The 144,179-nt window shown below is 42.2% G+C and overlaps 1 protein-coding gene across 3 annotated transcripts; it reads right to left on the reverse strand.

The window, feature by feature from the left end:
• Window positions 1-14,567: 14,567 nt before the first annotated feature.
• Window positions 14,568-109,192, reverse strand: TCAIM (T cell activation inhibitor, mitochondrial). Of its 3 annotated transcripts, XM_088462775.1 has the most exons (12): window positions 109,108-109,192; window positions 106,669-106,754; window positions 76,171-76,225; window positions 66,976-67,111; window positions 65,100-65,253; window positions 64,398-64,644; window positions 62,993-63,115; window positions 48,948-49,045; window positions 44,775-44,866; window positions 21,558-21,790; window positions 19,939-20,070; window positions 14,568-17,047 (listed from the first exon to the last, which is right to left on the reverse strand). In XM_088462775.1, the coding sequence occupies exons 3-12, from the start codon at window positions 76,197-76,199 to the stop codon at window positions 16,822-16,824; spliced, it is 1,470 nt and encodes a 489-aa protein (XP_088318901.1). In that variant the 5' UTR covers window positions 76,200-76,225; window positions 106,669-106,754; window positions 109,108-109,192; the 3' UTR covers window positions 14,568-16,821. The 3 variants fall into 3 exon arrangements, with proteins under 3 accessions (XP_088318901.1, XP_088318900.1, XP_088318902.1); XM_088462774.1 differs by lacking the exon at window positions 106,669-106,754; XM_088462776.1 differs by lacking the exons at window positions 106,669-106,754; window positions 109,108-109,192 and adding an exon at window positions 108,900-108,959.
• Window positions 109,193-144,179: the final 34,987 nt, after the last annotated feature.

A 144,179-nucleotide genomic window follows, 5' to 3' on the forward strand; every position in this document is an offset into this window, starting at 1 on the left:
ATAAATCAGTTAGTGAAGAGAGATAGAGGCAGATACGACTGGGCCAGTTACAGCATATGCCCTGCAGCAAATTCATAGCAGCCCCATTCTCTGCATCTACTGTCTGAGATCTGCTGTAAGATTGGGCAGGTGTGTAGGCATATACCGGGTATTGAATCTGTGTCCAGGTCTCCAGTAGGTTGTGTTAACAGTCTGGTCTGGAGTTTGATCCTCAGAGGATTAGACAAGTGTGTATTCATCGTAAATCATGCAGTGTCATATCAAATGAATAATTTGCTTTATCCATTGTTTCTAAATTAAAAACTGCAGATAAAATTGAGGGAAGTGTCTGAAGGGGTAAGGGTGACAGGCCAACATTTGTTATAAAATCCTTACCTGAAGATGTTATTCAGATTCTTTTTCTAAAGATGTGGTGCTATACAGGACCTTATTGGAAGGCATAATCCAAAGTTCATATCAGTAGTGGCTAACCAGAGTTGCCTAAATAAAGCAGGAACTACTCAGAGAGTAACAATGTAGGACAAAATGTAACCACAAAATGGCTGCCAGTAGCTGGACATCCTTTATATAGGGCTGTGATCTGCTTTGTGACATCACAATGCATGCAGACAGCAGCTAGAAATCGCTGTAGCTTGGATCAGCTCTGGGCCCAGATGCCCTGCAGCAGTACTCTGGTGAGAATAGAAAAGCCGGGGCTCAGGAGATGGCAATGTAACTCAGTGCAGAGAGAGGGTTGGACCCTAGAGGCAGCCTGGGGTCTGTAAAAGCCACACTCTCCGCACCTACTATCGCTACGCCCTTGACTGGAATGCTGTTTGTACTGTATGGCAGGCGCAAGATGCTGTCTCTATTGTATGGTTGTCAAATTGGCTGTTTGTTAGCACCACTTATGTTTGTGTTGGGGCGCCTACAGTTTAAATTTGAATGAGGCCACTCTCAGAATTTTTTACAGGCTCACTTTAAGTTCCCAATCCGTCATTGGTTCGATGTAAATGTTATGTATACTAGGATTTTTTAAGGATTGTATGTTTTGACTATTTGAGCCATGTTAATTGTGTGCACTCGCTGGTGCAAGTCATAATTGGGTGGCAATTAAAGAAATCACTGGACATCAGAGATAGGAGGCCACACCCCTGATGAAGTTGGATGTGACTGAAGTTTTTTGATACGTTTTAATTGATTCTGGAGCACGGTTCTTTGGAATCATGATTTCACTGTTTTTTTAATTATCTTGATTATTGTAAGCAGCCATTTTTAAATTTGTGATTAAAAAATTTTTTTAGCAAAAGTTATTCTATAGGAACCCTTGGTGGTATATGACTTGCTTTCCAGCGCTACTGGCAGATTGAGAAGACCTCTATGGGACTGATGAGTATTTAGGATATGCCCAATATCTTTTAATTGATGTACATATAAATGCTGCGAGATAGGGATTATAATATTGATGATTTTATACTGCCAAATGTAATAGGTAGCGTATTTTTGAAAGTATCGAAATTTAGGGGAGTTAAAAGTCTGCTTTAAAACAACAATTTAACCTACTTTTTTGACTTAGTTCTCAGGGAACCGGACCCACCTGAACTTCCATATCCAAGACGAGAACCGAGCTCGGCTGGGGTTTTCCCGCCTGACTCGGATCTCAAAACGAAGCAAAACGTCATCCTCCCGCTGTTAGACTCTCGCAGGTTTTGGATACTATAAAGGTACCCGTTCATCGGCGCCATGTCACTCCGGCTGTGGAGAGTGTAGTGAACAGATGTGCTATGTCCATCCAAGAGCTGCTGTATCTGTCCAGGGCAGGGGCTGCTGTGTCCATCCTGGGGTTGCTGTGTCAATCCAGGGCAGGGACTGCTGTGTCCATCCAGGGGTTGCTGTGTCCATCCAGGGGCAGTGGCTGCTGTGTTCATCCAGGGGTTGCTGTGTCCATCTAGGGTAGTGGCTGCTGTGTCCATCCAGGCGCTGCTGTTTCCATCCAGGGGTTTCTGTGTCCATCCAGGGGCAGGGGCTGCTGTGCCCAACCAGGGGTGCTCTGTACATCCAAGGGTGCCCAGTGTATAAAAAAAATAAAAGCTAATAATATAATTAATAAAAAATAATATATAAAAAAATTTTGTGCTGCACCCTAGTGTACTATATTATTATTTTTTTTTTTTACTGTGACGCTGCTGGTCAGACCGCAGTGTAATATTCATACACATATTGTTTGTGACACTATAAGTGGTAGCGCAGTATATAATAAAAATTGTGACACTGTAAGAGGAAAGCGCAGTGTATTCATTAAAAATATTGCGACACTAAGTGGAAAACGCAGTGTATTTGTAAAAAATATTGTGACACTGTTAGTGAAAACGCAGTGTATTTGTTAAAAATATTGTGACACTGTAAGTGGAAACACTGTGTATTCATAAAAAATATTGTGACACTAAGTGGAAACGCAGTGTATTAATAAAAAATATTGTGACACTGTGAGTGGTATTAGTGTGTTATTCTTTTCTTATTCATAAAATATCTTATGACACTAAGTGGTAGCGCAGTGTGTTATTCTTTTATTATTCACAAAAAATCTTGACACTAAGTGGTAGCGCAGTGCGTTATTCTTTTCTTATTCATAAAAAAATATTGTGACACTAAATGCTAGCGCAGTGTTATTCTTTTCTTATTCATAAAATATATTGTGACACAAAGTGGAACTGCAGTGTAATATTCACAATTTTACAATTTAAGAACATGAAATTAGCAATAAAAAAATTCAACTTTTCACTTCTTTCCTCAATCGTGAATAAATGATTAGTCTACACGCCGACTAAAAGACCACAACAAAGTGCTAAATGACATGCGTTATATATAAAACATAATGACATCACTAAGTTGCAGCGCAGTGTGTTATTCTTTTCTTATTCATAAAAAAAATCTTGTGACACTGTAAGTGGTAGCGCAGTGTGTTATTCTTATTCATAAATAATCTTGTGACACTGTAGGTAGTAGAGCAGTGTGTTATTCTTATTCATAAATAATCTTGTGACACTAAGTGGTAGCACAGTGTGTTATTCTTATTCATAATCTTGTGACACTAAGTGGCAGCACAGTGTGTTATTTTTTGCTTATTCATAAAAAATCTTGTGACACTGTAGGTCATTTTTTTTTTTACTGTGACGCTGCTGGTCAGACCGCAGTGTAATATTCATACACATATTGTTTGTGACACTATAAGTGGTAGTGCAGTATATAATAAAAATTGTGACACTGTAAGAGGAAACATCGTTTGTTTTCTCTGTGTGAATATATATTTTACAGTGTGTGTGTGTGTGTGTGTGTGTATAAAGGGCAACCAGAGAGTATTCACAACGCTTCACTTTTTCCACATTTTGTTATGTTACAGCCTTATTCCACAATTGAATAAATTCATTTTTGTCCTCAAAATTCTACACACAATACCCCATAATGACAACATGTAAAAAGTTTTTTGAGATTTTTTTAATTTAATTGAAACAAAAAAAAAGAAGAAATCACATGTATATAAGTACTCACAACCTTTGCTCAATACTTTGTTGATGCACCTTTGGCAGCAATTACAGCCTCAAGTCTTTTTGAATATGATGCCACAAGCTTGGCACACCTATCTTTGGGGAGTTTTGCCAATTCCTCTTTGCAGCACCTCTCAAGCTCCATCAGGTTGGATGGGAAGCATCGGTGCACAGCCATTTTCAGATCTCTCCAGAGATGTTCAATCGGATTCAAGTCTGGGCTCTGGCTGGGCCACTCAAGGACATTCACAGAGTTGTCCTGAAGCCACTCCTTTGATATCTTGGCTGTGTGCTTAGGGTCGTTGTCCTGCTGAAAGATGAACCGTCCCCCCCACTCTGAGGTCAAGAGCGCTCTGGAGCAGGTTTTCATCCAGCATGTCTCTATACATTGCTGCATTCATCTTTCCCTCTATCCTGACCAGTCTCCCAGTTCCTGCCACTAAAAAACATCCCCACAGCATGATGCTGCCACCACCATGCTTCACTCTAGGGATGGTATTGGCCTGGTGATGAGCGGTGCCTGGTTTCCTTCAAACATAACACCTGGCATTGACACCAAAGAGTTCAATCTTTGTCTCTCATGGTCTGAGATTCCTTCAGGTGCATTTTGGCAAACTCCAGGTGGGCTGCCATGTGCTTTTTACTAAGGAGTGGCTTTCGTCTGGCCACTCTACCATACAGGCCTGATTGGTGGATTGCTGCAGAGATGGTCGTCCTTCTTTCTGGAAGGTTCTCCTCTCTCCACAGAGGAATGCTGTAGCTCTGACAGAGTGATCATCGGGTTCTTGGTTACCTCCCTGACTACAGCCCTTCTCCCCCAATCACTCAGTTTAGACGGCCGGCCAACTCTAGGAAGAGTCCTGGTGGTTCCGAACCTCTTCCATTTACGGATGATGGAGGCCACTGTGCTCATTGGGACCTTCAAAGCAGCAGATATTTTTCTGTACCCTTCCCAAGATTTGTGCCTCGAGACAATCCTGTCTCGGAGGTCTACAGACAATTCCTTGGACTTCATGCTTGGTTTGTGCTCTGACATGCACTGGCTCAGTGTGGGACCTTATATAGACAGGTGTATGCCTTTCAAAATCATGTCCAATGAACTGAATTTACCACAGGTGGACTCCAATTAAGATGTAGAATGATCAGTGGAAACAGGATGCACCTGAGCTCAATTTTGATCTTCATGGCAAAGGCCGTGAAAACTTATGTACAGGTGATTTCTTAGTGTTTTTTTTTTTTAATGACATTTGCAAAAATCTCAAAAAAACTTTTTACACGTTGTCCTTGTGAGGTATTGTGTGTAGAATTTTCAGGACAAAAATGTATTTATTCCATTTTGGAATAAGGCTGTAACATAACAAAATGTGGAAAAAGTGAAGCATTGTGAATACTTTCCAGATGCACTGTATTATATATATATATATATATATATACACACATACATACATACATACATACAGGGGTGTTTTAAGAGAGGAGGGGGCCCGAGTGCAGACACCGTACGGCCCCCTCCTCTCTCTAGCGGGTACAGTAGTTTCTGGCTTATTGCCAAAATCTACTGTGCATATGCGAGTCACCGGGTAAATGGCCGCCGCCATCTATTAGAAATGTGCATAGCTATCTTATTATTAGTATGGACATGACTGACACATCTACAACTTTCAGGTTCAAAGTAGAGAAGCGCAGTCACAAATATTTGACCAAATTGCTAAACAACTAGATACATGGCAAATTGGCCACACACCAAATGGACTAACATGTCTGGCCATTCAATGGTTTGTCCTGATATTCGGTTCAGTGGGTTTTGGTCAGTGCAGTTAGCCACTTACCATACACTTGTGCCAATCAGATATCCAACAGATTGTGATTGTATTTATCCCATACCCTGTGCTATGGTTGACCAGTGAGATCACAAAATCCGTATATGCCTGTGCAGGATTACTATACAGCTACAGATCACTATCTATTAAACTGCAGAAACAGCTTGGATGATATGAAAGGCATTTGTAGCCACACATACTGTGTAATTAGTATAGCTACATAGACACAGCAGTCCCTGCCGACCCTCCTACACGACCGGTGAACAAGGTTGGGAGTTAGGACAGCGGTGATTACCCTCCCGCGAGTTGCGGCCTGTTCACCTCCCTGAGGCCGGGACCTCAGGTACTATGCAGGTTTCCGGCGGAGGCATCTTCCGGTGACGTGATCGATGATCATCCGCCTGCTGCACTGCTGATCCCTCTTCTACCACCTCCCGCATCACCCACAGACCGCTGCTGAACTATCCCCGAGGAGGGAGAGGGATAGACTGCGCTGATTGACGGTGCTGCGGGGACCCGCCGACCGGGAACACAGACGCTGGGGGTAAGAGAGCTCTGCTCCCCATCGAGGTGCCTGCGGGGATTTCCCCTTCACTTGCCTTCATCTAATCTCCCTTCTCCTGCTGCAGGGGGTGCGCAGTTGCCGGGGCTCTGCTCACTCCTGACACCATCCAGCGGCTGGCCTCCAGAGGCGTCCGCCATTTTGGCTCTGAATATTCCCTCAAGCCTGGGTGTTGAGGAGAGCAGACGTGCTCCTTATCAGCTTTGTGGCTGAGTGTGGCTGTTCTACATATAAACTAGAGGACTCCCTTTATCTAGGCTACTATTTCATCCAGGCTTCTTCTACTCCTCACAACTATCTCTATGTAAATGTAGTCTCTCTGATTATAGGAATCCTGCTCTGGATCTGAATGTACAGTTACTCTATATAAAGATGGCATATTATTGAACCTGGATATTTTACACTGCTTCATGACCTAATCCTAACCCTGCAGTCTTTTCGTTATGCCTAAACCTCGCAAGTCGGCTCCCCCTGCTGATCTTACTACTTTCATAAATAAAATGCATACTCCATCTCAAAAATCTACGGCTCCTTCTGTTTCTGCTCATATCTCAGAACAGGAAGACGAGTCGGACCATCCAGCTGGCTCTATGAGAGATAGCATTGCCTCCATTCTCTCTGAGATGAAATCACTTAAAAATGCGTTCCATTCTGAGATTCAAAAAGCGGTCTCTGGTCTCAAAGCCGAGGTTTCAGAGCTTGGAACCCGCACTGACGAGATAGAACATAAAATGGATGAAGTGATCCAATTTCAACAAGGAGTGGAGCATTCTCTGTCCGCTATGCAAGATGATATTCATTTGCTTCAAGACCAGCAGGAGGATATTGAGAACAGAGCCCGACGGAATAATTTGTGGATCAAGAACATTCCCGAATCCATTGAGCCAACCCAGTTGGAAGATTTTCTTATTCGTTTTTTTCAACACTTGTTACCTGCCACTCCTGTGTAGCAGTTTCTTCTGGATAGGGCGCACCGCACATTGCGGGCAAAGCCGGCTCCGTCTGCTCCCCCACGAGATGTGGTGCTTCGCTGCCACTACTTCAAGACGAAGGAGAGGTTGTTGGCCGAAGCCCGGGAACGAGATAATTGTGTCTTTGACTCACATCATCTAATGGTCTTCCAAGATCTCTCTCCTATGACCCTTAAAAGACGCTTTGACTTCCGTGACTATACCCAGGTTCTTCGTGATAATCATATTAAGTATAGATGGGGTTTTCCTTTCTCTCTGATTGTTTCATTGAACGGGAGACAACTGTCAGCTAAATCCAAAGAAGATGTTCTCCGTTTACTGACGAAGCTTAATCTATCTCCCCCTGGCGCTGTGTCTGCTATGACATCTCAAATTAATCAGGCTAACAGGCAGTGCTCTGGTTCTCCCACGTCTCCAAAGGCCCAAAGCGCGTTTGGTCAACGGTGCCTTCTACAACTTCATCTTCTCGCAATCCACCTTAAACTGGACTCTCCTCCATTCTCGGTTGGAGCTATGCCAATTTTTGCTGTCCCTTTTTGAGATAGTATTACCAAATTGGGCTGGTTTATTTTTCAATGTTTTCATTGGTTAATCTCTATGTGAAGTATCTGCACTTTTGTAGGTTTGAGGTTTTTTACTTCTCTAGATATTTTCAAAAAATTTACGATAAATAGCAAAACAAACAAAAAAAAAAGTTTAGATATATTTTATGTATTATTTTTTGGTCATGTTAGCGGTGTGATCTCAGTTTTTGATTTCTATGATACGTTTCTATTTTTCTGAAACTCTTTATATGCGATTTGAAATGAGTAGGGTTCCTTTTTCAGTGGTATTGGTGTGAGGCCAGTACCTTACCCCTACAGGTCAATATGACCTTTTCTGAGCTTTGGTGGGTTTTTTTCTCCTACCTTCCCTTTTTTAGGTGCTCAGTATGTTGGATTTCAGGGTTTACGAGTCTTAAATTCTTTTCTTATGTATTATTTTAATTTGTTTTCTTATTTCTTTTATTTTTATTTTTCTAATTTTTATTTCGAGGGGGGGGGGGCGATTATTGTTATACTTGAGAGATTATTACCTTTATTATAGATGTCAATCCGTATAGTAACTTACAATGTTAATGGTTTAAATAGTCCACAACAGAGGTCCAAGCTATTTTTTGATTTAAAGCAAATGTCCGGTGATTTGATTTTTCTCCAGGAAACGCATTTCCGAGGTTCTTCCCACCCAGAACTCTGTTCCTCCATGTATCCTGTTATATTTCATGCCTGTGATCATTCACAACAAAAAAGGGGAGTGGCGATTCTAGTTGCGAGTCATTTACAATTGGAACCGAAGATGGTGTTCAGAGATAGGAGGGGTAGATTCATTATTATAGTGGGTATGTTAAATAACACATTGCTTACATTGGTGAATGTTTATGCCCCGAATATAAATCAATATTTTTTTGCTGCTCTAGATTCAAAAATCTCTCATTATCGTAAGTGGGAGGTTATACTAGCAGGAGATTTTAATACAGTTCTTCATCAAAAATATGACAGATCCCATCCTCTGCCGCCTTCATTGACCTATGTTGGAGAGCGTAATTCTAAAGCCTTATTATCCCTCCTTAAAAACCACTTATTGTTTGACACCTGGCAGGTGCAGGACCCTTTTGCCAAAGACTATACATTTTTCTCCCAAGTGCATAAGATATATACCAGAATAGATATGATATTTATTGGTCAGGCCATGACTCCTCATATTGATGAGGTTAATATACACTCCATTACATGGTCATGCCCCGGTTTCCTTCACTTTGTCTTATCTTTCTCCTATTTCTCTGCCTCCTTCCTGGTGCCTAAATGACTCTCTTTTACAAAATAATGACGTTATAACACAGATATCCCTCTTACTCAAAGATTATTTTTCCATAAATCAGACCCCTGATATCAAAGATATGACTTTGTGGGAAGCCCACAAAGCAGTTCTGCGTGGCCATTTTATTCAAATGGCTTCTAGAATTAAACGAAAACATACCCAAGACATTTTGGATTTAACTACAAAGCTACACCAACTAGAATTAAAACATAAATCTTCTCTTATTCAATCTGACTTAGATCAGCTTATTAAAGTTAGAGGAGAACTTAATGTGTTACTATCCCATAAGACAGAACTCTGTCTCCTTCGTTCAAATCAGAGGTATTATGAAAAGGGGGATAAAGCCGATAAGCTACTAGCTCGAAAATTACGAGCTAAAGTTTCATCTAAAAATATTTTGTCGATTAGAACTAGAATGGGTGATCTAACACATGACCCTGGGAGGATAGTGAAGGAATTTGAATCCTTTTATCAAAATTTGTATAACTCTAACCACAATTCTGTTCCTTCTCCCTCTTTAGACAGAGATATCGATTCTTTTCTGGCAAAGTGTCATGTCCCTAGATTAAGTAATTCTACGGCCGCTCGATTAAGCTCAGATATTTCATTAGAAGAGTTGGAATAGACGTTAAAATCTCAAAAATCTGGTAAAGCCCCTGGCCCAGACGGCTTCTCCCTACTGTACTATAAGAAATGTAAACCTATTCTATTACCCCATTTGTGCAGACTTTTTAATGGGCTTCTTAAGGGTGAGACTCTGTCTCCTCGTACTTTGGAAGCTAGAATAGTTGTTATACACAAACCAGGGAAGGATCCTAATGTATGCTCAAGTTATAGGCCTATATCCCTTCTTAATAATGATATTAAGCTGTTCTCCAAAATTTTGGCAACTAGGCTTAGCGGGGTACTTCCACAGCTTGTCCACCCTGATCAGGTGGGTTTCATCCCGGGTCGACAGGCCCGGGACAACACAAGGAGAACAGTTGATCTTATCCATATCATAAATAAAAGAAAGATGCCTTCTATGCTTCTTTCATTAGATGCTGAGAAGGCATTTAATAAAATCTTATGGCCTTTTATGTTTGCTACTCTTCGGAGTTTTGGTCTGGGAGGGAATCTTCTGAGAGGTATAGGGATTTTGTATTCCAACCCGATGGCGAGAGTTCGAGTGAATGGAAGAGACTCTGATCTCTTTGGAATTAGTAATGGCACCAGGCAGGGCTGTCCCCTTTCTCCTCTAATCTTTGCTTTTACTATAGAACCTCTTGCTTCTCTAATACGGTCTTCCCCTGATATTAAAGGGATTCAAGTTGGTGAAAGGGAATATAAATTGTCACTCTTTGCGGACGATGTATTACTTACACTTTCTTCCCCTCATACCTCTGTCCCTATCCTTTTTCAAACTCTATCCTCTTATTCTACTATTGCTGGATATCGAATTAACTATTCTAAATCAGAGGCCCTTCCGTTACATATATCCCCAGACACCCGTAAACTACTAGAACATAATTTTCAATTCGCTCTGCGTTCCAAAAAGATAAAATACCTTGGGATCCATATCACTAGTTCCTATAGTTCTCTATATAAGGAAAATTTCCCATCTCTTTTTGCTAAGGTGGAATCAGATTTTAAAACTTGGAGGGGCCAGATAATCTCTTGGTTTGGCAGGATGTCTGCAGTTAAAATGAATGTGCTGCCCAGAATTCTTTATCTTATGCAGACTATACCAGTAAGAATTCCTAGTGAGGTTCTGAGTCGGGTGCAAGGAGCAATAATTACATTTATCTGGCTAGGTAAGCCGCCTAGAGTTAAACTCTCTACTCTTATTAGGAGCTCCTTAGATGGTGGACGTGGACTTCCTGATGTGCGAAAGTATTATTACGCTACCCATTTAGGCCAAGCTCTCACCTGGTTTACACCTATAATCAATCTACAATGGGTACAAATTGAAACTGCTGAATCCTCATTGTATTCTCTGTCCTCCATCCTCACTCCCTCTGTCCCTAAGGGGAGTGCTTCGGGGCTTGGTCCGACTACTAAACTGTCTCGTTCTATATGGCTTTTATACACTAGGCGATTTAATCTTCATCCTATCCTTCCCCCTTGACTCCTATTTGGGACAACCCGGATTTTCTTCCTGGATTAAATACCAATCGGTCACATTCGTGGTTTAAATTACCATCACTTCCTAGGTTTTTGTATGATTTTATACAGGGTACTACTTGGTATTCATTGGAGGATTTGGTACAGAAATATCAAATTTCTCGCCCAGTTCTCTATGAATATTTTCAAATTAGGTCATTTCTTAACTCTCTCCCTAAAGATTCTATTTGTAGACCATTTACACCTTTTGAGAGGCTTTGTTATTATACACCCATGAGACAGGTATTATTTCCATTTTATATCGCTTACTCTGCTCCACAGTTTCTGCAAATACACTTTCCCATGAAGTGGCGTGGGAGACTGATCTGGGCTCTCCTACTAGTGAGGAATCATGGGAAATCATCAGAAGTAATGTAGCAAAATCTTCCATTTCCACTCTGATAAAAGAAAACTCTTATAAAATCTATAAGAGATGGTACTTGGTTCCCACTAGATTGTGTAGGGTTTTTCCATCCTCTTCCCTACTGTGCTGGCGGAATTGTGGTCAGCGGGGTGATTTTATACATATCTGGTGGACATGTCCCAAAATTACTAATTACTGGAATGAGATAAAATCCTTATTGAACAATGTACTTCACATTTCGATTTCTCTAAGCCCATGGACTGCCCTATTGGGGCTACCTATACCTGGGCTGAATTCCCCCTCAAATAAATTAGTTCTTCAAATATTGCATGCCGCAAGGTGTACTTTGGCCAAGTCTTGGAAACAACCATCCGCCCCTGCATTACACTTAGTGCATTCCAAGATTTGGTTTATTGCTAATATGGAGAAAATCACATTTGCTCTTAGGGATCAGTCAGATAAATTTAATAAGATATGGGACCTATGGTTTAATTATTCAACTACTACTATCTCTGGGATTTGATGCCTTGTCTGTCCAAATACGATATTTTAGAAATGTTACGGTGGTACTATTTTCATAGGTTGAGATTTAATATGATATTATTATATGTTACTTCCCCCCCTCCTTTTGTTTTTTGTGTATTTTTGTTTTGTTCTGGTTTATTTTATTCATTTAAAAATTTACATGAAAATGTAAGGTGAAGGTTTATGTTGTCTTATGCGATATGGATATGACTTCAACTGTATTGATGTTCTTATATATTTCACAATGTGTTGTGAATGTCATTGTATTCTTCATTTCCTTGAATAAAAATTATGGTTAAAAAAAAAGAATAGCTACATAAAACTGTACCTGCCACATAAAGCTATACCTCAGCAAGAAGACTTGGATGCAAAGAAGGACAGATTTTAATAAATTCAAAAGAAGGAGATATATTATTATCAATTCTATTAAACACTTTTACATTTCTTTTATATCCCATAACTTGTCAATAATGTTTCAAAACAGAATGATTGCTGATGGCTTTACCAGAAACAAGAATGCTAGTTGTAATTACATCCTATGAAGACATTTTTGTATTATATTGACAAAAAAAAATGCAATTTATAACCAGAAGTGTAAGCATGTAAATACATGTAATTGCACTGTGATTCATAGTGAGAGCGCACCTTGTGAAGAGGTCAGGTGGAGATAATATCCATAGCAACCAATCAATCAGCTTCTAGTAATCGCTTTATAGAATGTACTTAATAAAGATAAAAGCTGATTAATTGCTATGGCCACTTGTCATCTTTACTAGATTTGATATAGCTCCCCCTTAGAGTACTTTAATCACCTATGATTGGCTTAAAAGGGTACCAATGTTAAGATACAGGATACTGCATACCAGAGCTACTACATACCAGCAAGAATCTGCACAACTGCCCTGTCTGATTGTCATAAAATATGTCACTTTGTTCTACAATATTCCAAATCTGGTTTCTGGTTCTGTTGTCCTAGTAATAGCAACGACGTCTATGCCCAATTTGGGTGCCTGGCATCTGATCTTTTGTCCAAGTGCAGTCCCACACCATAACTGGGGAAAGCTAGCTTCCAACCCACAAAAGCAGAGCCAGGGGCTGATCCTCAGCTAGTATGAGAGGTCTTAGACCTGTGTGAGTATAGACGAGGAGGGGAGTGAAGCTGTGTTGGTAGAGGATAAGTCAAGATTACCTAGTCTCACATATCCAATTGCAAAGGTGCCTGACTGCAATAATATTACTTTGTACACAGTCTGATGTAATAACACTGGCAAAATTGCAGTAAATATGTGTATTAACCCAAAATATGGAGCAGTATGAGCATACAGCACTCTATTTCGCAAAGGATCAATAGTCAGGCTGAAGGTTGATGTAACACCACAGTAACAGATTTGTAAATTATCCCTTATAGATTACATTAAAAGTTATGTTTTAGGCTACAAGATCAAGAAATCTATGCTAACACGTCTCTACAATCAGTTTTTACCCACAATGGCTCTATAGTACTTTCTTCACATCCACGATTAGGAGGTACCACCAGCGGTTCGTGACATCCCCTACGAATGACTAGACGCCTTTGGCATATTTTACGTCATAAATGCTGCCTTAATGCTTACAAATCGAATTACCTCCTGTTTTTGTGCAACCTAGACTTTTAGGAGGGGGAAGTGGCTAATCCTTTTACACTATGGAGGGTCTGTGGCGGGGGGGTTACAGTTTAATTCACTTACTTGATTTTACTGCCCAGCGACCCCTGGCATTCCTAGAGGCAACCGAGAAATAGGAGACCCTTCGAGCTTACTTTCAGGCACATTATTACATGGCCTTGGTGGTGCGGGTGTTCTCAGCTGCTGATTGGCATAATCCATTATACCAGGTACACACAAGATGATGTCTAGTGTGTACCATCCTCATTAGCGTCGGGACCCGGCATCGGCAAGTGCATACACACTGTTATAACCTGCAAAACGCTGACATTCAACTACAGCTATCCTCCATTAAGTGTCCCATTCCAAATAGCATTTTTTTTCATTGTCCCACTCCAAATGACTTTTTTTTTTTTTTGCTTGTGATAGGAAGCTGGACTTTGATGGGATGTTTGTGCACAGTGCACTTCTTCAGCTTTACTGCAAACCTGGGCACACTCCTGCTTTGTGGAGGTGTCTCCTGAGAGACAATTGTAGGTGTGCTCATTGGAGAGCAGTGTATGTGTGTGTGTGTGTCATCAATGAAGGGCACATTAATTGTGCTTATTAATAATGCCAGAATATCTGCATTCTGCAGTGAAACACCAGAGACAGCTGTTTATTTGCTCAGGATGTGAGAGTCCAAAAGGACACCCCATTGCTTTCTGAAGGTCACTGATCGTGATTAGCAGCATGCTCTGAGAGTACAGCAATGATATCAGATCTATGGCTGCAGCCCTTTAGAAAGGGAGGGGTTCATATAAAGAAAAAGTTACATACAACGCTGATGGCATTACAGTTACTCTGTCCATACTCTACACACAGAAGCTACAAAATACGCCATACATCTGCTGCAATCTATAAAGGAGAATTCAGCCTTGAACTGTGTGTTAAGCAGAGTACAGTAGAACTAGAGTACTATTGAGAATATCTTGCTGACAAATAATAGAAGATAAGTCAACTGGTTTTCAACAAAACAATGCCTGGAAAAAAGCTACTTTCACACAAAAATAATGAACCGTTAATGTTTTGTAAAAGTCAATTTCATGTAAACAATTTGCAAAATTATTGATAGTAGAATAATTACATAAGACCAAGTAATAACTAGGAAACAACAAAATAACATTATTCAATTTTATTTAAATACTCTCACATAAAAAAAATGTGCATTTACATAAGTAACCTCTGGGTTGGCATATATGTATTGTCACTGTAACTGCGACTTCCCATGAAGCAACCCTTTTAAAAAATAGAACACTATTTCAGGGGTAACATATCAAGGTGGGGCAGAAAAACAGAGATATATGGTTAAAGTGTGTTTTTACAACTATGAACACAATTCAGAAGTATTAGGAATACTGTAGTAATAATTGTCCAAATACATCATAAACCCACAACTAAAAGTAGATTCCAGCCACCTCTTCTTATTTTTCCCAATGGAAATATTCCAGTGTCTCAGTATAGACAAGATGTACAGTAAAAGAAAAATTGAAAGTCACGTTAGATGTAAGTTCATCATCTATTCTTAGTCCCCAGGTTTTATAAGTTAATATTTAATGAGGAGCATTTAAAATGCAAAGAACTACAGTACATTATGATCAAATGTAGACTCTGATGTCCACCAGGACTGTATCACACATGTAATGTTTAGATGCACTCTCAGCAGAAAGGGTCCCTGGAAGCTCTATTAAATGGTTTCCAACTATATATGTTATACAAATCCATTATGCTGTCATTTCTGCCCAGGTGAGGGCAGAGTCCAATTCAACCCCTACAAGAACAATTCAGGATTTTATCAATCTTGGGATGGGTACAACATATTACAGTACAAATTCTGATTTTCTTTTTAGTGCACAAGTAATCGTTCACAGTGTCTGTATTGCAATTAAAATCTCATCATTTATACTTCTCATTAATAGGGTTTGGATTTAGTCTTGTGACTATATATGGCAGGGGTCGGAAATCTTTTGCAAATTGTGTGCTGGTTGAAACGTCGTAAAAATCAATGTGCCAATTCTACATTTATATTATATATATGTAGGATGATTAATAATAATAATGGGACCAACAAATGAACTGTGCATATTTTTAAATATAGAAAAACACACTAAATGTAAAAACACACAACTATAAAGTGGGGGAAGCAGTGAGAACAGTTTCAATCAAAGAGTTAGTGCAGCTGGCAAAACCAATACACCGACAGAGCCCACTGGTAAATCGGTCAGATTAGGCTTATCGGTATTATTAGCGATCTGTAACTGAATAAATAAATTACTCTTTTAACAAAAACAAAAAAACAACTTGAGGCCTAAATTTAAGTCTGCAACTTGTAACTTACATATTGGTTCTAGTAGCTCAATCTTCTGAACCTTTAGCTTGCCATTAAAAAAATGTTCCACATGTGGTCTGTGTGCCGGTGGGTTGCTGAATTCAGTGCCGACAGTAATAGCAATTGTATAAACAAGAAGTGTTGTGTGTTTTAGAAAACAGTTTCTCCCGTGATCTGTTTTATTACAAATATTTTCAGTGTGGACTTGTGCCTGCAGTACACACAGCAATAAACAAATATTTAGCATTCCAGAACCATAAAAAAAAAAGAAACCTCCAAAACCATTATAATGTTGAATGCTGCACTAAAGATGTAATTTAACCTTTTTTCAAAACATTATGTAAGTTATCAAAGAAAATCAGAAATAATGAGAGAAAACAAAACTTTGCGAGAGGGCTATTTTGTTTGGACAGCTATCGGTGTGGCTGTATGGCTAAACAATTCCATTTGCCTCTACCAATTTTCATGGCTCACTGACAAGCGTGATTGGATTCATCAGTCCCTGAAAATAGAGGTTACTGACAACACGTTTGGAATCATCTAATTTGTGAACATTCATATATTTTAACTGTGGAACCTAAATTCTCTATAAGCTACATTTACCACAAATGTGAGGCAGTGTCCAATAACGAGCTATGTCACAAACAGTTTCCTTGAAGTAATATTTAGAGCAACATAACTGCTCATTGGCCACTGGGTCATGCCCTACTTGTGTACTTTATTAAATGACAATAATACATATTTAGAACATTCTGGGGTCTGGACCTGGAAGCCTTGTACTTGTTCTGCATAGGAAGAACATGACATTATCACTTGTGCTTTGCAATGGGTTCCCGAGTCATATCATGCACAGGTTATAAGGACACTGCGAATGGTCATTCCTTTCTCAGAGCCACCGAGATTTTGTGGTATTGTTTATGTTAAGTGCTCTGACTGACTTTCTAGAAATGTGCAGAAAATTATAATCTTGAGGTTTGGATAATACAGATCTGTACAGTTTGGCTGATTGTCGCTCGCTGTAGCTAGGGATATAATACACTGTGTATCAGCTCTTCCAATTCCAGGGAATACACAAGTCTCCATCTTGCAGCACAGAGTAGTAATGAGAGACACACATATGCATGCCTTCCATGTAGGGCAATGGCTCTTCAATCAGTCGTCGGCAGCAGTCAATCATCTGTATGCTTGATACACTGGGCTCCTTATATAACCGGCTAAGGGACGCTCTGTCCTTGCATGCTCTGGTCAGCTCTTGTTCTACTACTTTTAACCTGTTAAACAGTGGGGATAAAATATTTCAGTTTTGGATTCAAATATTCAGCTCATGTCCAATATTAGTTACCATAATAAGGGCTTTATGTATGCCTGCGGGCATTACCAATTCTCACAACTTCATCATGTGCCAGTGTCAGGGCACAAATTATTAGTCTATATCAGTGTATTTGATATTTTGCTATGGGGAGGGAGGGGGGCTAGTAATATAAATGTAATTTGTTAGAAACGTTTTACTGTTTTATATGAAAGAAAATTGATTTCTTTGCTTGTACAACTAGTGTGTGACATATAACCTACATTTTTCTTGTTGGCCGCAGTTATCTAACAGCACCCTGCTCGGGCCCTCATTATTATCCAGCAAGATAAGAGTTTTTTTTTTTTTTAAATTGAGGAATTTACATAATACCAACACCCAGTAGTAACAATAACAATAGCATAATACAATGCAGATAAACTGTCATGACAAGTATATAGACACAAAATAATGTGGTACACATTTAGACAATACATACATACCTCTAAATTAACATTGTACTACTAAATAGCTTCCCATTTGTATAGAGATATCACACATCATAAAGCATAATTATTTTGGTACAGCTCAGTCCTAAGCAGATATACTGTATGCTAGCAATATAACTCAATTAGGACATCTATTCCACAATAATACTATACATACCACATGATGATCAAATCCACCTTATATTATTAAATAACCATGCAATATATATAACAAAAAAGAAAAAGAAAGAAAATTAAAATGAAAGAGAGAAGAGAAGCTTCTCCCGTGCCTGCACCTATACCATACAGCAATAAGATAAGCTTTAATGGGTCTTACTCATGTGGCATTGTGGCACTTTATGATTAGCAGTATGTGAGCTGGCATATTCCAGCCAGTGTATGAGCAGCGATCATAGAGCTGATCAGGGCTAGGAACCGAATGTTTATAGTGCCTGCTGGGTTTGATGTAGGGTTGGACATATGTGTTTTATTATTTTGCATTAAATTCGCATCTCTGTATACACAAAACAAGACTTGTGCTTCTGTCCAAATGCAGATTGGCAAGTCTGATGCCTTAAGGCGGGTATCAACTTGGCGAATAAAATGAGTGATAGAACGATAATGTTATCGTTCAATCGCTCGTTAATCGTGCACAAATCGGGCATGAAAATGTTGGAAACGACCAGCAACACGCGCTCCTGCTGATCGTTTCCGACATCAATCATCGCCTGAACATGCTGGTCACACTGCCGATAACGACAAATTGACAATGTTCAGGGATGAAGGAGGTTGCCTGCACTGAACGACATACCGTTCAGTGTAGGCACTGCAGTGTATAGGGAACGACTGTACGATTACGATGTTTTAATTGTACTGTCATTCCACTATCTGTTAGTGTATATGTACCTTTAGGCTTAGAGAGGTGGAAGGAGAAGAGAAGAGAAGCATGCATGGATAAGCAGAGTGCCGTAATGGCGTGTTCATGAGGTAGACCTGGCTCAGACAGATATGCCCCTGTCTGGAGAAGAATCTCTTCTGGATGCTCCAACCCTGGTGCAATATAAGCACTTATTATAAGGATGAGTGGCCACCTGATTAGCTGATTGCATCTGGACCCCGTCCACTTATACTATATAATCATTAGTGTGGCCGCTATATTATATGAAGGTGCAATCACCTTCCTTGATATTTCCATTTGGACAGCAGTAGTTACATATATTCCTATTTCATTTTTGAAAAGGGGAAAACCATGTATATTTGAATAAAATTTAATTTGTACTTTTATTCTGAATTTGTGTCTCTATTTAATTGTATTTTACCTGTGTAAATCAGACTTTCACATTTATTAATAGCACTGTCCAGATACCTCATTACAGTATTGTACTGTGGGCCTGATTCAGACCCGGACGCTAAGCCGCAATCGCTCGCTGCCAATAGGGGCTGGGTATGCAAATTCCGCGATCGCACTGTGTGGCATAAGGACGCCCTCTATGTCTTCGAGAGCGACGGCAGTAAGCAAACGCAGGTGTATAAAGACGCCCACTTTCCTTTCTTAACACACATCATCTCCAGGAAGTGTATGATTGACATCGAGAGCCATCGGAACTGCACGCAGCGCTTGAGGTAGCCCCTACCCCGCCGCAAGCACTGCGATCACTACTGACTGAAATACAACCAGGTGACGTGTTCAATGACGCCTCCACGCTAATTATGCATGCCCTTTAAACGCCGTTTTGACGCCCAGACACGCCTGGGTTCGCACCACCACTCCCCCGTTCACAAGCATCTTCCCCTGCTACCACCCACAAACGGCACTATATGTCACTCAAGGTAGCGCTCAGTCTTTGCTACGAGCGCACGACTCCCGATCGCAGTGACTGGCTCGCGCACGCGCACTGCGATGCATACACACAATGCGAACCATCGGCAGCTACGAGGAACACTTCTTAGCGTCCGGGTCTGAATCAGGCCCTGTGTACAAATTGGGGAACGTGACTTCAGCATTTATTACTGACACTGTTCAACATCTCTATGCTTTTGTTACTTCTAGAGTCACCAAAGCACTTATGCTACCGTTTTCTCCTAGCATAAGCCTGGGGCACAGATTACTGTTGCAGATCTGGCTCTGCATATACACACAATTGTCTATTCTTCAGATGCATTTTACACCTGAGCCTTTGACATAAAATACATCCCAGTCTACATCAGTCACACTGTGTCCAAGTAACAGCAATAGATAGTACTGGGTTCCTGTAGTGACATACATAGGAGCAGGAAGCTTGGACACAGGTACTGAACCTCTATAAAATAAGTGAGTTATTTATTAGCTCAGGCAAAAACCTACATTCCAACATTGTTTTTCGAGTGACAGAGGAACACCACTTACTCAGCTTTTCTTTTTAACTTCTCTCTTGCTTTCTGTGCGTGAGTCAGAAGAAACCATTGCAGGGATGCTGGATCACACACAGCCGAAATGCTGAAATGTCCCATTTCATGTAATCGTGGCACAAAATGATCACTATATTCAAAAGCAATAGGGAAACATGGGTTTTGTAATAACACCAGACATTAAAGGAACATTACTCTCAAACATTTTCTTCTGTTAGTTATGTTTAGCCCAGGCAAGAAAAGATTTGGTTATCCTTGGAATAATTAATTAGGGGTCTATTCATGAAGTAGTGAAGTTTCCTGTTTATCTTCATGTTATTCGTAGTGCAAGGTACCATAGGAGAAGCTTATTACTTCTCCAGCGGGGCACCTGCTCCTGTATGTATCACATCACCATACATATGTATGGTGAGTGCAATTCATAAAAGAACGGAAAGCTTTCTGTTCCTCTGCTAGTACGTCATTCAACATCTCAGGATGGCATAAGTAGTGCTGTTAGGGGAGAAGAGCGAGCAGCTGTCTTCCTGTTCTCTCCGCCCCCTTCTCTGCCAGCAGCCAATCAGAGGTGCCCAGGGTATATGCATATCCTGGGCCACCTACTGCAGTGCTGACTGCTGGCTACTCCCGCTGACCCAGTGCCCTCCCTCCCCCCCGTTCCTAACCCAGCCGCCGCTATTGTAAGGTAACCAGGCATACTGCTGTTCATGTGCCCCCCCCCCCCCTACACTTGCCACCTTTCTGCTGCTATTGTAAAGTATGCCGCCACTGCTGGAGTCGCATCTATGCTGCAATGTCTGATCCTGATCCCAAGTACGCTACGGGGCATGAGTGGCATCTCCGCACATCTTCTCTTCTATGTGCCGTCCTTTTTTCTGTGCCAAAGCCAGGATATGTGTCTTCCGAACGGGCTGTGGAGCTGCCGAGGGCAATCTGAGAAACCTCAGGGTCACGCAGAAAATCTGATAATTAGTCTTAGGACACATCACTAGGTTCTGTGATGCGGTCAGGAGCAGTGGCTTTGCTACGTGGGTGCGAGCTGCACCAGATGTCACCCTCGGAGGGGGTGACACCAAAATGCCGGCTCCTCCTCAGTGACAGGTGCCGGGTGTCGCAGAGTAGGAGACAGTGACACTGTCACAGAGGAGGAGCCAGCAGTGCAGGCACTAACTTCCAGGGGGGGGGGGGATTTCCCGTGAGGCCACACCCCCTTTAAAATAGACCATTCCCCATTTTCTGGTGCAGGCGGCTCCACCGTGCAAGGGGAATATGAAGTGCGCACCGGGTGTCACCAGGTATGGGGACACCTCTGATCAGGAGGCATCCATTTACACCAGACGCCTCCTTCTGTATTAGCATATTAGTTGTACGGTATTGCACAGCCACTTCCCTGCAGCTCTGCAATACTGTACAACTTTGAAACAGGCCCTAAGTTTACTGTATATCCTGCAGAGGTTGATTTAACTTTTTTTTTTACTTAGAAATGCATTGTTTTATACAGGAATTTTTGACACATTATTATGTTACTAGTCTTCTTATGTATTCTTCCTGCTGTTATAAATATGTGATGTATGCAATAGCTAAAAATCATGTACATAAAATCCATTGTCCATCACTCACCTTTCGAGAATCATCTGCAGGCCGCGCAGGCTGCGTGGGTGGATGGGCACTCTCCTGTTTAGCAGCTTGTTACAAAAGGTCTCTAGCAGAGAGTAATGCTCCTCCATAGACAACATTGGCTGAAACTCCTCGATATGCACTATTTCTAGGCCACCAAGAAGATGGCTGATCCGATCCTGAAGCTGCAATAACTTTCTTTGAAGGATGTAGTAATTGGGTAATCTTTCAAAAAGCTTGTTAAAAAAAAAGAAGCCAAAAAAGAAATGTTAGAATATGCTACATGTGTGATGTATACAGTATATATACAAAGTATTCAGAGGCAGAAAGAGGTGTCAACTATTAAATGCAGTACAACAAAAAGAAGTCACATATGGTGTGTGTGGGTTTTTATGCCACCTCGTCAGAGGGTTTGCCTTCCCAACCGAGGATTAATATCCAGCAATGTGCACTGATTTCCAAACCCCTAAATTCTATGCTCTCATCTGCAAATCCCTACACTGGGTCTGATTCCGAGAAGGACACAGTGTGGATCGATGCTGCGACTTCAGACGCAGAGGATCTGTGTATATATGCTAATGCAGCAGGTGGGGTCTTCAGTAAAAAGACGCCCCTATCTTGTCTTCCTCAGATCCGCTGGCTGCATCCAAAGACGCCATCCTGAAGATACTCAAGATGTTTGGCAAAACCACGCGGCCAGGGCCAGTGAAACTGCTTCCGAGGATGCAGCCACTGGCTTTGATGCGCCAAGAAAATGGGGCTGACATGCCCCTGTTTTCTGGAACGCTCCCCGTCGCCATCCCCAAATGCTAGCAGCATGTCAATCATGCTGCAGCATTCGATCCACTGTGACCTATATCGCAGGACCAGATCTACACTTGCGTAGGGCGTCTCCTGTGCATGCGCAGATCAAATATAAATCGGAAATCTACAGAACCATCGAAGCAGCATCCATCTCTAAATTAGCGCCACTGTGACCCCATGTCATCCGGAATTCAATTCATTACTTACCTACAAAGCCCTCAACACCAACCCTTTTCTCAGCTCAAAATATTCTCCTTCTTGCGCTCTTAAATGTATCTCTGACTGGTGCCTCATCTCATCCCTGGTAACTACCCACTTATGGACTATCCCATACACACCCAGAGCCTTCAAATTTAAACACGTTCTGAAAAATGGTCTTTATATTAGAGCTTACGCTACTCTAGTCTATACTACTCACACATGTCCCAATCTCCGCCCTGCTCCACTCGTTCCTCTTGTTTCAGCTGGGCCCTCTTCCAATTACAAGGTTAGATCTCTCATGAGCAGGGCCCTCACTACCTTTTGTTTCATGTCTGGATTCAATTTTGTCTACCTTATTTTATGTATGCCCTGATTCCCCACAGTCAATCCCTGCAGATCACCGTGGTGGCTTAGAAATCCGCAATAATAATAATGATAACATTTATACTTCAATTAATAACTGTGCGGTCATTTCTTTAGGAGTGAATAGGCAATGAGCCAAAACAGCGGACAGCGTAGTAAGATTTATACCAAAAACAAAGGGTATATAGAATAACAGGCTTATCTACATAATGACAGGTACCCACTTATGCAAGTCTGTGTATAGATTGGACCATATTACTTCTATACTGTGGATATAGGGCCTGATACAGATACAATATTAGCATAGCTGCTGTGTATTTGGACGCAACAACAATGCTAAAATATGCTAATGCTGCAGGAGGGGTCTGAGGACAAAAGACGCCACATGACAGCATCACAGATCCGAGTGCTGCATACGGGACGCGGAATCGGTTTACCATCGCAACCACCTGAGTGCATCTGAGGTCAATCAGAATGAGCTCTTAATTTCATAGCCAAGGCAAGTAAATCTATGTCAGAAGACGCAGACACTGGCCTTCCCACTCCCAGAAAATGGGGGCATTAGGCCACCCATTTCCCACCCCCAAACTGCTCCAGCATGCCAATCACGCTTAGCCGCTTAATCGCAGGAAGAGACCTGCACATGCGGAATGCAGATTTCCAACAATCGGATTTGTATGTAAACCATCAGGTCTGCGTACAACTCTGAATCAGGCCCGTAATGTAGTATACTAAAAGTAACTAGAAATTCTTAACAATAAAAAACATTAAAGGCTTATGTGAAAGAAGTTTGCTATGCTTCAGGAGAAACACTGCACCGCTTGTGCCACCTGAAACCCCAACCAAACATGAAGCAATGCCAGATCTTGTGTAGCACTTCCACCCAAGAGACAGGTTAGCCCTTCCAGAGGAGAGTTCTATGCATTTCATTACCACAGCTGGCAAAGGCTTTTATGTGGACATTACACCGAACCTCAGTGCTGCTTCCATTAGAGCAGAATTGCATTTTTAGTAAATACTAGCTGAAGTAGCCAGCGTTGCCTGGGTTTAAATCTTCAAGTTATTAAGTTTTATTATGTGATGTTGTCCCAGTGGCATAACTAGGGCAGGGCGAGCGGGGTGTGTTCCCTGGGCGCCGTTGGACCGGGGGCGCGGGGGGGGGGGCGCCGCCGGCCACGGTACCGTCCCACCCGTCCCAGTTAGCCAGTGTAGCACCGACCGCAATGAGTGCGGTCAGCGCTACACATTTACACAGGAACGGCGCTAGGCTTCCAGCGCTGGTCCTGTGCTTCACAGCTGAGCCCATTCCCTCCCCCTGAGCGCTTGCCCAATAGCACTAGGAGGCGGGCTCAGACTGTGCATAACACATGCATCGCCGCCAGCACTGGCGGCGATGCATGTGTTAAACAGCAGCCAATGAGAGTCAGATAGACTCTCATTGACTGCTGCAGTACCCACTGCAAGAGCCGGGCTTCCGTCATGACATCTGTCCCATAATGCTGAGCGTGCCAGCCCGGGAGGACTGGCGGGCAGCGGCGGCGCGGACCGGAGCAGCAGCAGTGTGGATTCAGGTAAGTATATTTTTATATATATATATATATATATATATATATATATATATATATATATATATATATATATATATATATATATATATATATATATATATATATATATATATATATATATATATATATATATATATATATATATTAGGGATGTGCAGGCTCGGATAGGTTCGAGTTTGCACGTGGAGTTCGGATTTTTCCCTCCAAAAAAACGGAACTCAGAAAGAGGCAAAACGTCATCTTGCATGGATGAACATCATCATTCCAGGACTTTTGTCCAGGAATGATGATGTTCGTCCATGCAAGATGACGTTTTGCCTCTTTCTGAGTTCCGTTTTTTTGGAGGGAAAAATCCGAACTCCACGTGCAAACTCGAACCTATCCGAGCCTGCACATCCCTAATATATATATATATATATATATATATATATATATATTTTTTTTAACCTATCTGCACTACTGGGGGCACAACAGGGGAGGGGGGTGGCTACTACTGGGGGGACCTCTACTGGGCGTGGAGGCACAACGGGGGAGGGGTGGCTACTACTGGGGGCACCATTATTGGGAGGACCTCTACTGGGGGGGGGCTACTACTGGGGGCACTTAATTGGGAGGGGGAACCTCTACTGGGGACTACTACTTGGGGGGGGGGAACTACCACTGGGGGCATTATAAAAGGGGCCTACTACTAGAGGCACTGCACTCGGGGGACCACTACTGGGGGCAATAATAGGAATAATAGGAAGGGCCACTACAGGGGGCACTGGATAGGGGAGATCACTACTGGGTGCCTGCATAAGGGGACCACTATCGGGATAACTGCATGGGGGGGGGGGGAAGACTACTGCTGGGCGCACTATATAAAGGGCACTGCATAGGGGGGGGTACTACTACAGGGGGCACCATAAGGGGATACCGTACTGGGCGCACTGCATTGTGGGGACTGCTACTGGGGGCACTGCATAAGGGGGAACACTACATGGGGCACTGCATTTGGGGGGCCACTAGTGGGTACTGAGTAAGGGGAACTAATTGGGGGCTGTATAAGGGGGACCACTACTGGGGATACTGTATAAGGGGCACTACTATGGGCCAGCATAAGAGGGACCACAACTGCATACTGGGGGTACTGTATAAGGGGTACTACTGGGGTTAAGGTGCATATGGATAGGAATGTTCAGCGTGAAAATAAAGGGGTGTGTCATGTTGACACGCCCCATTTTTAAGTGACCACGCCCTTTTTCTTGACACGTGTGCCTTAGGCGCGCACATCGGGGGGATGGCTCCCTTTTCAAATTTGCCCTGGGCTCCAAATACCCTAGTTACGCCACTGTGTTGTCCAAATCCATCCAGTGGAAGGCCCAGAGCAGGCTCCCCAGTCCAAAGTTCTGCCCACCGTACACCAACGGGAGGTCCGACCAGGACCCTGCCCCCCTAAACCTGGCCAGGATCCAAATGAATCACCTCGCATTAGTTTCATCCCAATCAGTGCAGAGTGTCCAAATACATAACTGGACAGACAAACAAACAGACCATAGAATTTTATATATAAGATTTGTGGCTCTGTCGCTCCTTGAATATTCAAGAAGGGAGGAGCAATTCTTATGCTGGGTTCACACTGGCAGATATATTAACCGATCTATTGATTGTGTATGAACAACAATCATCTGCAGATCACTCGATGTGCCGATATACCTGTCAGGTGTGTACCCAGCTTGACATATACAGATGTGTCCACATACAACTATCCTCCATGCACTACAAGTCGTGCCACACAAAAAGCTCTGTGTGCCTCGGTAGTGCCAAGCGTCTTTTGTGCGACTTTTTACCTTCAAATGTGTCTTATTTACACAGTGATGTGAATAGCTAGCACAAGCAACTTCTGCTGATTAAAATGATATGCATGCCTATGTTCTCTGGGCCTGATTCAGAGCCGCTCGTAAGCGGCCGCTCGTTCGCTCCGAGCGATGTTCGCACATCTGCGCATGCGTATGGGTCGTAATGCGCATGCGCCAACCAGTCATTGCGGTCAGAAATCGAGCGCTCGCAAAATAGCGAGTGCCTGCTAATTTGAGTGACAGGATGAGGCGTTTGTGGGTGGTAACAGGGGAAGGGGCTTGAAAACGGGGAGTGGTGATCCGAACGCAGGCGTGCATAATTAACAAAGCAGCATCATCGGCCACGTCACTTGGTTGTTTCTTAGCCTGAACTGTTCGCATGATTGCGGTAGGAAAATCCTACCACAAGCACTGCGAGCAGTTCAGACGCCTTTCGATGTACTCGATTAATCTAATAAATAGCGGAGATGACGTATGATGCGAGCGGCCAGGCGGCGTCTTTACAAAATAGCGAGCGCATGTTTCGTTTGCTTGCTCATACATATAGGCGTCAACAGACTGCAAAGAGCGAGCGCTCAATTTAAATAGCCGGCCCCTTTTTCTGAACGAGCGAGCGCAAATAGCGTCCAGCTCTGAATCAGGCCCTCTGTGCATCTGCATGCGAAATACTACGGTACAGTGTCAGCAACTGTAACGTAGCATTTCGCATGCAGATACACCCACAGAGACACAGAGAACATGCTGCATATCATTTGAAGGTAAAAAGTCACACAAAGAGACGCTCAGACGCTACAGAGTCACGCCGTGGCATGGTGCAATTAGAAGGGCTGTTTAACGCGCAAGGAGGTTAGATGTATGAGGACACATCTGTACATTTCGGGCCTGATTCTGAGTTGCATGCACTGCTGATGTGTATTTAGTTGAGCAATTATTTGCAACTGTGCATACATTTCTGAAAACCCCTACGATCCATGCGTTACACATAGTGGGCCTGATTCAGAGCCGGACGTTATTTGCGCTCGTTCAGAAAAAGGGTCCGGATATTTAAATAGAGCGCTATCTTTTTGCGGTCTGTTGACGCCTCTATGTCTGAACGAGCGAACGAAACATGCGCTCGCTATTTTTTAAAAAACGCCCCCTGGCCGCTCGCATCCTACGTCATCTCCGCTATTTATTAGATTAATCGAGTACATCGAAAGGCGTATGAACTGCTCGCAGTGCTTGTGGTAGCATTTTCCTACTGCAATCATGCGAGCAGTTCAGGCTAAAAGACAACCAAGTGACGTGGCCAATGCTTTGTTAATTATGCACACCCTTAAAACGCCTGTTTTGACCATTGGCACGCCTGCGTTCGGATCACCACTCCCCGTTTTCAAGCACCTTCCCCTGTTACCACCCACAAACGCCTCACTCGGTCACTCAAATTAGCAGGCATTCGCTATTTTGCGAGCACACAATTTCCGACCGCAATGACTGGTTCGTGCATGTGTATTACAACTCATACGCATGCGCAGTTGTGCAAACATCGCTCGGAGCGAACGAGCCGCCGCTTACGAGCGGCTCTGAATCAGGCCCCGTGTACGTACAAAGGTGGTTTTGCGTTCAGGACAGATGGTATCAGAAATCTGGCGGAATAGTGAGGAGCATTCCTGGGCAGTGCCTGGGAGGTTGTTGTTAGTGCGCGTAAAAAATGGTCCATTCAGTGGGCTGGTTATGGGAGTGTTAGATGGAGAAATTGCACCTTCCAAAGGGCTGGCGCAAGTTTTGATGGTGTGACTGATGGTGGCGTATAAGGATGCCCCAATCGATATTACATCATGCTCGGGCACTAAAAGTGGGTGCCTCTGACCTCACACATTCGGCCGCACAGATTTACACAAGGGAAGGAGTTTGTAGCTACATTTGCATAAACTCACAGACGGGCGATCGCCAATAGACGATGCTAGGTGCCCTTTTGAGGTCGACTCAGGGTTAGGCTCATTGTGGGTTTGGAATTTTGATGCAGGAGCACTCAATAAGGACCCAAAATTGGGACATAACTGTAAATATAGAGATATTTTATGTTCTCAAGCTAATATTATGTTCAACAGTAGAGTAGAAGATCATAAACCCATTTCACAGAAATGTTCTAGGTCTAGTATTTAGTGCATAATACACCCATCAGCCATAACAGTAAAACCACATGCCTAATTTTTCATAGGTTCCCCTCATGTCACCAAACCAGCTCTGACCCATCAAGGCATAGACTACACAAGACCTCTGAAGGGGTACTGTGGTATCTGGTGCCAAGACGTTAACTGCAGATCCTTTAAGTCCTGTAAGGTGCGAGGTGGGGCCTCCATGGCTCGGACTTGTTTTCTTCAGCATATCCCACAGATGTTCAATTGGATTGATATATGGGAAATTTGGAGGATTAAGTCAACAATCTTTAACTCTTTCTCATGTTCCTCAAAACATACCTAATGAATTTTTGCAGTGTGCCTTTAGAGAATACAGTTTGTCTGCAACAATGTTTAGGTAGGTGGTAAATGTGAAAATAACATTCCAAGGTTTCCCAGCAGAACACTGTCCAGAGCATCACATTGACTTCTTTCTATAGTGCATCCTGGTGCTATCTCTTCTCCAGGTAAATGACGCACATGCACCTGGCTGTCCACATAATGTAAAAGAGAACGTGATTCATCAGACCAGGCCACCTGGTTTCCAATGCTCATGTGCCCATTGTAGGTGCTTTCGGCAGAGGACAGGGGACATGGGTACTCTGACTGGTTGGTGGCTACACAGCAAATTGCGATGCACTGTGGACCCGATTCATCAAGGATCGCAATTGCAACAGCATACGCAGATCGACCAATGGTGTGTGCTGCGCATTCACTGCAGTGTGCAGGTTAGCATTGTGATCGCACTGCGATCCTGTACGCAGATACAAAGCCATCGCAGAGTGAGTGATAGGACGTCAGCATTTGGGGATGGTGACGAGGGAGTGGTTGGAGAAACTCAGGCGTGCCTGGCCGTTTCCTGGGAGTGCATAAATTAGCCACTGCAATTTCTGAGACAGGTCATGCCTGCTGTAATTCTGACTGAGAGTCCGATGTTACGATGTATACGCAGGATTGTGAGGTCTTACGGGTGTGAGAGAGCAGCTATGCTCTATGCTGGCTGAGCAGTTGCAGTCATTAGTATATTTTCGCAGCAGAACTGCGTGTGTAATCGCAGCTGCGATCGCAATAGCGATCCGTAATGAATCATGCCCTGTGTGTTCTGACACCTTTCTATCAGAGCCAGCATTAACTTTTTCTGTGATTTGTGCTACAGTAGCTCCTGTGGGACTAGACAGGCAAGCCTTTGCCTCCCACGTGCATCAATAAGCCTTGTGCGCCCATGACCCTGTTCCCTTCTCACCGGTTTTGTCCTTCCTTGGACCACTTTTGTAAGCACTAACCCTGGTCCCTTACATACCGTATACTGTACACTCCACAAGACCTGCGGTTTTGGTGATGTTCTGACCCAGTCGTCTAACCATCACAATATGGTCCTTGTCAAAGTCGCTCAGATTCTTACACTTGCACATTTTTCCTGATTCCAACACATCAACTTCAAGAAAAGACTGTTCAGATGCTGCTGGATTATCTTGTTACAATGGCACCTAACAAGGACTTGGATATATTAATGTTATTCGCTTCACCTGTCAGTAGTTTTAAAGTTATGGCTGACAGGTGTCTATCAACTACATGGAACCCAATGTCTGCACATACTAAACAGTGTATGCTTGAGTTCCTAGTATAGGAGTACTGATAGGCTATACAATCAAAGCTTGCATTTTGTAAGTTGTATCTCCACTTGCATAACAGAAATTTTGGGGCTAATGCAAAGGTGACGTATTCCTGTTGTGGAATTTAGCACATGGGGCCTGTTTCATTAAGGATCGCAACAGTGCACGCAGTCGGCCAATTGTTGTGTACTGCGTATGCATCACAGGGTGCATGTGCGAAGTCTACACTGTGATCGCACTGCGATTACACAAAGCACGGTAAGCCATCGCAGAGTGATTGACAGGCAGTCAGAGTTTGGGGGTATTGACGAGGGAGTGGTTGGAGAAACACAGGCGTGCCTGTCCGTTTGAACACAGTTATAGGGGCGTGCCTAAATTAGCCACTGCGAAGGCATACGCAGCTTGAGTGCTTACTTCGTGCAACGAGGTTAGCAATTTCTAAGTAAGGTCAGGGCTGCTGTAATTCTGAGTGAGGAGCCGATGGTACTCGATGATACTGATGTATACGTATCCCATTTTCTGTTTACAAAACCATTCTTCAACACACACACACCATTTCCACCATCATAATATTTCTAGAATCAGGTCCTTACCTAAATTCGTGCACTCATCATTTCTCACCTTCATTACTGTAATCTGCTCCTCTCTGACCTTTCTAACTTCACGTCACATCTCGAGTTTAATCTTCAACTCTGCTAACTGCCTCATTTTCTTCTCTCATTTCTATACCTAATGGTGCATACACACGGTCAGATTTCCCTGGTCGATTTGAACGACAACGATCATATTGTTATCGTTCAAATCGACCAGTTTCTGCTCCCTTCAGACAATGGTCATCGCATCACGGGCACAGATGGTTGATGTCGATATCGACCATCGCCCGTGCATGCAGGCCAACCTGGTTGATATTGACCAGGTTGGCCTGGTTACTATAGGGACCCGCAATCGTTAATCGTGCTTCGTTATAGTCTATGGGGGGGTTGGTGCATGTGCTGGATGTTTGATATTGAACGATCGTTATCTGATCAACCAGAAGTCTGACCGTGTGTATGCAACATTAGTCCCTCTCTTCCTTTCTCTCTATACCACTCAGATTAAAATTCAAACACCTATTTCTCACCTTCAAAGCTCTCAACCTCACTGCTCCTCACTACATCTCCAGCTAATGATTTTCTCACAAACTTCTTCCAGCAGTCTTCACTCTGCTAATGATTACGGCCTCACCTCCTCCCTTATCACCACTTCCCACTTTTGCATTCAGGATTTCTCCCAGGCTGCTCCTATCCTCTGGAATGCCCTCCCTTGCAACATTAGACTTTAATCCTTCAAGCATGCCCTTAAAACTAGAGATGTGCGATTCGGATTACCTTAAATCTGAACCACTACTGTTGCTAAGCTTAGTTAGCCAGCTAGCTCGATGCAACCTTTTGGCCTAAACTGGATGAAAACTATATTGTGAGCTGTGATGTGGTCAAGATTGACTGGAAATTAATGTTATTGAGGTTAATAATACTCTAGGAACAAAAAGGCTCAAATTATGTGAGTTGAGCTTTTTTTTGTCATTTTTTTAAAATAAAAAATACAAAACCAAAACCAGGGCCAATTCTAGACATTGTGGAGCTCAGGGCGAAAGTTCCCATTGGCACCTCCCTCCCAAAAAATAAAATGTTTGTATAGATGGCGTTCCTCTGCTTTTGAAAAGGAGGAGTGCCCGCTTGAGGGGGGCGTGTCCTTGTGGAATACCCCAATTCATCACACTTTGAGCAATTATGGAGGTGCTGGGCTTCCCCCAAGCTCTCCCCCATGTTAAATAGATGCCCTGCGTGTCTTATTCACCCAGTGGTGATCGGTCACCGCAACTTTTCCCACCACAGGACACTGCAATCCGCGGGTGGGGAAGACTCAGGGCAGGGTTTTAGCGGGGCGTCACTAATAGGGCAGGGTGCATTTTGCCCTTTTAAATTGGCCTAAATTGGCCAGGGAGCAGTGCCCCGCTAAAACAGTCTAGCGGGAACACTAGTAATGCCCCTTACACAGTATCCCACACACAGTAATGGTCCTTACACAGTATGCTGCACACAGTAATGCCCTTTATAACACAATATGACACACACAGTAATACCCTTTATAATACATTATGCCACACGCAGTAATGCCATTTATAATACAATATGCCACACAGTAATGACCTTTATAATACAATATGCCACACAGTAATGCCCTTTATAATAAATTATGCCACACACAGTAATGCCCCTTATACATTATGTCACACACAGTAATGCCCCTTATACATTATGTCACACACAGTAATGCCTTAGACATTATGTTACACTGTATTGCCCTTTACACTATTATGACACACTGTAATGACCCCCTCCCTTCAACAACTCACCGCCTGTTAATCCCCCCGTTCCCCTAGCAATACACCTCTTCCTGTGTGTCCCAACAGGCTAAGGCTGCTCCTCTGTGTCCCGGTCTTAAATTCTCTCCCCAGCATCCCAGAATGTTTACGTGGTGTGCTGCAAAGCATTCTGGGAGACAGTGGGAGGGAGGTGGTGGTCATCATGGCGTCGCCGGATTGATGGCTCGGGCCGTGCTGCAGTAGGCAAGAGTGGGCGGGCGCCATCTAATTAGATAGAGCCGGTGAGGAGACCGCGGTGGCGCCCCCAGGCCACAGCTCCCCGGGCAATAGCCCTGCTTGCCCACCCCTAGAACAGTCACTGACCGAAACCAGTCACGGCAGTTTGGCAAATCAAAAACCGGACGATGCATTAGAACCAAAACAGGCAAAACATCTTGTGCACATCTCTACTTGAAACTCATTTTTTTTATTCTGTTTTACCAATCCTACTAAACTTTGCAGTCTCGGCCCTCTTCTCCCATTGTGTCCACCCATAGCTCCTATAGATTGTAAGCTTGTATGAGCATGGCCCTCCCCACTTTGTCTCTAAATAATTATGTTAAATTAAAACTTTAATTATGTATTCTAATTTACATAAAGACTGCACTTGCCAGTTATATCCCCTTGTACACCCTCTGAAGCACACTGTCTTCTATGTGCAAGCAAGTACATCGTATAAGCATGAGGATCTCATGTCAAAGTACCCAAGTGGAACATCTACTTACACAATAAATGGCAATTCACACACAGGACAAGACAATTTTATTTAAAAAGGTTTATACATGACAATATTGATAAATGCACTCATCGTTTAATTAATGTTTTGCACTGTATCAGTATAATTTGTCTCCCCTTTAATTTTTACTATTAATATTACTAACCTCATACGTTAGGTCAAAGGTTAGATAGTAACTATGGATCTCATTCAGACCCAGTCGCAAGCGCTGAGCGCTCACAACCAGGTCGATGTTTAGGCCCTGCGAACACGCAGCGTGCGCAAGCCCCGGAGCGAGAGAGAAATTCTCTAGCTCTGGAGCTCACTACAAAGGGGGCGGCTGTCGATATTGATCGACAGCTCGACCAGTTTTGTAGGCGTGGTGGAGGGGTGGTTTCACAAACGGGGGCGTTCCTTAAGGAACGCCTGCCGTTTTGTGGGCGGCCGCACTGACATCAGCAGTGATGTCAGTGGGGAGCTTCTGGCTTAATCAGCAGGAAGCTCCATGGGGCTTGCGGTTGCCGAGACCCAACCTTAGGGTCTCGTCGCAAGCCCCGATGGTCTTGACCATCGCAACCATCACCCTGGTCGGTCGCTAAAGCTGTGGGTGGTAACCCACAGCTTAGCTAGAGACCAGGAGGCCGCACTTGAAAAGTCAAGCGGCTGCCCTCATTCAGAGCGAGCGCTCGCTTCTTGAGACCGCCTCTGAATGAGGGCCTATATTCTAAGTGATAAGATCCCATACAATGGGAACCAATGACCAAGAAAAGGTCCTCAGTTTGATTCAGTAATGTGGTTGATAGTCTTTGCTCTATTTGCAAATAGTGACTTGTATTTAAACAATATACATATTTCTCTAAAAAACAACAGAAGGAATCAATTCATTTTAGTTTACTCACAGATATTCTCATGGACAAATAGATTATTTTTCCAGAGCATCCGGTGAAATTAAAGCATAATAAAAGGTACTTTGAAGAGAAACACGTCACTATTAAATATCCCAACACAGACGGAACATTATTGCTAAAGTCTCCTGTACGCAATAAAACTAAGCTCTTTCCCACAATATGCTTGTAAATCAAACACTAAAACATTTCAGCAGCACATCACAAGCATCCGTTTTCTACTCTGTTGTTAGCTTTCTTTGCTCAAGAGCTATTTGAAGCAGTTTTCCTTTCATCCTGCACAGGAAGGCAGAGTCATTAAACTGATTATTCAGTGACTATCAGAACACACAGAAGGTATGCTGCACTGAATCAGGGGTGGTAAAGGTAAGGCTGGGCAGGCAAGCAGTAAATAGCATTGTTTGAGGCAGCTTTTAGAGTGTGTTGGTGCTTACCATGAACAAAGCAAAACACACACAGGTCCTCCAGAAATTGAAGCTCTGGGTAATGGGCCATTCTTACAGCTTGGCTGATCATGAGACAAGGACTTGGCAATAATTTATCTTTAACGTCACTGAGGTAGGATTATAGTGATTTGTATGGCTTTTGTTTGGGTTGGCCTGTAAAGCTACTAAAATTTAATATTCCCCATCAATGTATTTATTTATTTTTTAATCAAGTTGATTGATTATACATGAAATAAAGAAGCTAAGAGTCCCTGTAATAACAGAATTCTACATCTACAGTTAACAGTTATAAAATAAAAGTTACAAGACTCAATATAAACTCATTATATCATAACTTAGAGGTATTGCATTAATCCCCACATGTATAATGTATACATATATAGGGCAGCAAAGTTTTTGTAAAGATTAGCATTACTGACTTACAGTACTGAGGTCATAGGTTTGAGTCACACCACGGTCCTAACTATGTAGAGTTTGCATGTTCTTCCTGTGCTTGTGTGGGTTTCCTCTGGGTACTCTGGTTTCCTCCAACAATCCAAAAATAAAATAGGTAGGTGAATTGGCTCCTGATAAAAAAAAATAACCCCTAAATTGTATGTGTGTGTAAATGTGTTAGGGAATATAGATTGTTAGCTCCACTGGGGCAGGGACTGAAGTGAATGTCCAACATTCTCTGCAAAGCGCTGTAGAATATGTACGGTATGTGCTTTATGAACTGGTAATAATAAATAATACACATATTCATACATTGTTAGAACATGATGGCTTGTGATGGTTCAGAAGACCGTCCAAATCTCCATTTGAATACAAAAAAAATATTGTGGATGTTTCATTTTTGGGTTATATAATCCCAGTCAAAGAATTTTCCATGGACCAAGGAAAGGGGTAAGCCATTCAAAACTAGGTGTCTCCTTCTAAATATATTCGGTATTACTAATTATTACAGATTACGTATTTGCACATTTTCAAGTGTTGTGGCTGCACTCAATGCCAGGGCCATAACTAGTGGTCAGCGACCGGTGCCGCCGCATAGAGCACAGGGCTCTGTGGGCGGCCATACAAAAAGTCTAAAAATAGAGGCGCTCCCACAGGGAATTTCAGGAAAAATACATAAATAAAATTATATATATATATATATATATATATATATATATATATACATATATATACACACGTGGCAGGAAGGTCAGCGGCACTCAGGAGACTTCTTATGAATGGAAAAAAGGTGTCTTTATTTCAACGTTTCGGGGCAACGTGACCCCGTCTTCAGGAACACACACAATGATAATACACTACAACCATAAGCTTAAATACCTTAAGTGATGAACGCAGGTGACTCCCCCCGTCCTCAGCCGGCCTCAGACCACTCACTTCCGGTCACAGCACCTGAAACCGGAAGTGAATGGTCTGAGGCTGGCTGAGGACGGGGTGAGTCACCTGCGTTCATCACTTAAGGTATTTAAGCTTATGGTTGTAGTGTATTATCATTGTGTGTGTTCCTGAAGACGGGGTCACGTTGCCCCGAAACGTCGAAATAAAGATACCTTTTTTTCATTCATAAGAAGACTCCTGAGTGCCGCTGACTTTCCTGCCACGTTTGTATAGAGGGGAGTGATCTCCACTTTCAGAGTGCACCTGGAGCAAGGTATATATACCCATATTTGGGTCAGCAGAGTGCCGGCCAACTTGTACTATATATATATATATATATATATATATATATATTATATATTATATATTATATATATATATATATATATATATATATCAAACTCACAAGCCAAATAAGTATCCACACCAGTTGCTGCCTAACAATCAAGGTGGTCGCCTTGAAATACAGTACTACATGAAAAAAGAAAAAACATATATAGGTGCAAGATGTTTAGTAGTTGACTGCTATAATATTATTATTATTATAATTATACGTTATTCAAGGTATTATTTGATAATAGTAAATATATGAAACCGTGTGGGTCTTTCTTTTAAGAAGATATATAATTATTTATTAATTAATCTGTATAATCCCACGGTCCTTGCTTCTGGCTAGCAGAGTGCCTGGAGTGGCACCTGCAGCCAGTATCGCTGCGGCAGTGCCGCCCATAGTGTCCTTTGGACACTACAGGCAGAAGCTCTGCCATGTGTGTACAGCTGCCCGGAGTGTCTTGAAGATGCTCCAGGCACCACTGCACTTCCGGGTGCTGGCAGCCCCGCCCCCTATTCGCGCCATCATGACGTCATGCTCAAAGAGGCCGGGGCCAGCACAGGGCACTGTTAGGCCTGGTTATGGTCCTGGTCAATGCTACAAGAAAAAAAAAGATTATGATCCCACCAAATGATCTGTACAAGCTAATAGAGCCTTTTTGAAATTAAAGGAAGACTTTAGTTATGGACATGTCCTGTGTGGGAATTGCCATTTATTGTGTAAGTAGATGTGTCTGATGTTGGTGCTGGAGCCATCAGGCCAGGGTGAAAGATTATGAAGGGTGATTCCTTGTCCAGTCGTTTTCTGTAACCACATTCCATTATTCCAGACAAAATATTAGACAAAATATTATTGGGTCTTATTAGTGATTTGTCTATGCCGGTGAAGTCCGCTCAGAGACAGGCTCCTTCTCATGCACTGAAATTAGCACAGTGTCAGGATATTTCAAAATTGTTGGAAAAGGGTTCCGTGAGCTCTTTCCAACACTGGACTGAAAATAATATTTGACAGCAATAAAAAAATATGCTCATTTAAAAGTCGGAGACAGGGTTTGTCTTTGAACCCGAAAAATTAGGCTGAAACAGCTAAATTTCTCAACCACATGCAGCTTATACTTTTTGAGCTGGCCCAATACTAGAGTCATATATTATGTTGTAATCCTGATTCAGAGATGGATGCTAATTCATGCAGGGCTGCGATTTCATTCGATTCTTAGCTGTGATAATCTGCAAATGCTAGTTTCAGCCCTCCCCTTCTGTAACTGCGAGCGCTGGAGATTGCAAACCTTGAGACACTCACTCTCAGGGGTATATTCACTAAAGTGCGGGTTTTTAGAAGTGGAGATGTTGCCCATAGCAGCCAATCAGATTCTAGCTATTATCTTCTAGAAGGTGCTAGATAAATGATAACCAGAATCTGATTGGTTGCTATGGGCAACAACTCCACTTGTAAAATCCCGCTCTGTAGTAAATATACCCCTGTCGATCTCCACTCTCGGGTCCCCTTCTTACCAGTATTAAAACCCAACTACCCTCCTTCCTCACACCCTCACTGGTATCTTTATTTCTAAAGCAGGTGTCTAAAAAAACAACATTAGGTAAATAAAACTGGACAGGTTCTATAAAACCTATACAAATTATATTGATTTGAATTCGGTAAGCAGACTGTAATATTCCGCTTGCATAAATAATTATGCACATGCCTTCCCATCCCATCCCTCATCCCATTACGTAGTTGAAAAACCAATAAAAGTTATCAAAAAAGAAAAACATTTCTGGAAGTAGACTTATTTGATTCCATCACAAATCTTGATAGTACACAATGGGTCCCTATCTGCTGTCTAATGTCTTAATGTTCTAATGTCATTCAGAAGTAAACCAGCTCTATCCTATATGTGAGACAGTCGGATTCTTCTGAAAATTTGTCTTAACTGAGCCACTCAACAGCATTTTTGTCATTGTAAAAATGGTAATACCCTCGTATGCTGTAGCAAGAGTGATATAGATACCAACACTAACAATTAATTGAGGCTGACAGATGGGATCATTTTGAATGATCTACAGAATTTTAGACAATTTTAATAAGATTGTTCCTTTACAGTTAGTATCCAGTGAGATACCTCCCAAGCTAGCCATTTTGTAAGGGAAAAGTTGCAATTAGAGCATGGTTTTTGGATGTGGGGAAAAACTAATATACCATACCCTATCTAATAATACACGGCACATATAATTTTACACTGTTTATAAAAATGCAGACCAAACACGACACAATCAGCTGTGCTACATTATACCAACACCTCTATTATTATTACTACATAACAATATGTCATCCCAGTGTTAGTGTATTTGTGTTTTTCGAAGATATTATACATTTCTGCTATTAATATCTGAATAAGAAAGTTCCTTGCATGTACACAGCACTTTTGCGGTGCTTGTTTATGTGGCTCTTCCTGTGCCATCTCATTATAATTTATTTATAAAGTGCAGACATGAACAGAGTGTGGGGGGCAAGCTAATGTGATCTAATAACCTAGCAGAGCTGTGTGTTGTCATTCCCTTATGGTGCACAAATCATTGATCTGAAGCAGGATCGTGAAGCAGAGCTCAGTAAATCAATGTAATTGTGAATGTGTAAATGACCCCACATGCATTCCTCCATTGTGATGAGCTCCTGTATCCAGAAACAAGCATTTTAGGGCACAATCTTTGTGGGGGAACGACGATGACAAACAAGTCATAGCAAAAGCTTCAATAAATAAAAATGACCAGTTACAGGCATTTCTGTTCATTTTTTTGTGGGCTGTTTTCGATACTGCAGTCCAGTTAGGGGTAAGAGCCACACAAGCAGGAGGCCAGCAGTGACATGACACGTGACTTCACAAAATGACAGCTATGTATTGAATTACCATGCTCAGCTGCTACAGGAATAGAGCAAGGTTTGCTTGTTGCCATTTTGATTTGTCATTGTGACTTGTATATCCAGCTCTGCTCTAGTAAGCATTATCGCCTTTATAGGGAAACATTTCAAGCAGGAGTTTATAAAGATTATCATCATTTATCATGCGCCTCCATATTACGCAGCATTTTACAGAAAATATTTAATCACTTACATCAGTCCCCGCCCCATTGGAGCTTAAAGCCTAAATTCTTTATCACACAGTCACACACTAGTGTCCATTTGCCAGCAGCCAATTTACCTACCAGTATAATTTTTTAATCTGTTAGTAAAATGGGAGCACCTGGATGAAACCTATGAAAACGATGTGTGTGATGGTTCCCAACTATAGGAAGGATTGTCTAAATATATATAGTCAATAAGATCCGTCCAATAAGTGGACAAGTATTAGATCATCTCTGAATAAGGGCACTGATTCAGAGCCGCTCGATAGATGCGGTCGCTTGCTCCCAGCATATGCAAATCCAGCGCACTCCCAGCAAGACAAGTGATTGCACAGCAAGGCATTAGCACGCCCACTGTGTTGTCGAGCGACGCCCACTTGCGCACGTCATCTCCTGGAAGTGCATGAAAACATTGGTACATCGAGCACCATCGGATGTGCTCACAGTGCTTGAGGTTGACTATACCTGGCCGCAAGCACTGCGATCACTTTACTGTGAAATACAACCAGGTGACGTGTACAATGATGCTGCCTGTTAATTATGCACGCCTATGAAACGGCGTTGAAACACACAGGCACGCCTACGTTCGCACCTCCACTACCCCGTTTCTAGTGGCCTGCCCTTGTTACCACCCACAAACGGCCTCTTCTGTCATTCATTCAAATGGGCTGCCTATGCTGGGCGAGCGCTTCCTGATCTTTCGCAGTGGTTCGCACATGTGCATTGCGATACATGCACATGCGCAGAATGCAAATACGAGAATCCACGTACGTACGTACAATCCAGCTACGAGCGATCGCATCCTAGTGAGTGGGTCTGAATCAGCTCCAAGGTCTCCTTCTAAAATAGGTCAGTGGTTCCCATCTTTTTATTTGTTTTTACTTGGGGAGGCTGCATGTCACTGTGACATAGTTTGGCTTTCTTAAAAGAGACAGTTTCCAATAGATTGTGGATACTAAATAACCACTTGATGCCCTGATCAATAATTGCACATTCTGCTAATGAGCCTGGAAAACAAATATTAGTCAAGTCCAAACTATGTTTATCATAATCATTATCCCTAGTTGCCCAGTGGAACTCAATTATGGATCTAAACTGAAAACAAATCTCTATTTAATTTGAATTACAAAATTATATATATTTTTTTGTTGTTGTTGTATTTGGCTTATTGATTGATAAATTTCAAGTATTGGAATTCTCATAAGTTATAAAAATTTTTACACGTACAAATACTAGGCAAACAAAGGGCACGATTCAATTCTACGCGATGTAAATAGCGCCAGGAGATAGCTTCCGGAGCTATTCAATTCATCGCAATGTTAGGTCGGGGAAGGCTCGTTCTCGTGCCTTAAACAGGGTTTTTAGGCGCGATAACGGGCATTCCCCGACCTAACTTCCCGGCGCGAGGCTGTTTTCCGGGCGCGAAGGGCAGAAAACAGCCTCGCGCCGGGACTTTTGTCGGATTTCTTCTCTCATCCCCGGAGGGATGAGAGAAGAAATCATTAGTCGGACTTGGCAACGCGGTGTATTGAATAGCTCCGGGAGCTCACTCCCGGCGCTATTTACATCGCGCTGAATAGAATCGTGCCCAAAATGTCAAACATTCTGCTTTAAAAGGGCCATTTTATCTCAAGGGCTCTCATTTTGGGTCTAAGCTAACGGAAATAATAAATGTATAAAGATATAAATTGCCATATCTCTCCCAGGGTTGTTCTGACAAGCTTGAGAAGGTGCGGGTCCATGAATAGAAGCAATACCCACAGTTACTGCAAGAGACTGATTCCTTAGTGCCATAATATATAATATTCTTATAAGGAAGTGGTCAAATAGAATGTAGCAATAATCTCAAAGACAAGTAAATGTAAAACTGTAACCTCATTGCAAGTTTAATCTTAAACCCCTCCTCCACTTACTATCCCCATCACTCCAAGCTGGACTGTGTTATCTTTGTTTGGGATTTATATCAGCAAGGGGCATAAAGGAAAGTAACTTTGAGGCTACACATTTCTCTTATGTACCCTGCAGCATACACCATGAAGTCAAGTGAAATTGGTATTTACATCTGAGTGTTCACAATCTAAATATTAAACAATTTAACGATTACTATGCCTGAGATATTAGTACAAAAGAAAGTTTCTCTGCGCAGTTTTTTTATTCATGTAAATTAATTCCTTTGTAGCATGGACCTCCTCTGTTTTCTAAAGTTTTAGCGGGGAATTCAATTAGCTGCGATAAGCCTCTTTTCCGTGGAAAATGGATTATCATGCAAATTTGTACTTATCACGCAATTCTATTAGCCAGAGTTTTCGCGGGTGCGAATTCTCCATAGTATAAAGTAGCTAAAAGTTTTCACCACATCCTGAGCAGGTAAAATCCCTATTTCAAGGTAAAAATGTCGGGACTTGGTTCAGAACCACTAGGACACCCTCCTTAATGACTAATTAGGCAAAAAGGAGCGTTATGGTAAAACTTACCTTCACTAACTCTCTTTTTTCGAGTCCACAGGGAAACATGGGATGTAGGTGGGACCTGGAGGACCTGACACCAAAAGCTAAGCTTTTCAATCCTAGGATGTTCCATTCCTTCCCACTATACCCTGCCCACAGCCTGATGGCACTTTAGTTTTGTTATCAAACCCAGGGCAGGAGCAGGATAGAAGGAAGACTGGTACACTGACAAATAATACTCTCACACAGAGAAGGAAACAAGTCACCAGGAGAAGAAACCCATAGAAGCTAGGAGCGTCAGGGTGGGTGGACTTCAAAGAAAGTTAACAAAAGGTAAGTTTTACCATAACTCTCCTTTTCTTCTTCAGGGTCCATAGGGCTCCATAGGGAGACATTGGGGATGTCCCAAAGCAGTTGTTCAATGGCGGAAACACTTCTAAGCTGATTGAACCCTTAGCCTGAAGGTAGCATCCTGAAAGGCAAATGTATCAAAGGCATAAAACCTAAGAAAGGTGCGGACAGAAGACCAGGTGGCCGCCTTGCATAGCTGTTCAGCCACGCCAGGCTGCCCACGAGGGACCCACAGAGCGAGTAGAATCAGCAGATACTGAAGCCTGTACAGGAAGGCCAGTCTGCGTGTAAGCCTGTGATTTAGTCATGCAAATCCAGTCTGTTTGTTAGCTGGCCATACCTTCTTGTGGAATCCATATAGGGCGAAGAGGGAGTCAGATTTCCTGATGCAAGTAGTGCGGTCCACGTAGATCTTCAGAGCACAAACCACATCAAACGAGGCCCCACCTGCCAAGAGGTGTGGTGAATTAAATGCCAGAACCACAATTTCCTCATTCAGGTGGAAGCGAGTAACCACCTTGGGAAGGAAACCTGGGCATATATGAAGAACAGCCCTGTCCCCATGAAATATTAAAAAGGGGGAGCAACATGAAAGCACCCGTAAATCCGATACCCTACAGGCAAATGCTATAGCCAGAAGAAAGAGTCTTCGCAGTGAGCCACTTGACATCCACTGATTCCAGGGGTTCGAATGGAGGTTCCTGAAGTGCTTGGAGCACCACTGACAAATCCCATGTAGCCACAGGTGGAACAAAGGGAGGTTGTATATGTAGAACACCTTGCATGAAGGTGTGAACATCCGGTATAGTAGCAATTCTGCGCTGAAACCAGATAAACAAAGCAGAGACCTGCACTTTCAGAGATGCTAGGCGGAGGCCTAGATCCAGTCCAGCCTGAAGAAAGACAAGAATTCGAGAAACCTTAAAGACTTGCGGGTCATAGTTTTTTGGAGCACACCATTGGAAATATGTATGCCATATTATGTGGTAAATCCTGGCTGAGGCTGGTTTATGTGCTCTGAGCATGGTCTGGACCACAGAGCTGGAGAAACCCTTTGCATGCCATTAAAGACAGACGGGCTAGGTCCGGATGTAGACATGGACCCTGAGACAACAGGTCTACTCGTAGAGGAAGTTGAAGAGGAACAGAGAGAGCCTTTGAAGTTCGGAGTACCAATGACGTCTGGGCCAAGCTGGAGCTATGAACAGGGGGGGGCTATGTGCCCCCCTCCTGTCTGAACTTTTGAAGCACTCGAGGAAGTAGAGATATTTATAGGGGAGAGATATGCCAAATGGAAGTTCCATTTCACCGACAATGCGTCTAAGAAGGCCGTGTCGGGGTCCTGTGTTCTGTCTCCATAAGGCCTAATTAAGCAACTGAAAGATTACAATTAGCTTAATCAGTCCTTAATTACTTACCTTCCGCATGGCTGTCTTCTTCCTCCAGCATCGGGACCCGGACCCCTGCAGCAACAGTGAGTATGTAGTGTATGGTGTGTGTGTATGTGTATGTGTATGTGTATGTGTGTGTGTGTGTGTGTGTGTGTGTGTGTGTGTGTGTCGGTGTGTGTGACCCCATCAGGAACAGGCACTGGGAGAACTACATCTCCTAGCAGCTCTTGCTCCTCTCACCAGCGCCCAGAGCCTCCCAACAGCACCCTCCCCAGTGACAAGATGGAGGAGAGGCCACCAGGAGCCACGGAGACCCCCAGGCAGGTAGGTGTATTTTTTAGTTTTTTAAGCAGTGCATAAACCCAGCAACCACTTTTTTTTACTTGAATACCGTGGTTATCAGGAGCGCATAACTGCGATATTCCATAACCGAGCACAAGGTTTTTTACTTCACTAAGACCTTGAACCTACTTAGATATACACTTTAGTTATTAAGGTCTCACGAGCAGGCCCCTGCACCCACTTGTTCTCTCCCTGCACGAACTATCCCTACGATCCTTTCTGTCCGCCCACCCCATTGTGGGGTACAGTTTACATGTCACTCACTTTGTCGTCTTATAATTCCACTGTTTAATATATATTCCCTTGTACGGCCTGTTTGTACTTTTATATATTAAAATGGATATGCTTTAATGTAACTTTTTCCCTCTATGGCACTACAGACACTTGGTGCATCATATAAATAAAACAATAATAAACACGTTTCAGAGGAAATGTCACATATGCAATGTCACATGTGGAATAAATATTTTGTAAGAAATGCCACTGCTATCATTCACTATCTACACTCTATATTTTCTGAAACTGTATTAATATAATCCCAAAGTAACTCTGTAAACGACATCATATATATCAGTCTCATAGAAGTATACCATATTCCAGATTCAAAGAAGACATTTAATGCTTTAACTTTATCATACTGACAAATTCTTGACATTCTGTACTGTAGGTCAGTCACCACCTGATAGCCAATCCCTTTCACTCCAACATTTGATTTAAAACAAAGGTTTACAATGGTAAAACCTGTTGCCATAACATTCCATAGCAACCAGTATTTTACTATATTAATCCTGCACTATTTCATGATTGGAGGGAATGGGGGTGGGGCTTGTATTCAAGATCATTACGGGTCACCTTGGTCCAATGGTGATGAACATCCATGGTCCCAAGCATCACGTGTCCAGCTGCGCTCATCCCTGTTCGTTCTGTAAATATCACTGTGTGACCTAGGCAGCAAATAAATTTAAATAAAATGAATGCAATTAAAGTCAATTAGTCAAGTTCTAAAAATTAAAGTTACATGAATTATAATATATATTGTGTGTATAAACCAAAAAATATACAAAAAACAAAAATACTTATGGTGGGCATTCACGGCAAGATAAAATGTCTGTCAGACCGACAGACATTTTATCTGGCCGGCTTCCAGCCGCAGATGTCCGACGGCATACACTGTGAGAGAAATCTCACAGTGTATAGCCCGACATCTGCGCTCCGCCCTCCGTAGGAAGGAACACAGGAAAGGTCTGTCTGTCGTCCGCGCTGGGCATACACTGCCCGATGCGGCCGACAGTTACCGGGTGAATATCGCATCGGACGGGCATGCTGGACAATCCAGCATGCCCGACCGAGCAATATTTAACCCTCGGTCGCCCCCCCCACCCTACAATTATCGCGGCGATCCGCCGATATCGGGCAGATCGCCCCGATAATTGCAGCGTGTATGGCCAGCATTAGCAATCTTTTCCTTCCAGTGTTAGAAAATGCATTCTGGAAATTACAGCTCCATAACATATGGAGTACTCTAGCATTTGCTTACAGTAGCTTTCCTCTAAAATATAGGACAACCTTATGAGATAATGTGACAATACCACTAGAATATTATATGTTGATTATACATAAGGAAACTTGATAGATATTCAATGTACATATAAGATAAATACCGAGAGGGGATAAGTATAACTAAATCATATGATTTATTCAAAATTGCTCTCACTCTAATGTCAGGTGCATAGTTGCCATATGACAATAAAAAAATATTAACCCAGGGACAAATTATATCCAATTCCGCCTTAATGAGATTTGGGCATTCCCTAATATATACTTCTAATAAAAGTTATAATGGTTGTGTATATAGAATTTTTTTGGAGAAATGTACAACTTGGGTCTGTGTATGAACTATGGAGACAATTTTTTTTTTTTTTCCAGAATTTTTGTCTGTCTGTTTGTTCCAGCATCAAAACTACGGGATGAATTTGTATTGCATTTTCAATATTGTATAGGTATGTATTGTCTCAATGTGACATTAGGGATAGGAGCAATAAAGGGAAAAACAGATGCTTGACACTCTGCACGTGCAGACTCCTCAAGCCAAAAATGACTAGATGTGTATAAATATAATTTTTTGGGGACAAATATACTTCAAATGACTGCAAAACAAGTTTTTATCCGAATCTGCAGTCACCTCTAGTCCAAAATGACTATGTATATATATATATATATATATATACACACATATATATATATACATACACACACATATATATATATATATATATATATATATACACACACACACACACACACACATATATATAGCAACACAACGGGCGGCATTCATTGCAATAATTTAAACAGGAGACCAGTTACGCCAACATTTCAATGTTATTAGCCAAACATTTCCCTCAGGGAATGTTTGGATAAAAACATTGAAACGTTGGCGTAACTGGTCTCCTGTTTAAATTATTGCAATGAGTGCCGCGTGTTGTGTTGCTGTATATCGTAATCCACCTATTTGGAGGCTTATGTGGTGAAGGTACCTGCACTTTTGATAATACTGGTCGAAGAGGAATGCTGCTAGAGTGTTCTGTTTATATATATATATATATATATATATATATTTATTTTGCAGGAAAATCCAAACTGTATATTAAGCACTAGGCAGGCAGCTTATCTTGACTCATGAAGTTGCAGTATACATGTCAATCAAGTAGATGGCGCACCAAGACAAAAACTACATATTATCACAGAGTCGCTGCTCATGTTACTTGCAACCTTTCAATGTTACTGTAGGTTGAGTGGCTAGCTCATGAGTTAGTAGCCCCAAGCTTAATCCCTGAAGGAAAAACTTCAAATATTGTTTACAACATCTTGTGATCAATGTCTACAATATAAAATATACATCACAATATTAGATGCCACTACTGTCTTTGTAAAATTAGTTCTGTTGAGCAATAACAGACATCCACGCGAGTGAAGCTATGGGCAAACGCTAGTAATAAAATATATCACTTTTTCCACACATATTATACATTGTCATTTTATCTGCCAGAACTCTCCGCTGGATACAAGTCGCCATCCCAATTTGTGTAATGTGAAACATACAAGTTGTAATAGCCTTTGACTTGTAATCCTGCCAGAAAATCACCAAAAAAACTTGCAGAATAAAAGAGGTGCCTCTGGGTGGTGAGATTGCCCAAACTGCATTAATTTATTATATCTGTCTGGGCACAAAATAGCAAACAGCCACCTTAAAAATATGTATTGCTTTGCCATTACTCAATAGTCAATTAAGAGACCCCTTAATAAATAAATCTCTTAATGGGACATCATTATTTAATTAATTTATTATTTGATCAATAAAGTTAAACTTTGATTATGAAGACGATAATATTTTTGTGTTATTTGAGGCCTTCTTAACTAATTAGTGACATAAGTACAACCTTGCTAGCACTTGAAGTGCCACAAGTCTTTAATCTAGTTAATATGGCCCCAATTAACATTAAAATACTTTTGTACGCATATTTTGAAATGTTACACAATACTGCCCCATTTGATAAAATCTTTAAATAATAATAATTATTATTTTGGGGCCCTTTAACTGAGTATTAATTAGTGAAAAGTAATACATATGTTTAATGTGGCTCTTTATTATTTTCTGCCTGGTCATAAAGCTCAGAATGCATGTATTTTGAGCAATGTCTCTGGCCATAGACAATTTCTGGCGAGTATGTCCTTAATACCTGCCAAAAATCACAGTCAATTTTCATACCAAGTCACAAAATCCCTTCCATTACATCAGGTGACTTTGAGGCCATAGTCGGCAGAATCTCATCACGATATAGCTAGATAGCTAGATACAATCTTATATTAAGACTAACTATAAGATTAAACATATTACCAAAAGAGATATGGGGATTTTTTACATCTATAAATTTATTATTCACTACTGTATTATCATAACTATATTATTAATGGTCTAGTAATCTATCTAGAATACATTCATGTTTAATAACAATTATTTTCTAAGACTAATAGCATCTCTCAATAGTTTATTCACATTAGAAAGCACACACTTTATACAAGTTCATTAGTAATTAATTTTACACGTAATAAGCTAATAATTCTTTTATCCAATAATTTTTTTCAGCCATAATATTATTTTTATATCTTTTTAGATTTTTGTCTAACTGTTTATATATTATTGATTATAATGGGAACATGTACAACACTATCACCAATAGATGGTGGCAAGATATAACATCACTACTTTATTCACATTAGAATAGACTGCAACAGATTTCAATATTTTCACTTATCCAAGATGGCCACATAATTTTCTTTTTTATATTTACACTGTAGATCTTAGTGTGACACACATAGGTGGTATCATCCCATTCACTGTATGCCCAAATTCCTTTAGTACTTTCTAAAATAATACGCACACAAAATTAGAAACAATTTAGTTCCAAAATAATTAATAAACACAGAGGACTCATTTCGGTTTTTAATTGCACTTTATTGTTATTTATTCTTTTTTTATTTAGTCACTAGTATATGTCATTATGATTTTTGTTTTGTCTACTATTTTGCTAGTCATTCTCCTTGAGGCACATTTTTACGAATATACAAATAAAAGTGAAGTTTTATAATTTATTGATTTTCTGTGCGTCACTACAAGACAACACTTTTCTCTTTCCTACTTTGATATTAAAACAAGTTGTTGTTAAGCAGCACTCCAGATAAAATTCTATTAATATTCTTACTAAATGCGTAGCAATATCACGTACTAAATTGTTATACATAGTTACGTGTGTAGAAGTTTGTGTCCCCTATTTTATGATAGTTTATTAATATACAGAAGTAACCAGTAATAAAATAATCTGCTTTCCATTCCTTTCGTGCACATCTGCACTAAAACAACCTGTATGACTACAGTAGGGGAATATGTATACATGTGGAAAAACAAGTGGCAGAACATAAAATGGTTACAGTACTATGAAGAGACAGTCTAGTTGGGATAGTTACCTTTCGCCATCTTCATTGAGTCACAACTTTGTTGTGTTAGTCGGCTTAAGCTGTGCAGTTGCCCACACCGATGAGCAATACCCCAACTTCTCTGCCACCTGGGGAAAGAGAATAATACATTTTCTCACTATAATGTAAAGTCACTGTCCCATTTTATTTATCTTGTAATGTTAATACATTGAAGTGGAAATAGAGCTACAATTGCAGTACAGAGTAAGCTTCACTGTGAAGATCAGTTCATAGCAGGAGGGAATATTGTGAAATCATCAATAGCACTCTGATTATTCTCATTGAAGAGAAATATCAGTGTGTATATACAGCACTGTGCAAACTTTTTAGGCAGGTGTGTAAAAAATGCTGCAAAGTAAAAATACTTTCAAAAATAGAATTGTTAATAGTTTATTTTTATCAATTAACAAAATTAAAGAGAAATCTTAATCAAATCAATATTTGGTGTGACCACCCTTTGCCTTCAAAGCAGCATCAATTCTTCTAGGTACACTTGCACACAGTTTTTAAAGGAAGGCAGAGAGGTTGTTCCAAACATCTTGGAGAACGAATTGCACATCTTCTGCGGATGTAGGCTTGCTCAAATCCTTCTGTCTCTTTGTGTAATCCCAGACAGACTTGATGTTGAGATCAGGGCTCTGTGGGGGCCATATCATCACTTCCGGGACTCCTTGTTCTTCTTTACGCTGAAAGTAGTTCTTAATGACATTGGCTGTATGTTTGGGGTCGTTGTCCTGCTGCAGAATACTGTATCTGTGAAAAGGCCTGTGTTATTATGTGGCATCTTCCTTTGGAACACTAACACACGGAATGAAGTGAAGAAATGCAGGGTGATAGTCTTCCCAACTGAGTAGAAGATGTTTCTTTTTCTTTTCTTTTTTTTAAACAATTTTTATTGATAGGTTTGCAAATAACATAAATAGTACACATCTGGGTTGTATACAATCATACAATATAGAATGTTCAACAGTTATAAAACACTTGAACATCACAAATATATCCAATCGTAACATCATCAGATTCAATATATTTGACAATATCTTAGAAGATTCCAAAATGAACATACAATCCAACCCTCAAAACAATCTGAAATTCAAAAGGGAGGAGTGCTATTACTAAGAACCTCCAGGTTATACCAAGAAGTGAACTGAAAACATTTCCTCAAATTTTCTTTCATTACTGGGGATAAATTGTGTATGTATGGGAGCCATGTGTCAAAGAACCGTTTGAGCTGCTTTTCTTTATGCAATGATGCCTCAGACCAGTCCATAAAATATAAAAAAGAAATTCTAGGGTGTAATAGTGTTGTAGATATAGGATCTGATGAGATCCATTGAGATAAAATTGTCTTTTTAGTGGCTGCTGCCAATTTTGCAAGTAACACACGATTACCTTTGGAGGGGCCATGAACAGTATCCTGGGGGTGAATATCCCAAAAAGCCCAAGTTTTTGTGACTACAAACTTAATCTTAAGTGTATTATTGATATAATTTTGAAGATTCATCCACAATGCTTGCACCTGAGGGCAGGCCCATAGACAGTGTATAATATTAGCCTCTGGGGTTGTAAAAATGGAAATAAAGGGATTGTAATAGATGGGTGTAAGTCTTGTAATTGAGAACGCATTAGTGGATTCATAGTATCTGCATTTAAAAATTGATAAACATATTTAAGGCCCTTATCATGCCATATCTTAAATATCAGCGATGTTCTATGAGGACAAAAGGCTGGATTGCCCCAGAGAGGTAAAAATAAAGATGCATATCTAGATATCTTCAATTTAGAACGGACCAATCTCCATGCCATACAAGTAGTATAAAGTAATAAATTATCTTTAACTTCTGTTGGTAGAGATTGTGGAGGTGTATGTAAAAGAGAGATTAGATTCCAGTCTGGAATAAAAGCTTGTTCCATAGATCTTATGGTATAATTGTTAGCCCCCCCTATCCAATCAATGGCGATTCTATAATTAGCCGCTAGGGCATAGGATTGGAGACATGGCAAATTGACACCACCTAAATCAGTCGTCTGTTGTAATTTGAATAATGATATTCTGGGACGTTTATCTGCCCAGATGAATTTTGTTAGGGCTTTGTTTAGCAGTTTCAGGTCGTTCTTTGATGGTATAAGAGGAAGCATTTGGAGAACATAGAGTAGCCTCGGGAAACTAATCAGTTTATATAGGTGACACCTACCAATATAGGACAAAGGGAGATATCTCCATTTCGTAAAATCTGAAAAAATCTTTTGTAATAATGGTGTGTAATTTGCAACATATAGGTGGGAGGGGTGTGTAGTAATCTTGATTCCAAGATAAGTAATGCAATTAGCAGCCCATCTGAAAGGGAAAGAATCCCCCCAACCCAATTTTGCGTCAGGAAAAAATGCCAGTGCTTCAGTTTTAGTGTAGTTGATTTTAAACCCAGCTACTGATTCAAAGGTATGAAATAAAGAGACCAGAAAAGGCATAGCCACTTTTGGGTTTGCAAAGTACAGCAGAAGATCGTCAGCAAATGCTGAAAATTTTATTTCTATCTGACCAAATTTAATACCCTGCCATCTGGTCTCTTTAATGAAATGTCGAAGGAGGGGATCAAAGGCCAAATTAAATAAAAGCGTGGATAATGGGCAGCCTTGTCTTGTACCACGAGATAAATAGATAGAACGTGTGTTTAATGAGTTAATAGTCAAAAAGGCAGTTGAATTTTGGTATAGACTGTTAAAGACATGTAAGAAAGCAGGGCCAAAGTTTTGGTAATTAAATATTCTAATAAGATGAGACCAAGACACTCTATCAAATGCTTTGTCCGCATCACAGCTAATCACTATATTCCCCCTTTCTTTCAGCTGATGTGTTTTGATCATGGTAGCCAACAATGTGCGGATGTTATGAACAGAGTGACGGGTTTTTATAAAACCTGTTTGTGCCGGGTGAAGTATTTTGGACAAAATAGGTTGGAGACGTATAGCTAATATTTTTGTGAAAATTTTGAAATCTTGATTTAATAGAGAGATGGGTCTATAGGATGACACCTGAGTAGGATCTTTGTTTGGTTTTGGCAGCATGATAATTCGAGCTGTGTTAAAACCTGAAGGGGCCAAATTACCTGCAAGAATGGAATTATATAGTGTTGAAAGGTGTGGTACAATGTGTGAGGAGAGAATTTTATAGTAGGCTGCTGAGAATCCATCTGGACCTGGTGTTTTGCCTGTTGGCAATGATTTAATTACTGATTCTATTTCTAAGTCTGTTATAGGAGATAAGATAGCCTCTCTATCGTCATTATTGAGTTTATGAAGACCCGCTTGTCTCAAAAATTAAATTCCCTGTGCAGATTCATCAGGGGGTGCTTGGTATAAAGAATCAAAAAAGGTAAGAAAGGTGTCATTAATCATTTCTGGATTAGTGCTAAGTGACCCAGTAGAAGTTTTTATAGAGGAAATATGTTTGCGGTTAGTAGAGGACCTTATTAGATTTGCCAACAATTTACCTGGTCGATTACCCCATCGGAAGTATCTATTTTTCTGATAAGTCAGATTCTTTTGGGCTTGCTCCGTACAAAGAGTATCATATAAGGCCTTAGCTTCCCTGTAGGATTGTCTATTTGCCTCAGAGGGATCATTCAATAAATCAGAGTAGGTAGACGTTACAGTAGCACTAGCTTGTTGGAATCTTTGTTGTAATTTTTTCTTTTTAAAAGATACGTAAGCTAATAAATGTCCTCTTAAAACTGGTTTGGACGCCTGTCAGAGAAGATTAATATTCTGATTATGAGCAACATTATCTGTTAAATAATTTTGAAAATGATGAACTAGTTGTTGAAAGTCTTCCGAAGAGGCCAAATAATCTGGGAACCGCCAATTAAAAGAGGAAAAACGTGGAACCTCCAACTTAATAGTAAACCATATGGGTGCATGGTCTGAAATTAATATGTCAGCTAAGGCAGCATTTTCAACCCTATGACATAAGATCCCTGGTATCAACCAATAATCAAGCCGAGAGAAGGAGTTATGTGGGTGCGAGAAAAAGGAATATTCTCTAGAATCTGGATTTAAATGTCTCCATGGATCAATTAGTTGGAAAGACTCTATAAGCAATGATAAAGTAGACGGCATTCCACGTCTACCTCCGGTCTGTCTAGGCCCCCCTGAAACATCCAATGAGGAATCAAATGCTACATTAAAGTCACCTCCTAAAATCAAGGAACCTTCTAGCCAGCCTTGTAAAGCTGCATAGATGTCTGAGAAAAAGGAAGCATTAGGGCCTGGAGGGGCGTATATACATGCAAAGGTGAAAATCTCGATTTCATTATTCACCTTCAAAAAGAGAAACCTCCCCTCTGGGTCTATCCACTCCTCTAATATATTATAGTTAATAGACTTACCAAACAAAATAAGCACACCCCATGTTTTCGTAGTGAAGGACGCACTTTTGTATTCTTGTATCCAATTATCCCTCAAAGTATTAGGGTCATCTAATTTCCAGTGCGTTTCTTGTAAAAAAAACCACGTCTGGACGAAATTTCTTAAGATGACGTAGTATCTTTTTCCTTTTAACAGGTGAGTTTAACCCCTCTACATTCCAAGATAAGAGTTTAATGGATCTTTTGGTTAGGACATTAGGATTGTCAGTTAGTGGCATAGTAGACATCAACCAACCCCCATTTTGGGAAACATGAAAAAGGAAACTTCTCTATCCGGTTCCCTTACCCTGTCCCAGCGAGCAGAGAAGGGGGCAATCACGGGGAATCCCTGATAATGACCGATAACCGGAACAATTAAAGCAAACCCAGTGTGGACATAGATAACACAAATACACGTAAAAAACAACCTATCAAAATTTTTACATATTTGAAAAACCCAGTTTGGTAGCCCCTGAGGGCATCCCAACTTAAACCAGTAATCAAAAAGATTAGAAGAGCACAACCCTAAGGGTCGGAATACATATAAATGAAAAACATACATATTCAGCAAAAATACGTAACAAAAATACACCACAGCTAAATGTAGCAGTAATAATGACATAATATATAAAGATAACATATAGAAAAGGCAATAGGGATATGTCAAACAGACATTAATGTAATACTTATCAACTCTCCCAATGTTCAGTCATTATCGTCCAGGGTAGAATGAGGAGAGACAGATCCCAGGGACTGAAGAAAATTCTGTGCTGACTTTGGGGCGTCGAAGTAATGTGGCTTTCCAGCGTGAAAGATTCTCAACTTAGCTGGATACAAGAGCGCAAAACGGACGCCTTTAGTAAACAGTTCCTTGCAAACTGTGGAAAATTCTCTTCTCTTTGTGGAAACCTGAAAAGAAAAATCTTGAAACAATAGCAATTTGAAGTCGTCGTAGTAAACGCCTGTAGATTTGCGGTAAGCCTCCAATATTTTAACTTTGTCAAGATAGTTCAGAAGCTTGAAAATGACAGGTCTCGGACGTTGTTGAGTATTCTGACGATCCGGACCAATGCGATGCGCCCGTTCCACCAAGATGGATGAGGAGGTAGATGATATACCCAGTGTTTCAGGAAGCCATGTAGATACTAGGTGGAGAAGATCTTTTGGTTTCACTGATTCAGGGAGACCTATAAGACGTAAATTGTTTCTTCTGTTACGGTTTTCCATATCTTCAAGTTTGTCATGAAGAGCCGCCACAGTGGAATCATGTGATTGGAGAAGAGACTTTGCCTCATGTAATTCATCTTCCAATGTAGAGATGCGATCCTCCGCCTCTGTCAGCCGTTGGGAATGTTGTGTGAGTTGCGCAGTTGCAGCCGTAATTGCCTCTGTTAGTGGTGCTAATTTTATATCAAGTAAGGGCGAAATGATGTCTGATATTTCTTTAGCTTTTTGTACAGATTGGGAACTGTATTTATCGGTGTCGAATAGAGCATCAATTGAGTCATCCCTTTTAGAAGACATTGGAGAAGAAGAAGCATCAGATGCTGAGGCTTTGTCCTTATTGCGCCCAGTTTGCGAGCCTCTAGGACCTCTGGGGGTTTTTGCCACATATTTTTCCATTGTAGACACCAAGTGTGGAGAGATTTTTGAGAGTAGAGAAGGGCAAGGGATACTGGCGTGTCTGTTGATTAAAGTGGCGCTCCTTGTTAGGATATATGTAGAATAATACAAGGCGTTGTCTGTAGAAGAGGAACTATGAGCAGGAAGTCAAAATAGGCGCCGTCTATTTCCACTGGCCGCATTGAGCACTCTGTCAATATATGAGAAACAGCCGCCAGAAATTACAATAAAATGGCCGCAGCGCAATATGCCACAAGGCCGTGATCCGGGGGTATAGAGAGCAGGGAGCCGGCGTTGATGTGAGCGCCTTGCCTGAGCTTATCCCTGGTTGCTGTCCAGTAGGATTTATTTATTTCTTGGGTCAACAGTGAACAGGGAGCTTCTCTTAAAAAAGGGGGCCGCTACGTTTGGCCCGCCCACCGGAAATCTTTGATGATATATTCTGAGGCACTGTTTCTTTAAATCTTGATCTTACATCATGCTGACACAAGAGGGAGCTAGACCCTCATGTATGGAGTGAACAAAGTTATAGGGTGCAATATGATGTAATAACACTACAGGTGCAATGCAAGAGTAATACAGACCCCTCCTGCAGATTCACCTTCCTTCGGCAGAGAAATAAAAGAGTCACCCAGAGGTCCTCATGTAATACAGCAGCGGCAGCAGGTTAATGGAATAGCACCAAACACAGAGCAGCCAGCGACCACTTCACCACAGAAGCCCAGCTAGTAGGTAGGAGAGAGGCCACAGAAGCATGTATATGCTAAAGAGAGTGGGCAGCCTCCAGCACTCAGCGCTTGCAGGGTAGAGGATAGGGTTTAAAATGGCGTCCTCCTGAGGTTTGCGACTCCGATCACGGGCCTTTCCAGGGGTCTCCTGTTGATACAGGCTGCCTATCCCACCTCTCCAGCCAGACAGCGAGGGTCCCGTTAGGGTATGGTAGTTGTGGCAGCGTCCGGCGGTGATCGGCGGTTATCGCGGCAAACTCGGGCCCGGCGCCAAGATCGAGGCCACGGCTTCTGGAGGCGGAGTAGGCCGCAAAGGCCCCAGAGGTGTAACTCTGTCCTGGGTGTCAGCCAGGAGGACAGTGGGGCCCCGTGTGGGTAAGGTTGTGGAGAGGACCCTCTATAACCACAGGAGTCGGCGGGAACAGGTGGTTTTGCAGGGTAATTTAGGGAGCTGCAGCAAAGCACGTCTTCCCTGTTTGCCAGTCAGGCCACGCCCCCCGAGTAGAAGATGTTTCTTTGTTGAGTCCTGTTCCTGAGGGGCTCTTTGTTTACCTTTAGAAGACACTGGCTGACTCCTAGCACAACAGTGGGCTAGTCAGTCTGAGAAAAAGGGGATGGGGTCTGCCTTTTTCTTCTATACCCACTTGGGCTAACATGAGATGTTCAACTTCATAAAAAAACCAATGTACTGATCTGTTTTTAAATTAGCCACTTTACTATTAGAGGAGTGAGGCCTGCATCATGTACCAAACAATGGTAGTTATCATTTACAGAAACCATATGAAGATGCATTTATCATATTAAATGTATTGAGAGGGGTGAGCGATATCTACAAAAGGTAAACTGATGGCTGATCCATTAAGATTATTATATATTCTCACGAGACTCATTTGCAGAGCTATGCAATATCTAAGAATTATGTTGTAAAGTAACTTTGGAGTTGGAGCTATTAGACCTTGTCATACATTCAGCTATCCAATCACAAGAGTGCTGTGAATGACTCACCAGGGGTGTTAAGGAGGTCTTAAAAGATCTTGACCTTTGACCGAGTGTCAGACTCCGGTGATCAAGCAAATATAGAGACTGTACCTTATTACCTATTGTCTCCCCAATTATCAGACTATACAAATTAAGTGGTCTATGCTCTGTAAGTTTCTCCATTTTTTATTTCAAATTGTATTTTGCAACATACTGTTTGTCATATTGAAAAAATGTTTTGTATCTAAGCACTTTACTATATTTTGTATATGTGTCCGTATGCTCCAAACAACGTAATTCGCCTTTTGAAGATAAATGATAGGCCTGGTTAACTGTTGACTGCTACGAAGTATTTAACCTTTCAGTGCTAGTCAGATAACTATTTACCCTTTACTACCAAGAAGCAGAGTGTACTGAGTGGGCGCATTAATGACCTGAATAATAGTGAGTGGTCGCAGTCTGAATAGTGAGAGGTGGATGAGAGGATACTATTTTGGGATATTTTAACATATCTAGTGATAGGTGACAGAGGGAATGAGCACTGAAGTATTGAGGGAACCTTATAGTAGTATCCATAGTCTGGCACTCAGCGAGAGCTTGAGTTCCTGAGCAGTAGAGTCCAGCTGGGTCTAGTCTCTGACATGCACGTTTTTACATTTTCATATAACTCTGCTTATTTTGAAAATCATTTAAAAAGTTGCTGACTGAAACCGGTCAAATTTGTGATTGTCAAACGTTACAGAATTGTGCAAGTAGGTAAATAGTCCCTATAGTTGTAATTTATGCCACAGCAAATTATTCTTACATCTACATCTCATATTCCGATAAAAAAAAAAAAAAATTCTGTCCATTGCCCGATACAACGCAGGCCTATTGAGTCCTGCTAGGGCCAATGCTACGTAGGATAAAAACAAAACTCCTTTTTTGCAGTTAAAAACAAAATATTATTCACAAAGACAAAGAGAGCAGATTGGATATGTCATCATTTTAATTCTGATAACTTATGAAGATATTGTATATTTTTGCTACTTTCAAGTTAATTGGCTAAAGGTAAAGATAACATGACTTTGGCAATTGGACACTCTAAAATAAATCAGTAAAACTTATTTAAGTCATTAAATTTACTTTGCCTTGATACAGATTTACTTTCTGAAAGAGAAAGCAACATAGCAGCTCTCACCACAAAATATGTATACTTTTGAACCAAAGAAAATCATAATACATCACACATGTATCAATTTTAAAGACATGGCTAAGTTCACTTTCTATTAATGGTTATATAATAAGCAGCAAAACTTCCCTGCAAATGGTTTTATCAGGGCCGCAACTAGGGGGGGGGGGGGGGCTAGAGGTGCATGTGCACCGGGTGCCGGAATGCAGGGGGTGAAAAAGGTCTGACTCAGCCCCTGCATACCCCACGCAATGCGCAGTGACTTGGGGGCTGCAGATTTCTGCTGAAAACGGCTATCCAAAAATTTCAGCTGCCAAGGAGAAGACAGATGCTAGAAGTCATACTGGACCTCTAGTGTCTGTTAGGCTAGCGAAATGCACATAGTGTTCCCGGAAGTGCCGGGATCGCTGGCGCTGCCGGGAGAAGATGCAGAAAGCTGCATGTTCTCCCGTGAAACCCCCTGGCAACGAGCATAAACCCCATGCCGAGTAAGAAACCACCTGATAACGAGCATGAAACCCCCTGGCAACGAGCATGAAACCCCCTGGCAACGAGCATGAAACCCCCTGGCAACGAGCATGAAACCCCCGACAATGAGCATGGAACCCCCGACAATGAGCATGGAACCCCCGACAATGAGCATGGAATCCCTGGTAATTAGCATAAAACCCCTGACAACGAGCAGGTAATTTTAAAATAATTAGAAGCCTTACTGTGGGGCATAAAATGGTGTTGGGCACATATGTACGTGTCACTTTGGTATTAGGCACTACAGTGTTTGGCATAATGTGTAATGGGCATTATGGTGTGTGGAATAATGTGTCACTATACCAGGGATGTCTGACTAGTGCACTGCCTTATGGAGGAGCAAGGACAAAATCCAGGTACGGGAAGGGAGGGGTGCAAAACTACTGCCTTGCACCGGGTGACACATATCCTAGTTTCGGCCTTGGTTTTATGACATTATGCACCTATTTCCATATGCATTGGATCTGAGCATCAAGATGGTGACAACTAAAGTTTGCCTCTTCAGATGGGAGAGCTGGGTACTTGGGGAAATTCCTCATGAGTCCATGTGAAACATAAGATTTAAATGCTCTTTGAAGGGTATATAGTGGACATAGGGACATTTCAAGGTTAATGGCTGGTTGCAAGCCCCTCTTATCCTAGCTTCCTTATAAGGGTGCTTTTGAGGTGAACTTGTCTGAAACTTTCAGTGCAACTTCTAGGTTTGTTTGGTAAGTGGCAGTTCAGCACTCAGGTCTCATCTCTTCTGCCTTTACAGGGGTATGTGCATGGGGTCACCACAAAAAAAATTACAAATTGCACTAATTATGGGGCAACTTTACTAAAATTATACCTGTTGCTCAGCTGTCTCTCTAAATTATTATTTTATCTCCAATCTCCGTTGCAGCAATCAACAAATTGTGTTGTATATTTGCTGAAAAGTAACAATGTGGAATTAAGTAATGCGGTATAAGTGTGATAACTAAGCTTGAAATGTGCAATAAGTAATAAAAGCTGCAAACATTTTTTGCTTTTTAGTGTTTTTAAACACATAAAAATAAGATGAACCAGTTTAATTTAAAAACAAACAACAACTCTGTAAACGTGTATATGAAAATATGTTTCTGGAAAAGGTCAATTGACAGAAAACAATTAGACTTCGATAAGATGCCCATACAAAGATGAAGGATTACCACTTTGTTTTAGTACAAGTTTAATAAATAATACAGTTCCATATAACGTGGTATAACAAGATATTTGGAGACATGCATGAAAATTGAAAACCAGTGTAAAGGAAAAGCAACTAACATTTTTCTAGTACATTTTAGAAAAGCAATATGATCTATATATATTTTTTTTGGAGTTACCCGTCCACCAAATTTCATACAGCTACCAAATGTGGGCACATATATGTCTCAAGATTAGCCACCTACTGAGACAATATATTTATATGTTTACATTGTGAGTTCACCTTAATGCAAAACTGGTTAAAGCTCATTTAGTCCGACTTTAAAAGGTAAGCATAAGGTTGACGGACAACCTATAGGGACAATGTTATAGAATGTCCACTTCTAGTATACAGAGAAAATTTCTTGGCTATTCCATAAAGTGTATGATTTAATTTACATAAGAGACACTACTACAAGAATAAACAGGCAAAGTCTACTAACAGAATACCTCAATGAGGGAATCGGTATGACATACCGATGGCTGAATAGCCGCTGGTTCTTGTACCAATGGTGGAAGCCCGATAGGAGGACATCCCGACAGGGGCCGTAAGTACGCTAACCCTCCCCTCTAACCCTCCCTTAGAAGTGCCTAACCCCCTAACCTCCCTGGGGGGTGCCTAACTCTAACCCTCCCTCCGGTGGTGCCTAACCCTGACCCCCACTCCCCGAACCCTGAACCTAACCTCCCCCCTGAGGTGCCTAACCTTAACCCCCACCCTAACCCTAACCCTCCTCGGGGGGTGCTTAACCCTAAGTCCTCCCCCCCATGGGGTGCCTTATACCTAACCCTAACCTATACCTAACCCTCCCCTCCCACCGGCCTGTCTCATTTGGGTTGCCGGGCGTCGGGATTTCGACGTGGGGTTAAATATAGAGGTCAGCATTTCGACAACTATCTTTAGTCTGGGGTCGGCCTTCTGCCGTCGGGATTCCGACGGCCGGCGGTAAACGAACCGCATCCCCTCAAAGAGGAATAAGTTAGACACTAGTACACTAGATACTTTCCTTTGCTCTCACCTTACCACATTCTCTCTCCTCCTTGCCCACAAATCAGCACAGCGACACATGTATGTTTTTGACACAATCCACTTCTCATCTTCATTAAAGCTACTAGGTGTATATTTACTAAAGTTCAGGTTTTTAGAAGTGGAGATGTCGCCCATAGCAACCAATCAAATTCTACTTAACATTTATCTAGCACCTTCTAGAATAGGGGCGAGCAATAAGCAGTCCCCAGCTGTTGTAGAACTACACATCCCAGCATGCCCTGCCACAAGTTTGCTATTTGGCCATGCTAAAGCTGTTGCAAGGCATACTGGAATTTGTAGTTCAACAAAAACAGCTGGAGGGCCGCTTATTGCCCACACCAATTCTAGAAGATAATAGCTAGAATCTGATTGGTTGCTGTTGGTTGGCAACATCTTCATTTCTAAAAACCCACACTTTAGTAAATATACCCCCTAGTCTCTCCTATAACTATCGTGGCCATTAACTGGCTGCCTCTGTCTACAATAGCAAATTTTTTTATTTTTAAGCGGCAATCATTTTAAACGCAAACCAGCTTGGTTTTGCCTTTAAAATGATTGCCACTTTAAGAAAAAAAACAGAAGATCCGCAGGAGTTCCCAAAGTGGCTGCAGATCGCATCCTATTACATAAGCCCCATAGTCTGTGATCCAAACTCAACCATAGCACACCAGACTCGCTACCTGCCAAAGTGCTCTGCACTGCAGGATATCGCACTCCAACACAAGTTTTCATCATCATAAATTCATTTCTTTATAATGAACTGTTACATGACAAGCAAAACTACTTCCCTAATATCCAACCGCTGACACCTCTTTGCCACCTTCAGTCCTCTTCTACGGCCACCTGTACAACCTCCCACTTCCCTACTTCTTCCAAGACAAAACTAACTCCACTGGACAGAATACATACTCATGCTAGACCACTCACATGCTACAACTTAAGCTGGCCATACACCTGCACGATTTCGGGCCGATTGCCCGATTTTCGATGAGTCATAAGATGCATCTTGTGAAAATCGTGTATTATTTTAGTAAGATACGATCCGATGCGCGCTCCCGCAGCTCCTATAATCGGATCTTATGATCAGATGTGCAGCACATCTTGTCCATCGTATCGTGTGCAGATCGTGCCGTTTATTTTGTTCATACGATCCATCATGCAGCAATTCAAGTCATTTCAATGACTGTTTCCCTTATGAACCTGTGAGACACAGGATCCATCTTACGACAGATCCTGTGCTAAGAAAAACACCAAACATGCTGCCGGGACTGCCAGGGAGTTCTGGGGAGTCGTAGAGAAATCGTATGATGAATCTGATCTTATGCTGGTCGTGTAGGTGTATGGGCAGCATTACTCTCCCTGAACTTCTCCTTTCCCACTGAATACCTATCTTCATACTCATCCTCCTTCACCCATCTGCCATCTCGTACACTGTGGATCACTATCTTTTGCATAAGCTCCACTTCAGTGAATTTCCTGACACTTTTCTTTCTTGGCCCACTAACTGCCTATCCAGCTGCCTCGGTGTCTCTACCTCTGGTACATCAACCCCTCATCTTTCACTAGTTGTTGGAGGAGGTCTATCCTCAGCCCTCTCATTTTCTCACTGTACACCTCTATTCTTGCTAAAGCAAGCTGCTTATTCAGCCTCCAGTAACACTTCTACACTGATGACTTCAAAATCTACCTCTCCCTGACTCTCAGGGGTCTATTTACTAAGCAGTGTTAGGAAACAGTGAAAAGTGATAAGGTGACAGCCAATCAGCTCCCAACTGTCATCTCACAAGCTGTGTTTGAAAAATGACAGTTGGGAGCTGATTGGCTGGCACCTTATCACTTTTCACTGTCTCCTAACACTGCTTAGTAAATAGACCAGGCTTGCCTACCCTCCCGATTTGGTCGGGAGCCTCCCGAATATCGGGTGCCGCTCCCGACCCCCCGGAAAGGCAGGCAAGCCTCCCGGCTGCCGCCTACCCCCCCAGACTACTAGTAAAAACCCCCGCTGCCGGGGGTCCCGATGACGCGATTCGTGCTGAATCGCGTCACCGTGATTCCGCCCCCTGCTTCACAATGCCTTTTTTCACAATGCCCCCAAAACGGCATCATAGCCCGGCCACGCCCCCCGCAGAATGCAGGCATTCAGCTCCCTCCCGGAAGGAGGGAGCTGAATGTCGGCAAGTATGAAATAGACCCCTGTTACCAAATGTCTCTCTGCTGTCGCCACATGGATGTAACACTACCTAAGTTTTATTTTGCAAAAGCTGATCTTTTACAAGCACAGAACTCCCCGATTATACATAACACGAGAATTCACCATTTGTACAGATATTTACAGGATAGCATCACTTGAGTATTATGCCACATCTTACCTGACATCAGACAGCTGAAGCTGGTTGGACAATTCAGTCTTCAAGCGTTCCAGTTCTTTCCTCAGTGGAATACTATTGTGTAGCTTCTTCAGAGCAACCTCTTGATTACTCTCTATCCATGAACTACAGGACAAACAAATACATAAAACCACAATGAAGTACAGTAAGCCATTTTAACTACTTAACTGTCATATTTTTTAGATCAAAAACATAATCAGACATTGTTTTTTATTTGTCATTTAATTAGGTCAATAACATGTATTTTAAAACCTAGTCAACTATTTTCAGGAATAAAAATACACCTATAGGGCATCACTCTGTTGACATGTCTAGCAGACAAATGTAGCATTACCCCTCCCTGCATTCATAGATGTCCATTGTATTATCACCACCCCCTTCCCCCAGTGTCCATATGTCCTAATTCTAATATTCCGAAATTAGAATGGTTGAGGAATTTAATTATGTAGGGGACAGGGACGTATTAAGAGAGGAGTGGGCCTGTGTGCACTCCCTGCCCGGGGCCCCCTCCTCTCTCCCCGGCGAACGGCAGCAGAATGACGCGGCTGACCGGCGACCACAGCATCAATAGACTCTGGGCAATAGTCTGTGGCCAGAGTCTACTGTGCATGCGCGGTTGCGCCATTTCCCCGGCGATTTCCTCACTGCGCATGCGCAATACGCGTTTTGTGCACCGCTGAGACACCCAATGCAGGACCTCAGAGAGGTAGATATTAGATAATATGGGTACAGGATGTGCGGTGCGGGCCCCCACTGGACCCAGGGGCCCATGTGCACCATACACCATGCACCCATTATAGATACACCCCTGGACAGGGAGCCATTAGAGAAAGGCTGTCTGTCTGTAAGCAGGTTACAGTGGCTGAGGTAAGAGATAATAAGGGCATGGATGAGAGGTTAGTGGCTTCCATGGTGAGAAAGGGTCTGATCATGTCTCACAAAACTGAAGTTCTGACATAAACTAAAAACATTTACATATATTATTAGAAATTTAATATACATTACATGAATATATAATTTAGCTATTGATTCCGATAATAATGTAATTGTTATGATTGATCATCTCTTTATTTGTAAAGGTTATATACAGTGGTTTCACATTATACTTCTTACATTACATATTATAGGTTTCTTTTATCATGCAACTGAGAAGCATCATGAGAGGAAAAACAAGCACGACTTCCCAAAAAGGGATATTCACATAATAGTGCCTACTATATAGTAATACATATTCTAGACGTACTAATAATACTACTACTAGTAATATGAAGTTATTATAGTAAAGCCTTAACTTTAACATAAGCCATCATAAATATTGAGCTGTGGAAGCTACTTCTCTGTCCAGATAGGAAATGCTACCAAACAATGATTTTTGGATGCAACTTACAAAATAGTTATTTCCATTTTCTGTGCTTGTTCCAGCTCCTCTTCCGGGTCCTTGAAACCAGTGAAGGAGTAATAGGTCTTGTCCCACTTTATGGGTCTGTAAAACGTTGAGGTTGCTCTTTTTGAAGAGTCAATAACTTCAGCTAAACTTTGTACATGGTCGGTAGACAAGCTGCAGGAATTGAGAATGCCCAAGACAGTACTCAGAAGGTCCCTGGAACTTAAAGTAAAGCTGACTGATCGGAATCCTGTGAAATGCAATAAATGAGATAGATGTAGGAGATGTTGCCATATCTTCAGGAAAAAAAATGTGTTATAGGTACCTCAGAATGAAGACACAAGTTAGAGTCCCATTGGCACTTTGTATGCCCAAGTATTCATGGTATTTAAGACTATTTGACTACACATAGCATGCAGTGATCCACCCATTCTGCAACGCCATCAATGGTCCCACACTGGTGTTCTTAATACTAGCGCCGCCCACTTGTTCTTCCTTGTTTGAATCAAGTGTGCTGTAGTAGTATACAGAAAACTGTTTTTAGGATTTTAGGGACCTGGCAGATCCTGCAAAGAGGGCATCAGAGATAAGCATTACTCATGTTATAAACACAGCCCTTTTCTTAAACAGGAGGATTTCCGTGGGACAATATTAGAGATGTATGTATATGACCTGAAACATAAGTAATTGTATGTAAGCATCTACCCGATTCCTTAGTGGATTCTTGCTCATTCTCAGAGATCGGCTCAGTTTCTCGAACGTAAAATGTGAGTTTAGCAGGTTTGTGAGATCTAAGTCCGGGCTTTTGAAGATTTTCTAGGTATCCATTTAATCTTTTGAGGGAGTTTTCATTAATCTCCTGGAAAGATTGGAAAGAAAACAAAGTGTAATAGTGAACACAGGATCCTCTAGATTTTGCAAATATCCACCACCTTTTTGATGTTTTTTGTTTTTTTGATAATTCACCCATCAGAGGCCTAGAAAAACGTACCCAATTGCTCTGCTCTCACGCCTCTATCTCATCTTAGGTCTCATGGTCACCCATGATCGCTAGGGTCTTTTGAGAAAATTTGTAAAAAATTTAGTCTAATTTCTCACAGCAAAAACATAAATAAAAAAAAAAATTAAATTCAATAAATGTTTTTTTCCTATCGACACCAATGGTTTTCAAATCAGGACCTCTTCCCTCTTTTTAAGTCCAAGTGACACTAAGGCCTGGTACACACTAGAACGATGTCTTTGTGATTTGTCATATTGGAAGGACAAATCATGAAGATTGCTTATTGTGTACCACAATTGCACACTCCCGCGGGTCGCATACTAGATCTTCTAGTTCGCCGTGCTGCACAGCCAATCAGACAATATCGTATGCAGGGCTGTGCAGTTTAATGAAGGACGGAACAAAGTATTTCCCTACCACATGGAGACACACACCATACTTGCCTACTGTTCCAGAAGGTGCGGGAGACTCCCGATTTTTCGGGTAGTCTCCCGCACCCACAAAAGAGTGGCCTGATCGCCAATATCCTGCCGACTTCCTAGTGAAGTGGGCAGGATGTAGAGATAATACCAGGAATCGCCAGTCCGCAGTGGCGTTCCTACCTCATCAGACACCCGATGCGGGCAGGGCCGGATGGGCTTGCAGTGCCCGCGAGCCATGGAAAAAGAGGGTGTGGCCTTGTGGGAGAGACATGGCCTCGCAAGAAGGGCGTGGCCTTGCACCCTGAGCCCCCGTTTTTGTCACACCGGTGGTGCTGGAGGTGCGGGCTGCCCCCGGGGTCCAGCCTGTGTGAAGTGCCAACTCCCTCACTGTGTCAGGAGCTGAGTGCTGAACGTAATGCTACACTCCTGTCAGCCGAGTGCGACCCGCACCCCCCTTGTGACGCCACTGCCAGTCCGTATAGGGGGGCGGTGCTGGAATTAACTGAATCGCATCATTTTAGCTCCTAATGATGTGAGAGTCCAGCCCCGCCCCCCAAAGTGGTATGCTGCTACCAAAGAGGAGACTTTAAAAGTAGGCAAGTCTGACTCTGACACACACACACCTCATTTTTATTGTCAGAATCCAATAACCTACCAGTATGTTTTTTAATTATGTAGGAGATAAACAGATCCCTTAAAGGAAACCCATGTAAACAAAGGGAGAACATACAAACTACACACAGTTAGGGCCTTGATGGGAATTAACCCAAGACCTCAGTGCTGTGAGGGAGCAATACCAAGGGGGGGGGATTAAATTATCTGCTGTAATTTACCGTGGGCTAATTGATCCCGCGGGGCTATCCTATTAGCCCTGAAGTCAGCCCACAGCACTGCACTTAATCGCATATAACTTTTCGGGTCTACTCAGACCTGAAAAGAAATATGCATTATTAGCTTGTTATCGGGGGCAAGCAGTGGGTTAACTCATGGGTCCAGGAGCTGTAGGAAGTTTAGGTCTGGTGATAGTTGTTTAATTTGTCATATTAGACTTTCTCTATACTTTTATATTGAACATGTATGTGTGTGTTTGCATGGGTATGTAGTATTGTCCTTTACATTTGTCAAAAATACGTAACACTTAGGGAAAAAAGTTACTTACTCTCTCTCTTGGGTGTTGACCAAAGAAATCTGGGTGCACAGCAAAATAGAAAGGCCTTAATGCATTCACAGCATCCGCACCGGACAGCGCCCTGGCTTGGAACAGATGCTTATAAAGCACCTCCCCCCAACACAGCCTGAAGAAGATAAAAAACATGCACTGAACATATATTATATATATATAAATATATATATATATATATATATATATATTTACTAGATTTCAATAGGAGATTATACGAAATACTTATTATAAACCTGTAAATTCTGTCCTAATATTGATTAATATGTTGAATACGATATCGGAGAAACAATATTTGAAGAAGACAAAATATTTGTAGGACTCTTCTTGGGGAACAAACATATTCCTAAAACATAATTTAGTCAAATGTTAATACAGATGACGTAATTGAACCTGCTTCCTGGATGTTTCATTACATGACTGTGATATGGCTACTTCTGTTTGAAGAAATACCTGCTAATATTCAGGAAGTAAGTTGCCCTGCACATTATCTATGTACATATGTCCAACTGAAAACAAACAGAAATTTAAGAGAAGGTAAATTTACTGTACCCTTATAATAAAGAAGAGTACATTCGCTTTTTAAATTTACAAATCCCAATTCTGTATCGATCTCGGTGATCAATTTTCCACAAGGTTGTACAATGTATACTATGTCATAAGCTAAGAATAAAATGTGCTTGTTATGCTGGGTACACTAGACGATATGTAGTCCGATCCCATATCGTCCACATCGGGCAGTGTGTACCGGCTATGTCACTGACGATACGCGCTCCCCAGCTGTCACTCAAGTGTGTACGGACTTGCCGATGCTGGCACCCCGCTGGTTCCTGTTGCTAATGAGGCCTTTAGGAAGGATTTCAAGAAAGCATGACATCCTTGCTGTATGCTCTTGGCGGTCTTCCTTGATACCTAGGTTCTGATTCCCTGGATCTGGTGTGATTTTAGTGAAATAACTGATAAATTTAAAGCAACAATTTGTTTTAAGGCAAAACCAACCTGGTTTTGCCTTAAAACAAATTACAGTTTTAAATTGAGTGGCTATATAGCAGAAATTATGCCAGTTCCAGGAAATCTGAACTTATTACGTATACCCCATAGCAGTTCAAATGGACTATAATCCATTTCCAGAATCTTGTTCCCATTAGTGGCCTCCAAGCAATGTTATGTTCCATCTATAGTATATGATCAAAATACAGAATTTTGGTATAATATATCTTTGATAATTCCTTCTCTTCGAGGTCCATAGGGTCCACAGAATCTACCTTGGATCGCATCCAATGCACCAAACAGCAAAGCTTTGGAGCTCCCTGCATGCACTGGTCCTCGTCACTATATACCCTGCCGTCAAACACAGGCATTCAGTTTGTAACCAAGCCTTACGGCAAGGGACGGAGAGTAGAGTAGGAAAAATTGCACAAGAAACACTCAACATGCGAAGAGGGAATCTGTGAAAAAAAAGGCTTAAATAGATCCCAACTGAGGCCAGGTGTGTCAGGGTGGGTGCCCTGTGGACCCTATGGACCTCAAAGAAAAGGAATTATCAAAAGGTATGTTATACCATAAGTCTGTATTTCTTCTTCAGGTTCCACAGGATCTACCTTGGGGACGTCCTAAAGCAGTTCCCTTATGGGTGGGGACGCTCCTGCGCAGAGAGGAGAATCCGCCGCCCAAAGGAAACATCCTGGGAGGCAAACGTCATTAAATGAGTAGAATTTGATAAACGTATTAACGGAAGACCAAGTGGCTGCCTTGCAAAGCTGTTCAGCTGAGGCGCCATGTCTTACAGCCCACGATTGTCCGATCGACCGAGTGGAATGTGCTGTGACCTTGTTAGGAACAGGGAGAGCAGCCTGTGTATATACTTGAGAAATTGTCATACAAAGCCAGCGAGCCAACGTCTGTCTGTTTGCTAGCCAACCTCTCTTGTGAAATCCATATGGCACAAAAAACGAATCTGATTTCCTGATGGAACTGGTCCGATCTACGTAAATACGAAGCGCTCGAACCACATCCAAGGAAGCTTCACCTGAAGATTTGAAGGCCAGGACTACAATTTCCTCATTTATGTGAAAACGGGAAATCACCTTAGGGAGGTAGCCTGCCTTGGTATGGAGGACAGCTCTATCTTGATGAAAAATCAGATATGGCGAGCGACATGACAGTGCTGCCAAGTCAGAAACTCTACGAGCTGAAGAGATGACAAGGGGAAAAAGTGTCTTCGCTGTCAGCCATCTTAAATCCACCTTATCCAAGGGTTCAAAGGGATGCGTCTGTAGAGCCCTGAGAACCAAAGACAAATCCCACGGTGCCACCGGTGGGCGAAATGGAGGTTGCAGCCGAAGAACACCCTGAAAGAATGTTCTAATATCCCGCAGAGGGGCAATCCTGCGCTGAAACCAAACTGTCAAACCCAAAACCTGGACTCTCAAGGTAGCCAGGCGAAGACCTAAATCTAATCCCACCTGCAAAAAAGTAAGTACTCTTGTTACTTTGAACACTTTAGAGTCATATTTTCTGTGGGAACACTACAGAAAAAATGAATGCCAGATTCAGTGATAAATGCGAGCAGAAGCCGACTTCCTTGCTCTCAGCATCGTCTGAATCACAGAAGCAGAAAAATCCCTGGCCTTCAAGATGGACGGCTCAAGAGCCATGCCGTCAAAGGCAGCCGAGGTAAATTCTGGTAAAAACAAGGACGCTGCATTAGCAGATCCTGGACGTAGAGGCAGTGGAAGTGGACTGTCTATAGATATATGAATTAGATTGGAGAACCAATGCCTCCTGGGCCAGACAGGAGCTATTAGTATCATCCTGAAGTTCCATCTCACCATCAGAGCCGTCCACGAAGGCGGCTGCGGGCTCTCTTGTTCTGGACCCGTACCTGGGGACCTTGTGGTTGTGACATGACGCCATTAGGTCTATGTCTGGTAATCTCTACTTGTCCACCAGGAATTAGAATACATCCGGACGAAGAGCTCGTTCTCCAGCTATATATGTCGTGGCGACTTAGGAAGTCCGCTCCCCAGTTGAGAACACTTGGGATGGAAATTGCAGAGATCGCTGGAAGATGTCCCTCTGCCCTCAGCAGAATCTTTGCCACTCCCTTCAGGGCTGCCGGACTTTGTGTGCCTCCTTGATGATTTATGTAGGCCACTGCTATCGCATTGTCGGATTGAACCTGGACAGGCCTGCCCTGAAGAAGGTCCTGCACCAGAATAAGTGCTTTATTGGTAGGTGACTTTCCTGGTCTGTCCACCTTCCCTGAAAGGTGTGATGCCCCGTCACTGCTCCCCATCCTTACAGACTTGCGTCCGTGGTGAGGAGTACCCATTCCGGGATCCATAAAGGACGACCCTTTTCTAAATGAGTTGTCTCCAGCCACCAAGCAGGGGAGAGCCGAACCTCTGGTGACATGCGAATCATCTGATGCTTTATCCGATGATGCTGACCACTCCACTGGGCCAAGATCCACAGCTGTAGGGGCCTGGAGTTGAACTGGGCATAAGCCACCATGTCAAATGTGGCTACCATGGAGCCCAGCATCTGCATAGCCAAGTGAACTGACACGGTTTGCTTGCAAAGTAGATTGTGCACACGAGACTGTAGTGCTACAATCTTGTCCTCTGGTAGAAGAATCCTCTGTTTCAGAGAGTCCAGAAGCGCTCCCAAGTTCCCCATCTGCTGAGTTGGAGAAAGAAAAGATTTTTTCCAGTTGATCACCCAGCCGTGCTCCTGTAGGCAGACAATGGTCATCCATAGATGACCTAGTAACATCTCCTGAGATTGTGCCAATATTAGGAGGTTGTCTAGATATGGCAGTATCCTGACTCCCTGTCGCCTGAGACACACCGTCATGACTGCCACTATCTTGGTAAACACCCGAGGGGCTGTAGCCAGACCAAAGGGCAGAGCCTGGAACTGGTAGTGTTGCTGATCCACTGCAAAAATGGGAAAGGCCTGGTGGGACCCTGCAATCGGGACATGCAGATATGCATCCTGTATGTCCAGCGAGACCATGAAATCCCCAGGCTCCATTGCCAGCATAATTGACCGTAGAGTTTCCATACAGAATTTTTGCACCTTGATTAATCCATTGAGAGATTTTAGATTTAGGATAGGGCGGTGCGACCCATTGGGTTCTAGAATCAAAAATAAATTTGAGTAATAACCCTTTCCCTGTTGCATCACAGGGATGGGTACTATGACTCTTGACTCCAGGGAGGGCCCCAACAGACTCCCGGTAGGCTGAAACTCAGACCGGGTCTGCAGGAAGGTTTGTAAGAACAAACCTCTGAGGGGGATGCCTTAGGAATGTAATGGCTTAACCCAGAGAGACCAGCTCTTGCACCCAGGCCTCCGTAGTTGTCCGCTGCCAGGCCTGGGAAAACTTTAACAGTCGGCCTCCAGCCCTGACCTCCTCCAGGGTTGGCCCGCCCCATCAGACAGTGGGCTTACCGTCTGGCTTGGAGGTCTGGCGCTTGGTTGACCAAGATTTCTTGGCCTGCGGTTTCCTGTGAGACTGACCGTCTTGCAGAGTACAGTTTCTTTGTCCCACTCTGTGGACGAAAGGACAGAGATGACTGTCTTCTAGAAGTAGACGTAGATAGCAATTCAGCAGACTTCGGTGTTGCTAACGAGGTCATTATGTCATCCAACCCTGGTCCAAACAGTACCTTCCCTGTGAAAGGCAAAGATTCCAGAGCCTTTTTAGACCCTGGATCTGCTTTCCAGGTCTTTAGCCAAAGGATTCTTCGGTCTGCCACCGAGTTAGTCGAAACCCTAGAAGCCAGGATGCCTGTGTCAATCGCCGCTTCCTCCAAATACACAGCTGCTTCCTGCATCTGGCCGAGAAGAGGCTGCTGCTCTTTTGTTGGATCCACTATAGTCTCCTCCAGAGACCTCATCCAATCCTCCATAGCCTTGGCCACCCAGGCTACAGCCGTAGCTGGTCTGGTAATAGCCCCAGATAATGAAAACATTGATTTCAAATGATTATCAAGCTTTCTATCCGTAACCTCTTTTAAAAAGGATGCTGCAGGACTAGGTAAAAGCGTTCCTAATTAATCTTGTAATGTGAGCATCTGTCATTGGGGGAACCTCCCATTTATTACACGCTCCTGGTGCAAATGGATACCAAGAGGTTACATTCCTTGTAGCATGAAAATGCTTACTAGGAGTATCCCATGCTTCAGACATGAGATTTATCAACTGCCCTGACTGAGGGAAGTAATCAGTCACCGCCTGACATCTAAAGATTACCCCCTTAGATGTCAGTGCAACCTCCTCTTCCTCTATACTGACAGATCTCACCATTCTTACTAGAAAGGGAACATCCACAAGGGATTGATGGTCTTCTTTCACTGAGACTGACCCAGAGCTCTGAGAATCATTATCTGTTGAGGAGGACGAGTCAGACTCCTGAGGCAACACATGACGAGAACCTCTTTTGTGCCCCGGCTTCTTTACTACCACTGGTTTATCCACCTGCAGAGAGGCTGAAGACAGTAGTATACTCTGACTAGAGTGAGCGACAGAATTAACCAAACAGGGATTCATGGGGGGCAAACACATGGGATGATGTACATGCTGTGAATACTTCATAGCATGAGGCACTACAGCAGCTGGAGCCCGTACCTCCGTGGCTTTGCCTATTAGATAGGACAAAACCTCAGGTGTGATGGCCATCCAAGATGACTCTGGTGCTGGTGCAGGTGTACCAGATATATTCGATAGCTGTTTGCAACAGTTATTACAGAACCCATTCTGGTTAACATCCTGGTTATACAGGCATGCAGAACAGAACTTACAGGATATAAGCACTGGAGGGCTCCCATCCTCACCTTTACCTTCAGACATGACAAAATGTATAAATGATATAAGGTATACAGTATCAATGCAATGTGACTTTTGTACCAATGAAACACCCTACACACATTCAGAGGGATGAGGAGAAACAGAGTGATAGTTGTAGAGAAAAACGGAACAATACTGTGCTATGCACTGATGTATAAAATGGTATTGTTCATATGTCTATAATAGGTTTGCTGTTTGTTAATAAACAGGAGGCCTTATGAATAAGATAAATGTTTTTAATCAACACAATGTAGTTCACATATATATCAAAGTTACAATCATGTGCACATGAAAAATAGATCCTACATAAAAACAAATAAATGAATCAATAATGGGCTGGAATAAATTGCTAAATGCAAAAAAATATCATTAAACTGGGGTATCACAGCATAGAGAAGCCACTGTCGTAACAATGTGGCTAGAAAGTAGCATTTGTATCTTGATAGAAATTGTCAGAACAGCTTGGATTCGCTACTGTGTAGCAATCACTACTGGCGTCCCAGAGTGAATTGCAGTGGAATGGTAAAAATAAACAGTGAAAAGGTGGAGAAGGTATTACCTCTACCTCTAGGTAGCCGTGTTCACACTGATGGTTATCCCGGTTTAACTCTTTGGTGTAAGGCCGCGGGTGAATGATAGCAGCTGTCGTGCAATGGGAGACAAAATCTCTGTGAAGCGGTGAACGTGATCCAGCGAACAGTGACCAGGAGCAGGTAATGTACCGGAGGTGACTGGATCCACACTGTCCTCCGCCCTGACTGGTTCGCTTCACTGTGGAGTCGCGGCCGAATAAGACCAACTTGCCATGCAGCGGGAGATGGAATGGATCTGTAGAGTGAGTGCCGTATGCGGCTGGCAGCGCTCCCGGAATAAATGGATGGTTCCGTATATATCATCCAAAGTAACAGACGGTAAGTGGTAGTGATGCTGTGAGCAAACCTCAGATGCCTGGGTGATGACGTCAACGCGTTTCGTCCCGCAAAAAAACGGAACTTTTTCAAGACTTAATGCCATAGCCAATGGCACTTCCTTAAATCCCTCCAGGCATGATCAATAATTATTTAATTAATTGGGAACACCAGATCAACATATGACTTCTGATTTACTTTTGCTTTCTCTATCAGATTTACAGCCCAATGGTACACACTTAAAAGCATCACCTTTGGTGATATATTCACAATGAAAATAAAACAAATAATAATAAAAATACATTCATTAAAATCACATAATTCGAAAGACATTCATTAGAAAGCCTCCTGTTTAATTAATTTAATAACATCACCAAAACATTTTTTTTATTTTTTATATAGCATCAATTAGATATTAATAATAGTTCTAAATTATCGATGTTTATCAAAAACCACATCATCAGATTTTAAGTTTAACAATCCATAATCTGAACCTTAGAGATAATAGTTGATATCTATATTCTTGTAACAGGATTCTATATTATATATAGCCCATTGTTGTTTTATTTTATTTAAATCATACAATTAATTTATCTTAACCATATATTTACATATGCATTCAATTGAAGAGAAATTGGAATTGAAATCAAAAAACATGTATTTCTTCTCAGGGACCTATAAACATATATATGCACATATAATAGTGATAGAGTGATAGTTGTAACTGACAGTTTTGAAAAAATAGGCAGTGTACACACATCAGCTAGCATACAGTCAAATTCAATGCATAAATATGCACAATTGCTACAGCAATATGGACTCTGGAACAACTGATCAGCCCCGGAGGGGTGATGGTAGGATATAGAGTGCGCTATATGCCAAACCCAAGGGAGAGGTATATAGAGAGACAGACCAAACCTCTGAGACCAACCGCTTCAGCAGTGCACGGACAAATGATAAACTGCGTGCATCTCATACATGAGGTGGTCAATTATAGCAAGCCAGACGCGGGAATCCGTTCCCGGAAGTTTGCGTCTGGGGGGAACACCTATCTTTCCATGGCTGCGATACTGACGGCCGGGTACGGTGACTTCACAGTAGTAAGATGTTGACTAGTGCGCTCTAGTGCATCTTACCACCCGTCCCCAGCGACAGACGATATAGCCCTGGTCGCCTTAGTGAAGACACGTTAGACGGGGCCTTCACCCACAGCCGCCTCCAATGCGTCTCAACACCGGAGGCGGGGGACTGCTACGTGCACGATTCCCCAAGAGGAATAGCTTACCTGACATCTGTGACCCAACCGCAGTCCCAGATCTCAGCGTTAAACCGCCAACTAAGCCACGCTGAGGCCTGCCGAGAACCTCAGTGCATATAGCGGTGCTGGTGTTTCGGCATCAGTGGAGGTAGAAGGAGTCGCGGTGCAAGCTCCTTTCACAGCGCCTGGTACCGCTAAACTCTGAAGTTCTGAAAACTCGTAAAACATAAATGAAAAAGCCTAGGACTGCCTAGCAGTCCCACTGTTATAACAGGTGCGTCTTGCCGCGCACCAAACGAAAAAACTGAATGCCTGTGGCCGGGGTATATAGTGAGGAGGACCAGTGCATGCTGGGAGCTCCAAAGCTTTGCTGTTTGGCGCACTGGATGCGATCCAACTACATACCCCAAGGTAGATCCTGTGGACCCTACGGAACCCGAAGAAGAAATGTGTAATTAGGGAAAGCTTCTTGTAAGATAGAGTATGGACGTATGCAAGTGATTTGAGTGGGAATATTAGTTATGAGGTGTGTATTAGGGTCTTTTTATTTTTTCTACTGTGCAAAGTTGCCATAATTGTTGGATATAGTATACATAGCTCTGATACCTCATGGGGCCATTTCCACTTGCCAGGATTCTTATTGTGACCCACCGCTTAGACTTGCTATAACACAACAATTATATGGTTCTAGTGAGATGAACTGCTGGTAATACATGACAAAATGTCGTAGTTGTGACCCCCTGAATGTTTAGCAAAGGGACTTTCTGAATGTGTTTGAAAAAACCCAGGCATAATACAGACAGCCGTCTGCAGTATAACATACTTGAAAGAACTTGCATTTTAATTATTTCAAGTGCCAACTTTCAAGATCTGAACATATTTAAGCTAATTTAGTCTAACAGCTATTTCTAACAGGTGCACCTGGGCTCAGCTAGAATAGTATAGCTCTAAATAAGATCCAAAATTCTGTGCTAAATCTGTTAAACAAACATAAAAGGTTAAAATGAACCACTGATATTTACAGATATCTGCCCAAATATTTATTTATTTATTCCTAGAGTCACCGTTAGATCAGCAATATGTCACTTAATGTGATTTTTAAGACAAGGCTGTATGAAACATGAATGAATGAGGTCAGCTTCAAGATCTTACCTTTTTCTGACTCTGCAGCAGGCAAACATGTCCGCATCCAGAGATCAGAGGAAATCTTTACACAAAACAAACAAAATATTATAAGTCAAATACAGTCAGGACATAAAAATTTTACCAATACTTATACTATTATATTCCGGTGCAGATGATTAATCTTGGGTTTCTTTATCAGACTTAGGTGCATATTTACTAATTATTGGGTTTCAGAATTTCTTATTGCTGTTGTTCGCGCCAAAAAGAAATACACATTTGCCCAAATTTATTGTGGCCATTTCTAGGAAGGGTTTTGGAGGATACCTCTCCTGGTAATTTTAGTGAAATAGTAGCCCTTTGGCTACTATAAAGCTAACACCATCTGGAGATGACATTATTCTATCAGGGCATTCCGAAGCCTAGTAGATCTGACAGCTTTGCAGCCCCCATAGAAACCTATGGGGGCTGCTGTTTGAAATGGAGGGACCTCAGCAGATATCTGCTGTGGTCCCTCTATAGAACATTTGTGGGTTCCTTAATATTTGTAGGTATCCCCGAATATCCAGCAAATATTATTTGAAAAGTAGGCCCCTTCATATACCTTGTGCTACTCATATTATTATTATCGTTTACTTATATGGCCCCACAAGGGATTTGCAGCTCCTTACAATGTACATGAACACATACGCACGCACGCACGCACGCACACAATGCAGAACAAGGTTTATAAACATTTCTGCATCAGCTGTCATCAGGGCCTTCTTCATGGGGGGGACAGCCGGGCCTCGAGTACCAGGCCAAGAGGAAACAGAGAGAGAGAGAGGGGGGCTTGGGTGGCAATGGTACTCAATCAGCAGCCAGGGAGGGATAATAGATATGCTGCCGGCGTTCTATCAAATATGGCGCCGGCCGCGACCCAACCAGAGCTTGTGGACCGACAGCCAATCAGGAGCGGACGCTCTTGATTGGCCGCCGGTCCACTAGTTGTGATTGGCTTGCTGACCGCGCCATATTTGAAAGACATTCGGCGCTGGGTTGATGCTGGATAGAAGTGACTGGGAAGGCTGGAGGAGAGGCAAGGCCAGTGAGTCAGCCATCGGTGCTGTTTTCACCTGGCTACACCAGCTGAAGTAAAAAAAAGACTAAACCAGGTACTGCACAGTCCCTGAATTTGCCATGTACCCTCCCAGTCCAGCCAGCTTGCCCTGTCCCCCCTAGTCTAACCAGCCTTCCCTGCCCTGTGCCTCTACCCCTAGTCCAGCCTTCCCTGCCATGTCTCCCCTCCTAGTTCAGCCTGCCCTGCCACCCCTAGTCTAGCCAGCTTTCTCTGTCCTGTGCTTCCCCCCCTAATCCAGCCATCTTTCCCTGCCCCCCCCCCAGTCCAGTCAGCTGTCCCAGCCCTGTGTACCCTAGCCAAGACAGCCTTCCCTGTCCTGTGTGCCACCCCCTCTAACCAGACTAGCCAGCCTTCCCTGCCCTGTGCCTCCACCCTCCTAGTCCAGCCAGCCTGCCCTCTCCCCCCTAGTCTAGACAGCTTTCTCTGTCCTGAGCCTCCCCCCTAATCCAGTCAACTTTCCCTGTCCTCCCCCACCCCAGTCCTGACAGCCTTCCCTGTCCTGTGAGCCACCCCCCCTAACCATGTCTAGCCATCCCTGTGGCCCCAATAGGTGCAGTTTTCTCTTTCCTTCCGGCTTTTTATGTGGGACTGTTTTTTTCAATGTATTTTATGTGGATCCAGCTAAAAAAAATTTAAATTGAAATAAATTACTGTTAATTTTACTTAATTAAAAACCACAATTTTTGCATAGCATTCGCCCTCTACAGGTCAGGTCCGGAATTAGAAAAGGATTTAGCTTATGTACTATATTTTCTTTTCTATCCTCTCTACTATATAAAAGCGAAAATTTGTCCTTCTGTCTTTCTATACAAATCCACAGTTTACAAGCAAAGATCGTGAAATTTTACATACAAGCGTATTAAAACACAGCGGAGGCAACTAAAAAAATATGAAATCGAAATTAATTGCTGTTAATTTTTAATTAATTAAAACCCACAATTTTTGCTGGACTCTCATTGTGGGCACAAAAACAAACAAATCTCAGGTGCACAACTCCAAATTATTAATAATATATAAATGCAGTAAAATTTTGTATTCAATAGAGGTTTTTAGCATAATCTTGGCCAAGGTTATGGGCCTACCCACCATATCCAGGTAACCTCTGTAGGGTAGGTCCCTAACATACGATTCAAATCCAGAGCGCAGGACACCCCCAAACTAGCCCAGCTAAGCTGCCCCAGGGCACCGCCATAGTAAGAAAAGTGCAGTGTGAAAGAGATAGTTAGGAGCAGCTACTGCTGCATATAAGGAATGAAAATAAAAAAAGTGAGCTACATATATAATAACACAAACAGTGAAGGGTTAAAATGTGTTATAAAAGAAAAATGTGTTATAATGCGGTGCCCTGAAACAGATCAACAAAGGCAATCCAGGGGGACCCACACCCCAAAAATGAACCAAAGTTGCACTGCAGTATATAAAACTTGCAGGACTTACCTAGAATTGTGCCTAATACCAGTGTGCATATTCATTACAAGAATCCATGCTTTTAAACCAATAAGGTAAAGGTTTCCTCACCAACACAACAAAATACTAAAGTGCCAAAAGTCATAAGATAGCAGTATGCAAAGGTAATGGTAGTTGGCATCACTGTACTGTGACATCTTGGAAATGCCCAGACCTGCATCAGCTGTAATCTGACATCTTGGGAGTCAGTTTGAACACCAGCTAGGCTGCTCATGGCAAGTCAAAGTGAATAAATTGGAGTTAGAATGTGTCATCATTTGGGCACCCACTATCATGCCCCATTCGAATTCTGAAGTTGTGTCAACATTCAACATTTCTCAATCTGCAATGTCACTTGTGTACCGAAAATACCTCAAGGAAGGCATTACAACCCACCGTGGACAGTGCAATGGCCGACCACAGGTGCTTAATGATTGTTGCCAGTGGTGTCTGGCCACAATTGTCCATGGTAACAGACAAGCGACACTGGCTCAAATCACATCCACATTCAATGCAGGAGGTACCAGACGCATATCAAGCAGGTCAGTGCAGCTTTCTTTAGCTTCCATGGGATATGGGAGCAGAAGACCCACCAGAGCTAATGGTAGGATTCAGGTGTGGCACAGACCCCATAAGGCTATGAACCCCAGTTGTCAACAAGGCACTCTATGCAGGCTGGTGGTGGTTCCATAATGGTTTGGTGTGTGTTAACGTTGCATAAGTTGGGTCCACTGGTCTACCTGAACACGTAATTGACCGATAACCACTAAGTTGCATTGCTAAATGACCATTTGCAGCTCTTCATGGACTTTATGTACACCCACAAAGATGGAATATTCCAGCAGTGTAATGCACTGTGTTATTGGTCCCAAGTTGTCAAGAACTGGTTCGAGAAGCATTCTGGAGAGTTCCGACGAATGATGTTCGCCCAACAAGAACTCAATTAAAAATATATGGGATGTGGTGGAGAGGTCCATTCGCACCCAAGATCCTGCACCTACAAATATCAGGGAGCGATTGGAAGCTATCCAGACGACATTGGTCAACATCTCTTCAGAGGTCTTCCGTCCACTTGTGGAATCGATGCCACGTTGAGTTGCTGCATTTCACCAGGTTAGAGGTGGTCCTACACAATACCAGGCATTTATCCCATTCCTTTTGGCACTTCAGAATATTTCAATTCACAAAGAAACCTAGAAAATATAGTGTTTAAAATAGCCCTAGTGGTTAACTACATGGATGGACTGTTGTTGTCGGACTGTCACCACCCATGTAATAGCAAGGAGGAGTTACCACCAGGCAACATCTGGTCCCATCACACATCTTGGGCCCTGGGTGTGATGCCCTTAAATAGTCTACAGCAGTGGTGTCAAACTCAGGCCCTCCAGCTGCTGTGGAACTACATATCCCAGCATGCCCTGCCACAGTTTTGGCATGCCCTAATAGCAAAACTCTGGCAGTGCATGCTGGGACATGTAGTTCCACTGCAGCTGAAGGGCTCGAGTTTGACACCACTGGTCTACAGTATAGTATACATATTTTCAATTTAGAAAGGATATGGAGGCTTAAAGTATTCAAAAAAATCTCAATAGATTTGTCAGTATTACAAATGATACACATATTTTTCCAGACCGTATTTTTTTGAGAACCAGTAGATTCTAAAAGTACATTTTCAAGCTCATAATTCATTAATAAAAAAGGAAAACTGCTGTTTAAATACAAGAGCTATTGTCCTAACAATTGGCTTTCAGTTAGACCCTACCTTTTAATCGTTAAAAAAAAAAAAGAGAAATTTTTATGGGTAAAATATCCCCTAAATCAAATAACATTGTTCATACTATGAATCTGAAAGAAAATTAAGACCAAAGAGCATTGTAAGAAAATGAAAGATAAAAGTTAATAGACATGCACAATGTAGGAAAAGCTACAGAATAATATCCAAGTGTTTGGATTTCCATGTGAGCACTGTTGGATCAACTGTGAGGAAATGGGAACTGTACAATACCACAAAGGCACCGCCTAGATAAGATAGAGAAGGAGACTTGTGAGGGAAGACACAGATGTTAACTATCTCTTTGAAGAAGCTATAGAGTTCAGTAGCTGAAACTGGAGTGAAGATGACCCAGTTGATCATATCAAGAGCTCTACATACAACTGGCCTTTATAGGAGGGTGGCTAGAAAGAAAGCATTACTGAGGAAAAAAACCATCAAAGCACATCTTGAGCTTGAAAGAAAACATCTGAGTGACACAGCTAAAATGTGGAATATGGATTTGTGGTCAGATGGGACAAAAAGCATTTTGGCCTCAATTCAAAAATGATATGTGTGGTGCAAACCTAACTCTGCCAAGTCTATAGCAAACACCACCCCAAAAATGATATGTAATGGGGGCAGCATCATGTTATAGGGATGGTTTTACTCAGCAGGGTCTGGGCATCTTGTTAAAATTGAAGGACAGACAAATGCAGCAAAATTCAGGACATACTGCAAGACAACCTGCTTCATTCAGTCTGCTAGAAAACGAAAGCTTTGAGAAACTTCACCTTTAAGTGGGGCACTGATCCAAGTACAATGCCAAAGCAACACTGGCGTGGTTGAACAAAAAAAGTGAATGTTCTACAATGGTACGATAATCTGTGACACTATTTGAAAAGTGCAGTTCACAAGCGTCAAAATGGGCAAAAATCACTCCCAAACAGTGTGCAAATCTGGTAGAAACTCTATTCAACAAACTTAAAGCTGGTTATTCCAGTAAAAGGTGATTCCACTAAGTACTAGTCTGCAGGTGTTGAATACTTAAGCAAGCAGCATTTTTTCATTTATTAACAAAAAAAATAAAAAAAAATCAGCAGACAAATTATGAGTTTAAAAATGTCCTTCAAGTGCCTACTGGTTTACAATAAGAATACTGTCTGGAACAACCTGTGCCATTTTCTGTTGCCTGTTTATGAGGTTGAGAACTTTTGCAAGCCACTGTGTATCTAAAGCAGATAGGACGCCAGCTCACCTTGGATCACAGACTACTATTCTCGTGGCAAAACTGTAAGACTACAGTATTAGAAAGAAAAGAAAACCAGTAGGTACTATAGAAATCCATCAGAAAGTGCTATTGGTATAGAACCTGAATTTTGGACAGCTTTTTCATTTCAGGATTTTAATAATCAGGACAGCTGTATTTGTGGGACAATGCAGATGGATGACATTTGGTGAGAATAGATTTATCCGTGAATGACATCCATTGATCAAACTACTGTATATTGGATGTTAAATCTATATGTCCTTCAGATACTGGAGTGCATTAGTGTACACAGTACTGCTGGTGAATAAATAAGCCAGTAAGACTGAACTGCATTTCAACCATATCAATTTGAGAAAGTGCGCAAACCACGCTGCTGTCTATTACTGCCATGATCATGGTGCCCACAACAGAAGTGAAAATATAGAAAATCTTGTGAAATACACATAAATACTTAGGACAGATGGTAGACAATTCCACATGTCTACCACATCTCATTGATTGACAGTTTGTGCTTTCAAACTGTGGATATAATGTATTAACCTTCGGATACCCAAAATGGGGTAAAAAATTACCCTAAACATAGATTTATATATGCATACTGAATAATATTTATAGATAATTATTGATCATTTTTGTATTTTACTTTTAGTCAATAAGTAATGCTATTGTGAAGTTAGATCTAAAAAATTATAAACCAATTCATTGTAAAAATGAATTTGTGTAGTTGGGTGAAATCTGACCCCATTTTTGGATGCTGTGTCATGACTTGCAGCAATACGAATATTATCTCTCTAGGTTTTTCAGTTGGCGCAGCATGTAAAAGGAGGGGTTACCTCCTTTCCTTATTTGCAGCCTGCGCCACATTATAATGGTCAGTGGTGACATGTGCCAGTGCATCACATGAACTTGTGGTGTGTCTGAAATAAACGTGTGAAATCAATGTTTTGTTAAAGTTCCGTAATGTCGAGATTTTTGACCACAAAAAAAAGAGTTGGAGGAAGAAGCAGAAAATGTGCATTTGGATTTTTTTAGATGGAGGTGATGCAGAAAGTGAATCTGAATACAATTGTTATGTTAAGAAGATGAAGATGATTCCGAAGAAGAAAGTGATGAGAATGAATCTTCTGATGCCGATAATGACAATATTGTTGCACTTGATGGAACAACTTGGTTCAGCGGCCAAAGGCTACTGCAGGCAGACGTTCTAGTACCAATATTGTAAAAGCAAATCCGGGTTTGATGAATATAAGCTCAAATATTGGGACACCATCTGATGCCTTCAAGTTACTTATCTCTCAAGATATTGTCGCCATTTTAGTCACTGAAACAAATAGAAAAGCTAAAGCATGGAATCTGGTTGATGATGTCGAAATGAATGCTTTCTTAGAGCTACTTTTTATTGCTGGATGTTGTAGAGGCAGAAGGGAGCCAATTAGAGAGTTACTATTACAGGTACATTTTGATTTAATTGTCTGTGAAATGTATGAATTGTATTTCATATTCATTACATTTTGTTACTTAGATTACTGATGTTGCATATTATTGAATATAGTAGTTATGAGACTGCCTCACCATACATTTCAGTGTTCTCCCCAGAAAATGTTTCCAGCTGGGTGGCATCAAGAAGTAGCCGTGTGGGGACCTTGCAATAATAAAATGTTTTAAAACCAATTTTTAAACAGCCCTCAGATACTGGCCCCAATTGCAGGCTACACAGAATATATTTTTATAGAGCAGCTCCACAGATACTGGACCCACTTTCAGGCTCCCAAATACTGTCCCCACTTGCAGGCTCCCAAATACTGTGCCCACAGATTTTTTTTTTCAGCTCCAACACAGAGAGAGTGGATGCAGGTCTACTCTCTTCAATATTCAAAGCACAGGCGACTGTTCCCGCCTTAACAGTGCGCCTGTGCTTTTATACAAGGGGAGGGATCTTTGCCCTCCAATCTGACACCACCCCTGCACTGTGTTGGACAACGTCCCCCCGCACCATTGCAGCATTCCCTGCCCGGCACTCTCACCCGCCCCAATGCCGCATCCCCTGCCCGGCACTTTCCCCTGTCCCAATGCAGTGTTCCCTGCCCGGCACCTCCCCCCGCCCTAATGCACTGCGTCCCGGAACCCTCCTTATTGCCAGCAGACACGGAGCCTCCGATGTGAAGAACATGTGATATTGGCGCTCTGCGTCACATCCGGTGTCTGTGGCAACAAGGACACATTAAGGGTGGCCGGGCAATGGGAGGCAGCGTATTGGGGCGGGGGGGGGGGGGGGTTGTGCCGGGCAGGGGATGTGCCACTGGGGCAGGGGGAATGTCCAGGGTGGTAGCGGCGCATTGGGGTGGTGGGAGTGCTGGGTAGGTGACGCGGCACTGAGGCAGGGGGAAGTGCCGGGCGGTAGCTGTTTCTTGCTGGGCGTTGTGCCCGCAACAAACAGTCTGGGGAGAACACTGCATTTAAATGTAGAATAACTCATTTTAACCTAGGGTCAACTTTGACCCCATTTCGGGCTAAAGTACACAAGAAAATACTTTGAGCATCCGAAGGTTAATGAAAATCAACATCACTGCTTATGGCTCCATGTGATAAAAATTCCACTACAGACCACTATCTATTTTATTCTATTTTTATTTGTATGTGATATCATAATCTGCCTGCATTTCATCACTGATATCTAGCTATCTAACATTATTTTCATCTAACATTTAGGGTAAAATTATCTTAATTATCACTGAGATGTTAAATCAACAGACAGAGCTGTTAACTGAGTTCTACATATCATCACTGATATCTAGCTACAGATATGTCCACGTAACCTACCCTTATATTGCGCCAAATAGCCCCATTTATTGCACCATGGACTTTGCTACTTAGCCCAAACAAAACACTATCTAAGTACCTATAAGTAAACTTTTGAGGAAAGATTAGCACAATGAACAAAAAAGTATACAATCCAGGTTAAACATGCAAAAGACAGGTTTATTCTTTGAAAAAAAAAAAGACAGGCCTAATGAGAGACCGTCACCATGCATCATTATGTTTAATATGTGACTTTATATCAATTCCTTTGGACAAAAAAACAAACAAATCCCAAATACCCAGCACACGATTTGCGAAATAAGACACTAAAATTAGGAACAAGTAGTACAATGAAGGAAAAAGTAGCAAAAGTTGAGGAAAAAGTATACAGCATGAGAAGCGTGACACATGGCACACAATGTCTCTACCAAGAAAATGTTTCCAGTCGGGTGGCATTAAGAAGTATTTACTGCCCACTTGCTGGCTTGACACAAATAATTTTTAAAGCCTCTGCAGGTTATTACCCACTATCCAGCTAGATACAAATATAATTGTGTCCAGCAATTCAAGCTAAGAAACAGTGCTGCATGCTGAGAGACAGTGCACAGCTGCACTCTCCGTCTATCCTCTCTACAATGTTATGTTATCACTGTCCAAAGCCCGACCTGCCTCGTAAACATTCGGATTGGGGGGACGGGACTCTGATGGGATGAAGATCTGTGACATCAAGAAAGCTATAAATCAGAGGCACAGTCGCAGATCTCCCTCCCATCAGAGATCCCTCCCCCAACTTTAAAAGTCAGACCCCCATCAAATAGCTCCCCTCAGAGAGAGCAGGCAAAATGTAACCAGCATTGCAATTATGTTACCAACACAGAACTCAGCCAATAGTGCCCCATTGCTAAGTTAGTATCGGTCACATGATCACACTTGTTATGCTCTGCTGAGATCTCACTCTAGGGGAGCAATCTGATTGGTGCTGTCAGATCCGAGGGAAAACACTGGCGCAAAAGGGATAGGTGTATGAGGCCACATCTGTAACATTATTTTGATAACATTTTGGTAAAGTAAGCTTACATTCCAAAATCATTTAAGCAGTTACAATTGTCAGTTCGATACCAAGCAGTGACTTTTATACCAAAGCTGAGTGACCTCTCAAAGGCTGTTTATGTTGTTAGCTAGTCACATGATCAGTCTACTGTGGTGATAAAACTAATCCTACATGCATTCCATCACTGATGTCAATCTACTGTATCATTATTTTCAGATAAGTTAAATAAGTTTCCCTTATTAGCAAACTACAGCTTCTAACTGACAGGGCACGATTCTATTCAACGCAAAGTGAATAGTGCCGGGAATCAGCTCTCGGAGCTATTCAATTCATAAGCGCTGCTAAGCCCGACTCAATTTGAGGCAAAAGATCAGTTGCCGGACTTTTCGCCATCATCAGAGGTTTTGCCGGTGAAAAAGTATCGTGCGCGTCCCCGCGTATCCCCATATTCAATTTGAAATCGGCGAAAACGGGACCCAGCGAAAGTTCTGTAATTTTTTGGGAAATCAGCCTGATGCCCCTCAAAAGATGCATTGACATGGGGGATCACTCTGGACACCTCCAAATAGTCCTGTTGAAGGTATTTGGGGTTTTTAAATGGTCTAAATCGGAGCTATATAGCATTTTTTAGAAGGTGGTGAAGAATAGCATTTAGGAGGGGTTTTTTTGGCAAAATAAGTAGTCCCACTAAATTTGGGGTACATGAAAATGGGTGCCTGCATATTTTAAAGTTGCTAATATGAAGTTTAAAAAACATGAAGAATCCACCTGCCGCAACTACTTGCAAACAAAAAAATACCTGGGGAATAATTGGGGACCCCCCTGGAGTCTATTTTGCTAGTTTTTAAGTTTGTTCCCCAACTTTGTTTTTTTTCGCCCCCCCAAACGAAAGTACTTTTTTGGGGTGTCCTGAAGTCTTTAAAAAAAAAAAAAAAAAAAATGTTGACGCAGTTATCCTTAGGGGGGCTGTCCCATGGGTGCTGGGTTTTGTTTTTTATTAATTTGTACCCCAAATCCCCAATTTTGCACTTTTTCTCACCACCTATTCCTAGGTTATACTTTTTTGCCAGGTCTGATGCATTGGCCAAATGGAATACGGGGAAGAGTGGAATTGGCGAAAATGACATCATCGGCGAAAGAGTTTCGCTGAGAACGGCTTTTCACTCCAAATTGAATTCGACCCTAAGGATTTGTTCTCGCATGCCTCCCAGGATGCGAGCATAAATCCGACAGAAGTCCAGGCGTGATGCTGTTTTCTGCCCTTAGCGCCGGGAAAACAGAATTGCGCCGGGATGTTTAGTCGAAGAATGCCCGTTCTTGCGCCTAAACACCCTGTTTAAGGTGCGAAAACGAGCCTTCCCCAACCTAACTTCTAGCAGAATTGAATAGCTCCAGTAGCTCATTCCCGGCGTTATTCACTTCACGTTTAATTGCCCACAGGTCTACATTGTTCCAAGTAGTGACTTTTATACTAAGGTGGAGTGACATTACAAAGCCTGTTAATGAGGTTAGCCAGTCAAATGAACAGGCTACTGTAGGTGATAAAACTATAAACTTCCCTACAGGGATAATTATTGAGATGTGTAACACCTGGTCACAACCCGGGCTTGCTACCCCTGCTGCTGGATCACTTTAGCACTCCTGTGACCAGCCGGCTCACTCCCTGAACTCGGTTCGTGTGCTTACTGTCATCTCAGTGACGCGCAGGCTTCATAGTTTCCGGCATGCTAGGCCGCAGCTCACATCCAGCTAGCACCAGAGTACTGCTGTCCCGATCACCTGATCGATCCGGCCAATGCTTAACCAGTCTGACTCAGCTGGGACCATCTGATGCTGCTTGTCCAATCCTGTCTAACCCTGGGGTATATATTCTAGCTTCTGTCTCTCAGTCATTGCCAGTACATTGTCTGGCTAAGGCCCTCATTCAGAGCCGTACGCTCTGAGCAGAGCGCACGCTCTGAATGAGGGCCGTCCTCCATAACTAGGGAGCGTCCTCCTGGACGCTCATATAGCTGTGGGTCACGCCGGACCTGGAAAGGGACACTTCTGTGCGTGCCAAAGAGGCGTGTGCCAGTAAAGGGGACGTGGTCATGAAAAAAGGGGGCATGTCTGTAAGATGCTCACCCTTTTCATAACTCTTAGGGGAGTGCCTGGTTCTGTGAATAGATGCTGGGCGCATGCGGACGGCATCTATTCACCGGCGGTGATCGTTGCACCGCTATTTTTCCAACCCACGGGCCGCAGTGTCCCGGGGATGGTACCGGGTAGGCTGTTTTAGTGGGGCACCGCCAAAAGGGCAGGGCGCATTCTGCCCTTTTTAAATCGGGAAGGGAGGTGCCCCGCTTTAACAGCCTAGCGAGAAAGCTATTATACGTCAGTGAGAAACTGTTCCTATCACAACAAGCCATGTAAACTCAACAAAATAGACTAACTATAGTCTACAAAATAAAACAAACAAATTAAAAGAAACCAGTGGGATCCAGGTACACCCATCTACTGTTCGGAAAAGTCTGGCCAGAAGTGGTCTTCATGGTAGAATTGCGGCCAAAAGCCATACATTCGACAAGGCAAAGTGACTCAACTATGCACAAAAACACAGGAACTGGGGTGCAGAAAATGGTAGCAGGTGCTCTGGACTGATGAATCAAAATTTTAAATATTTGGCTGTAAGCAGAAGGTAGTTTGTTTGCTGGAGAGCGGTACAATAATGAGTGTCTGCAGGCAACAGTGAAGCATGGTGGAGGTTCCTTGCAAGTTTAGGGCTGCATTTCAGTAAATGGAGTTAGGGATTTGGTCAGGAATAATGCTGTCTTTAGTGTTGAGAAACACAGGCAGGTACCTATCCATCATGCAATACCATCAGGGAGATGTCAGATTGGCTCCAAATTTATTCTGACAACGACCCCAAACATACAGCCAATGTCATTAAGAACTATCTTCAGTGTAAAGAAGAACAAGGGGTCCTGGAAGTGATGATATGGCCCCCGCAGATCCCTGATCTCAACATCATTGAGTCTGTCTGGGATTACATGAAGAGACAGAAGAATTTGAGCAATCCTACATCCACAGAAGATGTGCAGTTAGTTCTCCAAGATATTTGGAACAACCTCCCTGCCGAGTTCTTTTAAAAACTGTGTCCAAGTGTACCTACAAGAATTGATGCTGAAGGCAAAGGGTGGTCACACCAAATATTGATTTGATTTAGATTTATCTTATGTTCATTTACTTTGCATTTTGTAATTGATAAAAAATAAGCTATTAACACTTCTATCTTTGAAAGCATTTTTACTTTGCAGCATTTTATCCACACCTGCCTAAAACTTTTGCACAGTACTGTATTACAAATGAAACACTGATATATCACATTGTCTTTCTGTTATTACACATACTTGTTTTACTACTGTTCTATTACTCTTTTGTTCCCAACTGTAAAGCGCAAAGGAATATGCTGGTGATATATAAGTAAATGTTAATATCAGCAGAAACTGCAGATTCTATACCAAACAGTGACTTTTATACCAAAGTTGAGTGACATCACAAAAGCTATTTAGGACGTTAGCTAGTCACATGATCAACTTACTTAGGTGATAAAACCCACTGCATGTATTTCAACGCTGATCTATTTATCACTCTGTGGGCCGTATTCAATTAGTTGCGAAAAGCCGTGATCGGTGAAAAAGCATCACCGATTGCATCTTTTCGCCAGGCGAAAACTATTCACCGTATTCAATTGCAAAGACTTTTCGCATACGCAGAAAGTCAATGCACTGTAATAGGCGAACAATTTCTTCTATAAATACCCGGCGGAAAAAAGTGCAGAATTGCGGTTTTAGGGTGCAAAGGTGCGGAAACCACTCTGCACACTTTGGACAGCCCCAGAAGGATAACTGCATAAAAAAAAAAAAAAAAAATGCAAAAAAAAAGGAGGAACACCCCAAAAAAGCACTTTAAAAAATGGGGCCAAAGAGAACAAAGTGGGGGTACAAACGCAAAAAACTAGCAAAATAGATTTTTGGGGGACTGCAAGTACGGGGGAGGTGTTTTTTTATTGTAGGTGTTTGTGGCATTTAAAACTTGACTTTAGCATTTTTTTACTATGCTTGCACCCATTTTTTAGTACCCCAAATTTGACAGGACTACTTATTTTCACCCAAAAAAACTGCTTAATGCTATTCTTCACCACTTGTGCAAAGTCGCTATTTTGGAGCAATTAACAGCACTTAATTACCCCAAATAGCTTCAGTAGGGCTAATCGGGGACATCTAGATTGATTCCCAATGTAAGTGCATCTTTTGGGGAGTGTCGCTGATTTCCCCAATTCTGCCAACACTATTTGGTTGTTAGAGTTTTGCCGGGACGTGTTGTCACGTCCTTTGAGATTGAATACGGCGAATAGCGGGAACCCGCGCAATATTTTTCCGCATGCAAAACTGGCGATGTCGGCGAAAAGTCCGGCATACGAATAAGTATCGCGGGTGCAAAAAGAATTGAATACGGCCCTATATATTGTATCTTTCTATCATTATTTTCATATAACATCTAGGATAAAATAAGCTTACATTACACTGTGATATGTCAGCAGCATCAGTTAATAAACTGACAGGTCTATACTAAGCAGTTACTTTTATACAAAGGCTGTTAATGACATCATGCCACAAACTGCATGCATTTCACCACTGATTTCAACATATTTTCTGCATTGTTTATAAAAAATTTTTTTTCAGAAATCAAGGATAAAATAAGCTTGCATTACACTATGAGATGCCATATCAGCAGATACATCTAACAACTGACAGTTCTATACTAAATAGTAACTTTCATACCACATCAGAACAGTTGTTTACGTTTGACAGTCACATTATCAGCCTACTATGGTGATACAACTAAAGCTGCATGCATTTCACCACTGATACTGTATCTAACAAAATTATTAATGAAACATTTAGTTTAAAATGTTTCACAGGGGACTTCAGGTGGGCGGAGCATCGCGATGGCTGCCTTTTACTCTTAGCTCCATCTCTGATCTGCCTAATCTGTCCCCATCTTCCAGCCACAAGGTGTTTTCTGCAGCCTCTTGGGAAGCTTTGCATAGTGGACAGCTAGCCCAGCAAGAATATTGCTTTATCTACAGACGGAGCCATCTATATCCACCGGAGTCTGGCCTACAAATATTGGGGCATACCAGCGTTCTGCACTCCATGGGACACCATTGCTGCGGTAGAGTGTCCTGCCTCTCCCTTCTCTACCTGGACGGGAAGCAGTGGTCTGGCCCCGGCAGAGTGGGAACTTAGAACCAGATAGGAGGTGACCGGGACGATATGCCCCTGTGGAGGTGATTGGTGGTACCGCCTAAGCATCGTGCCTCGTAGCTTGTTTGTCCACTCCCTATTTGGCCTGCTACCACAATATCTTCCATCTTACTTTACCTTGCCCCCCTTGCCTCTGTTGGGGGCTGCTGGAAGGAGGGAGAGTGCCCGATACCGGCAGAGTTGAAGCCTGCTTTGAACTACAGTGTGCTGGCTCCCAGTGGTGGTGATCAGGAGCTGTGACTTGGAACTGAGGTGCAGCGGTCCCCGAACTCTCTATACAGAGCAGACGCCGGACAGGCTAGGAGACATCCACGGGGTATGCTCGAGACCTGGATTCGTACTGTGGTGCCGATTAGTACAGCGGCTGCGTTGTTTGATCCTTCCTGTGTCTGGACGCAGTGCCCCTTCCCTTGTTGCTGGCGACTCATGACCAGTGGAAGTGACTAAAGATCGTGTGACCTGCGCTGTTGGGACCTGCTGATGCCCTTCTCTGGGGGAAATGCTTTCCTGCATTGACCTCCCCTGGGTTAGTTTTAATGGTTCCTGGATTCTGGTAATTACGCGGGGGACTTCTGTGGTGCTGGCATTTCACAATACTTGCCTCATATCAACATCTGTTAGCCTTCAGCTTTTCTTCATTAAGACTGTTGCTGGTGCTGTCTGCGTTCAGATGTGGTGGTGAGAGGTTGTCGGCTCTTCACTTATACCTGGTATTGTTTGGACCCTCACAGTATCTCTCCCTACCTATTTAGTGTTTTTTCTTTACCTCCTCTCACCAATTTTTTATTTGTCCCTTTTACTGTGATTACCACCACATTGGGAGTGTTATCACAAGCACTGTTTGAGAGGTACTGTTAATATTGAATGTGTGCAGTCTTTCAAAGTATTGCTATATGATAATTCGATTGTATTTTCCCTTGTATTTCTTTTGTGTGTCAGAAGACAATCTCTGGGTTTCATTACAACTGTAATATATTGTTTATTATAAGATATAGGCTTTACTTATAGTGCCAATTGAGTTATTTGTTTTACTTAACTCCAAAGTTATAGCACCATCTGGTGGTGTCCAACTGCGATAACGTTTGTATTTAATTTCTACCTGTATCCACTATCTACCAACATTGATGGTTTTCATTATATAGAAATAATTGTGGCTTACTAACACAGCTCGGCCACCTGGTAGTTTGCTTACTCAGCCATCAGTTTCTTTTTGTATCTGTGGCTCCTATACAATTGATATTCATAGGATTTCAGATTAATGCTTGAAACGGTTTCTGGGCTGTAAATTCATTTTAGAGTATGGACAAATATTTGGATAGGACCCAAACACCTAAAATGGTGAGAACGCACAAACAACTTAACAAAAACAACCCTACCAGAGAGAGGTGTCATTGCCCAATACTTCAGTTTCTAGATCAATCTATCCCTCTATTACACAACCAGAGAGTCCTCCATCTCATGATGTTCCTGAAACTCCTAGGGATCTTTCTGTGTTACCTGCTTCACAAATAGGAAAAAAAATAGATGCTATTCAAATGTTAATAAATGCAATTTTGACCCATCTTGAATCCAATACTAAAAGGCTAGTGGAGGTAGAACAATGCACCAGTGATAATGAAGATGCTCTTTTAGCACTTCAGAATACAGTTGAGTCACAGGCCCAACATATCAACACTCTTGAATCCAAATTGGACGATTTGGAAAATCGCCATAGGCAAAACAATTTGAGAATCATTGGCAGTCCAGAAAGTGTTAAAGGGTCAGATCTATCTGATTTTCTTGGAGTTGACATCATACACACACTAAATGTCCCCTTCACATCTGGTACTGTGTTAATTGAATGTGCAATCCGTCTTGGGCCTGAAGTCTTGCAATGCCCTTCCTAGAGAGACAAAGAAAACATTGTCCCTGCTTACAGAAAACAACGTTCACTTACTGTGCAAGATTTCAAGATCTTGATATTTCAGGACTTTTTCAACATAGTCACTCAAAAACGCAAAGAATTTACCCCATATGTAAACATCTCTTTGAACATAACATACGTTTTACCCTTTTATACCCGGCAAAACTGACGGTTGATGGCAAACCAATGTTTAAAGATCCCCGCCAGGCCAGAAACCATTTTCAAATCTCACAATCCACTTATTCTACCAATCTGCCCCCTAATGGATGACCATTTATTTTTTGTGATATAGGCAAACAGTGCTCTACCTTGCTGTGTTTTCATATGTTAGATTTTACATATGGATTGCTATCTTAAAGAGGTTTATAATTTTGTTTGGATTATTGCGATCTTTCCTTAATGTCTCTTTTTCCGTTTGTTATCTTCCCCTTTCTTCTCATTTTCCCTTTGGGTCGCGTGTGCTGGATCCCACTATACCCTTAGCCCTGCATTTCTTCTTCATCCTGCTCGCTGGGACGGGATGTGGTATGTGTACTGGATCATTTCTGGCTTGATTTTTGTGTGTAGAACTGGTATAGGATAATGTCTTCCCAACATTTACCATCAGATAACCTACAAATTAATTCCACTTCATTAAGTTTTTTGTCTTGAAACTTAGCAGGTCTCAATTCGGCTATTAAAAGAGGGAAGGTGTTATGTCACCTTAAATGTTTTCACCACGACATTGTAATGCTCCAGGAAACTCACTGGTTGAGGGGAGCTCAATCCACACTGAAAAGTCCCTGGAATCAGGAGTGTGTGTCTGCTTCATGTGGTAAGAAAAAGAGAGGTGTGGCTATCTTGTTCAATAAACGGAATCAGTATGTAATGGCGGCCCAACAGCAGCAGCCCGGCAGGGGTGAAGATCCCGATCGTTAATTAAGGTAAGTATCACTAACCTTACTCCCCCTCTAACCATCCCTTAGGGGTGCCTAACCCTAACCCCCCTTCCCCGCAGCCTAACCCTCCCAAGGGGGGGTGCCTAACCCTAAGTCCCCCCGAGAGCCTTAAAACCTAACCCTCCCCCCCGTGGCTGTCTGCGTCTGGCTTACCTTTGTTCGATATACCGGGCGTCGGGCTCCCGGCGTAGGTCTAATGACAGGTATCAGGATTTCGATGCCTGTCATTAGTACCTTGCCGGGATTAGACAGTCGGAAAGCCGGCGGTCGTCATTTAGACCGTCAGCTTCCTGACTGCATCCCCAATAAACAATCATCATTACAATTACAAACACTTTAGCAGATCCTGAGGGCAGATACCTTCTGGCACCTGTCACAATCCAGGGGAAACATTTCACGCTTCTTAATTTATATGCACCCAACTACCCTAATCTCTCATTTTCTAAAATGCTCTCCAACTTGCTTATGAAACATGATACACGCAGTCTAATTATTGGAGGCGACTTGAATACATTACTTTAGACCATTCCAGCCCCCCTACTCAACTTTCAAATTCTTCTCATGAAGGCATACCTCTATTATGCTCATAACTGATGCCTGGAGGCTGAGGGATGCATCTAGTCGGGAATTCACTTACCACTTGACTCGTTCACCAGAATTCACTACATCCTGGTTGTGGACACTTTATTTTCAAGAATAGCAAACGCTTTCATAGATGATATTATAATTTCTGACCATGCTCCGATTGTCTTAGATCTAAGGTGGCTGAATCCATTGACTACCTCCTGCTTTTGGCGCATCCCATCCTTTCTTTCACAAAGCGAAGACTTTCAGATATATTTAAAGACAAAATGCAAAGAATATTTGGATGATAACAGAACATTGGGATAATCCAGTGTTATTCTGGGAAGCGTCCAAGGCAGTTATGAGAAGACATATTATATCTTATTTAGCTAAGCATAACAGAGAGCAGAAGGAAAAATTACACTCTTTAAACAGTAGACTACGTCAATCTCATCAACAATTTATATCTTGTGACACAGAGGCAAACAAAGCAAACTATCTTCAAAGCAAACAAGTTTTGGAGACCTTTCTCCTACAGGAAGCCAAACTTAAAACGGATCACACTAAACAATTATTTTCGATGGGGAGGTAAGACTGGGAAACTTCTGGCATTTATGGGCAAACAAAAAAACACTATGGGCCAAATGTAATAGGGTGAGAACGTAGAAAATGTGAGAGTAAACTCTCACACTTTTTAAAGTCGGTCAATGCAACAGAGTCCGAGAACATGCATACTCGCATGTTTTTCAGACTCAAAACTCTCTCACGATTTAAACTCTCATCCAGATGTTTTCCCATTTTGAAAATACAAACTTGAACAATCTTTAGTTTAGTTTAGTTTGAAAGTTCACTGCTAAAGTCTCACATGTTTTAAACCCTCACCCTATTACATTTGGCCCCATATTACTAAACTTTGCCTCTCCTCCACAGGTATAACTCATACCTCCCACTCTCGACTTTTAAATTCTTATTTTCAAACACTATATACAGCGGACTCACTCAATAAATTTTGCCAAATCCACCTCATTAGCGCTGGACTGTAGACCCTTTCGATCCCCAGCTAATTTAGGTAGGTTGAGGTGGTCCACTTCTAGCATCCCTTACTTGGGTGTTCAACTGCCTAAAAACCTTCTTAATCTATATTCGTTTAATATTACTCCCATTTTGAACAAGATTTTTGCTGAAATGAACAGTTGGCAACATTTCCAACTTCTATATTTAGGAAGGGCCAATCTCATAAAAATTATTATATTCCTGAAACTACTAGATCTGTTGCAAGTACTGCCGCTTATCCTAACATCGGCAGATGAGAAAAGGGTGACAACTGCCTTTAGAAAGTTACATTTGGAATAACAAAAAACCTAAACTCAGTTTAAAAATCCTCCAACAAACTAGAGAGGAGGATGGGATTAACTTCCCCAACATACTTCTCTACAACCATGCTGTTATTTGCAGATATATTAAGAATTGGATCTTGGGTAGGAATCCTTATGCAAACTACACCTTAGAACCACAATTTCGCTCTAATTTGAGTTTAGCTCGTTTTTTTGCATATGCCTAAATGTGACATTCCTCCGTCTTTGCTTGACAACCCACTCCTGATGTCCACATGGTCTACATGGCACTCTGTCCGTAATAAGCTTACATTACATACTGCCTACTCTTTGCATCTCCCTCTACTTGGAAATAATTTTAAAGATGGTGTTGCGGCGCATCCCTTCTGACCGTGGGAGTTTCAAGGTTTACGCACGAACAGACAGCTATCTGACACCTCACTTAGGCACCCTCTCACATTTACACAAGCACATAATAATTTTGATCTCCTTCAAACTTGCAATTTAGCCTTCCTCCAAGCACAACACTACACTAGTAAGGTTATATCTTTCCTATCTCCCTGGGATTGGGACAACAAATTGGATAACACCCTTCTACTGGTTGGCTACTCTGGCAAAGCAATAGCAAATATTTATTGCATATTAAGACTCCCCTATTTTTCAGGAAAGTTTACCACGGGTATTACTAAATGGCAGATACAGTTCCCGAATCTCACGGAAGATAGTGCGCACCCTTCAATATGCTCTTCGTACTGTTCCCGCTACTACCTATAGAGAGATGTTTTATAGGCTATGCTATAGAGGCTACCTCTCCTAACCGATGCCAGTTAATTGGTATGACTAGATTCTCAGTATGCCCAAAGTGTACACTTCCTGGAACAACAGTATTTAATTGTTTGTGGGACTGCAACGCTATAAAAAAAATTTGGATAGCCGTGAAGCAATTCGCTTTGGCTGACCTAGTCAATTACCTTCCACTAACCACAGAGTGGGCAACATTAGGACATCTCACAGTAAACTCTAAAGTCTCTGTGGTCTGTAGAAAACTACTACAGGTTGAGTCTCCCATATCCAAATATTCTGAAATACGGAATAATTTTGGCATGACTGAGATAATGAAACCTTTGATTTTTGATGGTTCAATGTACACAAACTTTGTCTAAGGCACAAATTATTAAACATATTGTATAAAATAATCTTCAGGCTCTGTGTATAGGGTGTATATGAAACATTAATGAATTTCATGTATGCACACAAACTTTTTTTGAGCCACAAAATTGTTGAAAATATTGTATAAAATGACCTGCAGGCTGTGTGTATAAGGTGTATATAACACATAAATGCATTATGTGTGTATATTGGAGTCCCATTCCCAAGATATCTCATTATGATATGCAAAATATTCCAAAATACGGAATAATCCGTTATACAAAATACCCCTGGTCCCAAGCATTTTGGATATGGGAGACTCAACCTGTATTGATCATTTCTGCTGTAGCCAGGAAGTGCATACTTCAACAATGGATTTGATCCACTCCACCCTCACTTTCTATGTTTAAAAACTAAACTATTCTACGTATTTAGAATAGACTGGGTTGAATCATCTCTTCACAAAACTGAAAAAAACTGACCATTACTTTTCTGTTTGGGAAAGCTTTATTGTCACCTTAAGCGATGTTCTGAAAAAACAAATACAATACTGCTTTAAGTCAACAATACGATATGAGACAATATTGCTGCTTCGGGATGCCCTTATTAATTTCACTTGATGTATGGTGATGGTGCCTTGGTCCGGACGGACACATGCGGCTCATTCTCTGGCCCCCCCCCCTCCTTTTTCTCTTTTTATTTTTTTGGGTACTCTAAGCTCATGATCTGTGTTGGAACTAGATGCAGATATTTATTTTAATCAGGCAACTCTAAGGATATTGTAGGTTGACAAATCAAGCCCACAGTGTACTGTATATATCTATGCCTTAAATTTTATGTAAAATCAACAAATTTGATACGGCTACATTAAAACTTTTATGTGTTATACATTTTTGTATATGCTGTGGGCTTCAAAGATTATATACAAAAAGACAGGATCGCCCTCTCTCCCTCCTATTTCCAGCCTTGCCATAGACCCACTGATTTGTCACTTTTACAATCTAACAGAATGTTAAGACATACTGGTTGATTCCCAAGATTTAAAAGTATCAGCATTCACTGATGATTTATTACCCTATTTTCATAACCCTCATGAAGCCAGCCCGCTGATGCTGCAAAAAGTGGACACATGTAGGTCGACAGCCGGTTTCCTTATCAATACCTCCAAAACTGAAGCGTTGCCTTCTTTTGATGAAGCAAGGGGGAAATGTTCCATTTTAGTGGGCTTCCACTACGCTAAAGCTGGCCACACACAGCGATATTTTACCGATCTGGCCTATTCCGACACATTAGAACGACAGATCGTGTAAAATATGGCCAAATTGAGAGTCAATCGCTAGTCCCCACTCACGATCACGATGCAATGCGCGTCCCCGATGGTCGCACATAGCATCGTCAGATCTGCCGTGCAGTAGGGCAGATCTGAAAATCTGGGACACAGGGTCTCATTCAGACCCGCTCGCAAGCGGGTCGATGGTGCACTTGGGTGCTCCGTCGTGTGCATGCGCGAGACCCGGCGAGCCATGGGGAGCTCGGGGTCTCGCACCAAAGGGGGCGTGCTGTCGATGGTGATTGACATCACGCCCCCTTTGGTGGGCGTGCCGGGGGAGTGGCTGCCCAGACGGAGGCGTTCCCATGGGAACGCCTTCCGTCCGGGTCCGGCCCCACTGACATCACTAGTGATGTCCGTGGGAGTGATTTTGGCTCTGATAGAGCCAAAATCACTCCAGGGCTTGCAGTAACGAGACCCTGCCGCAAGGGTCTCGTCGCAAGCCCGATGGTCGCGATGGTCTTGACCATCGCGACCATCATCATGGACGCTCACATAAGCTGTGGGTGGTAACCCACAGCTATGCGAGCGTCCAAGAGGCCGCTCCAATTTTAGGTAGGCTGGCCCTGATTCAGAACGAGCGCTCTGGTCAGAGCGTCCGGCTCTGAATCAGGCCCACAATGCACTGGAAAAAAAAAAAAAAGTGAAGATGCAAGATAGATCTTAAGTCAGATTGGATGCTTTTTACTCCAAATCGTGTTTAGGACTGCCGGGGAGAGTTCAGGGGAAATCGCACACATCGTGGGATCGTGTGCAGATCGCTGTGTGTGGGAACCATAACCTATTTGGGATTGAGATTCCCCTCCAATCCTTCCTGTTTATATTAGGTAAACTATCAGTCACTAATACACTATCAGATTTCAGAGCTTGGTTGCATCTACTGCTATCTTTCTTAGGGTGTTCTTATCTTGTAAAAATGATCAGCTTTCCACAGATCTGCATACATTTAACCACTGATTTCTATCTACTGTATATGTCTCATTATTTTCAAATAGCAATTATTTTAAAATAAGCTTACCTTACACATAGAGATGTCATATCAGCAGATACATTTAATAATTGACAATTCTATACCAAGCAGTGATTGCTTTTAATATTGCTTTTAAATAAGGTCGCAGTGACAGCAAAGTATATTACCCCGGTTTTCCTGTGTGCTTACCATGGATGTGGCTTTCCTATATTCACACGCTATCTCCACAAGTTAAATCGGCTTAATAAAAATATTTTGAGCTTACCTCTATGTATACACTGGTGACCCTCGTTTAATACTTTACATGTTGTTGCTGGTTGCCCAGAGATACCTGGTCTGCAATGCTGGGCTCGATGGTGTAGCAGAAGTAATATATCGCTGCCTTGTCTCTACCTCTCCTAATATGCATACACATAGGGGTCAATCCTATTAGGTGCGAATTGCGAGATGCGATTTTCACTTCGAATTCGCATAGCAAATTAATTTTGCAATCCAATTAGCAACTCGCACTGGTCAGACTGAATTCACAAATGTGGGGACACTGTGCTGAACCCCTTGGACACCCCCCTAATGACCAATTAGGCATTGGAATTTTGTAATTAGCTTATTTAGTCCAATAATTACATGTCATTTTTTGAGGTAAAAAAATAAAATAAAATATGTCCTCAAATTGCCCCAAAATCTACTTTTTCGTTAGTTTAGGCACCCCAAATTTAATTACAATAATTTTTTAGATGAAAAATAATTGTTTTTATAACTATTTTTTCCATTTTTCAAGGTGCCCTCAAATTACCCCAAAATCACCCTTTCCTATTTTGTTGCATTTTTCGTTTAATTCGTTTAAGATTAAACCAATTTTTTTTTTCTTGCATTTAAAAAAAATCAGCCATTTGACACCATTTCAAAACCTACAGTACCTTCCTAATGCCCACAAACAGCCGTCTATATAGTCCTACTAACAAAATTATCCATTTTGGGGGTCCAGGATGGTCTCCCCACAATTTCATGCATTACTCGCAAATCTCATTTGGCAGTCAATTCGCACCCCTCCGCTGCGAGTAGTGCGAATAGGCATTTTTAAATGGATTGAGGAATTGTCGGGAGCGCGTTCGCGGTGAAGTGTGCGAGTTTAAAGAAACAAACTCGCTACTTGCACTTAATTGGATCGGGCCCATAATGTGGTCGTCTTTTTTTCCCACTGGTAATCATCTACGTTCATGATAATTCCATTTGTCAATCTGCAGTCATATTTTTCATATTTTGTCATTTGTTTTTGGTTGACCACACCTCTTGCGTCTGCCCAGGTTCATCAAGTTTTATAATTTTCCTGTATTACGGACATTCATTCTTTTAAAATATTTCATAAATAGTTCACCTTAATCTTTGAGATGTCAAATCACCATTTACCGCTGAAACCAACAACTGAACAATACCAAGCAGAGACTTATAGCAAAGCTGATTGTCTAGAATACACAGCCTTTGTGATGTCAAATCACATAATCAACCTACTGAGGTGATAAAGCAAAATCTGCATACATTTAACCACTGATTTCTATCTACTGTATATGTCATTATTTTCAAATAGCAATTATTTTAAAATAAGCTTACCTTACACATAGAGAGGTCATACCAGCAGATACATTTAATAATTGACAATTCTATACTAAGTAGTAAGATGTTACGAAAGCTGAATGAAAGCCCAAAGGCTACAATAGTAATAAGCAAAGCGCACCCCTAAATGTTATTGAGCAGCATCTAATATCAAAGGTTCCTTGATGAATTGTGTAAACAGTAATAGAAGCACTAAATGTGCTTAAGTGTAAAAAAAAAAAGACACATACACACACTCTTTAGTGTTATCGCATTTCTGGGTAAAAAATAAAAGTGCAAGTGTGGGTGGGAAGTCAGCCCGGCACACTTCTGAATACAGTGTGCGTATCCCATCACTGTTCCTGGAGGTGTCCGGGTATGGTGCTTCTTATGCATTGTCTCTCTCCCTGCCTACTAAAGCACAATCAGTGTGCAGGAGACGGCAGAGATTCTGGGAGATATTCAGGTCCTGTGCCTCTTGCTTGTCATCTCCCTTCTAGCCGGCTGAAGCACAATCAGTGTGCAGGAGACGGCAGAGATTCTGGGAGATATTCAGGTCCTGTGCCTCTTGCTTGTCATCTCCCTTCTAGCCGGCTGAAGCACAATCAGTGTGCAGGAGACGGCAGAGATTCTGGGAGATATTCAGGTCCTGTGCCTCTTGCTTGTCATCTCCCTTCTAGACGGCTGAAGCACAATCAGTGTGCTGAAGCTGGCAGTGATTCCAGGCGCAGCTGCGGTTCTCAGCATGATGTGTCACATCACAGGACTGTGTACAGTGGCCGTTGAGGGGCCACAATGCCATCCAACATACTTTTTCAAGGGTGGCTAATGATCGTTACTGAGTTGCTTATATCCCCTTCAGTGAACCATATTGGTTAATGGTCAGGGATAGTGTGAAAATGTTCCTTGATGGTTTAAAATATTCCATTATTATTATTAAATACTAGCTGTTGCCCACCACTTCGCCTATGATGAAAGCACTTCTGCCATTTTATTATTTGAGGTGTTCTAGTAGTATTGGTTTGCATAGGTGCCCTGTTGCAGGAGTGGTCCACGTGATCAGCAGCGCTATACAGACTGGTGGCAGCAGCGCCTTCACGTCACTCACACCAATGCAGGCTATCCTATTCAAGTAGAGCACCCCTCCTCCCACTCCTTAATGCCGCACTCCTGGTGCCACACCCATCTCTTGCATTGAAGACAATAAATTAAATTTTTGTTATTGCTCAGCTTTAACTTGACAGATCGAGATGAAACAAAGTGCAGGTTATTTCTAGGAGTTTCCATTACAAAATGTCACTTTCATAAAAATTGGTTCAGAAGTTTTTGTAATCAATGTGTGGTTGAGTCTCTGAATGTGTATATCAAGTGCTACAATGTAGCATCCACAGCTTATTTTCATGCCAAGTTCTGTTGTGGTTCATATACAGTACAGATCAGGTGCACACATATATACAAGTGTTACAAATTAAAGTAATCAGCACAGTCTGCTGGAGCATCCTAGTCGCATTTTGACATAGACACATTTTTGGCAAAAAAAAGATGCCTGGCACTAGCAAAGTCTCACAGGAACTGGGGGCTCACTCTCGCCAGGCAAGTCACGCTGTGTGGCTTATTGAGGCTAGATGTACGAGGACACATCTGTAGGTATAAAATTAAACTTACCTTAGTCTGTGAGATGTAATTTCAGCAGATACAACTGATAACTGATAGTTCTATAACAAGCAGTGACTGTTACAAAAAAGTTGCGTTACATCACAGAGGCTGTATATGATTTTATTTAGTCAAAAGATCTACTGAGGTGAAATATTTTAACTAGTGTGCATTTCACCACTTTTTATCTACTGTACCTTTTAATAATATTTTACATTTTCTTATAACATTTAGGTTAAAATTAAGCTTAAAATGTACTCTTTGTGATGCCTTATCAGCAGATACAATTGATAAGCGACAGTTCTATACCAAGCAGTGACTTTTATACAAAAGCTGAGTGACATCACAAATACTGTTTATGATGTTTGACAATTACATTATTACACTACCAAGGTGATGAGACTGAACTTGCATGCATTACAACACTGATATCTTTCTACTACATCTGTCTACTATATATCTATATCTCTCTATCCATCTGACATATATATAACATTTAGGTTAAAATTAAGCTTACAGTACCTTACTCTGTAAGGTGTGATATCAGAAGATTCAGCTGATAATGTACAGTTCTGTGCCAAGCTTTAAATTTTATATGAAAGCTAATTGACAATGCCAATGCTGTTTATGATGTTAGTCAATCACATTATTAGCCTGCTGAAGTAATTAATCACAACCTGCATGTTCACCATTGATATCTATCTGCAGTATATTTCTAGAATTATTTGCATATAACAAACAGGTTAAATAAGGTTACATTACTCTGTGAGACAGAATATTAGCATATACAGCTGATACCTGACAGTTCTATAACAAAGAGTGACTTTTATACTAAAGCTGAGTGGCATCCCAAATGATGTTAGTCAGTCAAATGATTAGCCTGCTGAGGTGATAAAACTACAAACTTCCCTACAAAAGGGATAGTCAATGATATGTGTAACACCAGTTAGTGATGCAATTAACACTGCAGGAAAAAGTTATTACTGTTACAACTTTTTCCTGCAATGTTAATTGCATCACTAACTGGTGTTACACATCTCAATAACTATACATTTGTAGGGAAGTTTGTAGTTTTATTACCTCAGCAGGCTGATCATTTGACAATTGAAATATGTAACACTGCAATGAGAAACTGTTCCTATCACAACATGGTGGTTTCAACAGTGCAAACTCATCAAAATACTGTAGATTAACTATGGTCTTGACAAGATAAAAAACCCCACAACAAATGAAACACTAACAAACCCACATCCTGTCAACATATCTACAGATGTGTCCACACACATCTTAACTCTGTGTGGTACAAATTGCGTTAAACATAACGAATGAGTGCCGTGTGACTTGGCAGCACCGATTGTCTTTTCGTGCAACTTTTTACCTTCAAAGCTGTCACAGGATGCCGGACACCGGCACGTACTTACCGGGACCAGCGGCGCTGGTCCATGGCAGGGCAGCAGACGGGGGGTGGTCCCCGGCGCCCGCTGCCATGTAGTTCTTCCTCCGCTTGGTGGCATGGTGTAGGCAACCTGAATATATTGAAAGAGACACACACACTTTTTGGGTGACGTCATAGAAGGCACCCTATTAGCCCTGCCAATTCAAGGAAGTCCCTGGAAGCACTCCTATGCCAGAGTATATGCTACATTACCTTACTCCAGCGTTCCTGTGCTTTATTTGTTTCTGACCTTGGCTTTGTCCGTGACCCCAATTTTTGTCTGCTCCCTTGGTACTGCGTTTGATGTCTGGTTCTGACCTTCAGCTACCCTCCATGACCTGCATACGTCTGCTCCTTGGTACTGTCTTGCTTGTTTGTTTCCGACCCAGCCTGTCAACTACACTTATATCTTCTCCGCTCCGTCCGGAGTACACCAGCGCCTGTATAAAGGAACCTATTCTGAGGGCCGCGACCTGTGTGTCGGACGCAGCCAAGTCCATACCATCTTGATCTTGTGAGGGTCCCTGGTGAATACCATAAGCACATTAGACTTCGCGCCTCAGAAATGGTCACGCCAATCCCTAAATACGGGTTGCATCCACTATCCACCCGAGAGTTGTGACAAATGTGTAGAGATGCAAATAGGATGCTCAAGCAGCTTCTGCTGATGAAAATGATATGCGGCATGCCTATGTTTTGTATGAGACTACGTGTGCATCTGCATGTGAAATTCTAAGTTAAAGTGTCAGTGGCTGTGATACTGTAATGCACCATTTCACAGTAGTACACAGAATATAGGTATGCCACATATTTTAATCAGCAGAAGCTGCTTGTGTGTCCTATTTGCATCTCTGTGCGAATAATACACATTTGAAGGTAAAAAGTCACACAAAAAGATGCTCAGCACTACCAAGTCACAACGGCATGGATTTTGGATCTGTTTAAAAAACAAAACAAAAAACAAAACGCTAAAATGATGTACTTTTGGCCTGTTTACATGCAATCCAAAACTAGAGTTTGGTTTTAAAATCGGAGTTCTGAACTGCGGGAAGATCCAAACCGGGACTTGGTTCAACTTGGTACCCCAAAGTGATTTTGAACTCCTAAATTCGGTTGTTGTTGGTTCTCTGGGAACCGATCCCGTACATCTTCACACATCTATATTCATTTAATTAAATTTTGCTTTAATCTTGATGGTGTATTATCAAACCCTTTTAAAACAAATGTCATTAAAATGTATGTATCCAATGAAGGTCAAAATTAAAAACCTTACCATTGATAAATTATTGAAATATTTATGTCATTTTGGCCACCAACACATTCATCTTTTTCTTGTTTGGTATGTGTCATAAAACTAAACCTGCATGCATTTTTACCACTACTATCTGACTATCTAATTATCATAAAGGTTCAAATAAGATTGACTTACACTGTGAGGAGGCATATCAGAAGATACAACTAATGACTGACAGTTCCATACAAAGCAATGACCATTATACCAAAGCTGAGTGACATCACAAAGGCTATTTGAGATTTTAGCTAGTCACATAATCAGCCTATTGAGGTAATAAATCACAAACTGCCTGCAATTTACAACTGATATCAAACATTATTTTTATATAACATTTAGGTTTAGATATGCTTATCGTACACTGTAACAAATCAACACATACTGTACAGCCAATAACTAACAATTCTACACCAGTGAATTTTATACCAAAGTTGAGTGATATTTAAAAAGCTGTTCATGATGTCAGCTACATAATTAACCTAGGGATGTGATAAAACACAAATTACATACCTTTCAACACTGATATCTATTTATAAATAAAAATACTGTATATGTCTATAATTATTTTCATATAATATCTAGGATAAAATAAGATTACATTACACTGTGAAATGCCATAGCAGAATATACAGCTAATAACAGTTCTATACCAAGTAGTAACTCTAATATCACAAGATGTGGTATGAAAAAGGGTGTTTATAATGTTTGACACTCACATGATGATCAGTATGTGGTGATAAAATGTAACCTGCTATTTATCTATGTAACTGTCTAAGAATTCATCCATTTAACATTATACAGATGTGTCCTCATACACTATTGCTGCAATCACGCCGAACAGCCCCTCTCTGTATGCCAGGTCCCATTCAACTCTGCTTGCATTGAGACATTTTCTGCATCTTTTTACCCCAAAAATATGTCTTAGTAACGATATGAAGTGATGAAGACGCACCAGGAAACTTGAAGTTGATGTGTTGGAAGCAAAAATAATGGCTAAGATCTGTGCGACTTTTACAAGGGCTAAATAGTGACGGCTAGACCACTGTGTCAGGGCATCTCCCATACGGCAGGTCTTTTGTGGTTTTCCCATTATGCAGTGGTTAGTACCTACCAAAAGTGGTCCAAGGAAGGACAACCGATCAACTGGCAACAGGGTCATGGGCCCCCCAAGGCTCATTGATGTGTTTGGGCAGCGATGGCAAGCTTGTCTGGTCCTACTGTAGCATAAATTGCTGAAAAAAATGAATGCTAGCTATAATATAAAGATATCAGAACACACAGTGCAGCACAGCTTGCTGCGGCTTGGCATGGGGCTCTGCAGCCGCAATCTGGTCAGAGTGCCCATGCTGAGCCCTGTTCACTGCCTAAAGCACCTCAAATGAGCATCAGAACTGGACCATAGAACAATAGAAAAAGGTGGTCTGGTCTGATGAATCACATTTTCTTTTACATCATGTGGACATCTGGGTACGTCTGCGTCATTTACCTGAGGAACAGATGGCACCAGGATGCACTATGAGAAGAAAGCCAGCCGGCGGAGGCAGTGTGATGTTTTAGTTAATGTTCTGCTAGGCAACATTGGGTCCTGGATTTCATGTGGATACTACTTTAACACGTACCACTTACCTAAATATTGTTGCAGACCAAGTACACCCCGTCATGGCAACCGTATTCCCTGAGGTCAGTGGCTTCTTTCAGCAGGATAATGCACCCTGTCACAATGCAAACATTGTTCAAGAATAGATTGAAGAACAGAACAAAGAATTCAAGGTGTTGACTTGGCCTCCACATTCCCTAGATCTCAATTCAATTGAGCGCCTGTGGGATATGCTTGTAAATAAGGCCTAGTCATGGAAGCCCCACCTCGCAGCTTACAGGACATATACTAATGCCTGCCAACAGACTCCCAGTCTGAAACAATGTGCGACGGACTGCGCAAATGTTGTTACACTCACTTCCTCTATTTGCGTGCAGATCCTATGGTGGTCGAGAACACACCACCGTTGACTCCTTGAGTAAGTCCTGGGCTGCGCAGATTCTAGGTCAACTTTGTATCTAAAAATGACCTCTGAGATTGTGGTTATGCGACTGGGAATGCAGCCACAGACACACCCTTGGAATTCCCATAACAGGTCCATGGTCTGGACTGCTGTTGCAAACACTTTTGGCCAACTCCCCATCTCCAACCAGGAACGCCCATGGAATGCAGTTTCTCTGCGATCACAGAGATATTGTGAATGCCGTCTCACACTACAACTCGCGTGTGCACTGTAACACTTTTTATTTATTTATTTTTTTGTATTCCTCTTTATTTCATGAATGTGCAGTAGCAAAAAATTCCTTCAACTGCGTGAACATCGGCATATTGTACAACTCTGAATCAGACCCTGTATATGCAGAGAAACAGCCCAGTGAAGCTCCCAGACTTGTACTGTTTCAGTAGCTACTTCTTTGTATTTTGAGTGTGGTGACATGGTTAAGATATCAAATGTCTGAGTAATGAAGGTGTACTGTTAACACGTGTTTGGAAGCTAACATTATTTTCATACAGAAAGTTTGCATTTATATGACTGCATAGACCAGGAGAACCTGCTCAACGCTATTCAAACATATCCAAATCTGTACAACTCCTCCTATTTCCTCCATTACAACTGGTATTAAAGGAAATTAGCTATTATGATACTGTCATAATAATTCTGGGAGTAGTTGAAGCAGACATTTAATAAAAAAACAATTGTAAATGGAAAAGCATGTCAACGCATAAGAACTACATACAAAACGAACTGCGGTTTACTTATAGGTTTGCGTATTTTTATATTAAAAATTAGGGGGTAATTTAAATGCAAGGGGGTTTGTGGCCATATACACAAACTTATATCACACTATCCACATTTTTAGAACTATGGGGATGTAGTTAGCTTGTCGACAGTTAAAATTTCGACAATCAGAAGTGGGACAGCGGTATGCCAATCCTGACAAGTCGGCACACTAGTACTGCACTGTACAGCATTGTGACCGTCTTGGCTTTAGATTTTACAATGCTGTACAGCACAGAACTAACATGCTGGGAACGACATTATTATTATTTATTTATTACCAGTTATTTATATAGCGCACACATATTCCGCAGTGCTTTACAGAGAATAGTTGGCCATTCACATCAGTCCCTGCCCCAGTGGAGCTTACAATCTATATTCCCTACCACATGTACACGCACACACATACACACTAGGGTTAATTTTTGTTGGGTGCCAATTAACCTAGCAGTATATTTTTGGAGTCCCCCTTCTTATTGTCGAAGTTTTAACTGACAATCAGCCATACCGAACCTGAATTAAGCATATAACACCTTGCATGTAGACAGATGTAAAATTAATTGTTCAAAGTATACTTGCACATTTGAAAACTACACTATCATCTCTAAAATGCATATCAAATGCATTAAAAATAAAAGCACCTGAAAAGCCAGTGAGTACATCACTACTGATTGCATGTAATATCCACCCTATGCATTTGTCACAGGTCACCAGGGTTGGACTGGCCCCATTCATGCCCCAGTCCGACAGTGCAGGTCACTGTACATAGCTAAAAGTTTCCACAAAGCAAATTTACAAAAGAACACAAAGTGCATAATTTTACATTGGTTTTACAAACAAGACATTATTGTGCTGCCAGGGAAATATATCCTTTCTAATCTATACATTACCCCCAAGAGGGGTGAGCAGGGTAAAGAGAGGGGAAGCAATAGTAGTTTGGATCTCAGTACTTGTTACAGAAACCATTCCCTATTCATGTAGGTGCAAACTCTCTGTAGCCTCGCAGCTGTTACTGAGCCATATGCCACAGCCCACAAATACCCTGCCGTCTCTGTGCAATGGAAATCAGCCACACAAAGCCTTCACCCCCGCCACCATGGAGACTAGTTCCCCTGGAGTCTCTGTGGACTGTGTTTTCGTAGAAAGCTGTTGCCACGGTAACAGTGGCTGTGACGTAGCTAACGGAAGGCTGCTTCAGTTATCACAGACTACCGGCCACTAATGGCACCTTGTTGTCACACTCCCTTACCTGTCTACAGAGGTCGCGAACACCGAGTCATCCGCCTGACGGCTCCAGGCTCAACCAATCAATCTCTGAGCTAGTCATCATCTTCCTCTGGGTATAGTGAGAGTGACGTGACGCTCTCTCGCCCACTTACCCAACCAATCGGCGTGAGGAGGAGGTGAGGTGTGAATCTCAGCTGTCACCGCATTAAAGTGTGGGAGGGACCGGCGGGGACTGCTACAGTCCTATAAAGCATGTACACACAGAGGCGCAGGGGGCACCTGTGCGGCTGTTGAGGGACTGCGGGATCCAGCTGGCTTATCTTCATGCAGTTTGTTATTGTACAAAAGCTGTAGAAAGCAACAGACTGCAGCACCTTACAATTGTTATTTAAGCCTCAGCGACCATTCCTATGTCCCAGTGCTAACAGTCACCGGAACACGGATATGATGCGAAAAATAGGATTTAACAAAATACCTGCTTTAATGATACAAATGTAGGTACATTGTATGCAGAATAATGTATGTAAATACATCCCACTATCATATAATTGTGTATGGGGCCAGTCTAGTGCAAGTACTATAAACAGACCCTCTAGCATGGCCCATTCCATTAGGTACACAATGCTCTGCTCCTGGACTTCCCTCTTCATTTATGATTGCAGCAGCCACCTGTGTTTAAACACCCTTCTCATCAACTGCCTACAGGGTATTTCACTCGCTATTGCCCCCAAAGTTTATCTTATTACTTTTAAAGTAATTGATGTTCCAGAGGTGGGACTGCAGCACAGTCCAAAATTCAAATAGGGGAACCACACCAGCTGGCATCCTCACTGGTAGTTGGTGTGGCTCTCCTATTTGAATTTTGTACTGCACTGCTGACTAGGGCGGTGAACAGCTGGCCTGGATGCTAATGGAAAACACTTTCACTTCTCATAGACCAAGGTATGTCTGTGTCAAACTTCACTAAATGACATCAATTACTTTAAAAGTTATAAGAAAAACTTTGGGGCCAATAGCGAGAGAAACACCCTGTAGTTGAACACAGATGGCTGCAATTATAAATTAGATGGGAATTCCAAGAGCAGAGCATTGTGTACCTTTTGAAATGTGTCCCTAGTATGCACAATGGCCCCAGTATAAACTTATACTATTATGCTAGAAAGTCAGAACCGGGCATAGGCATAATAAGCTTATGCCTAGGGGCATTCAAGGCTCTGCCGCTGCCACGAACGGAGCTCCGCTCCGACCTGGCAGCACATCTGTCAGCCGGTCAGGTGAGTTTGACCGGTCAGAATGAGCTTCTGCACAGAAGCTCATTCCGACCCGGTCCCCATTATTTAAATGGTTGGAGTCAGAGCGGACCCGCTTCGGCTCCACCAACATAACAGCCACCCCCCGCCGCGGCCCGGCTCCTTGTTATGAAATGGCGAGCATGACGTCATGCGCGCCGTGTCATAACAAGGGGCCGGGCTGCTGGAAGGAGAGGATCGAGAGGAGCCGCGGAGAAGAAGCAGCCAAGGTAAGTGGCGGTTCTGGGGCGGGGAGGCTGAGACCCGCACTGGGGCTGGGGGGGGAAGGTTGAGACCCGTGCTGGGGGGGGAGGTTGAGACACGCACTGGGGGGGGGATAAGGCTGAGACATGCACTGGGGCTGGGGGGGAGGCTGAGATATGAACTGGGGCTGCGGGGGAGGCTGAGACATGCACTGGGGCTGGGGGGGGGAGGCTGAGACACGCACTGGGGGAGGGGGAGGCTGAGACACGCACTGGGGCTGGGAGTAGAAAGCTGAGACACACTGGGGCTGGAGGGGGAAGGCTGGGACATGCACTGGGGCTGGGGGGGAGGCAGGGACATGCACTGGGGCTGGGAGGGAGGCTGATACATGCACTGGGGCTGGGGGGAGAAGGCTGAGACAAACTGGGGCTGGAGGGGGAAGGCAAGGCTGAGACACACTCTGGGGCTTGGGGGGAGAAAGAGGCTGACACGCTGGGGGTGGGGGGAAAGAGGCTGACATACTGGGGCTGGGAAACATGCTAGAGGGGAGAATGCTGCTGACACACCCTGGGGCTGGGGGGAGAATGAGGCCGAGAGACACACTGGGCGGTAAGGGAATGGGGCTGAGACACACACTAGGTCTGGGGGAATGGGGCTGGTGGAACTACAAGGTGGGGTGCCGGCCTTTTATTACGTGTATATAGGGCACCGAATTGGCTAGGGCCGGCTCTGTAGAAAGTGACCCTTTCCTTGGCAATTGTTCTCGGGAATTGGTGGGCAGTTGTTCACTGGGTAGCCCGGCCACTCTTCTATGAATCTGCAGTGTGTGTGTGTATATTATATATATATTGTGATATCTCCCTTGTGAAGTAACTTAATACTTCAGTGAAGAAAATGACAACACTCCTTTAGAAAATACAATTAGGGGTATTCAATATGGGAGCGAAAAGTCCGTGCTGGACTTTTCGCTCCACATCGGAGATTTTCCAGGGATAAAGTATTGGGCGTGCGCCCGCTTTATCCCCGTATTCAATATAAAAGCTATGAAAACGGGAACCTGCGAAGTGGGATCTGCAAAAAAATACGAAAATTTGCTGGAATAAATTGTAGGACCCCCTAAAACTGTAAAAACATGGGGGATCACTAAGGGTACCCCGTTTTAGCCAGCAAATGAAAGTCGGGGATTTAAATAGCGGCTGCAGGTGTTATTTTCCCCGACATTGAAGAAGTGTTGCAGAAGAGCACTTAGGTTATTTTTTTCGTTTTTTTTAGTGGTCCCATCAAATTTGGGGTACATGAAAATGGGTACTAGCATATTTTTAAGTCCCTAAAGTCTGTATTTAAAAATTCTGCAAATATGCACCTGCCGCTAATAACCTATTCTAGAAAACACCTGCTGCATATTTGCAGAATAGCCCTGAACCTATTTCCCTATTTTTAAACACTTTTTTCCCATTTTTATTTTCACCCCAAATTTGAAATATTTTTTTTGGGGTGTCCCTTTTTAAAAAAAAACTTCCCAGGGATGCAGGCTATTTTTTTTAAGCCTGCACCCCTAAACCCCATTTCTGCACCTTTTTTCGCCACCTATTCAGTGCTGAAAAGTTATCCCCGTTTTTTTTCAAAGACTTTTCGAACCTGCGAAAATGACGTCATCTGTGCAAAATTATCGCAAAAAATGACTTTTTGCTCCATATTGCATACTCCTGAATGTGTATTATCAGTGCTTCACAATTTAATCTAAAATCTAGGAGCCACAATGACAGTGTAGGAGCCAGACCACCGTCCCAATATAATATAAAAAAATATATATTTTTATAACATATTTTCCCCAAACCAATAAGGACATGTAATTATTGGACTAAGCTAATTGGAGACTTCCAATTATCCAAATTATTCATTAGGTGAGTGTCCAGGGGGCTCTGAATCAAGTCCTGACATTTTTAACTCAAAATAAGGATTTTCCCTGATTGGTATTAATATATGTGAATGTTATAATATTCACGTTTATCTATTAAAATATAAAGAGTGCCAGTGTTAACCTTCTCACTCACTCCCCTATTCCAGCATTATGCAGCCTCCTCCTCACCCACTCCTCTTATTTATGCCAGCCTCAGTCTCCTCTTTCACTCTCCTTTTCCAGCAGCTTCCTCACCCAGTTCTATATTCCAGCAGTATGCAGCCTCCTCTCCCTTCATGCCATCCTCATCACCCAGTCCTCATTCCTGCAGCTTCCTCCTCTCCCGATACCAGCCTCCACATCTACTCCCCTTATGCCAGCATCAGCCTCATCACCCACTTCCCTATTCCAGCAATATGCAGCCTCCTCCTCTCCCTTCATGCCAGCCTCCACACCCACTCCCCTATGCGTGCCTCAGCCTCCTCACCCAGTCCATTCATTCCTACAGCCTCTTCTCCCCTCGTGCCAGTCTCAGCCTCCTCACCACTTCCCTTATTCCTGCAGCATCCTCCACACCCCTCATGTCAGCCTCCTCACACAGTAACCCTCCCCTTATGTCAGTCTCAGCATACTCATTCACTCCCCTGTTCCAGCAGCATCCCCGCTCTCCCCTAATCTGCCAGTCAGCCTCCTCACCCACTCCAAGTCATGGGCAGTGTACAGAGGCAGGCTGAATCCTTCAGTTTACTTGGTCTCTCTGAGTTCTCTACTCCACAATGACTCCGTGACTGCTCACAGGAGTGGCTGGTCGGGAGTGGAGGAGAGCTATGGTGGTGCAAGCTGTATGCAAGTTTAGGCATCAGGACTGTATGCATTCCAGGGGGAACCTTAGGTAGCCAGGAAGAGTGTGTGCATAGCTCAATGGCGTCCTTAGAGGTTCCTGACACCACCCATCCGGGACAAGCAGGTATCTGTACTCCGGCCAGTCTTTGTGATTACCTGACTGTCTGGAGCATTCCCGACAGCTGACAGCTTTGCATATAATTATAATAGACCATGTAGGATGGAATAGTAAAAAAAAACAACAACAACCAAACAGCGTGTTAGGTATAAGTTCAATGCATGTAACTTGACTACATTTAGAATTCATCTTATTCTTTGACACCTGCATTTTTACTTAGACTATTTGTGTGCTTATGTTGCATTGTTTATTTATTTTGATTCACCTCTGCAAGCTAGCACCATCCTGCGGTGTTAAAAAACAAACAAAAAAAAACAAAACGGTAAATTATTGAGTAATGTTCTTTTTCCTTGTTAATAAATATAAGAATATATATACTGTATATATATTTTTTTCAATATTATAAAGACAGAGAAAAAAAAAAACTTGAATGGCGGATAAAACAAAATAAATAGTATAATAGTCAAATACAAATTTGATCACACATTCAGGCTTATATAAGAACATCGCAGAAATTGACATAGTATCCAGTTGTACAATAATAACCTTACTGTGAATTGCGGCCAATAAAGTCTCAAAAATATTGTATTATTTGATTGTATTTAGTTTAGTTACCCAAGGAGCGTTTGTGACTCCAATATTCATTCCAAGCGAACCAACGAATCAGGGAGTTGGATACAGAGGATGAGTATGGGACCCCAGCTGTCTCAAATTCATAATGGGCTTGTATTTTATTTTTGATAGCCTATATATTAGGGATAACATTTGATTTCCATTGTTGAGCAATTAGTAGTTTAGTTGTAATAAGTATGTGCTCCATTATGTAGTGGTCGCTATTAGTAAGGTTCCCATGATAAATATGAAAGATAGCTATTAGAGGAGCTGGGGTTATAGATATCTTCAAAACCTGCTCTATGAGTTTGAAAACTAGTGTCTATCATGGAAGTAACATGGGACATGACCAGAACATGTGAGAGTACCCACTTGACCACAGTGTCACCAACACAAGTTGGAAGTCGTGGGCCAAATCATATGTAGCTTCTCTGGGGTTAGGTACCATCTATGGAAGAGTTTATAAAATTGTTCCACATGTGAAACACATTTAGAAAGCCTAACACAGGTGTGAAAGACTGACTGCCAGTCTTCAGTTAATGAGCATGACAAATCTCCCACTTCACCAATGAGGGAAATTTAGAGGGCTTTGGAGAGCTAATTATAAGGGAATACCACCAGGTTATGCCTCCCTTGTAAGAATCTGAAGAAACGCTATTGTGCAAATATTTAGGAACCTTACATATATGATGGGGAGTATGCGTTGTACTATACAACCAATGGCATAACTAACTAGAAATGGGGTGAGTAAGGGTCAACAGTACATCATCTGCGAGTAAGCAGATTTTATGGTGTATTCCCACAAAAACAGGGCCTTGAATTGTAGGTGTTGACCACATAGTCTCAGCGAGAGATTCAATGGTTAGTGTAAATATTAATGGAGACAGTGGGCAACCTTGGCGGGTACCATTAGATATATCAAACCCATTGGAGAGCAAACCATTAGTGAACACCTTAGCTGAAGGATTGGAATATAAAGCCATTATAGAGGATAAGGCTCTGTTACGTATCCCAAAACATTGTAGCCCCACTGTTAAGTACCCCCAGTGGAGTCTATCGAAAGCCTTCTCTGCATCCAGGGAAAGCACCAACATTAGTTCACCCGAAACAGAGAAGGTCTCGATCAAGTCTATTAGTCGTCTGGTGCTTGGCGGCCCAAGACAAAACCCACTTGGTCTTGGTGTATCAGGGTTGGAAGGAGCGGATTCAGTCTATTTGCTATAAGCTTGGCGTAAATTTTAACGTCCGAGTTTTATAAAGCTATCGGTCGATAGTTGGTGATTAGAGTAGGGCTCTTATCCGGTTTGGGAAACGCTACCAATCTACCTTCTAACATCTCTTTGGGAAAAAAAAAAACCACGAACAAATACTTCATTGAAAATATTCACTAAAATTGGAGCCAGCAAATTTTTAAACTTTATAAAATGTATTAATATACCCATCAGGGCCTGGGGCTTTACCTAGAGGTAGAGAGGCAATAACCACACCCACCTTTTCTATTGCCCAAGGTTCATTCAAGGAGTTGATAGACGGGTCATCTAAAGAGGGAAGCCGAATGGAATTTAGAAATTTGCCAATATCCGCTGAGGAGGGTTGGGACACTTGGGAATCGTCCAGTAGATTATAAAGTTTAGAATAGTAATCTGCAAAAGCATTTGCTATGTCATTAGGATCAGTGACCTTAGCTCCCCTTGAATTTAAATATAGACCTATGAACTGCCCCCAATGTCAACACATTCCATTTTTCCCTAGTTTTAAGGTCCCGATATATTTTATCATTAAGGGGGGAATTTTTATGTCTCATATCTAGATCAACCAATTTTACCTCAAAAGCTGGCCACACACTAGAACAACTTACATCCAACCAGCCAACTTGTTGATTGGTTGGAATGAAAATCTGGTAATGTATGGGAGTAAATGATGATCAGAAATGTACTCCTAAATGCCAGAAAACAGATGAAAATGGTCATCAGACAAGTTTGTTAAATGTTTGATTTAAACTATTTGTTTATACAACAGTTTTGGTCCATTTTCCAGCGTCTTGGAGCAAGTTGATGATTGTATACCTTACCAGATTTTCATTCCAACCAATCTACTAGTTGGCTGGTTGGACAGATAATCTTTAGATGTGTGGCCAGCTTAAGTCTGCCTGAGTTTTAATAGTGGTTTTTCTAAGTCTTGCTGCCGATTGGATTGCTGAACCTCTCAACACAATAAATATATTTTTTAATGCTTGCAATATTGCATCATACTGTAAGTTAATTTAAAGGCTTAGTTTAGTGAAGTAATGTTGATCGAGACTTTCTTCTGTGGAATAGGCATTTTGCACAGTTTTTTTGTAAATTTTGCAGAATATATAATTTATGAATAGTACAGATGAGCGGTTTGGTTATATTTGGTTCGGTTCGGATCTGAAAAATGGCATCCTATTGGCTATCTGGCTGCCATGTGTTTTGGATAGCCAATAAGATAAATCCGAAATAGCGCTAATTTGGTGAAAAGAACAGAGTAGAACCAAACCGCAAATCTCTAGTGAATGAACTTGTTGACAAAAATACTTTAAATACAAATTCAGCTAACAAATTAGGTGAATGTTTTATGAAAGAGTTTGGAAAATCTCACTATAGAGTTAGAATTAAGTTATAAGCTATCAAGATAGGCTTCTTGTATTGCAGTGTCACAAACTCCAGCCCAAAGTCTGTTAGAGGATTATTTGTAATGATATTGAGATTTATTGTTGTACTCAGTTATGCTGCTATACATCTGTCCTCCTTAGGAATTCCAGGCTCCTGGACAGTTTTTGGGTCTCAAAATACAGAGGATTATAAACATAAATCCTGGGTATTACGGGAACCCAAACACACTGTGGACAACTGGGTGCTACTCACATTCTCGGGGGTGGTTGTGCTGTCCAGTTCTCTCCCAGCCGACCACAGTAAAATAGATGGAGTCCTGTGGTGCAGCTGCACGCAGTCACTGATAGGCTGAGAGCATACTGTGCAAGACCCCAGCTCTTTTACAGCTGAGCCCGGGAGAGCACTGGATAATACACATGCCAACGAGAGAAATCTCTTACGACATTTTGTACACTGTACTTTAAATAAGGTCCCATTGTGCAGCAGTAAACATTGACTGGAGATCAGCTTCAACATAATTTTGTAAGCCGAGAGTCAGGTCAACAAGGAGACCTTGTGCTTTAGCCAAATGTCTGTCAGACCAGTCCTCTGGGTAAGTAAGGGGGAACATTAGTATTAAAGAGCTCAGAAAAGTCAGTAGTATGTATATACCTAAATAAGAAATACAATCAGATTTTCAAAAATAACGAAATTCAGATTTTAACTGAGCTATGGTCAAGGGCCTCAGACTTAGTAGTATTGAGTTTCAGAAGCCTGACTAAACTGGTCCATCAGTCGATGAAGGCTACGCAATGAGGTCGCCAGGTTACAAACAACAGTATATTGTCAGCAAACAATCACGTTTTATATGACAACTTTTTTATACAGTATAGTAAGAAAAGAAGATAATCAGTCCCCAAAGGAAACAAAGAAAGAATTAATGAAGCCGTCAGGGCCAGGTGCCTTCTCAGCGGGGAAGCTACAAATCACTTCCATCATTTCTTCGATGGTCCAATGGGCATTCAAAGAGGTCAGGTCAGTAGCATCAATAGGGGGCAAATCCAAATCATCCAGGAAAGTGTTAAATGTGGCAGCAGAAGGCAGGAAGGTGGACGAATTGTCCTTAAGGTTGTACAGGGATGTGTAATATTTAGCAAATACTGTAGGTTAGCAGTCAGCGCCGGGGGTTTAAAACCCTATTACCGTAAGGGGTGACAAGATATTTAATCTCACGGTCACTAATTTTGTGAATAAATCCTGTCTACATCCGCCATCCCCAATCCATCACTGCAAGTGCAGCTGTGACAAATAAAAAAAAATTCCACTGCGTCCAACATTGCCATTGCGTCCCTCTCTGTCACATTTTTGTATTTTAAGGTAAGGGTAATCTCTCTTCCACATGGGGAAGGAGGGGACAGAGGGAAGACAGACGGGAGGAATGGGGAAAGACTAGAAAAAAAAAGTGGAGGGGAGAAAGGGGATTGGAGTGATGGGATAACCAATGCAGAGACTATATGGAAATATTCATATGATGAAACTCTTATAGCATAACCCTAGTAGATCCTGTCGAAGCAAATACAGTACCGCGTAGTAGAATCAAATACTTTACCAATATTACATTGAGCATCTAACGGTAAAATCTAGAGATAACAATACCATTCTACGCCTTTTTCCTTATGTGCAAAAGCATTACGCTTGTCAAAATATAATAGACCAAGTATATATGTTAGTACTTTACTGATTGAAGGCACTTTCTTAGAAATCCATCTATGTAAAAGAAATGGGAATACATGATAACCTCCATAGTCAGTGGCCAGAGTGTAAAATAATATATTTTTATATCAGTTAATTGGACAACAAACGACGCAAAGGATTATGGGGCTGTTTGAGTTGCAGATAACTATCAAAAGCTCCATGGCCTAACGCGTGTACAGCTATAGGCTATTCGGTCATACACATCTCTGTAGCATCTCCACTTGTGGCACAATGGGTATAACTGGGCAGCAATGGGGCATTCACATCCCTAAGTGTTCTGAGGACATGTTGCTGACCTGTAGGCAGAATTGCGGGCCATGCTGAATTGAGTGTACACAGAGATGTTTGATTTGGACTTGGTATAGGTTTGGTACAAAAGCCCACTGATGATAGCTACTTTCACAAACAGATGGATGGGGGCGGTACAGCTGCATAGATGTGAGCAACCCTGCATATGGGAGAAGATCCAAATGTATTTCAATGCATGCAAAACGGCTGCACTTGTGGCCAACTTGCATGCAACTCTGAACCAGCCCCTTTATATACTGTAAACTTCATGGTCTCTAGATTATAATTAAACGTTACTAAAAGGATTAGGAATGGTGTCATTAGTGGCCATAAGCATCCTAATACATGTCATCATAAAAGTAGTGTTATGCTTTAGTGTCTTCATTTCATTACTTATTAAAAAAATATTTGTAATTTTTCATTTTCTTTTATGCTATCAGTGTCTAGGTCTAGGATAAGGCTTGCAGGCAGGTTTTCAAATAATATATTTTGTAGATCATGTGAATCAGTAATCAACCTTCCATGGAACGGGATCCAGTCAAAATCCCATCAGTGGGAATTCCGGCACCAGAATCTAGACACTTGTCAGAATCCCGGCACCAGCATCCAGACAGTAAGTACTGGGGTTAGGGGGAGGGTTAGGCACAAAGGAGGAAGGAAAGTAAAAATAATAAAATGATAACCAATCTGGGTGCATCCAGAAAGGCTGCAAGTATAACCCAACACAAATAAAAAGGTTAATAAAGTCTGTTTCAAGTGTCTATTCTGTTTGGTCGTTTGGTAGCACCTTAATTGGGGATTCATTGTCCCTTCAAAGTCCTGAAAGGAATTTTGTATGCAAAGAAAATATACAGTATATATGAGTTAGCTGGATGTTAATAAAGATTTATGACAGCAGATAACAGAAGGACGGCTCCCAAAGTGAGGTGTTTGTGATTAAGCAGGAATGCTCACATGAAACAGGTGTGGTATTTTCCTATAATGGTATCTTTGGAAATTCCCTGTTGTTATTAGAGTGTGACGTGATCAGCGTATGAAGTAATATATAATGCTTACACTGCAGCTTACATAAAATAAGCATTTTGCAGGCACATCAAGGTTTCTTTAATTCCATATGCATAGAGATAAAGACGCTCCTCATGGTGCAGTTAAAAAAACAACATTTTAATAAATACACAGGTGATCAAAATAAAGGGAGAGTGATAGCCTCTATCAGATAACATGCATCACAAAACATGAAATGCGATGATCCAGATATACCAGCAAAGCAAATGGAACCCGGGTGGTAGCTGTGGCTCATCAAACCCCTTTGTCACTCCTCCAACATGTTTCGACACCTGAGGGTGTCCTTTTTCAAGGTGGGGTGATACTAATGCAGAGGGGAGTTTAAATCCCCTTGGCCCGAAAGAGACCCACCGGAAGTATAAATGCTGCGATTTCTTCGGGCACTAAAATTTACTAATTAATTGCAGCGCCATCTGCCCACCCACAAGGGATCATGTGTATTGAGGACAGGTGGACAGCGGTGCTGATTAAGTCATGTGGATGCGTTTTGTGTGTGATGATTAAAGAAACCATGTGACCCGCTTGCATCACACAAAGTGGTCACATGATCAGCTTTTATCTATGTAATGCATGGATTGGTAAAGTTATACAGATGTTGCCTTGGCAACTCTAAACAAAATGCATTACAAGATCTAATAGAACCATACCTCCCAACATGACCCTCTCCAGGAGGGACACAGTGCTCTGGTCCTGGACTTCCCTGGTAATTTATGATTGGTGGCGGCTCTAAGGGCGGGGCTGCAGCACAGTCCAAAATTCAAATAGGGGAGTCACACCAACTGCCAGTGAGACCCAGTCAGTGATGTTTGGCAGCATGTGAAATGACAGTTGGTGTGGCTCCCCTATTTGATTTTTGAACTGTGCTGTAGCCCCGCCTCTTACCAGGGAAGTCCAGGACCAGAGCACTGTGTCCCTCCTGGAGAGGGTCATGTTGGGAGGTATGTAGAACAGTTATTTGATCGTCCTTCAATTATCTTTAGTCACAGCTATACTGCCGAACCTTTTGATGCCCTTAAGGGACCTATCGTGTTTTTCTTTGAAATGGGCAGAAAATGGATGACAGTCTAAGCCATTTACTATATTTCTGGCATGTTCTGCCCACCTCACTTTAAGTTACCTTTTGTTTTTGCCTATATAAACCATATCACATGTACATGCTATGGCGTAAATGACATATCTGGTACTGCATGTGATAAAATCACGTATTTTATGGCATCTATCTTGAGTAGCAAATTCTGTCATTTGTGACCCTGTACTTTGACATGTCTTGAAGAGCTTACATTCTCCACACCTGTAAAAACCTTTATTGCAGGGTAAAAATCTATTTCTGTCCATGGTTAAGGCACTAGACATCAATGAATCCTTAAGAGTGGGTGCATGCATATATATATATACATATATATATATATATATATATATATATATAATATATATATAAATAAAAACTTGGGTTTAGTTGGTAACGCTTTAGCTAAAGTTTCATCTCTTAGGAGAATATCCCAATTGTTATGGAATATATTTTCAACTGTTTTATATTGTTTGTTGAACTTGGTGCAAAAGGCCATACTGAAATTAGTCTTATGTACTGTACCTTTTTGTTTTTCTCTTTAAGTAATACCTTTCTGTCCACTGTGTCTACTTCAACCACAGACTGATTTAATGTGGCTCGATTGTACCCCTTTTGAACAAATTTATCTACCATCACACCTGCTTGATTCTGAAACGTAGAAGTCTCAGTACAATTATGGCATAGTCGTAGGAGTTGTACTTTCAGGACACTTCCAATCACTGTGGTAAGTGATTGCTATCTCTAATTATATACATGTTAGAATCGATGGGTTTGTTAAAATTATAAGTGATAATGCCATCATTGTGAACATCAATGATGAGATCTAGAAATTAACAGTGGTGGGACTGATGGTGAAGGTAAGGTGTATGTTGCGGCTATTATTATTGAGATAGTCACAAAACTTATCCAATGACAATTTATCTCTGCTCCAAATAAAAACACATTGTCTATATACCTCCACCAATGCACCAGGTTCGCGCTCCAGTCATGCTCAACCCAAACATGTAACTCCTCCCACCTCGACATGAATAGATTGGCACAACAGGACGCGACCCTGGTGCCCATCGCCGTGCCAACTTCCTATTTAAAGAAATGCCCATCAAAATTAAAATAATTATTCGAAAGGATAAAAGATATTCCTTTTACCAAAAATTGGCATAGGATGGTATCTAAATCAGTATTAGCAAAGGAGTTTGTAATCGCTCTAATTCCATCCTCATGGGAAATAATGTTGTAAAGGGATGTAACATCCGCTATTATAAGGTACATGTAGGATTCACATGTTAATGACTAGTTTATTTAAGATATCTTTAGTTTGTAAAGAAAAGTCCCATCTAAGAGATACTAAAGGTTGTAAAAAATGATCGATATAGGCTGAGAGATTTGCCTAGAGTAGAACAAAGCACTTAGGGGTTTGCAGAATAAGGATCTTCTCATAAAGCAATCTGACAAGGGAGGTGGTGTGGTAGTTTTAAATAAAAAAAGACTATGTTATAGAGTCATATAGACAACTAAATGAAGGTAGTACTTACAAAAAAAGTCTGAACCTTCTTTGAACCACCTACAAAAGGCTTAATACAAAAACATTTTGATCTTACATTCATATCTGGGGAAGTATCAGAATTCCTCGTCAATGAGGAGTTTTCTATTCAAGTCTTGTACATTTACCAAAAGTACATAACAGTTTTTAAATCCACCTGGGCGTCCTATAGTTGCTGGTACAAATTCTATCACAGCAAATCGCTCAGCCTATATCGATCAGTTTTTACAACCTTTAGTGTGTAAAAAAAAAAGTCCCATCTAAGAGATACTAAAGATATCTTAAATAAACTAGAGTAAGTAACATGGAAATCTGATATGTACCTTATAACGGCGGATGTTACATCTCTTTACACCATTATTTCCCATGAGGATGGAATAAGTGCTGTTACTAACTACTTGGCTAATACTGATTTAGATATACAGTACTCCTATGCCAATTTTTGGTAGAAGAAATATCTAATCCTTTCGAATAATTATTTAAATTTTTTATGGGCATTTCTTTAAACAGGAATACGGCACGGCAATGGGCACCAGGTTCGCGCCCAGATATGCCAACCTATTCATGTGAGGTGGGAGGAGTTACATGTTTGGGTTGAGCATGAATGGAGCGCGGACCTGGTGCATTGGCAGAGGTATATAAACAATGTGTTGTTTATTTGGAGGGGAGATAGATCATCATTGGATCATTTTTGTGACTATCTCAACAATAATAGCCTCAACATACTTCACCATCGATCCTGTCACTGTTAATTTTCTTTATCTCACCATTGAAGTTCACAATGATGGTATTATCACTTAGAATTTTAACAAACCCACCGATTCTAAGATGTATATAAGCACATATAGCAATCACTTACCACAGTGGTTGGAAGTGTTCCAAAGGGACAACTCCTATGACTATGCCACAATTGTACTGAGACTTGTTTCAGAATCAAGCGATTGTGATGGTAACTAAATTTGTTCAAAAGGGGTACAATCGAGACACATTAAATCAGTCTGTGGTTGAAGTAGGCACAATGGACAGAAAGGTATTACTTAAAGAGAAAAATAAAAAGATACATTAGACTAATTTCAATATAGCCTTTTGCACCAAGTTCAACAAACAATATGAAAAAGTTGAAACTAAATTCCATAATGTGGAGAATGTAATCTCTGCAACACATGTCAAAGTACAGGGTCAAAAATTACAGAATTTGCTACTCAAGATAGATACCATAAATTACATTATTTTATCACATGCAATACCAGATATGCCATTTATGCCATATAATGTACATGTGAAATGGTTTATGTAGGCAAAACCAAAAGGCAACTTAAAGTGAGATGGGCAGAACATGCCAGAAATATAGTAAAAGGCTTAGGCCCGTATTCAATTTGAGGCGAAAAGTCCAGACTTTTCACCTGCTGGGCTTTTCACCTCCTTCGTCTGTTTTCCAGGCGGAAAAGTATCGCGCGCGTGCCCGCTATTCCCCGTATTCAATTCCAAAGTAGGTGAAATCGGGAACAGGCGAAACTTGGATCGGCGAAATACGGTAATTTTCGGAAAATAATTGTAGGACCCCCCTAAAGATGTCCAGACCTCAGGGATCACTATGGGTTCCCCCGTTTTTGCCTGCAGAAGTCGGCTTTTAAAATAGATGCGGTAGGTGGTTATTTTTCCCAACATTGAAGAAGTGATGCAGAAGAGCACTTAGTTTTTTTTTTTTTTTCGTTTCTAAAAGTGGTCCCATCAAATTTGGGGTACACGAAAATGTAGGTAAGCATATTTTTAAGTCCCTAAAGGTAATTTTAAAAATTCTTCAAAAATACAGCTGCCGCTACTCTGCGCAATGAAAAAAACACCTGCCACATACTTGGGGACCGCACCAGAATTAATTTAATTAGTTTGGCATTTTGTTTCCCTATTTTTTTTTTTTTCACTCCAAAATTTAGAAAAAAATTTTTGGGGTGTCCAGATTTTTTTTTTTTTGCACATTTCATTTTAAGGGAGCATTCCCAAGGGTGCAGGCTATTTTTTTTTAAGCTTGCACCTCTAAACCCCAAATCTGCACTTTTTTTCACCTGCTATACTTAATTGAAAAACTATCCCTGTTGTTTTAAAATGACCCTTCACCCCATTTAGGAAAAAAAACGTGAATTTTCGGGAAATATGCCTGGGAACCCTCTAAAGATGTCCAGACATGGGGGATCACTATGGGTACCCCCATTTTTGCCTGCTGAAGGAAGTCGGGGTTTGTAATAGCTGCGCAAATTGCAATTTTGCGGCTATGAAGAAGTGGTAAAGAATAGCACTTACATTTTTTTGGGGGGGAAATAACTATTCCTACCATGAAAATGGGGGTAAGCATTTTTTTTTAAGTCCCTAAAGTTATTTTTAAAAATCTGCAAAATCGCACCTGCCGCTTGTCCCCGCAATGAAGAAAACACCTGCCACATACATGGGGACCCGACCTGAATTAATTTAGATAGTTTGGCACTTTGTTCCCCTATTTTTTATTTTTTTTTTACCCCCAAAATGAAACAATTTTTTTGGGGTGTCCTGAATATTTTTAAACTTTTTTTTGATGCAGTTTACCTTTAGGGGACTGTCTTAAGGCTGCATGAGGGTTCCCGCAATGTTGTACCCCAAAACCAAAATTCTGCACTTTTTTCCGCCTGTTATTCATAGGCGAAACTGTTTCGCCTATTACATTGCATTGACTTTCCGCCTAGGCGAAAAGTCTTCCAAATTGAAAACGGAGGAAACTCAAAACAGGCGAAAATGACGTCATCGGCGAAGAAGTATCGCGGATCCAGACTTTTTGTCTCAAATTGAATACGGGCCTTAGACTGTTATCCATTTTCTGCCCATTTCAAAGAAAAACACGATAGGTCCCTTAAAGGCATCAAAAGGTTCTGTGGTATACCTGTGATTAAAGATAATTGGAGGACAATCTTCTATAAGATCTTGTAATGCAATTTGTTTACAGAGTTGCCAAGGCAACATCTGTTTAACTTTATCAATCTATGCATTACATAGATAACAGCTGATCATGTGACCACTTTGTGTGATCAAGCGGGTCACATGGTTTGTATAAATTTATTCATCACACACAAAACGGCATCCACCCGACTATCAGCACTGCTGTCCGCCTGTCCTCACTACACATGATCCCTTGTGGGTGGGCATCTGGGCGGGCAGAAAGCGCTGCAATAAGCGATTTTAATTAGCAAATTTTAGTGCCAAGAAATTGCGGCATTTACACTTCCGGTGGGTCTCTTTCGGTCCAAGGGGATTTACCCTCTGCATTAGTATCACTCTACCTTGAAAAAGACACCTTCATACAGTATGTCGAAACATGTTGGAGGAGTGACAAAGGGGTTTGATGAGCCACAGCTACCACCAGAGCAAGCTAAAACCCGGGTTCCATCTGCTTTTTCTTTTTTTTTATATTATAAATTTTTTATTGAATTTTTGAAACACACCCAAACAAAAATAAAAATAATTGCAGTATAATAATAATATCAGCAGACATAAAATATAAAGAGCACTTATAGATCAGAAATAAATCCCCCACCATCTCCCAGCCCAAATAATAGATAATTGCACAGTATAATATTATAAATTTTTATAAAATTTTTGAAACACACCCAAACAAAGATAAAAATAATTGCAGTATAATAAAATCAGCAGACATAAAATATATCTCAATTCACGATAGATCGCAGAATAATAAACAGATCAAGTAATACATATAGAGAAAACATAAGTCATGATAAATACCAGAACTATAGACCATAGCTATCTCAAACCATACGGATATTGCAACGCGGACCCATAGGCGCCATCTGGGCCCATGTGATCTAAAACTATATAAAGTAGGCTATATGAGCAGACATAGTATCTAGACATCATGTTATCTTCAAAAGATACCACATAACAGGATAAAATACAGTAAAAAAAAAAAAAAAACATTTCCATATCTGACAACAGACAAATTTTAAACAAAATTAAAATACATAACCCCCCCCAAAAATCCAAATCATCCCTCCCATTAACCCCCCACCCTGTATAACCTAACCCCAATATAGTTATACATGGAACCCCTAATCCCCTACCCCACTACTAACTAATCTAAATACTGAAATCGCCCCACCCCCCCTCAATACCAAAGAAAAATATAATAGGGACAATGGACTAGATGGCCTTAAAATAGTGAAAACTAACCCCAACTCAAAACAGGCCTAATCAAGAACCCTTTCACCCTCAGCAAAAATACAAGGATATAAAGAGCACTTATAGATCAGAAATAAATCCCCCACCACCTCCCAGCCCAAATAATAGATAATTGCACAGTATAATGGCTAAAGCTGGGCATCCACTATGCAATTTTTTGTCAGATATCTGTCCAATCTGGCTGGTTGGAATGAAAACCTGGTAATGTATGGGAGCAAATGACAATTGTCCATTTGCTCATAAACACTGGAAAATAGCCTGAAATGGTTGTTCAGACAAATTGGTTAAAACACACAAATTTAACCAATTTGAACAAATTTTTGTCCTTTTTTCAGTGTTTAAAACCATATGATCGACTGTAATTTGCTCCCATACATTACCAGGTTTTGATCCCAACCAGCCAGCTTGGACAGATATCTGATAGAAAATTGTATAGTGGATGCCCAGCTTAAGTGACCATAAATCAGTCATAACCCGACTCCCAGGCATAAAAAGGAATAAAATTCCTCCCACATTGAAGCAAAATAAAGTACACTTGTAACATGAGAAATAAGAACATTTGGAAAATCAAGATATATATGTGTATACCAGTGCAGAAAAGTAAAAATATACATAAAAGGCATCAAAAGTGTGACAAATACGTTGGACTCCGGAGTACTAATCAGGCCATGCCTCAGGCTCATGCAAGACAATAAAGAAAAACAGAGTCTCAGACCAGCCCACCCAAAAACAAACAAAAAGGTACATATAATATTGAAATGATAGATCCAGAATCTTCGGCACAGCCTGCCAAGAAAACAGATTGGCTTTTTGGAGATGCAACGCAGAATCGAAGTACCCATAGACTAAGAAATCATCGACCTTGGATGTAACTGCAACCTCTACAGGTCCATATATTGAGCCTTTGTAGATAAAATGAGGCCTATAAAGTCAAAGATCAGAGAGGGAGATAAAATATTAACAAAGCACCTGGCAATGGCGTCGGATATATCAATCTACAAAACTCGAAGACGGATGAACTATCAACAACAGGAGTATCACCACTATCCAGAGTGGGAATGCATGTCTCCATATCAGCTAGTCAAGTCTCGGTATACGGTAAGTCATAACATGGAAGGAACAACACATTATGCAGGTTTGCCAGTCGAGCCACAAGGCTCTTTTCAGAATCAACAATAGCATTGAAGAGACGATCCATATTATTCAGAGATGGTATAGCCACAGAGTGAGGTAATAGATAGAGATCAAATCGGGAGATTAGGGTAATACAAAACTTCCAGGAGATGATCCCTTTAGCCCAGAGACTGTTACGGACACAGAGCAGCACTCCAAGATGGCGGCCGGAGCCGGAAGTTGCTGTAAAAACCCACAGAGATTTAGTTTGACAGGGACAGGATTTGCCACCTATCCAGGACACAGACCGGGAGACAGATGTAGCCAGTACTGGCGTCAGGAGCCGCATCAGCCGCCAAAGCCGGATCCAAGATGACACCCACGATGAGGAGACACTGCAGGAAGAAACTGTCAGCACCTGTATCACAGCAATCAAAGAAGATTGGCAGGCCGGGGACTCCTGGATTGTGGAGAAGCAAGTTGACAACAGTATGCCAGTCCAGGCAAATGATCCAGGATAAGTGTGACGAATATTTGGGCCTAGGAGCTATGGAGTCAGCTTCCTATCACTAGCTTGTCCAGGCCACGCCCCCTTCCATCTGATTTGCTGGTATATCTGGATCATTGCATCTCATGTTATCTGGTATGGAGGCTATCACTCTCCCTTATTTTGATCACTGTACAGTATTTGTTAATTTTTTTTTTTTAACTGCACCATGAGGAGCTACTTTGTTTTTATCTCTATGCATATGGAGTTAAAGAAACCTTGATGTGCTTGCAAAATGCTTTTATCATGTAAGCTGCAGTGTAAGCATTATATATTACTTCATACAATGATCAAGTGACACTAATGACAATAGGGAATTTCCAGAGGTACATTAATAGGAAAATACCACACCTGTTTCATGTGAGAACTCCTGCTTAATCACAAATACCGCACATTGGGAGCCGTACTTCTTTTATCTGCTGTCATGAATCTTTATTAAATTCCAGCTAACTCATTATATATATATATATATATATATTTATATATATATTTTTTTTCTTTGCATACAAAATTCCTTTGAGGACTCTATGTGGTTGTTTTGTAGCACCTTCTTTGAAGGGACAATAAAGCCAAACAGTATAATAGACACTTGCAACAGGATTGGCGCAAGACTTTATTAACCTTTTTATTGTATCACTAAGGGGGAAGGGTTAGGTTTAGGGTGTGTGGGGAGGGGGAAGTTAGGTTTAGGCACCAGGGAGGGAGGGCTAGTATACTGACCGACAAGTGTCGGTATCCTACCCCTGTCGGGATTCTGACTGCCAGCATTCCGTACCCAACCGCCCCTGGAACATCATTCAATGTATTATTAAACGACTATAAAGACCTGGGGGCACCCAAATCGTAGGTGACCTGGCATCCTATATTTATCATATCTTCTCTTTATAATACGTTTGCAACTTGATACAAGTTCTTCAGAGATATTCCAATGACTTCATTTTGAATTCTACAAATGTAAACATACACTGGACTTGAGTGCATTTTGACAAGATGGATGAACAAAAATAAATATTTTCTGCTTTCATAGAAAGCCTTTCCAGCTTTGTGTTCAGGTCAGCATCATGTTCAGTGATGTGTGGATGCGCCTGCCAGGCTTCCTGATATCTGTGAATTCATGTGTGGACAGGTGCTAGGTCTGTGCTCTTCCTACTACTGGTAAAATGAAGCATGTCTGCTTTACTAAGAGTAAAAAATATGAATGAATGTTGCCTGGCAGTTTAACTTTATTATAAAGAAGGGGGTAATCTATTTTTTTTTCCTGTATTCAGTTCATGCAGCTAACCTTTTGTAGGCTAGATAAAGATAGGTAAAGACTTTATACTGTAGTTTGTTTTGTTCTATAAAATACTATTACTATTATGCAATTAGTTATTTAGATCTTGAAGTGTCACAGATATTGATATAAACTAATATTTTATAATACAAGTAGTAAAGTCTGTTTTGTCATCTTCATACAGTGGAAATGTCAGTACAGGTTGAGTCTCCCATATCCAAAATGCTTGGGACCAGGGGTATTTTGGATAACAGAATATTCCGTATTTTGGAATAATTGCATACCATAATGAAAAATCTTGGGAGTAGGACCGAAATATACACACAGAATGCATTTATGTGTTATATACACCTTATGCACACAGCCTGCAGGTAATTTTATACAATATATTCAATAATTTTGTGGCTCAAACAAAGGGCCTGATTCAGAGCCGTTCGCTATTTGCGGTCGTTCGTTCAAAAACAAGGGGTGGCTATTCAAATGATCCGTTCGCAAATTGCAGTCTGTTCACACCTCTAAGTCTGAACGAGCGTGCAAAACATACGCTCGTTTATTTGTTAAAAATGCCCCCTGGCCGCTCGCACCATACGTCATGTCCGCTATTTATTAGAGTAATCGAGTACATCGAACAGCGTATGAACTGCTCGCTATTCTTGTGGTTGGTTTTTTCAACCGCTATTTTGCGAGCAGTTCTGAGTTAAAAAAAACCAAGTGACGTGGTCAATGACGCTGCTGTATTAATTATGCACTCCCTTAAAACGCCCGTTTTGACCTTTAAGCACGCCTGCGTTCGAATTCCACTCCCCCGTTTTCAAGCACCTTCCCCTGTTACCACCCACATACGCCTCATTCTGTCACTCAAAATAGCAGGCACTCGCTATATAGCGTACAAACGATTTTCGGCCGCACTGACTGGTTCGCGCATGCGTACTAAAAACTGTACGCATGCGCAGATGTGCGAACATCGCTCGGAACGAGCGTACGGCCGCTAGCGAGCGGCTCTGAATGAGGGCCAAAGTTTGTGTACAGACATTAAATTAATTTATGTTTCATATACACCTTATACACACAGCCTGCAGGTAATTTTGTACAATACTTTTAATAATTTGTGCCTTAGACAAAGTTTGTGTACATTGAACCATCAAAAATCAAAGGTTTCATTATCTCAGTCATGCCAAAAATATTCCGTATTTCGGAATATTTGGATATGGGAGACTCAACCTGTATTACAAATTATACAAAGATTGTTCCAGACACTTTTTGTTATTGTAAACCAGTAGGCTCTTAAAAAAAAATAATAATAAGGAGTTTGAAATTTTACTTTAACTAAAACTGCTTGCATAAGTGTTCAATCCCTATAGACTTGTACTTTGTAGGACCAACTTTTTCTGCAAAAACAGGTCTGTTTCTACCAGGTTTGCTCACTGTTTGGGACTGATATTTAGCTGTTATTTCCTTACAAATTTGCTCCACGTTGTTTAGGTGACACTTCTGGACTATACATTTCAAATATTGCCACAGATTCTCAAATGGATTCAGGTCTCGTGCACACATATACAGAACGTACACATATACATAGTGGTCAGTGTGAGTCAGTATGCAGTGGTGTGTTATACCAACACTTCTCAGAGTTCACTCCTTCTCTATCTCACCATAAGGTGATGAATTTTAAAAATTAAATTTGACTAAAATGTTAAAGCCATAGTGGGTGATTAAATTACAGTGCCTTGCAAAAGTATTCACCACCCTTGGCTTTTTACCTTTCTTGTTACATTACAACCTGTAATTTTATTTATTTTTTTTTATCTGAATTTTATGTGATGGATCTGCACAAAATAGTCTAATTTGGTGAAGTGAAATGAGAAAAAAAAAATATAAAAAAGAATCTTTATAAATAAAATTCTGAAAATTGGCATGTGCATATATAACCACCCCCTTTGCTATGAAGCCCCTCAAAAGTTCTGGTGCAACCAATTACCTTTAGAAGTTACATAATTAGAGAAATGAAGTCCACCTGTGTGAAATCTAAGTGTCACATGATCTGTCAGTATAAACACACCTTTTCTAAAAGGCCCCAGAGGCTGCAACACCACTAAGCAAGAGACATCACACGATGAAGACCATGGAGCTCTCCAAACAAGTCAGGGACAAAGTTGTTGAGAAGTACAATTCTGGGTTGGGTTATAAAAAAATATCCAAATCTTTGATGATCCCCCGGAGCACCATCAAATCCATCATCATCAAATGGAAAGAACATGGTACCACAACAAACCTTCCAAGAGAGGGCCAGCCACCAAAACTCACAGACCGGGCAAGGAGGGCATTAATCAGAGAGGCAGCACAGAGACCAAAGGTAACCTTGAAGGAGCTGCAGAGTTTCACAGCAGAGACTGGTGTATCCGTGCATATGTCCACAATAAGCCGGATACTCCATAGAGCTGGGCTTTATAGAAGAGTGGCCAGAAAAAAGCCATTACTTAGTGATAAAAATAAGAAGACACGATTGGAGTTTTACAAAAGGCATGTGGGCGACTCCCCAAATGTATGGAGGAAGGTGCTCTAGCCAGATGAGAGTAAAATTTTACTTTTCGGCCACCAAAGAAAACGCTGTCTGGCGCAAACCCAACACATCCCATCACCCCAAGAACACCATCCCCACAGTGAAACATGGTGGTGGCAGCATCATGCTGTGGGGATGTTTTACAGCAGCAGGGACTAGGAAACTGATTCGAGTTGAGGGAAAGATGATTGGTGCTAAATACAGGGATATTCTTGAGCAAAACCCGTTTCAGTCTGCCTGTGATTTGAGACTGGGACGGAGGTTCACCTTCCAGCAGGACAATGACCCGAAACATACTGTTAAAGCAACACTCGAGAGGTTTAAGGGGAAACATTTAAATGTGTTGGAATAGCCTAGTCAAAGCCCAGATCTCAATCCAATTGAGAATCTGTGGTCAGACTTGAAGATTGCAGTGCACAAGCGGAAACCATCCAACATGAAGGAGCTGGAGGAGTATTGCCTTGAGGAATGGGCAAAACTCCCAGGATCAAGATGTGACAAGCTCATAGAGACTTATCCAAAGCGACTTGCAGCTGTAATTGCCGCAAAAGGTGGCTCGCCAAAGCACTGACTTTAGGGGGGTGAACAGTTATGCATGCTGAAGTTTTCTGTTATGTTGTCCTAAACGTTTGATTCACAATATATATATATATATATATATATATATATATGTAGGCATGTTCTGTGAATTAAATGATGCACACCTTCAAACTATCCATTTTAATTCCAGGTTGTGAGGCAAAAAAAATCTGAAAAATTCAAAGGGGTGTGAATACTTTTGCAAGGTACTGTATATAGGCCTTAGGACATTTGGTATACAGAAAAATGCTTGTATAAGTCAGTAACACATTCTACAGTAAAAGATAATTCACCAGAAACAGATGTTCATAAAACTTTATTTTACAGCTCGCCCCTGAAGAATGAACAAGCATGTAGCTCTACCAATATGCCACAGGTAGGTACTTTATTGATTGTGCCCAATTTATTCAAAGTGGACATTATTCTCAGTCACTGTGCCTCTGCATATGTGTCCAGTGTACATGGCTGTGTATATGTGTCCCATGGGTCTGTATGTGTATCTTCTGTGTGTGCGACGTGGGAGAGGTGGGGGACAAAGACATCATTTTATTAATTCTAACACTTTTAAAATACAAAAAAGATACATTAACCACCTAATATTTATTCTAAACATGTCCACAAAATTATCATCACATTATGTAAATAGATAATTAAACCTGCTTCAGTATATTTTTTTGCAACAAATATGCAGATTTGTTAATAAAATGATACCAAACCAAGTTTAAATAGCAAATGTTTACGCAATTTGATATAAAAAAAGATTGACCATTTTGGAAACATTTAAATACATTTTTTTAAATCCAATTTAAACACCTCCCAGAAAACCTTTTCCGTGTAAATCTATATACTATATATCCATCTATATGTTATAATAATATAAATATATATATTTTCCATAGACAAAAAACCTCACGGTTTTACATGTTCCATTTACGCTTCGTAGACATGATCTGAAATTTCACAAAACCTACTGAATTCTGCCACTCTAAAAAAAAAAAAGCAATGAATATCCGATCATTAAGGCCACATCACTCTATCGCTCAATCAGCACACACCGCATCACTAGAAAACCCACTCAGCGTTCACCGCATCACTATAAAACCCACTCAGCGTTCACCGCATCACTATAAAACCCACTCAGCACACACCGCATCACTCTACTCACTCAGCACACACCGCATCCCTCTATAGCTCACTCTAGCACTCACTCAGCACACTGCATCACTCTACTCACTCAGCACACACCGCATCCCTCTATAGCTCACTCTAGCACTCACTCAGCACACTGCATCACTCTACTCACTCAGCACATACCGCATCGCTATAAAACCCACTCAGCACATACCGCATCACTCTAAAACCCACTCACCGCACACCGCATTACTATAAAAACCACGCAGCTCACTCTAGCACTCACTCAGCACATACCGCATCGCTATAAAACCCACTCAGCACACACCGCATTACTATAAAAACCACTCAGCACACACTACATCACTCTACTCACTCAGCACATACCGCATCACTAAAAAAACCCACTCAGCACACACCGCATTGCTCTATCGCTCACTCAGCACACACCGCATCCCTCTATCACTCACTCAACAGAGCCTTTCAAACTCCACTTGGCAGCTTGCACAGGAACCCTCCTCTTTCTCCTCCTATACAAAACTCAAGTGACTCACCTGTCTCCCTGTCACAGTTCACTGTGGCAGCGCAGTAGAACGGTCATTTGGAGAGCTGTCCAGGAGTCAGGACTACATTAGTATATGATAGGTAGCCGAAAATCCTCTCAGCACCCCCTGCTGGCACCTGGAGGCAAGTGCTTCTCAGTGAGAAGTAGGAGGAGATGCCAGCGATATCTTCCAGCTCTACATCCAGACCTAGCTGTTGTGAGCGACTGTGGCTGATCCCTAGGGCCGGATTTCGTAGGGCCCAACCACATGCCCCTTGGCACCCACCCGGCACTAGGCGGGCACCTAGGTTGCTTAGTGGTACATCCGGCCCTGCAGGGGACAAACGACAAAAAGGTCCCCTGTATTTAACACAACCAGCACCGGACCCTTTCTATAGGGTGGGGGGAATGCCACAGCCAGGGGAGCCCTTTCACCAGGTCTCCCAGCCAAAGCATTACCGCTGACCAGTAGTCAGCCCAGGTCAGGGATTCCCGGTCAGGTGGTTACGCCCGCAATAAAGGGGTCCTTCTTTCCCGGGCACCCCAGACCTAGGCTGATGGCACTCCTGGAGCAATGTCTGCTGGGTTGATAATGTATAGTGTAGTGCACAGAAAGATTAAATCATGTCTTTTGCAGAACCCAGCAAGCCTGCCCCGCATCCGGTTCTTGGAGAACCACACGTACCAGCATGCAGGGCATTACGGGCCCGCTGATACCTGTAGTTCCACTGCAAAAGAAATATAAAAAGACATCACACACACACACCGTGAAAGTACAAGTTTATTAACACATACATGCACACTCACTATCTCACCTAGTATCCCTGCATGCATCAAAACACAGATGCCCGCACGGAAGCACCTGTGATAAAAGACACAGATGAATGGATGGATCAGTGAGATCTATCTGTGCATCTGTGTAAAAAAAAAAATCAAAAATATTTAAAAAAAAAAAAAAAAAAAACAACAGCATGTCCCTAACCCAAAGCTCAACCAGCCCTAGGCTTTGTGAGTACACCCCCCTGCTGAAGGCATCTACTGAGGCTGCGCAGCAAGTGGATAGTCCCAGAGGGAGAAAACTGTGTTTCCTATGCCTCCTCAAAGGATATATCAGAATCTGAAACAGGGTGGACTAAAAGGATGGTGCAGTCCATCTATATGCTTAGCGGGCTGATGCCTTATTCGCCTGTAACATCTGCAGATAGGTAGATGCTAAAAACCAGATGCTGAACTGAGTGCACATAACCCTTCATCCAGAAAGAACCCTTCATCCAGAAAGGATGTATGGGAAGAGGAAACATAGCAGACTGTAATCACTGTGGGTAATCCAAAGTGGGAGGCAGTGTGGGGGCTGATAAGCGGTCCACTAACTGCGTCATAACCTGAGACCAGGACGACATTCAAGGTGACCCCTGAACAGGTGCTGGCTAGGTGGACTGTTGTGGTGTATAACAAATAAAACAACAACCCATCCTAGATGAAATCCTGAGAGGCCAACTGCACAGGATTTACATGAAACCAGCACAGTGACAACAGTCTCATGTTTACCCTTGTCCTGAGACATGGGAATTAGTTGCAAGTAACCTACAACCAGTGTAGGGTTAACAATGCAATGTGACCCTTTTAACAGATAAAAATAAATGTGAAGTATTGTAATCTCTAACCCCTATACACTAGGTGGTTGGGGGTTAGGAAAAATAAAACAAAAAAAAAACCTTTTTTTTTTTTTTTTTTCAGCAGTTAGCATAAGTCACATAAAATGCATAGAAATATATTTGCAAATGAGCACTAAATCGCAATCACATTGGTAGGATATAAGTGCAATGCATACAAATATATTTACAAGTCAGCACTGAGGGCCTGATTCAGAGCCGGACGCTCTGACCAGAGCGCTCGCTCTGAATCAGGGCCCTCCTCCATTAAAATGGAGCGTCCTCCTGGACACTCGTATAGCTGTGGGTCACCATCCACAGCATATGCGAGCCTCCAAAAAGATGGTCGCGATGGTCTTGACCATTGCGACCATCGGACTTGCGACGGAGACACTGCGGTAGGGTCTTCCTGCCACAAGCCCTGGAGTGATTTTGGCTCTATCACTAATGATGTCAGTGGGGCCGGCTTCAGACGGTAGGCGTTCCCATGGGAACGCCCCCGTCAGGGAGGCACGCCCCCGGCACGCCCACCAAAGGGGGCGTGCTGTCAATCAACATCGACAGCACGCCCCCTTTGGTGCGAGACCCGGAGCGACAGCTTGGCTGTCGCAGTCCGGGTCTCGAGCATGCGCACGACGGAGCTCCCTCCGTCATGTGCATGCGCAGTGGGGAACATCGACCCACTTGCGAGCGTACTGCCGCTTGCGAGTGGGTCTGAATGACCCCCTGAATCAACTTATACAAACACAAAAGTTGGTAGGATTTCAGTGCTCTATACCTTGGTCCTAGGAGAAAGGGATACTGAGCCCAAATCTCCCCTGAGCAGACATTTCCATGATCAATTGCAGCTGAGCGTCTCCAAATAATTAGGAGAGGCAGCTCAGTCTTCACAAGTACAATTTAACCCCTACACATCCTGGTAGTTGAGGGTTAAATGGAGCAATAGCAGTGATAGTTATAACTGACAGTCATAAATAAAACCTAAACTCCTGTTTCTCTTTATGCTTAGCATATACAGTATACGTATAAAGGTAACAATGCAATGTGACCACGTTCACAAATATCTTACTGAATGTGAAGTACTCAGAAAGAAACTCCCACCCTAAGAGGATGGAGAGAAAACAGAAAAGCTGCGCGCACACGCACGCACGCACACACACACATTTAGTAAATGAACGATTTTAGTAAACGATTTTCGTTTATTTTTTCAAGGGAAAAATGAACGAAAATCGTTTACTAAAATCGTTCATTTACTAAATTTAATGAACGATATTTTTGAACTACAAACGATTTTTGCATATTCCCTTACTGAAAATCGTTGAGTTGGTCAGTCTGACTGAACTACAAACGTGAACACGCATGAACGATTATCGTTCATCGTTTTAACTCAGAAAGTGAATGATTTTTGCAACGATTGAACGATAAACGATATCATTAAAAAAAATCGTTGTGTGTGGATGCACCTTTATAGTTATAATAGACAGACAGAAATTAAAGACACTGTCAAAACAGCAGCTAGCAAACGGTTACATAAAATGCATTTGTAATATAATTACAATTGGCTCTAAATCAACTACAGCAACGCAAAAGGAATGGTAGGACATAGAGCACCCTATACCTAAACCAAAGGAGAGATACAGGGAGACTGACCCAGACCCTCCTGAGACCAACAGCTACAGGGCGCAGAGCGTAGACCGCGAGCGTCATACATGTGTAGGGTAGGTGGAGCAATCCAGACGCGCGAAACCCTTCGTAGGGATTGCATCTGGGTCGGGAGAGGGGCTGCCAGGGGAGCGCCTACCTCCCCTAAGCTTCATTAACCAACCAGGTACACTGGCCTCGTGGTAGCACATGCACCTGCTTCCGATCCCCGGCATCAGACGATAGGGCCCCGGCTGGTGTAGTAAGGATGCGGACAATCCCTGGTCCTTACAGCAGCGGCTTCTGGTGCATCTCTGACACCAGAAGCATGGACTGCCGCGCGCGATTCCCCGTGAGCGAGGAATCGCCTTACCGAACCTCTCCTCAGCCACGACCCGTCGAAATCACCAGCACAATTACTGATGTTGCGGCCAGCGGAGGTAGATGGAATTACAGTACGTGCGTCTTAATACAGACGCTTGGTACTGCCAACTCAAAAAACTTAAATTCATAAAATAAAAGCTTAGGACTGCCTGAGCAGTCCCGTTACAAAAGTGCGTCTGAATCCTGTCGCACCAAACTGAAGTCCTATGGCTAGGGGTGGGGTATATAAGCTTTAACTGTTTGGTGCCTGGTCTTCCAACCATAATATCCCCATAGTATCCATGTGGTTCCCTATGGACACCAAAGAAATGTATGCTAAATAAGTAATGGGAGATGACAAAATGGCCACCGCATATAGAATAGGATGGACTACGTAAAATGTTCGCCGTTTTGGAGACATATCTCCATTTTCATGTATAGGGATAAATTAAGCTGGCCATACACGGGACGATTTTGAACATGATTTTGGCAGTTTCTACAGGTTGGACAGACCAATCGTTTGCAAATAGTTGTATTTTGAGTCTTCTGCGACCCCGATGCGCGTCCCCGCCGTCGTCTAGTTGGATCGCAGATCAGATGGTTTTGCAGAGAGATCTCAACTGATCGTGTACGATGTGATACACTTCTATGCATCTTATCCTATGATCTTAATGATCAATCGTACACCATTTGACCACATCTTATGAAGAATTTCAAGGGAAATCGTACAACTGATCTTACCAACTTTGAATCTCACCATGTATGGGGGCCTTTAGCCTCCCGGGAAGCCCTGATCTATACTCACAGAATATTATGCCCTAGGTGTCCCTCATGAACATGCCTCCATGTTTTATGTGGGGACTCGCTACATGCGGCGGAGGTCACCAATATGTTCACATAATGGGACCTCTTGCAATAGTTGCACATGCGCGGTAGTGTTCTAGATGGCGCCCAATGTCCCTCATGAACATGTCTTCACGATTTGTGTGTGGACTCGCTACATCTGGCGGAGTTTGCTGCTATGTATACATTGCGGGACCTCTCGCGATAGTTGCATCCCCGCGTATTTGCTGTTGTGTCCAAGATGGCGCCCGACGACCAAAAACCGGATATTCCATCTATGGGCATAGTGTACTGATTGAGCAGGTTATATAAGTCTGGGACTGCTCCCACATAGGTATCCTCCTGACGAAGTTCAGCTGCATTGGTGGAAGACTAAATGTGTCGAGGCTGTGGTGACCTCCGCTACTTGGAATTGCTGTATCAATTCAGATAAGCCTTTAAATCACTTTATAATTGGCCATTCACTCCACAAAAGGGACGTACTGTGTGGATTCAAGAAATATTACTACATGCCTATTTATTATGTACACATTTGAATTTTTAAGAGTGTGCAGTTGAATTATATAATATACTACACTGTATGGCACTTGTTCTCACTTTTTATATTTCATAACTCCCTGGGACGGCACAACGGTCTATTTAGAAAACTGCATGCAGCCACCCTAACGACAGGATTACAGTGGAACAATTTGATTCACATAAGAGCTCTGTGTATACAGAAATTTCTAGAGGGACTAGCGCTTATATCAGTACTGTGTGTGTGTGTGTGTATATATATATATATATATATATATATATATATATATATATATATATATATACACACACACATATCTTGCTTAATCCATGATGCATGTATTTTGCTAAAATGTATGACATCTATTGTGTATAGTCTGACAAATTTATATGGATATTGCCCTGCTGTGAAATTATTTGTTATGGTGCTTATTATGTTTGTTTTCTTATTTATTAATCACAGTTTTTTTGTATTTGTAGAGTCTTCGTGGTAATGTACCCTCTTCTAGGGGAAGATTTTGATAGTATTTAGTCCAGACATGGGCATGTTGTTGGTGTCTATTAAAAAGTCTTAATTGACTAAAATTTAGGATGAAACTGGATTGATTTATCCAAAGTTTGGAGCGTGTTGGTTCTATTTGCATATTTTGTACTAGGGGATAATTCTCCTTTCCTTTCTCCCCACCTCCTTATAGAAGTGGTGAGTAGCAATTTAACATATAACCATCCTAGATGTCCGGCTCAGACTTGTGGATTAGTTAGGGATACTGTGTGGCTCGGCCCCCATTCACAGGCAGTGAATCAATGTGTACAGGTAGTCAAATGGAGAAGCATGTGTGCGCAATCTCTTCCCATGGATCTCACTGCCTACTGAAATTTGTGCACTGGAATGAAAACTGGGACAGCGAACCTACCCGATGGATTGAAAAGTTGATAATAAAGATTTCAATCCATAGGTTAGACAGTTTTACTATACGCGGTTGAGTTACCAAGTCCAGATTTTATTATAAAGATCCCACTGGATAACCCCCTTCTCTATGTTTATAAGGATAGCTCATCTATCAAAATACATAAGCTGCATCAGCATGTTTTTAAAAGTACTCCACAAAAAAAAAGTGACTGATAACAGTTCGTATTCGAGCACCAGCTGTGAAAGTTATACCTTTTTCAACTTGCGGCACATCGAAAACTTTTAAAATTGCTACGGCACACCATCAGCCCCCCACTGGAAAAAGAACACACACACACACACGAACAAATATATCACATTGGCCCCCACAAGAAAAAAAAAACTATGCCACATTGCTCTCCACAGAAAATGAAATAACTATGATTGATACATAGCTCCACACAGAAAAACATACAACTATGCCACACTGCTCCCCACAGAAAAAAAAAATAACCATGGCTGGACTCCACAGAAACAAACAAATAATATGAGATATGGTAAGAACTTACCTTTGTTATCTCTATTTCTGCGAAGTCCATAGGGTTCCACAGGATACCTTGGGGTATAGGTGATGATGTCAGGCATCGGGCACCATAGAGTTAAGTTTTCAGTCCTCCCAGGATGCACTAGGGTCCCCCTCCTATACCCCGCCCCCGAGCCAAGGCACCTCAGTTAGTTACCAAGCCAGAGGCCGGAGGAGGAGAAGGAAGATAGAAAAAAGATCTGGACACGCACAAGAATCACATTCTCACCAGAGGGAGACGGAAAAACTGGTGACCAGAGTAAAGCCCATCTGCAGCACAGGTGCGACAGGGCGGGAGTCCTGTGGAACCCTATGGACTTCGTAGAAATAGAGATAACAAAGTTAAGTTCTTACCATATCTCATTTTCTACTTCAGGGTCCATAGGGTATCCACAGGATACCTTGGGGATGTCCCAAAGCAGTATCCTTTAAGGGTGGGGACGCTCCTGTGCTGAAAGGAGAATCCACCGCCCGAAGGAAGCATCCTGAGAGGCGAAGGTGTCAAACCTGTAATACCTCACGAAGGTATGGACAGAGGACCACGTAGCAGCCTTGCAGATCTGGACTGCAGAGGCACCACGTCGAGCTGCCCACGAAGGACCCACAGACCTAGTGGAATGAGCCTTCACAGAAGGAGGAACCGGCAGGCCTTCATGAAGATAAGCTTCAAAAATTGCCATACGGATCCAGGCTGCCAAAGTTTGCTTGGAAGCAGGCCAACCCTTTTTATGGAAGCCATAGAGGACAAACAAGGCGTCCGACTTCCTAAATGAAGAAGTGCGGTCAACATAAGTCCTTAAGGCCCACACAACATCCAAAGTTGCCTCACCCACTGAAAGACCAGGCGAGTTAAAAGCCGGCACAACTATTTCCTCATTAACATGAAACAACTTTGGGAAGAAATTCAGGACGAGTGCGTAGCACTGCCCTGTTCCCATGAAAAATCAAGAAAGGGGGTCTACAAGAGAGAGCCCCTAAATCAGAAACACATCTGGCCGAAGCAATAGCCAGAAGGAAAACAGTCTTAGCTGTCAGCCATTTAAGATCCACTGAGCCCAGTGGTTCAAACGGCGGTCCTTGGAGAGCCCTCAGGACCACAGCCAAATCCCAAGGCGCCACAGGTGGAACAAAGGGCGGCTGAATGCGGAGAACACCTTGCATAAAGGTGCGCACATCAGGAAATGTAGCAATCCTACGGTGAAACCAGACAGACAGGGCCGAAACCTGCACCTTCAAAGAAGCAAGGCGAAGCCCATGGTCTAGTCCCGCTTGTAGGAAGGCGAGTATCCGAGACAGACGAAACTCCCGCGGTGCATAACCTCTCGGTCGACACCACTGGAAGAACGTATGCCACACGCGATGGTATATTCTCGCGGAAGACTGTTTCCGAGCTCTTAGCATGGTACGTACTACAGAGCTTGAAAACTCCCTGGACCTTAACATGGCCGTCTCAACAGCCACGCCGTCAAAGACAGCCGAGTCAAGTCCGGGTGAAGACAAGGACCCTGTGACAGAAGGTCCGGTCGGAGCGGTAACCGCAGAGGACTGTCCACGGACAGACCCTGAAGGTCTGAGAACCAGTGCCATCTGGGCCATGCGGGAGCTATCAACAGGAGCGTCCCTCCTTCCTGTTTGAATTTCCGGATTACCCGTGGAAGAAGGGAAACCGGAGGAAAGAGATAAGCAAACCGGAACGTCCACCTGACGGACAGAGCATCCACCAGAGACGCCTCTTCGTCTCGTGCGAGACCCGTACACCGGCAACTTGTTGTTGTGCCGGGACGCCATGAGGTCGATCTCTGGAAGACCCCACCTGTCCACCAGCAGTTGAAAAACGTCCGGGTGCAGGGACCATTCCCCCGGATGAACGTCCTGGCGGCTGAGAAAGTCCGCCTCCCAGTTTAGCACTCCCGGAATGAAGACAGCTGATATCGCCGGAAGATTGCGCTCCGCCCATACCAGGATCCGAGACACCTCTACGAGAGCCGCCCGACTTCAGGTTCCTCCTTGCCGGTTTATGTAGGCCACGGTGGTAGCGTTGTCCGACTGGACCTGCACTGGGTGACCTTGGAGAACCCGATGTGCCTGCTGGGGAGCATTGAAAACCGCTCGGAGTTCCAAGATGTTTATTGGAAGCTCTGCTTCTGCCGGAGTCCACCTGCCCTGGAACAAGTGTGGACTCGAAACTGCTCCCCAGCCCCGAAGACTGGCGTCCGTTGTCAACAGGACCCAATTCGCCATCCAGAACGGACGACCCTTGTTGAGATGGGTCGTCTGCAACCACCAGGCAAGGGACAGGCAAACCTCCGGAGTGAGCACTATCGTCTGGGATTTTAGACTGGGGCAGTCCATTCCACTTGGACAGAATCAGGTGCTGCAGAGGTCTGGAGTGAAACTGGGCTTATTCCACCATGTCGAATACCAACACCATGGAGCCCAGTAACCTCATCGCCGAGTGTAGAGACACCCGGCGGCTCTGCAGACAACTGCGCACCCTCGACTGTAAGGCAGAGATCTTTTCCCCCGTCACAAAGATCCTTTGCTGTCCCGAGTCCAATAAGGCTCCGAGGTGCAGAATCCGCTGAGACGGGATCAGGGTGGACTTCTGCCAGTTTATCAACCAGCCGTGCCGTTGCAGTAGCGCAATGGTCAGGTCCAAGTGGCGCAGAAGGAGCTCCAGAGATCCTGCCACTAAGAGAAGGTCGTCCAAGTACGGCAACATGCGGACTCCCTGCAGCCGCAGGGAAGCCGCCATGACCGCTATCACCTTGGTGAAAACACGTAGTGCTGTCGCCAGGCCAAAAGGTAACGCCCGGAACTGAAAGTGGTCGCTGCGGATTGCAAACCTGAGGAACTGCTGATGGCGCAAAAGAATAGGGACATGCAGGTAAGCGTCCTGTATGTCCAATGACACCATGTAGTCCCCAGGTTCCAGCGCCAGAATGCTGGACCGCAAGGTCTCCATCCGAAACTTCGGCACCCGCAAAGACTTGTTGAGAGCTTTGAGGTTGAGAATCGGACGAAACGACCCATTGGGTTTCTGCACCAAAAAGAGATTGGAATAGAAACCCTCGCCCCTCTGGGAGAATGGAACAGGCACTATAACTCCAGCCTGGAGCATAGTGTGCAAGACCTTCCGCAGCTCCGTGGCTTTGTTCCGGTCTGATGGTAGACCCGTGGTGAAGAATCGAGCCGGGGGTCTGTGCCAGAAGGAGAGGGCATACCCATGTGAGACCACCTCGAGGACCCAAGTGTCTGTCGTGGTGACCGACCAACACTGGGCGAACTGCAGCAGGCGGCCTCCCACTTTGGGATCCCCCAAAGGAAGGCCCGGACCGTCAGGC

Source organism: Taudactylus pleione, unplaced genomic scaffold (assembly GCF_031769625.1).
Source record: "Taudactylus pleione unplaced genomic scaffold, aTauple2 ptg000053l, whole genome shotgun sequence".
Classification (NCBI taxonomy): Eukaryota; Metazoa; Chordata; class Amphibia; order Anura; family Myobatrachidae; genus Taudactylus; species Taudactylus pleione.

Coding starts and splice junctions, on each gene's coding strand:
- TCAIM (XM_088462774.1), bottom strand. CDS start 76,199: ATGTTTGCCTGCTGCAGAGTCAGAAAAAG. Junction 67,112..76,170: donor TGCTGCAGAGTCAGAAAAAG/GTAAGATCTTGA, acceptor TATCTTCTTCAG/GCTGTGTTGGGGGGAGGTGC. Junction 20,071..21,557: donor CTGCAGATGATTCTCGAAAG/GTGAGTGATGGA, acceptor TTTTGAATATAG/TGATCATTTTGTGCCACGAT.